The sequence below is a fragment of the Meleagris gallopavo genome, chromosome 13, assembly GCF_905368555.1.
Source record: "Meleagris gallopavo chromosome 13, MGAL_WU_HG_1.1, whole genome shotgun sequence".
Lineage (NCBI taxonomy): Eukaryota > Metazoa > Chordata > Aves > Galliformes > Phasianidae > Meleagris > Meleagris gallopavo.
In genome coordinates this window covers 8,469,304-8,613,482 of record NC_139416.1, presented here as the reverse complement: position 1 = coordinate 8,613,482, position 144,179 = coordinate 8,469,304, and positions in this window count along the sequence as shown.

The window sequence follows — 144,179 nt, the reverse complement described above, 5'->3', positions numbered from 1 at the left end:
CTTATCTAAGCCAAGGCAGGTAAGTGTTATCAGTGTGGGGATCTGTTGCACTTCGATAGAGCTGTGTTTCTTTGTATATGCAGCTAGGCGCAAATGTGATTGCATTTTATGACAGCAAAATTTTTGGCAATACTGTGAGATTTAAGAAAATATTGGCATGCGTAGAAGAGAACTTTTAATTTTGTAAGTTCTTATTTCAGCTGCAACAGAAAAAGAAGTAGCCACAGTGCAAGTGACGACAGAGATGACTGGTAATAAAGCTAACTTTAATACATTTTACATTTCAAAATATGCCTCCAGAGAGCCTTATGTATTTCTTAGAAAAATACCAAATGGTGGCAATCATTCTCGCATACTTTTTTAGGTTGAGAACGTGTTGGAGCTTTGCTGGGTTCTCAGTTACCCACAGTGCTCAGTGGATCAGAATACAGAACTGGTCACAAAGCATGAATTGGTCATGAAAAGTAAGCAAAAGAGAGAGTTCCTAAGTTGCAAAACTTTTTAAAAAGTCACTGAGTTTTCTCTGAGAAAAGAGTGAACCAATCATGTACGGTTGGACGGTTGCAGAGGGAGCGCTCCTGTGTAACTCCCTTGGGTAATGCTGGTGCATACATATAATTTCCAGCTTAAAGGACCCAGCAAATTCTCTTCTCCCGGGCCTTGGCACCGAGCTGTGCCTTCCAGCCCTGGCTTGACCTGCTGTAGGGAAATGAGAGAAGAAGAAATAATTGTCAACTGCTGTATGAAAGCGATTTTGTTGCTCAGGGTGTGGTAGCGGTGAATTTTGTTGAGCTTTCAGTAATTATGCTGTAATAATGAAAAGCTTGTATATGTTCATGACTGTGAAACTGCTGCCCTCCCTGAAGAGTATTTGCATAAGAAGTCAATTTTTTTTTTTTTTTTTTTTTTAAACCAGTATAGGAAGAAAGAATTGGGCTCATTTACAGAAGGGAGTAGAATTATGTATTAAAGCATCATTATACATGTCTGAAAGTGCTGGAGTAATTGGCAAGGTTACAGTCTGTTTTCAGGCCTTGGTTTGGGGCAGTAATTTTGACTAAATGTTCAGCATGAGAAAGATGACTAAGTTTTATTAATGCTTAGCTTTATGATATACTTAGCTTACGTGCTGTATTCATTATCTAGTACATACGCAAACATGGTGCAGGTGTTACATAAATTGACTTTTTTACCTGTAAAACCATAGGCATTTATACTTTATATCCTGCTACATGTTAGGGTAGTTAGTTGTTCGTTTGTTTGTTTGCTTTTCAGCAGTAAATTATGATGTTTAGGTGGGACACATTAACTTCCTCAGCAGCTGTTGCTTGATTCACTTCACCATATTTATAGCTTGAAATGCACTTCTGGTTAAATCATCTTTTAAGATAATTAAAATCAGATACACACTTTAGAATGGATGGATATGTCCACACCACTCACCAAGTTCATTTATAGAACCTTTATTGAAATGAAAATGTGCAACTGCAAATCATACTCTATACCAAGGTGCCTATCTTTCATTGTAGGAGTGTTTAGAAAGTAAAATTAAAAATTACAACTCAGGCCAGCAATGCCAGGAGATGAAATTTTAAAGTAATAATGTAACAGGACATTTCTCTGCATCTGTGGTTTAAGGTTGTTGGTCTGTCTGAGGAAATAAAGGCAGTCATAGAGCAGCCAAGGAGAAAGGAGCAGGGTATGGCTGTCCTGCCCATCTCCCAGCTGTAGAGATGTTCAGATTTCAGGGGGCCGAGAAGAGCGCTGGTCTTTTGTGAGCTAATTTCCTGATTTCTTACCTCTTGATGCCTGAATTAAGGACTTTGGTCACAAGGGAAATGAATTTCAAATGATTTGGCATTGTAGAAAAGCCTGCATTAGGCCTGTCTGCCCTATTCCCATTCCTGTGGAGAAGATAGTGTCCATCTTTTTTTTAATTTTATTTTTCATATCAAAAATATAAATGAAAAGAAGGTAACTTTTAAACTTTAATATAAATTAACAATGAAAAATACTTCTTTATTAAGCTTCAACATATCACATCCTTTCTTGCAGGGTAGGAAACGGGGGACATGTTTATAGCCATCATAATTGTGAGTTAGTGACCTTTCTAGCCAAGCGAAATGAAATTACTTGAAAATGGAATTATTTTTAATTGGTGCATTTGTAGGTGGCAGGGAAAGGATTGTTAAAGTGTGTGCGCAGCGTAAAGCCTGCAAAGAAGCATGAGGCACGCCTGAAGTGTGCTCAGCTGCAAACCTGTGCAGAGGGAGAATGAGGGAGGTGTGTCGGGAAGCACAGCCGTGTTCTCGGCTCTTTTTTTCTAAGCTGGAGGTACAGTCACTGCAGTTCCGCCTCAGTGACCATGAAACCGAGTCGGCAGAAGCTGAAGGACTCCGCTCCTGAAAGCCTCATCAGGACTTGTCATCGCTCTAATGAATATCATTTAAATTGCTTTGTATATTGGTGGAGTTTGGATGTCGATTTAATTTGTGCATGTGTTTGAGTTCTTCTGCTTGGCTAGGCTAACAGAGAGCAACAGCCTAATGAAAAGTGAGTTGGTGACAGCGTGATGAGCCCCAACCCAATCAAATGTGTTTGAAGGGCTGTTTTGACAGGGATCTTAAAAGTAGATCTAGGAGAGAGGAGCGCTGCTTTAGTTCTGTGCAATTGTTTCAGGCTGAGATTACTGCTTTTTGTACCTCCAAATGGTTGAAAATTTTCTGTGTTCTCTGGCTTGTGATGAAGCATGAATTCATCACGGAGTGGCGTGTAGGGCAGTCTAGAGGTATGGGATCCCATTTGAGTAGGTGCCAGGATGCAGCCCTTGCCCTCTGCCTGCCCACCTCCATGCCTGCAGCCTAGGCCCAGCCTGTCGGGAGGCTGCATGGTGTTGGTAAAATAGCCACATACACCCTATGAATTGCACTGAGGGTTCCAACTGCTGATCAGGTGGTCACTTTTTTCCTCTTACATGTGGATTTGGAAGATAAAAAAGTGGTCTTGATTTGTGTGTGCCACCAGGAAGACAAATCAGTTTCCGAACCAGAGCTGCTGTCAGAAGGGAAGCATGAAGCAGCACTTCCCTGTTGTATAGATAAACCCAGCAACAACCCAAAGAAATGATTGCACGAGGGAAATTGGATCACAAGAAAAATCTGCAGTCTGGGTACTCGTATCTAAGAGATGATTAATATGTCAGACAAATTGTTCAGCAATGGTTCATGCAAACAGACCTGCTATAATTCTGCCAAAGTCAGTGAGATCAATGTGCTCCACTGAGTGATTGTGGCACTGACCACTCAAAGGACAGCTCCTAAGGGCAGCAGTGACTTATGCTGATCTCGCACCCCCACGTGATATCAAAATGTATGAGTGTTTCCAACTTCCTCTAACCCAAACCCATGCAGAACTTACAGGAGATACTTGCTGCTGTCTGGGTGTTGGATGTGACACTCATCTTCTCCATTGGGCCAGATTTTGTGAAATATATATTTTTTTAATGTTATAAATATTTTAATGAAACCATTGTCCCTCTGACAATTTACCATCAATAATTTGAATGAAAGTAAGCCTCTTACATTCAATGCAAATTTGGGCAGAGGATGAGAAAACTCAAAAAACAAAAGATGAAGGGAAATCTGTGATACAGAGTGTATGTATGTCTGCAGCAGGAAAGGGGGAAAAGGGAAAAATGAAAGGGAAGGAGAGCACAGTCAAATTTGAGGCATGTATTTGAGTATGTAATGTTAAAAATATAAATTAGGTACTGAAGAAGCACAAAGCACCCACTTGTACTTCCTTAATAGGGCTTTTATTAAAGGCGCTAGAAGGGATTCCACAGAGGGAGAGATCAAAACAGCAGTTTCATCAGCTATGGTATATTAGCAGCTTCTCAGGAAGCGCTGAACAGCAGGCAAATCCACACCAACCCACAGGTGCAGGCACATTATATTGTAAACAGTTCTGATCCCATAGAAACCCTCTGACACATGTAATACTCCCTTTTCCCTTGTTCCTGAACTCAGAAAGCTGCTTTAACCCCTCTTCTACTGGACACAGCTCCTGCTCAGCGTGCTTCTCCCTTGGTAATTTGCTCTGCAAATGCACTTTCCTTCTCCAAAACCCTTGCAGCAGGCTGTTTGCTGGGCTTCCTTGCAAACCTCTCTTCAAAAGTAGTTGTTCTGAGGGGGATGGTAAAGGCTACTGACATGTTGGGGACATCCAGCGCCAGACAATGAAGATTCCCATCCTGCATCCCCTCTGCTTTCCTGGTCCCTGGAGGGAAGCTGGGCACTTGGGCTGCCTTGCAAATGGAGGGGTCAGCAAGCATCTGGTGATCACAGGGGGATTTGTGAAGCTGGTCAGGCACATGGCAGCATAACCAAGTACCTATGAATGAAACACTGTAGAGCAGCTGGAGCATCTGTGCTGCACTGCTCTGAGCCAGAGCTTTCCCTCCATCTGCACCTGGCCCTGAAGCCCTTCAGGTGTCCTGAGCTGCTCTCCAGCTCCCAGCATGTTTTTCTTCTGAAGCTGGGTAGCTGGAATTCCCTACACACAGCTGGGGCAAGGCCCAAAGAGCCCCTTCTGCCTTCAGCTTGCTCGGCTGCTGGCTGTCAGAGCCCATCACGGCCCAGCTGGTGTATATGACAGTGGTCAATGGGAGAAGACTGGGAGAGTTCCACCAGCTCCTGAGCTGGAGGTGGGCAGTGTCACGGCCCTGGGCTCCCCTATGGCTGCTCCTTGAGGAGATGTTGTATGCTGGGCTTCATGGTCATGGTGAAAAAGGTAAGTCCTGTGAGCTGCTACCTGTAAGAAGTTTAACTTGCAGATCTAATACATAAACATGAATAATTGTTAGCCTGAGATAAAGGCTATAGTTTCTTTAAAAAAAAATTAAAAAAAAATCACAGACTTTTTACTCGCTCCTCTGTAACTTTGGCTAACGTCAATTTAACAGTATGTGGTTTTTTCACAGTTTTCTGTTGGGTTGTTCTGTTTTCCTGAAATTGCTTTGCTTATTTTGGGGCTGTAGAGAGAAAAAAAAAAAAAAAAAGAGTTTTTAATAGAATTTTAAAACAGCTCAGCTCTGCTTTCTTGTATTTTTAAGCTATACAGCAAGACCATCTATACGACAGCTCAAAAAAAGGAGCTTTTCTTGTTGTTTATAGCTTTGTTGCTATTCAGACCAACCAGCCTGTTGATGTGGCAAGCAGGTGGCATGATGCTGAGTGTACATGACAATATATATGTAATACCATTTCCTTTAAGGAAGCTTGTGCGCTATTTCTCATTGCTGAGCTAAAGGTCAGGGTGTCAGGTGGCTCTGCAGCAAGCAACAATTCTCCGAGCTGCAAAACTTTGGCTGAAGTTGATGACATTAACAAAGATGGAGGCAAATTGGAGGGAATCCAGAGGAGAGCAACAAGAATGATTAGGGGTTTTTCAAACATGACTTATGAGGAGAAGTTAAAAGAATTGGATTTGTTTAGTCTGGAAACAAGAGGCTTAGAAGGGATGTGATAACAGTCTTCAGCTATGTTTCAAAACAACAACAACGAAGTTGTTATAAAATGGCTGCTTATCAAATGTTCTATGTTCTACCAATGGCCAGCAGTGTGCCCAGGTGACCATGAAGGCCAGCAGCATCCAGCCTTGTATCAGAAATAGTGTTCCCATCAGGAGCTGAAAAGTGATCTTCCCTGCTCCTGCTCTCTGTACTCAGCTCTGGTGAGGCTGCACCTCAAGTGCTTTGTTCAGTTTTGGGCCACTCACTGCAAGTGGTACAGGTACTGGAGCATGGTCAGAGAAGGGCAACGAAGCTGTGAAGTGTCTAGAATTCAAGTCTTATGGAGGAGGCTCAGAGGAGACTTTATTGCTCTCTGCAACTCCCTGGAAGGAGGTGGTAGTGACATGGGGGTTGGACTCTTCTGCCGGATTGCAGCAACAGGACAAGAGGCTTCAATTTGCAGCAGGGGAGGTTCAGGTTGGATATTAGGAAAATTGTCTTCTCCAAAAGAGTGACCAGTCACTGGGCAAGGCTGCCCAGCAAGGTGGTGGAGGCACCATCCCTGGAAGTGTTCAAGAAATGCATTGATGTGGTACTTAGGGACACGGTTTAGAGGACAATGTTGGTGGTAGGTGGATGGTTGAACCAGGTGATCTTAGAGGTCTTTTCCAACCATAATGATTCTAGGATCAGTTGAGGAAAAAATGTTTCTTCTTTGTGAAGCTGTGCTCGCCTTCCTGCCAGATATTGTTGCCAACCATTTCAATTTTTACCATTTGACACAACTTTCACATCTTTTCTGCCAACAGTTCCTCTCCCCAGGTGTTTCCCATGCTGCATGGAACTGGCTTTCTCTCTTGTGGCAGAGGGAGTGATGAACATGGTCAGCATCACTGCTCCCTCTTCTGCAGGCATTTGGTGGCATAGTGCCTTGCCCTTGCAAAACAGATATCATAGCCTGCTCTCATAGCCAGGTGCCAGCTGCAGCACAGCTCCTGCTGCCCAGCTTTCTTCTTCCCCACATCAGCCATGCAGCCAGGTTGCTCCCAACAGGAGTCGGGGACACTTTACTCCTTTTTGCTGACAGCAGGAGCCCTCCCAGCATTTCAGTGCAGCCTTCAAGTTTGTCAGACCAGCGCATGTTGCACTGATAACAGACAGCACCATTTAACCCTGTTGTACGTAGCACAGTGGATTCTGCAGTACAGCTGAGAGTCCTAGTTACTCCTCAGGGAAGACTATTATAACAGCACAATCCCATAATAAAGTTTTTCGGAGACTCATAGGAATAAATAAACCATGTTTACATTTGGGCCCCGTTAACAAATTTTATTTTAATATAGTCCTCACCACTCAGCAAAATAGGGCTGCGAAGAGATCCTGGGTTCTCTAGAACTTCCACAGGGAATGGGACCATGGGGCAGGCACACACAGGTGTCTCCAGGGCCGTGTGTTTTTGCCTTGATCCCCAGGGGACAATACATTCCAGGTGTTATACTTGTTTTATGGCTCATTCTATAACGAAACACCTCCCTGTGCTTTCTCATACAGATTTTTAGTGCACTTAGAATGTTCTGCATTTAGCAAACCTTGGCCAGAGAACTTAAGCATAGTTTGTGGTGTGTTTAAAATTTAGGAGGACTATTTTGGTCTTAAGTGGTTTTTTTCTCTCTGTGAAGGTTTTTAAGTCCTTAAATATTCTATTTCTTGTGTCCTTCCCCCTTCAGTAAAGGGTCTGCAGAGGATATCCACTTCCCAGCATACAGGGACTGGATGCAGATTTGGACTCAGCAGCTCCAAGAGGCGGTTACTTACAGTCACCTCTTAATCACAGGTCAAAATACCAAGTAGATGCCCTGTGAGAAAGGGAAAAGCTGAGGGATGGAAAGGAGGAAAGTTCACCTAGCAGAGTAACCCATGGAGCAGGCAGCAGGTCTGTGAGGTCTCTGCTAGAGAAGGAACAGGATTCACTGCTAAAAACCATTGCTTGTAACATGGCTGATAGCAGGCCAGCTAATGGTGGAAGATGAATCTGTTGAAAGACTTATTATTTTTAATAAGCTGTAGGAATTAAAATTGCAGTTAAAGGCCAAAATGTTATTTGAGCTACAAAGTGTCATTCAAACACTGGTTATTGCTCGAGGACTGGTGCCACCACATACATGTGTGAGACTGCGTTCTGTAACGTTGAGTGTTGTGCTGTGCTGATAAACCACTTATTTGAAAAATAATGGCTTTGCCAGAGATACAGTCCTTTGTAAGGAGAGGCTGGAAGGGCAAAGATGAGAGAAGTTTTTGATGTGTTTCAATGAAAAATGGAAATGAGTTGCTAACTTCTTCCAAATTACTCTTCCTGAGCCTTATGGAGGGCTCTGGTGTGGTGAGTGTGTCATGTGGTGTCCTTGGAAAGAATCAGAAGCTCAAGACTTCCTTCAGCTGCACCTCGGACCCTTCTTATACTTACTTATCCTTACCTTAACCCCAGCTTATCCTTAGCCTAACTGTAAACCTAACAAAAACCCTGCCTTAAGCCTGTCCTAACTGTAACTTTAAGACTAATCCTAAATCTACCCCTAACCCTAAATATAACATATCCTAGTGCCAAAACTAACCCCAGCAGAAACCCTGTCCGTACTTATGTATGTGTCAAGCTGTACCTTTTCATACTGATGCATTCCACTGGTGATGTGTCTCCATAAATTCTTACAGGTGTCTTATAAAAACCAGAACAGGCATTTTTTTTATTTTTTTATTTTTTTAAGGAAGACAATGATCTATTATTACAAATTGTAGCAGAAAATAATAGGTGTTACAGGAAATTAAATTTATTTAGATCCGTTCTCTTGGGTGCATTACATATCATGACCCTCCTACCATTAACAAACCTACTGTTAAATCCATCAGAATTGATCTATGTTTAGCTATTTATTTTATGTATATTAATTTGAACAGAACATTTATTTGGCTTACATTTTATTTTCAGTGGTGGAATGTATGTTCCAAACGCGAGCACAGATGATTTGCTAGGATTTAGTTAGGAGGAATGTGGAATGTTAGTTTACAAAGATAATAACCGAGCTATTAAAGCCAACAACCCCTTTTAAAGCAAACATACCATTAAAATATAGGAACAGTTTATAGTGTAAATAAAATTGAGGATATGGATTATTTAAAGATAAAAATTTTAGGGGTAGCTATGAGGAAAAAGTTGAATAAAAATGTATTTAATTGCACCACATTTTTTTTTCTAAAGTGAACTTCAAAATGCAAATAAAGGATGATAGTTTATGGAAGGGAAAAAGACAACTACACAGAGTGACATTAGAAATCCATTTTACTTATGGAGATGTATAATAGTGATTTGACTTTTATTTTCTAATCTGAATCAGATTTCAGGGAAAAAAAAATTGTGCCTAAACTCGTAAATGGCAGAATTTATCTTGCTTGTGAATCCATACAGTGGAAAGGGAAGCAAGACATTTGCTTCTAGATCATTCTCCTTGTCTGAATGACAAATACAATAATTCCCTCTATTAGCCAGATCCATTGTCTTTATTTTGCACAGAAGTACTGTATTGCTGAGGTAGACTTCCACTGCTATGCATATTTTAAGGGTTATTTGGCAACACAAGTAAAGCTAAAAGTAGCCTCTTAATCTAATTAATTGACATTTCTGAATCTTGCTTTCACAACAACACATGGTTTCATGTTCTGGGTTTTAGCACTTGTCAAGCTTTTTTGGAGAATGTTTTGGTCAGAATGACAAGATAATTTGTGACTGAGGCTCCAAGCTAGAGAAGTGTTTAAGGCTATAATGATTTATTATCATCACAGAATAACAAAATTTACAAAGCGTTTCATCAGAATTTTTGAAATAAGTTTACCACCGTGGTAGAAGCACACAGAGAGGGGGGTGCCTTCCTACACAAATGCCAGGGTGACTTATTGGTAATAATTACAATGTTAAATTTATTTCAGAGCTTTTCTTGACAGACTCGCAGCATAGTTAGAAAGACAAAAGGTGAGAGAATGGTAACAACCAAGGAGGTAGAGCTCTGCCTTTTTTTTTTTATTATTTCTTTAAACAAATGCTGTCACCAAAATAAAAATAATTAATATATGCTTCTTGCAATAAATAATATATGCATATGTTAAACTACCTGCTGAACGTCCCAGGACTGAACGTCCTGGCAGGAGGTGTGTGAATAGTGACACCATGAAAACTTTAACGCAGCGAATATGTGTGCCTTTGGTGTCCAAAAATAAATACAGAACAATGTGCTTAAAGGGCAAAATAGGTGATGTGGCTGAGTGGCAGGACATTCGTGAGGCAGCGTTTGTAGACTTGAAGGCAACTGCTATTAAAAGAAATAAGGCAACCTCACTAAATTTGACTTCATCTTGCTTCTCTGCTAAGAGGGCTACAGATGCCGACTTCGAGACAAGGCGTCTGACTCTGAACACGAGGCATTTCCACTTATTCTCCGAGTTTCTATGATTTACTTATTATGTAATTAAGTACCTTGAAACCTTTGGCACTGGTTAATTTAGACTACGTTTTGACAGTTATTTGACTTCAAGGCCAGGAATAGCAGCCACTTCTCCAATGCCCTTCAGCAATTTTGAGGTGGTTGTGTTGTTTGACTATCAAATGTGTACCTTTCCAGGGCAACCTTCTTAAGGAGACAGTCAGCAAAGATAATATCATACTTTCGCAGTGAGTCTTTTGCCTCAAAGCATCACAAAGCAGAAAAACATATGATAATTAAAGCTAATTTCTAGGGTGCTGGCAGTGTGGTACTGGTGCCCTTTGCAGTACGCGGTGAACTGATGGCAGGCAACTTGTGAGCTGGCACAGGGAGCGAGCCCGTGTGTTCCAGGCATTTTGTTCTTTTCACAGAACTGGTCAGGCACTTGCATTTAGTGAGCTGGAATGCAAAAAGATGTGTCTCGCGTCTCCTCCGAGAGCTTGCCAGACTCAGGCTCTGATGGATTTCTGGCAAGAGTCAGTTCCGGAGCTGAGGACCCACCACAGAGAATATCTATTTATTTAAGCTATTTATAGCATTTCTAAAGAACTCCTCACTGTATTATCTCAGCATGTCACCGAAATTAAAGGTACACCATGAATTAAAGGTATGCTGCCAGTACCCAGAGCTGTCTGCCAGAAGGCCCTGCAGGGCTCCCAGGGGCAGAGCATGGAGGTCGGGGCTCAGGACAGACGAAGCTGTGGCATCCATCCATTCCTACAGCAGCTGAACACAGCCACAGGACTGCAGCAGGTCCACGTGCAGAAGGCAGATGTGTCTGTTCTCTACCAGCCCAAGTGTCTGTGTGGTTCAACAGGCAGCTCAAAATGGAGCTTTTTATTGTAGCTGAGCCTATTAATTACACATATGTTAAGCACTGAACTCAGCTCCGGATAGATGATGAATAGACACACTCTTCCAGCAGATGAGCGGAGATGAGAGACCTAAGCTAGCAACCTTGAGGCAGACAGCAGGAAGAAAATCACTGCAGGAGGTGCCACACTGAGCTGCTCTGCACACTCAGCTGTGTGTGTCCTGTTGCTGCTGAGTGCTGGTTTCTCGCTTGGGGGTAGAGAACTTATCTCCACCTAATCTTGAATTTTACCATGAACAGAGAAAATAACAAGCCTTCATCCAGGCTCAACAAGAAGCCACAAGGTGACCAAAAGCCCTCTGTCTTAATGTCTGTAAGTGTTGAAGTCATGTTTACAGACCTCTAGGAGGATTCCTGTAGAAACACTAAGAAACACTGGTGAATATGGGGTTTGTGGCTCCTCTAAAGTGGGAATCCCAATAGAGCCACAGCAACTGCTCTCTGGGTTATTTAGCAGTAGTTACCACTTACAAAGCAGTCACCCTGCTACCATCAAAGTCATTGGTATGTTCTGATGAAGATGTGCAAGCAGTTGACTGATCAGCAAGTTTGCTTAGATTCTGTTCATTGTCATGAGCAGGCAGTTAGGCCTCACTCCATCCCCTCTGCCCCTCAAATCAGTTAATGCACTGATCAGAAGTGGAGCTGGGGCTCTCTGCGTTGGAGCTGCAATGTAATTGCTAGAATTGGTGCTGAACTACCTTCCCAATGATTTTTCCCAGAAAGGAAGTTCAGAGACTGGGTCATAATTGGTAGACTCATTAGTATTAAATTATGTGGGTTTTATTAGGGGCCAGACATTCACTTGTTTAAATGTAGCTGGCATTTTAATGCCTCTCTAAGGGAATGTAATACATACTGCATAGGCAATACATACTGACTTTTATTGGCACAGACCAAGCTCACAGGTGATAGGGGCACCTGCTTGTGTCGGTTCAAGGCTCATGCAATGGGTTAGTTTCTGCAGTTAAGATGCAGAATGGCAGAAAAGAGGCAACACCTTCTTTTTCTCCCCTGTCCTTGCTAGAAGAGTAAGAACCTTTTACAGGAACTGATGTCCTTTGAGTATGTCTTTATGGGTAACGAGAACAATGATAACTACTTATAGGGACTATTCTAATGCTATAGAAGTCACGCATCGTTTCGGATTGACTGTGTCCCTCAGGATACAGCTGCTTTGTATCCCCATGAAACTGAACTGTAGCACGGTAGTGTGCTGTGGCTGTCAATGCTGCATAAAGCATGCAAGCACAGGAATAAAGAAATAGACATCCAGGTGAACTTGGGGGTGCTATATCTCAAAAAATTATTATACATTTTAACATAAGCATATTCTTCCTGTACACACACACACACACACACACACACACACACACAAAGCCTTTTGCATCCCGTATCCTTTGCAAAATGTAAGTATTCTTGAATACATACTAAATATGAGTAAATTATTGGTTCATTTTCTGAGACTTCTGTATGTCCATTTGGCTTAACATTGCCTATTTTATGATGAATTGAATTTCCTCCTTCTTTAGGCAACTTATTTATCTGTTTAAAAATCTTGGAGCATTTGACAGTGCATATTTAAATTCAAGAAAAAACAAAGGTGGAAATAAACAGACTGCTCCATAGGGGGTTCCCAGGAATTGAAAGATATGTAGCGCACCTTAGGCTGATCCAATCACACTTGGATTAGCTGGAGAATTGCTGTGTGGTTAACTAACTTGCAGGGTGATATGGGAAAGCAGTCTCTCAGAGTGTAATTAAATGATAAGTTCACATTCAAGGGACTATTGTAAGTTACTGAGACTGTCATATACAATGCCAAAAATAGGCCGTCTCATGATGAATATCCTTATTAACAGCTATACTGCTCTGTGTTCATATGATGTGGCAGGGGAATTCGACAGGACCTAGTCCTGTTTGTTAAAGATTTCCCAAAAGATTGTATATAAGATTGATATAAAAGGTGTCTACATCTGAAAAGCAAATAGACTATGCACTTTTAGCCCATGATGATGTGGCTGTTAATCATGTGTTAATAGTCGGATCTAATGTGGATTCACCTCTCTGTTGAAAAATAGTTTTGATTACATCAAGTACACTGATCAGAATTTTGTTATTACCAGGAGAATCTGTCTGAGAATAGTTTATGTTCATTACAAACCATTTTTAAAGAGTGGCATTATGATCTTGCAAGATGACATCTCCACCCTTTTTAAATTTTGTTGTGGGAACCATTGCTGAGGATTCTTGTCTTCCCTTTTTATTACATAGGTTTATCAATTATAAATTTTCCCCTAATTTTATGCTTTGTCAATAAAAATACCCTAATTCAGCCAGGAAGCTATCAATCCTTCCAATACCGTCTTCCAGTAGGCTTAGAAGGTTCTCAGTGAATCTTGGATGGCGAAAATGAGTATCTTACCCTTTGGGTTCATAAAATCTATGGGAGCAACTGAAAAAGCTTTATTTGGTCACTTGTGTGACGTTTGGATCAAACACCATGATCTAATAATGAAAGACTAACATCTGTGCCCTTTGCATTCCGAGTACTTTGTCATCTACTGTGCACTGGGCATTATTTTTCTGAATAGACAGAGGTAAAAGGAAGAGGAACTGGAAACAGACTATTTTGGAAGAAAATTCATTTTACTCCCTGTGTAATCACAGAGAAGGAGATAGGAGAATTCCCCCCCACTGCCCCCTGATTTGAGTGTATTCAGTTTCACCCAAGACATAGTCTCAAGAAATCTGTTGTGTAGCTGTCATTGAAGACCATCTCCTGCAATTTTGTTGGCTGCAGTTGTCATTCCTATGTATGTCTGAATTTGGTTTTGCTCTCAGATCTTTCACGTCACTATGTGTCCAGTAGCCTTCACTAAGTGGAAAGATTAAAATCAAGAACACATCGGGGTTGAGGTGAAGTTCTCCTGTAGGCCTCGGTGTCTTCATTACTTGAAAATCAGCTGCTAAGAACATTGTATTAAGGAGTGGAAAGTTCCGTCTATAGAATTAGAATTATTTCCTAGACTTAGGCTGGTTGGAGAACAGGAGAATAGTTTTCTTGAGGATGTGGGCAAGCAAATTTGTGAACAAGGAAATTTCTGAATGCTATGATTTATCTGCAAGTACATAGGCTCGACTTTAATTTGAGCAAAGTTCATGGTGGCACCAAAGCTGCCAAAGCCTACTCTGTGCCAGGCGATGTAAAGTAACCAGTTGTGTGTGCCCAGGTGGCCACGTAGGCCAACAGCATCCTGTCTTATGTCAGAGATAGTGCAGCCAGCAGGAGCAGGAGGTGATAGTTCCTCAGCTCTGATTAGGCTGCACCATGTATATTGTGTTCAGTTTTGGGCCCCTCACTGCAAGCAAGACATTAAGACACTGGAGCATGTTCAGAGGAGGGCAACAAAGCTGTAAAGGGTCTGGAACGCAAGTCTTATAGGTGAGGCTCAGAGGGGAGACCTTATTGCTCTCTACAACTCACTGAAAGGAGGTGGTAGTGGCATGGAGGTTGGCCTCTTCTTCCACGTAACAGCAACAGGACAAGATAACTGTATTTACTTTCTTTTTGAGTGTGAGTCAAACTGATGATGTCCCAGGGCTACAAAAGCCATGGGCAGAAGGGTTTCTGACCGTAACACCTGCCTCTGTGCTTAACCTTTTAATAAAGGCATTTGGGCTCTAAAAGCAGTTTGGACTACGGCATCAGGAGTTAAATCATTTCATTTTTCACTATCAAAAAGCTGGGAAAATATTGTGGGGGAATATAAAGTTATTAGCTGAAAATCTCAAATCTGGGAATTTTAATCGCACTGGAAACTGACCGAAATATAGCTGTGTTGATGTGTGTGTAGAATGAACTTGATTTTGCGTTCTCTTAAGATATATGAAAGTGTGGCGAAAGAGGACATAAAAATATTTGCACACAAAATGTTTTCAATGTGATTTATATGACACAAATCCAAGGTGCTTGTGCATTTTTTTCTTTCTGCTTTCTAAGGTCATGTGTGTCTAAGGTGAAGAAATTCTTCTAACTCTACTTTTTGAAACAACATACTGCAGCACAATTAGCTGCATTGACGGGGATATGGAACTGCTGTATGTGGGAACATGGAAAGCTGTTTGTTTGAGAAATACACGCAAAGAAGTTTTTGCCTTTCTACATGCTTTCTATTTTGAGCATGCTCAGTGGGAATAAATTTGTATTGCCATCTTTTACATACATGTAGGTTTTGCAAGCCAGCAGGAAGTTATTAATCTATCGCTTACTGTTAAGATGACAGTGATGTTTAGATCCAGAACTCAAGTAGAATGTGCATCACAATTGGATGCGGCTGGATAACTGTCCCAGAAGCTTCTTTATGATATGTGATGGATCTATAAGACAATTGTTTCAGGGCACTTTTGTGTATATTGTTAATATGATGCATGATGACGTGACCAATTATAGTAAGCTAATGTTCAAACAGCATGTCACAACCTGTGTATCAATGTATTAGATCTCTTCTTTCAACAAACAAATGAAACCTAGAGCAAGATGAGTTGAAGAGTCATTGACCTCATAAAAGGTCAAAATCCCTTTATACTGACCTCCCTACTATGACATAATTATTAGAACATTATTCAAATCTGTGAGGGGGAGAATTAGCTTTAATCTTTAAAAGTGTGATTTGATTTGTCAGAAAAAAGCTTGTTGTAAATTTCCAGAGGTGGAAAATTTAATCCATGGCAGAGTTTATGGTGCTAGAAGTGCTTCTGAATTCCTCTGTGCAGTTAGTTCTGTTCCCAAAATGCATTGCTGGGTTCAGGTGAGGAGATGCCACTGCCTTGCTCTTCTCTTCACATCCTGGGCTAGGAAAATTGGCAGTATAAATGCTCCCTTGGACTGTGGCTGTGCAAATTTCTATCATTTCAGCAGTGAAAGGGAGAGTCCGACATGGACCACTGTTATTCCTGATGGCTGGAAAGTGTTTGAGGAGCACCAGCTCTAGAAGGGGTTTGTGGTACCTCCCAGCACTGAGTGATGTGTTTTGAGGTCCTGCTATTACCTGCAGAAATGTACCTGCTTGATCTTCCTTGGCTAAGTGTCACAAAGAGTGGCTTGTTTCTATGGAAGTCCTTCTATCCTTGGCACCCCAACATGGGAAAGCATCTATGGTATAGCTGATGGAAAATGTGGTCTTCTCCCAAGAAAAATATTCAGATGTGAAACCAAAGTGCCTTACAGTTGCTTACCACACACCTGTTTCTGCAGGTGGTCAAACACGGTGTATGGGGCCAGCATTTGGGCAGCATGTGACAGCAATGAGGTGATCTTCCCACTTTAGAATAGTTTGGGCTCAGCATGGTCATTCGGGTACTTTTATAGAGGATTTGTGAACTTACTGTTCTGTTGTGTGAGCAGAACCTGTTATGAGGTAACATAAGTTGAGAGGTAACCTTTCAGCAGAATAGTTTGAGTTAAAATAAAGGAATTGAAAAAGAGTACAATGACCAAAAAAATCTATAAAAATGCAATTGCACTAATATAATTTTATCACTTATTTAAAAATTTAGTCGACCCAAAAGACTACCAAGTGTGAAATTAAGGAACAGCTCCTCTACTTTTATGGAAATCACTCTTCTTCACTTGTCTAATAGCCTGATTTTGTCAGATCATTTATTTCCATGGTTTTAAAATGAGCTTGACAGACAGAATTTTATAACACCACTTTACTGCAAATAAGAACATCATTTTCGCTTATTAAAACTGAAGCTTAGAGAAAGCATTAAAATTAACAGTTCACTCTGCTTTAACCTTTTGAATACTACTGTGACTTTACACTCCAGACTATGTGTAAGGAAAGACTTGGTGGCTGCTGGGTTTGCACCCAAAGCTGAGCTCTGAAAGGACCACTGGGCGAGGAGCTGCTCCAGCTGTACCCAAATCTACTCATGCTCGCCTTGATAATTCTGTCAGTGCAAACATTTAAAGCACCACTGACAGAAATGAATACTTGCTCCAGTCAAGGTGACTTCAGGCATAGAACAGTGCAGTAAAGAGAGGCAGCCAGTCAGTGTGTTATAGCAAACATGGTCTGAGATTATAGGCATGTATCTGCATATAGCAAACACCATAAAATGCAGCTTATTCTCCTAACAGATGTTTCACTTTCAGTATGGTTTTCCTTTCTGAGCAATGAAAACTTTGACTGATCTTGGAGGTCACTGACAGATGATGAGTTCTCTACTTCATAGCTGGCAGTAACTCAAACATCATGGCAATGGTGGTGAGATGCAGCCTCTCCCGCCTGGCTCATCTCCAGGGAGGAATGTCATCTTCACAGCTACAGCTGGACCTTATCTGCTTTGGGAGGGTGTTTAATAATGACAGTTTAGATCAGGTTTTCCCATGCATGTTCATCGGCCTTGTTTTGTTCTCAGTTGCATGCCTGGAGTTATTCATTGCCATCAGTTCTTGCCCCAGTGCTATGTTGCTTTTGAAATCTAAATTGGTGGAGGAGTGGAAGTCCTAGGCAGGGCAGTGTTGCTGGGCTTAGGCTGCTCCCTCTTAGCAAAGCTGTCCTTCTGCTAGCCGCGGTTATTCCTTGAAGTTAATGATGATGATAAAAATAGATTTTCTTTCTTACATTGTCAACATTTTAGTAGATAACAAGGACAGATCCCTCCCAGGATCTTCACTGGAAAAACTGATTCAGACTGTGGCAAGGCATTCACACCCTTTCTCTGCCTGTCCGTACAACCTAAAAATGCAGGCAGTAGTGCAAGAAGTGCAGCTGCCAAACGAGCTGATTTTGTATCTCCGTTCAAAGGCTTCTGTAGCTTGGCTTTTAGAATCACCCATCTGCAGATCAGCAGAGAATAACAATCTTCTCTCCTGCCCCAGTGAGTTTTCCCAAGTTTCAAAACATGCAGGCTGGAGGGGAAAGGACTCAATGTCTGTCTTTTGTGTTTAAATTAAACGGGAGATTGAATAAGAGAATGCTTGCTTCTGATTTTGACTACAGAGGTCATCCATCTTTAATCCAACCCTTCTTTTCCTCTTTCTGTTGTCTTGGCACAAGATTTTGGTAGACTTCATTTCCTGCCATCAAGTATTCTGCAGTCTTGTTTCTGCGCAGAGCCTTTTTGCCTCTTTTCACCATAGCTAGAGTTTAATTTCATAGTTAAAGATTCCATGCAAGCTAATAACTGCTTTTGAACCCTTTGAAATGAAAGATCTGCATGTTGTCTCAGTATTATAAACATTGCATTCTCCTTCTTTTACAGCCTTTTGTTCTCGATATAGCTTATAACTGTGAGAGAACGTGCTAGATGGAGAACAAGTAGCCCACAGATTTCTCCACCAGCACTTGCTGCAAGTCCAGATTTAGTTTGAGTTCTAATTGCTGTATCCTTTTGGTGTGATTAAACCATCATTCCTTGCCTTTAAGGATCAATCCTCTGGACTGCAGGTTGAGAATCAAATTGCCTGCGTGCCCTGAAGTCTGAGAATCAAATGAAGAAGTTTACTGCATGGAGACTTCAAATTTTACTTGAACTAAGTCTAAAAAATGACCAGAGAACTTTTTACTGTGGTAGGTAATTAATCTTCCATTCCTCTAAGAAGCACTGTACGAGAAAGGCTATACAGAATGCAGTAATGTATGGTTGTGTTACTGGAAAAGGTGCAGCCTTGCATCATCATCATAAATGAAAAAAGCCCCTCAGCAACCCAGACTGAAATTGAAGGTGATGGTACAGGAATGTCTAGCAGTCCAAGTTTACAGTTTGCCTGCAAACTTGATATGAGGTAAGGAAGATAAATTTCTGTCAGGAATATTTGGGCAGCACGTATGGAAATCACAGAATCATTGAATGCCTTAGGTTGGAAGGGACCTCAAAGATCATTGAGCTCCAACCCTCCTGCTGTGGGCAGGGTTGCCAGCCACCAGATCAGGCTGCCCAGGGCTCTGTCCAACCTGGCCTTGAGCACCTCCAGGGATGGGGTATCCACAGCTTCCCTGGGCACCCTGTTCTGGTGCCTCACCTCCATGCTGGCTGTCTTGAATTGTCCCCTCATCTCACATGAGCCTTAATATCTCTACCAGGTTTAGGATGGTGCAGAGAGCCTCCACCAAGAAAGGTGTACTATCCTGCTGCTGGAGCCCTAATAGAGTGCACATTTCCCACGGAGACAGCAGCATGTGCTTCATCTAAGACCAAGATGTGTAAAGCATGTTCCAATGTCTTGTTTGAAGTGGAAGATGTGGATACCAAAGATGGTGCTGACCCATACTACTGCAGCAAATATGTGAAGGAACACCTGAGAGACCTTGAGGTAACACAAGCAGTCAGACTCCAATACCTGTCAGGCCAAGAAATCACTGGGACCATGCATGCTACATTAGTAGAATGGCTTGTGCAAATGCAGATGAAATTCAGACTGTTTCAGGAGACACTTGAGTGTTGCTGTTAATAATCACTTTTTTCAGGGCAATGCTGTGCCAAAGTTGGTTGGTATCACAGCTATGTTCATTATCAGGATTTATAAAGTTCAGGACATGATCAAATATGTGTGTGTACCCATCTAAACATGCACAAGGATTTGCATTTATCTAATAGTTATACAGTGAGTTTCTCTCCAGGCAGTGTATTTTGAATTGACTAAGCCATCTTCCTCATCTTAGAGCTTCTTCTGCAGTTTCAAATTGCCAAAGCAAAATATTGGTGGAAATTTTTGAATACCTGTGAAGTTAAGAATAATAAGATGAAGGAAGAATCCTGGAGGAGTTAATTACAACTTGCTTGTGTATTTCTTTTGCAAATTTCAGCATGCAACTGACTGCAAGTGAACACCTTCAGCTGAACCCCAGCATAAGGAAAACAAAACCACTGTCTGTTCAGGAACTAAACTTGGAAAGATGTACAGCAAGACTGGGGCAAAAGGTAAATAATAAACCAAAAAAGTCTTCTGCACCCTCCTGAACCTGGAAGAGATGCTAAGGAGCTTATTCCTCATTTAAATTTAAACTTTGTTATTGTAATCTCATTGTAATTTAAACTTTTAAATTATAGTTTCTGTGAAATTACATATTAGACATTTAAAAAGGACCACCAAGATAAGGTAAAGGTACCTTCTTGTGAGCCATAGCTGTAATAGCCAATTTGCTGTCCAGCCAGTCAGTGTGCCAGAAAGGTACCATCAATTCTGAATTAATATGTGCTGCAGCTTTCTCCAACTTAAAATGTGGCAAATGGAGTAAGAAGTGAAGATGAGGCAGAGTTGGAGTAGCTTGCAATGTAGGCAAGCTTTTCATAATATGACTCTGTCTTTCCAAAAGCTTGGGATCCAGACTCATGAATAAGAAATCTTAACATTTCTTCTTGCATTTGAAGTAAGGACTGGAAATCAGTGTGGTTTTTGTCTCAGAAGAAAGGCCTTCACATTTCTGGCTTCCCAGAAAACATGTTAAAGCTGAGATTTTAAATTTAGTCACAAGAATTTGAAGGGCTCTGAGGAACCATCAAGGCCGTCCTCCTGCCCTGGGGTGGTGTAACTGACTGCTTCTGTGTCACTCCCGGCAGATGCTTGTCTCATTTTTGTTTAAAAACATAATTTGGGGAAACTGTACAGTACGTCCAGGAAATCTTTTCCTCCCATGTTTCACCATTTTTGCCACACAACAGCTCTTTCTTAAGATCCAGTCTGATTCTTCTTTCCTGTAACTTAAACCTGTTATTTCTTACCCTTAGACCAGCTTTGGATGCATTCCTCTTTTCTGCAGCTTTTAATGTGACTACAAACTGTTATCATCTCAACTGTTTCCTTTGCTGGCTTAAAAAAGCTGATTAATTAACCTGCTAGATAATGGCTTTTTGATTTGTCATTACATCTAGATCTTTGCCACTTGGATCACAGAAGAGGTGCCCTGAACAGGGACCACCTGGAGCCTTCCCACTGTTGAGCAGAATTTCTTTGTTTCTTCACCCTATGTTGTAGGGTATCTGTGCTTTTACGCATCTGAGTGTGGCATTAAATATTATTTACAGCCACAAAACGCTTTCAGATCTTTTCTTAATTAAGCCAGCTCTTCCTGTAGCTTGACACGTACAGTACGTTCTGGGTTGGATCTGTGCAACAAGTTTTTAAAGACCTTACTTTTATTTTAGCATTCAGGTCACTAATGAGAGTGCTGCATGTTGTCTGATCCAGACCCCTTTGTGATGCCTCCTTTTCATTTTGATAGCTAAGCATTGATAACTACTATTAAGGTATGGTTTTCACCCAGCTTTGTGCCCCCCTATTACATTTCCATCAGCATTATGTGGGACATTGCATTAGAAATCAGGGACAAGCGATAGTTATTTAGGTGTGCTTGGGAGCTCAATGAGTATGGATGTATTAATATGCACTTGGATTTTCTGACTGTTCAGTGAATGGATGTACATTTTTATTGGTGCAGCTGGTGCTTTTTAAAAGTGATGCATAGAAATTCACTTGCTAATGAAAATTGCTAAGACATCATAAAGAAATGGGTTATAGGGTTCAGAAAACCAAAAACGAAACTGAATCTAATTACCAAAGAGAAAGGTGTGCTGCTGTGAATTTGATTGAGATTTTATGTAAATCCCGTCCAGCTAGTCCACTCCAGCATTTGATTTAGAAGTCTAATGGGCAGTAAGGATGTGCAGAATGCAGACTGTGGGCAAGCTGCAAAGCAGCTGTTTTGGTGAGCTACTAGGTTAAGTGACTGATAGACTTCTGCTGTGGTTTCTGTCTACAGTGTCTGGTGTTGAGGATAATCAGAACACAGTGACCCAAAGCTCTGGGTTCACAGCGATCTTTTTTGTATGGAAAGTAGAGTTCTAAATCCTACGGACACATTCTACTTCCTAGCACAAGCTGTCAAAAACAACAACAATCATCATAAATACAGAGGTAATAACTGTTACGCACCAGTCACTTTAAGCACTTAGTAGTTTCCCAGGCTTTAAAGTAGTGGTGGTCTGTTCCAAAATTTAAGTTTATGAAGGTAAGGTCTGTGCAGTCTGTAGTTCATTCCAGTGTTGAAGCTGTATCAGATGGAAGTGATACAGAGGTTTGTGTTTGAACCAGTCCAGCAGACAGCACAATGACCTGTTATGCTTTCCATGTTGTTGCCTTTTCTGTGGTTTCCAAACCAAAGAATTCTGGATGTTCTGTACTCTTCAGTGAAATGTCTGAAATTAGAGGAAGAATTTCACCTGTAACATTGGATTATGTTTATTTACTGTAATTTTTGACAGTCCCAGTTTGTAGTCCACTTTCACAACCCAACGACCTCATGCAAGTTCTTTAAACTACACCACTGAGCAACGAAGCTGGCTCCTACAGTAGAAAATATGTGCTTACTGAAAGGAAGGCTTAGTGTAAGGGATGTAACTATAATTTGTGCCATAAGCTGTCCACATGTTTTTATACACCGCTAGAAACTTCACTGGCTTTTGCGAGCCTTCTTCCATTTCAGTATGAGCAGAATAAATGTCACTTTGCTGCCCTACTCCTACCCAGAGTCGGTTTAAACCGGAGGAATTTGGCTTAGATTGCAGTAGTGGTGTTAAGGCATATTGAGGCAAACCCTTTATTCATCAGTTCTGTGATGAGCGCTTCATGCATAGCACCGTCTTTATCATTCCTCCCCATAATTCGATGTTAACATTTTCCCTTTCCTTGGTCTTTAAGATGTAAATAATCATCTGATTAAATATCTCTTGAGAAGATTATGCTATGGATAGAGGACTGTCAGTGCGCCCCTCACAATCAATGTTTCACTTGTTTATGTGATATATGTACACCTGTGAGTAGTTGCCATTACCCTTGATTGCAGCGTGGGAGACTCCTAGCTTCAAACACAACCATGCAAAAATCTGTCTTTTTTAAATAGTGTCTTTTTGCAAATGCAAAAGTGAGGAAGGGCACTGACTGTAGATAAACAAAGCCACATTAATGCTGAGTGGGAAAGGTGGTAACAAGAATGTAACAGAGACTGAAATGGCTTTGGTCCCTCCAGTGCTATCAGCCTGTTAGCCTTCTGGCTTAGAGAGCGTGACTTATTGGTAAGAAAAAAAAACAAAAAAAACCTTTGATTTTTTTTTTTTCCTTAAAAATAAAATTCCCGTTATTTGTAATGCTAGATGCAACAGCTTTCACTGAAGAATCAGATATTTTTACTTACAAAATCTTACCTGAGGAATTAATTTGCATCACCTTCCAAAAATGCTGCCTGTGGATTGAACATCCAGCTCGAAGCTGCACAGAGCAGAACAATAAAAGGCAATGTATCAAATGGAGAGAAGTTTCCTACTAATGTAATGCAGGGAATAGCGTTAGGGCCAGTGTTATTTAACATCCTCGTTAATGATCTGAAAGAGGAGAGTAAACAGCCGGTTAATGAAATTCACAGATGATACTAAATTGCAGACATTATAAATATCACTGAGGGCAGTGAAATAATAGAAAGGGAACTGAGATCAGAAACATGCCAAAGAAATAAGGAAAGGAATGTCAGCTGGGACAAATGTAAGGTAATGCCCTGGGGGAAAACGGAAGCAGCTCTGCTGTCTGGGAGGGGAAGCCTGACAAGCAGGATCAGAGACAGATTTCAAAGGCTCCCCAACTCTGCGGCGCAGCCTGGGACGGACCAGGATCCAGCACTCCACAGCAGCTCTGCACTACAGATACAGCACAGCATTAGCAGCCAGCTGCTCTGCACCGGAGTGGGGAGAGGCTGGTGTTGAGCTGGTATGATGCATCCACCACAGCCGAGGGCTGCCCTCCTCCTGGGCATCCTCTGCTGGTTGTCCATTGGCTGTGGGGCTGTTTTGTGTTGGCACTGAGAAGCAGAGCAGCTTTAGAGGCTGAGAATGGGACCTGAAGGATGAAGAAAGGCAGCACGTGCAAAGAACGGCAAGGAGGAGGAGAAGGCAGCAATATGAAAATAAAATGTTATTCAGGATGGAAATTCTATTGTGGATGTCAGGGGAAAAGCTCCTAGTGGTAAGATTAAATTAATCTGCAGAATGGCCCTCTGACGGAGGTAGTGGAAACCCCACCACTTGGCAGCTTTAAGTGCTGAATGGAAAGGGAAATACTGAGAAAAATGGGAGGAAACACTCTCAAGTAGCAGAGGTGGGCTTAGGTGTGTGCTCAGCTGGCCTGCTTGGTCTTATCCAACTAAGATAAAAATCAACAGTATCTTTCCTATCACAGGGTGTTCCTCGCAAAAGTGGGGATTCTGGAGCATTTTTGTACATCTCAGTTGCAGAAACATTTTCACCAATGTACCCTTGCTGCACCATACTGAGATCTATCCAGTAACTTCACATCTGTTGTTTCTCATCTGTGGCTGAATGGATGTCAGTCACAATGAAGACTGAAGAGGGAGGACAGCATTAAAGCTCTCCTTGGCTCTGTACAGCTCTCTTTCAGTACACGCCTGCTCTTACTTCTGTGCTCAGAACATTCAAAATGGTTATCAAGGATGTAGAAAATTTTACTACTGTAATTACAGCAAAAGGCTACCTGTCAGGAAAATAAATGCATGTAATCAAACACAGATATGAATCTGGCTTTGAACTGGGGGAGCCATTCAACCATGCTGTGGGGAGGCAGCGTTCCCAGTGACGTCAAATTCTTATGCCAGGATCGAATTGGGCTGTGAACCAAACCTGCCATGTTGGAACTAAGTACTCTGGAAGCAGACTATGGATGTTTGACTTACAGGAATATGAAAACATGACAGCATGTTGTCCTGTTGCTTTCTAAATTATGTCTCCAAGTGAATTTAAGGAGGTAGGTGAACATGTACACCTAAAAGAATGGCAAAGTATTTATAAAGCTCTTGTAAGGAAATATGTATTCTTTACTCTTAGAGAGAACACTTGGAAATTCCTCAGTGCAAAATATGCCCAAGCAAGTTATCGTCTCAGAACAAAATCTCAGATTGTGATGGCTTTCATAGTCCTTCCAGGATCTGACTGGAGAAACTGTAAGTACGACATATGAATGAAAAGATTTCCCATATTGCAAATAACAGATGAGTACTTTGGGAAAATGCTAAATCCTTCTTTTCAACTTGCACTTCTGGGGGCTGACTGTGACCTTGTGGGCTTGACTAATCATTGATCAAAAGTAGATCTATAGTAGAATTGTCAAGAACTAGTTTTGGAATGCTATTTTCTGGCAAGTTTGCCAGATCTGCAGATTCCAACTGCAGATATGATGGCATTTACTACTTGTGTGTAAGCACATGAAGCTGCACACAGACGTGGTAACACCATGTTTAAAATATATTTGAATGTTTATGTGTGAGTGTCTGATCAGATGTAGAATGCACATAAAGCTGTAGGCTTGCAGGATCAAGTAAAAGATCTGATCCCACATGTTGAGAGCCACTCCATTAAGACTTACACTTGAGGTAAGATATTAGATGTTGTGTAGTACTTGATCATAACAGCTAGGCCTGCCTTGATTATTTCATTTTGCTGGCAGATTGGTGAAACAATTTGGTTTCTCCTTCAAGATCTCTTTATTTCAATAATTGTGTGCATATGTCTTTGGTCAATTTCCCGAAGTACTGTGGGGGAGCATAAGAGCATATACCTCCCTGCAGGGTACCTGGGCATAAGGAAAAGCATTAGGAATGGGCTAAAGCATTGGGATAGGTTGCTGTAGTGTTTAGCAGAGTGTCTGTCTGTGCCTCCTTTATGGAGCTGCCCCACACGTCAGCAAAGTCATAGCACTGTTCTTTCATGTGACGTTGCTGTAGCCTTCTGCAAAAGGTAAGCTAAAAATTATTCCACATGTATCTGGTATGCTGTAGCATTTGTGTACCTCTGCTTTACTTTAATCTACTGCGAATGCAGGAATCAAGTTTCAGACTGCTGTGGTCTAAAACCATCAAATGTATTTATGCAGCTCTTGTAGAGTTGCAGTAACCAATAATTCAAACTCACAAATGAGTCTGAGGTGAATTTTCTTAGTCATCCCTACTAGAGCCATTCAGTTGGCTACAGGCAGGGCGAGTGTATATGCGTGTAGGCACGTCATTTTGCACCTGCATTTGTGCTTACTGAAATCTGTGCCAACAACACTAGGTATACCAGCAAGAAGAAGCCTGATACAGAGCTTGCTGAATTAAACTCAGACATTGTCGTTCTTTTCTTCGACTTGGTAAGTTCTTCATTTTAATTTTCAAATTCTAGGTTCTAAATCTGGTGTAACTATTTCTTCTGCTCCAAAAATCTGACAACAAAATGAGATGCAATAATTTTGTGAAACTGAGAATTTAATTATAATTTTGTAATAAAATACTTTTTATTCTTATATTTCATTTTCTTAGATTTTAAAAAGAATTTTGGGGAATTTTGCTTTAAAACCAAGCATACTGCAAGCAGTGTATCAATCATTAGGAGGACACAGTACATGCTCTTAGTTTCTCTCAAGCTATTCTAATAAAAGAAAGCATTCATGACTAACAGAGTGTCAGTTCATATGGATCATCTTTACATTTCCTGAATAAGTACACTGCATATCTTGGATATTTCCCTGAGTAGGTGGGAGGGAGAGCAGTGAGAATAGAGGATCAGTGTTTGTCCCATTGTGCCTCAAACTTCCCGTCTTTGTTAGCTGCAGGACACAGCCGTTGTTGGACTCATTGTACAGGGGTGGAAACTCCTGGCCAAGAGGGAAAGAGATAGTATAAAGACAGCTTTGTTGTCCAACCTTCAGAGTTAAGTAAATGCCTAACTTCCATCGAAGGTTAGGAAGCCAAATATCTGGAAGGATTTAAGTTTTGGTGATTGTGTTGGAAGATAATAAATCAATGATCATAATTCTAACCCTGTGCTCCAGCAGCCTCATATTATGGAACCACTCCAGTTGTAATAGAAGAGAACTTCTCCCAGAGTCAGTGTTGCTGCTAACCTCTAATAGAGCTACCTGGATGTACAAATCTCCTTCAGATCAATGGGGCTCTCCGCTCTGCTCATATTTCCTGAAGATTTATTAAGTGAGCTTTGAAAGGGAACTTCATCTTTGACAAATTCTGGCACTGTGTCCGCAGTATGACAGGATGTTTGAGTTTCTTCAGTGGCTTCCAGATAATTGCTCTGAATTTTGCATTTTGGATTAAACCTTCTACTAGTAATTTTTTAAAAATGTTAACAAAACATTTCCAGGAAATTCGGCTTTTACTAAAAATGAACACTTTAATTTCTGCTCCACTGCATTTAATGTTTATGTTATCTGACAGTTTTGTCTGTACCCAGTATCCCCTCTGATTCCTTGATGGGTATTAATGATGAACTGATTCTCAGGTATCTGAAATATTTAAATGCCCTGTTGGTCATGTAAGTGTTTTTGGAGCACATCAAAGAGCGAGGCATTCACAGAGCTTTCCCTCGCTCCTATGCTTTGCTATTTTCCTTCTTGGTTCTGAATACTTGAAAACACCTGGATTGGAATGGTGCAAATAAATGACATCTGAACAGAACCTGAAAGCTGGAAGCCATTAAGTTCACTCGAGGGGAACAAATTTCCGCCAGTGTTTGTTGGAGCTCCTCATGACGTTCAATAGAAGTCTCCATAACTCCTAGGCTTGCTGGAGGTACTCAAACTTTTTCCCTGTAGTTTGAGGCTGAGATTGGGGTTAGAGAAAGCTTTTTGAACTGAGAAATGATTTTGGGAGGGTAGGCAAAGTGTTTGACCTCAAAACCTCGTTAGCAAATAAGAAATAGTTTCTTTTCCCGGTTTTCCTTCTTTCTTTGCCCTGCTGCTAACACTGATCAGCTGGTCACCTACAATCTCTCAAAAGTGTCTTGGCTTTCTTGTGTGCAGAGAGCTGTTTGCAAAGCAGCCCCATACCAAACAACTTGACTTTTTTGTGGCCTATATTGCAGCACACCTAATCAGTATTTATAAATCAGAACTGTAAAGCAAAAGTAGGATTTTATAAAGCAAACCGTTATTGTATAGCTTCAGAATAATAAATCAGTCACTTGTATCCTAAGTGCAAAGTGAAGATTTATAAATCAAAACATTTTATTTAGGGATTTTTCAGTATGATTTGTAAATCTGCTGTAGAATTTGTAAATCCAGATTGGGGTATGTAAATCCATTTCATGACTTATAAAGCAGTTGAATGTTTTAGCTAAATCTAATGTTTAAAATAATGATTTCTGAATCAAAACTTTCTGCTAAAGATTTACAGGCGAGTTTTATAAATCAGAGGCAAGATATATAACTCAAACTGTGAGAAGTGCAGATTTATAAATCCAACTTGTAAATCAACAGAAAAAACATCATGTTTTACACCAAATAATATTTTACAAATGGCACCTCATACATCATGCAATCGCCACAAATCATCTACATAGGAGTCAGGGTACATAATGTGTGACTGAATCCAAAAGAAAAACTGAGAAAGACCGCACAGTGGGCTAAATGCTCAGCTTGAGCCTTCCAAGACTTGGCTTGTGTTACCAGTGAACCAAGTTCAGTGGTGCCGACCTAGTCGGTAGTGGACATTTGTCCAAATCAATACACAATGGCATAATTCATAACCTTGGCATATGCAGCAGAGAGGAGGCCCCACACAGGAGTAACAGGGGTGCTGTAGATCATGATTGAGAAGCACTGGCAGAGTAATGTAGGGAACCTTATGCAGCACCTGTCTGCATTGCACCTGTTACGGCAGGCTGTCCCTTTTGAAGGAGCCAAAATCCACTGGAAAAAAAAAAAAATCAAACAAATCTTTTCACTGCAACGCTTAGATGGAGGGAAAAAAATTGTGAGATTTTAATTGTATGCCTACATAATTAAAAGGGTTTAAGAGAAATCCTCACTTTTTAAATTCTAAAGCAATTCATGTTCCCACAATGGAATTTAGGTCCAGAAGCAAATACCAGAGTATAAGACCGGCCTGTAGGTTCAGTAGAGGCTTCACGTCATGGTGGCTGGAAGTTTTAGTACAGGTTTGGAGGTGATGGTTTTGAACTTCCACGGCTGTGGACAGCTGTTTTTCCCCTTGCCTTGTTACGTGTGCAGGACCAGCATCCTGTATTTGGTCAGCTCATATCACAGCTTGGTACTCTCTCTCTCCTCCTCCTTTCCTCCTTCTGTGCTGGCACAAAGCAGTGAAGCTCAGGTAAGAGGTATGATGATAGCATTGCTGCTTCTGGTGCCTTTTCAGGACGGCTTGCCTAGCAAACAGAGTACCTGAGATCTTCGGTTGCCATCTGGGTCAGAATGCTAGTTCAAGACAAAAATGTTGCAAGGAGAAGGTACCTGTCTCCCAGTTTTTGACAAAGTTTTTCACTGAGAACCACTTCCCTGCTCTTAACAGCATGTTACACAATTCAGTTGATCAACCTTTCCTAACTTCTGCTCAGAAAAATCTGGGCTGTATTCCAGGAGGAGTAATGAAGAAGCAGATGTTTAAGAGGTTTTGAATGCAGAAAGCCCTGCTCAAAGATATATCAAATATTACTATACTATTTTACATGACTTCTTGACTTAGAGAATTTTGGTTCCTAATAGGAGACAAGGTTGGATGACAATAAAGCCATATCCCTTAAGCTATATGGCAATACTTGAAAAGCCTGAGTTGGAAGTTGAGCTACGTTTCATGCCATGGTATGGAATTTCTGATAATACTGACCCCATTAGCCTGCACAGAAGGTCAAATCCTGAGCTATGGCATAATGTACATTTTGTAAGTCTCTCTAAGCTGCAAGGTCACTCATTCCTCATCAAATCTCAGATACTAACAGTTACTTCCTGGACCACGAATCCAACCTCCTCCTTGGATATGGAAGCTGTCTATTACCTGTGCCAGAGGGACTAAAAGGCCGTTGGCCACCCAGTGCCTTGTCTATGGCTCTGAGTAGAGGGATACCCTAGAGCATCAGAATGTTCCCATCACTGTTCTAATGAAACTATAGAGGACAAAACATCTCGGCAGTCCGCTTCAGAGGCTGTGATCACTAGGAGAAACTAAGATGATTTCTCTTGTACTTAATCTCACCTCTCAGAAACCTAACTGCTGTTGTATGGTTGCCTGATTTACGGTCACATCACCAACGCTAATTAAAGTTTTCATATCCTTGTGATCCACTCCCAAATTACAGAAAATGTTTAAAGGATTCTATCTCCCCTTCTTATTCTGGAACTGTATTCTGAAAATGCAAAAGGAGAATGCTGGAGTGAAACAGAAGTAAATGTGGATTAGATGACAAAGATGTGTAGGAATTACTAGATGCATGTAGTTATTACTTAAGGGCTATGATCATATTCAAAGATACCTTGTGAACAATTGGAAATAGAATAGTATGTTAATAGCACAATTGGGAGACTGGTAGTCATCAAGGAGCTAAAAGTAGGTTGTTCCGAAAGTAATGCCTCCCATTTATTTCCATGGAAAGTACAACAGATACAAAGAGCATAGTAACTTTTTTTGATAGAGCAAATTCTCACCTAAAAAAAGTTATTTTTCAACAAGGTATGTACTTTGTGTGTGAATAAGATTAGTAGTAGATGGATTTGGAAACTTTTAATATCAGTTGTTCTATCAAGAATCATTCATCATCTTTAATCTTTACATGTGAGGGCTTTCCATCAAGCCTTTGCTTCATTTGTGACTACTAACTCAAACATAGATTTTCTTTTGTTACTAACTCCCGTGTTCCCGGTTTCATAAAGAGGGGAAAAAACAGTGAGAAAACTGAAAGTTCTAAAGGCTGCCAATTATTTTGCAGACATTTCTATACCTGAATTTTAAGGAAGATTTCTGCCATGGATCTGTATTGCAAACTTCCTATTTACTCGAGTGGAAGGGACAGATCTTCAGAAAGAGCAATGACTGGCAACACTGTAAGTGCTATATGGGCTTCTAACAACATTACCCTCAAAGGTAAAGGGAGACTCTAGTTATTCTGGGCTGTGTTTTCCTAATGTGGGTCTTCTGTCATCTCTTGACAACTTAAATGTCCCTAGCTCCCATTGCAGGGTGATTTTTAACGTAAGTACCTGCTGTGATCCATGTAGTTGTGTGTTTCTTTCTAAGAGCCATGAGTCAACCTGGATATACAGGGACATTTGAGCACAGAAGCTTGAATGACAATCTAGCCATAGATTACAGCTGAGAAAAAAGATGGTACCAAAGGATGTGCTGTTCTACCAGGAAGCAAAAACTAAACACTGTTTTGTAGGCCCCCTGTAGGTAAGGGAAGGCTGCTATGAGGTCTCCTCAGAGCCTTCTCTTCTCTTGTATTTGTTAAGATTCTGGGGTGATTGACCTAGTGGTTTCTTGGCTATTGATGCAAGATAAATTGCTGAAACAAGTTGCCCAGAGATGTGGTGGATGCCCTGTCCCTGGAGAAATTCAAGGTCAGTTGGACTGGCTTTGAGCACTTGGCCAAGCTATAGGTGTTCATTGCACAGGAGTGTGACTAGATGACCTTCAAATGCCTGTTCCAACTCAGGTGATTCTATGAATCTATGATCTTTTTGTTACTACTGAACACATTTTCTCCTGCATATCACACTTAAAACTGGTAATTCTTTTGTTTCCTGAAGTGCTTCAGAAGAGAGTGCATCTATGGAAGGTGCCTGGATTCATCCCATGCAGGATAGAAGATAGCATTGCTCTGCTGTTCTGTTTTACAGTTGTGCTAAACTGTAACTATAGGTGTAGCTATAAAAGTAGTAAGGTTGTTACTAAGGTGACTAGCTCTAATTAAATACATACCATGTTTTTCTCTTTCATAAAGCTATCCGAAGGGGTTTGTATAATGAGAATGCTAAAATAATGCTGATTATACTTGTTTATATAGATTCTCATCAGAGGCAATAAATATTAATGCAAGAATGAGCAGAAGGTAGATTGAGGTGATCACAAAACACCACTTTAAACCTGAATTTCCATCCAGTGTATCCGTCTGTCTAGAAAGAATGGCAATTACATGTATCTGCTGGCCTTTTAATTGTTAGGTCCATATGTATGGGATCTGCTGAATCACGGCCTGAACCTTTGATTGACCACCTGAAGCAAGCAATGAGTCAGCCACAGGTGAAGGTAATTCACCTGTGCTACCGGAAGGGGGTGGAGCCTGGCTCCATCTTTCCTAGATCCCATTTAAGTGTTGATTGCCACTAAGGAAGGATCTCTTCCTGGAGATCACTCCTGTGGAGAATGTTGTGAGCTTACAACATCGGTAAGCATTTTTCACTTATTATCTTTCTATTGTGATAGTTTTACTTAGCCTAAAACTTTGTACACCAATTGATTTTACACCTCTGTACACTTACTGATTGTACACCATATGATACATCCATATTCCTTATGAAACTTTTAAACTGAGCTTAAGCAGGGAATCAAAGCTTTGACATCCTACAATAGGACTGATTCAACAAGTGGCATAAGAACCACTTGATTTTGATAATTATTAATGTTCTTTGTTAGCAGAGAAATGTGCTCTCACAGATAGACTCACACAATACGTATTGTTTGATTTTAATGAGACGGTCAGGAAAAACTGGCTTGGGGAAACTGATGTTAAAAGGGATTTAATGCTAAAAATCTACCACCAACAACAAAAAAAGCAGCAACACCAAAGGAGGTGGTCTAAAGTTACAGCAGTGGGAGTTGGCTAAGTGGTATTACCTGTTATCACTTTGGTAGAGGTTCTTAAGGGAAGAGCTTGAGAATTGAAGAATGGTTCAGAGTGAAGACAGTGTGGGTTTGCCACCTCTGTCAGCTGACCTTATGCCACAGCTGCTGGGACTAAAGTAAATACTACATGTGTGTTTCTCCTCTGGAGTAGATTCCTTCCTGTTTTGTATCATTTTTATTTCTTTTCTTGCATGTGCATTGTACAGAGTAAAGTCTTGTATTTTGGCTCTTGAAATGTGCTGTATGAATTGGTTCAGCCAGTAAGCTGCATGGATGAGTCTAACATAGCAATTACAATGGGTCCAAGAGGTCCTCCTCCTCCTCCAGGAGATTTTGACAAATTGTGTGTCAAATATGTTTAGGTGTAACCTTGGGTATCCATTTTAATGTCTGTTCTGCCAACAAAATGAGTGTACAAGGATGGACATGAAGTTATATATATGTGAAAGATATACTGTAGTGGTAAATGCTGCTGGGTGCACAGTTGGGAGAGATGCTGGAGTTTCATCACCTCTTCTTGCTTTTTACTTCTTTACAGAGGTAACTGAAATTTTCAGTTTTCCGTGTGTTTTTCCTCAGGTCTTCTTTCTGGTCACTGATATATTTTTCTGGGCTATGCCCAGTTGATTAACTGCAGTTTAGATCAAAGTTTCATAAAATGCTGTTTTCAAGTCAGCGGAGGTTGAGTTGCTTAAAAGTATGTATGCGGAGTTAGGGATAACAGTTCTTGCTGCCACCTAGGATGGTGTATTTAAAAAAAAAAAAAAATCAAACATCTTTAATTTAGGATGTGTAATTAGCTGTGCTTGCAGTCCTGACTGTGAAAAGTATGCTTCTTATTTTATCTTCCAGCAGCACCCAGGCCAGGTCCCCTTTAAGTCAGTAGGAAAACTCCTGGTAAGGTAGTACAGGTGGGGCTGTGTGAATGAAGGCAGCAAATGCTGCCGTGAGGAGCTCTGGGATGCTCAGAGCAGTAGGAACTTCCCTTGCCATCGCTGCCCTTCGGCCACTGAGCAGTGCTGGGAGCTCGGCTGCCGGTGGTCCCGTCGTGCTGATGGGGAGAGTTCTTAAAATGAGTGGCTTTAATATTGTGCAGCAAAGAAGTGTTGTGCTTCTTTGTGCTTCGTCCCAAACTGGTGATGGTGTTTATGTATAGTAACATCTAGCTAATTGGAAAAGTGAATAGCGGCTTGGGAGGTGAATGTGCTGAGAAACTCATTGGTGATCGCAAAAGGTGATCGTTGTGGTAGGTGACGAAAAAGATCTGTTTCTTTGTGAATGGAGGACAAGCATTCTGCACCTCGTAAGTTTAACGTTTAACAATTATTTACAAAACAAAAGCCTCCACCCAAAGGAATCCTCACTGGAAATATTTGGGCTCCTCAGGCTTTGTTCGAGGTTGTTGGCTCCGTTTTCCCGCGCCACGATAATTGTTACTGCGTTGATGTCCATGGAAAGAGCAGCCAGATGTTTTCTGTGTATATTTCTGTACCTATCGTAAGGAATACTACACTATATGAATACTATTCCATGAAGAACTGGGGGACTCTATGATCTTATACTGCTTGAACTTTGGTCAAAATGTTGTGGAAATCTGTTAAGTGAAAACTGAAAATTGTCTTGCTAAGTGAATAAGCTTGATGGCTTTTTTTATCTTAAAAATGTGAAAACATGACCAGTTACACTGTTAGCTGGACTTTTGAAAATAGAAATAATTGTGTAATTGAGAACGTGCTTCGATTCTATTATACTCTCCATAAAATTCCCCACTCTTAAAAACAACGTGTTTTAACATACTTTACTAAATATAATTAATGTAACTGAATTTTATATCCTACCAAGTTATGCAATTAAGTAGTACATGACTATTTCTTACAATTAAAGATTGCAAAAATCTTCCTCCATACAATATGATATATTTAACAACTTTTTATGCTAAATAGTTGACATAGTTAATGCGGTAGTCACTTAATTCAATTTTAATTAGCCAAACACTAGTTTGAAAATGTGAGCTTTTCATTAACTGACATTGCTCATATTTTTGCTGCTTGTTTTCCCCATAGTTCTTTCAAACTGTGTGTGTAATATGTTAATGTTCATGAAAATCACTTTTCATTGAAGGCAATGCCAAAACTATTGCAGAGAATGAAGAGAAATGTGTGTTTTTTGACAACTGAGTTGTCAAAAATATGTAGTTGTGTCTCTATACAAAGAGAGAACAACAAAACCACAACAAAGTAGTAACTAAGTATGGATCCTGAAGAAAGCTGTTGGCTTGGTTTTGTCTTGGCCCAAGTAGTGGTGTTCTTCCTGTTCTTTGTCTGTATGACAATAGGACCATAGCAGCCACCTCTGAAAAATGTGGAGGCTGTTTTATGTCAAATGCTAAGAGGAAAGGCTGGGGAGGTGATGCAAGGTCGGTGACAGCAAGTGGAAAGCAGAGGGAGACCGTCCGATGGTCACAGCTGTCTGGGCTGAGCTCTCGTTACCGAGCGGCTCTGGAATACATGGAAACCAGAATGGATCTGGGGCTGTATTTCATGAGGAATGGCTTCTGAAGGACTCCTCTAATTTATTGTTTGATTCTGAATTATAAAATAGGGAAAAGGTGATATTAATTTGACTTTGTTATAATACTTGCTTTGCACTGTTAATCCTACTATCTATATAGCTGGGGAAAAGATACCAGCTGGTTATAGGTTAGAAATTACCATATTAATGTTTTATTTGTGTGGGAATATAGTTGTGTTAATTAATGTTTTGATGTGGTTACCAGCACTTAGTGGTTTCTGAATGTCCTCTGCTGACTTAGGGAAATTAGAAACCTTAGGGTGTGCATTGGTGGGGCCATTGGTACCATCCTCACCCAGGTGCTGGGGGAGAGAGGGAGCAGTGGGTGTTGGGCAGAGGCAATGCAGCTGGCGTTCAGCCAAAAGAGGGGTTTTCCAGTGTGCAGCTTGAGTCCAGGCAGGGCTGGCTGTTTCTCAGTGTGGATAATTATTGCCTCTCTGTGTGAGAGGAGCTCTAGGTGCCTGTCTTGCTACAGAAGTGTGTTTGCAATTTGTGCTATTTCATAGCCTAAAAGACAGTTATTTTTCTTTAGTCACAATCAGTTTGCTTTTTTATTTCTTAAACCTTCTTTTTGCTTTATTTTCCCTGCCAATTGAAGCGTAGGGAGAGAAGCCCCCAAAATGTGAAGAAGGGATATGAATAAGCAAAACAGATGTTAAACTTGAAGCTCTCATTTATGCCCTTTGCTTTTCTTTCTCCCTCTTTCTCTATCTCACCCCCACCCTCTACCTCCTGTGCTATTTTCCTTCTATTTCCAATTGTCATTACTGCCAAAAAGTGATTTTAAAAATATATTAATCTAATGGGCAGGCGCCGTGTTTATGCTGATAAATATCCTGTGCTCAGCCAGTGGAGTCGGAAGAGTTAAGTGTACCAGCACTCTGTAACCTAGATAAAAGTATGCATTTTAATTTCTAATAAAAAAAAAATTGAGCAGGTATGAATAGCAATAAAATTGCTCAAAATGTTTAAATTGAAGGAAAACAATTGAAAATGGATTTAGAAATATAATGTTTAGTTAAGCAAGCTATAATGTTCTGTTATTTTAATCAGTATTGTAAAGCAATTTAAACTATGCTGGAAGAGACTTATGTTTTCACATATAATTCTCCCCCTCCCCCAAACAGTCACCAAAAATTCTTTAATGTTTCAGTGATTTTTTTTTTTTCTGTAGTCTGTGGTGATGGCATGGTCTTTGTGCAGGGTTTTCAGGCCCAAATGTCGATGTGGCTGCAATGCAGATGCCCGAGGAAAGAACATGCCTTGAGGCAGGGGAAAAAGGCTCCTCCAGCCTTGTGTTCTCTGGCCATCAACCAAGCAGCTGATGGCTCAGCAGTGGTGCTCTTATGGGTAACTGAAGCCTTGAGAAATTTGGGCATGTCTGACCAGCAAGGGAGCCATGCCTCACTGCATGGCTGTGTGCGGTGCTCTCCCTTTTCCCTCTGTACAGGAGTGTGGGCAAATAGATCTCCGGTGCTGACCCCTACTTTACCCCACGATTGTTTGTCTGTTCATTTAAATTTCAAAAGATATGTAGAGAAAAGAGAATCCTACCCTGTGCCTGCAGAGTACCCAGCCTAGCAGCGCCTGTGTTCCAGTTTGGATCTTGTGGGTACTGCTCCAAAAGGGCTCTTTGGGAGAGAAGTCCCATATTGGCAATAAATCACTGGGCCTGACCTGGAGCTGCCAAGGGAGTGAGGAGGGGAGAAAGGAAGCGCTTGCCCTTCCCTTTATTCTCAGGGTGAGAGAACCAAGGGCTGAGAAAGGAAGTTTCTTCCCTTAATCATCCAATTCTCCTGACAGAAGACTTCAAACTGGGCATCGCATTGGAGTGAATGACATGAGGGGGACAATTTGATGTTCTAAGTGCGGTTACTGCCACTTTTAAATAAGCCATGTGGTATTTAGTATGTGTATATTAAAGGAGGTTTAGTTTTTTGAGTAGGTACTAAATCTCGGTGACGTGCTGACTTCCCATTCTGTGAGGCTCCAGTGCCAGCACTGAGCTGAGGGGAGGCGGGTGAACTTAAATTAACCCAAGAGAGGAGGGTGAATGCTGCTTTCAAGCAGCAGATGCTGCAGCACCAAATAAGCATATTGCACAATAAATAGCAGTCATGGCTTTAATTAGGAATTCAATTGAAGTTGGAAACCACTTGCCTACAGTAAAATTGTCCTATTTAACATTTCTATCAACATATTTTTTATCATTGACATTGTGCTTTTAATTTAACTTTCAATTTTAACTTTCAGTGTTATAGATAAAATCTTTTCTTAATACCACATTAATAGTTTGTTCTTGTGAGTCTATCTTATACTTGAGTCACAGGCATAGAACTAATCTGGGAGGTTTAGGGCAGGAAAATATGCAGGCCTTCCAATTAGCTGTCTGAAATCTGGGATGCTGATACCCTTGGATCACTAGATCTATTTGGAGCTCCCACGTGTGTTTAGCATCCACATGAAATGCTTGCTTTAAAACCTCTCTCTATGTGGCTCAGAATTAGAGGAACAACGGCTTCACTTGCAACTAGCAAACATGGGCTGCCTCGAGATGTTGAGCTTATAAAACATGAACATTTAAGAAAGGGGGAAAATAAGTGCTTGCTACATCTGCCAGCATGCCCGTAGCCTTCCTATTGCAACTATGATGAAGTTTAACTTTGAGAATCAGCTGTTTGTTGTATTAGTATGCTGGGGAAGGCTTTCCACATATCTAGTTGAAGTTCAGTGTGTGGTAAGTGATTCTGGGTGGCTGCAGAGGCACTTGCATGATGCTGGCACTAACAGCCAAGAAAGGGGCTGTGTGAGAAAGCTTATGTGATCTGATTCCAAGGATCCAGCAGTTTCAGTATTAGGCATCACAGAGTGGGTCTCTGGCCAACTCATTATGTGTAAGACTGACATGAGGCAGATGATGTGGATCTGCATCCCTACAAGGCCATTGGACTGGGAGGGGTTGGGACCTGCCAGCAGAGATTGGATACAGACAACCACTGAACAAGGGGAGGGGAATTCGTGTTGGCTCAGCAACATCCCTCCCCTTTGCCGGTTCACCCCATAAACCACAAAGTGCTTCCTAATGAATAAAATGCCTGCCTATAATATAAACAAAACTCTAAATTAATTAGCCTCTAACACCAGAGCAGTGTCACAGCTCTGAAATGCTGAAGTGTTATAGGAAGGAACTCCATAAAGACTTAGCAGGTAAAAATTCAAACAAGCCTATGGGGAGGAAAAAAAAAGGGCTCTCGCAGCACAAGAAGATGTAACTGCTGCTACTCCACATTCCTTGTTATCTCACATGGGGAAACCCTTCCCTGTTGGAAGATCTTAGATTTGGAGTAATTCTGGGAATGTAAGAAGGAGGTACAAAATAAACTCTTCAGAATATCACAGAAATCACTGTGCTTTCTCTTTTTACCCTTTGTCTTCCCATTGTGGGAAGAATTGGACAATCTCCAATATAAATGGGAAATGGAAAATCAAGTTCTGCAAAGATTCGCCCTGCCCTAAATTTGTGCTTACGCAGAAACCTTGTGCAGGCCTGGATTTGTAGCTGGGCACTGTTACTTGGGCTGAGATTGCTGGCCAATGCAAGTGTGCTGCATTGTAGATATCCATTCACTCCCACTCTGGTTAGGAAATAACTTTCCAAAGCCTAGATCACACAAACAGTGTTTGTGCTGAGTGTTGTAAGCACTTACAAAGAGCTGAAACTCATCCAAAGTGAAGCTGAATGTAATCTTCAAAAGTATCCTGGGAAAAAAATGGTATTAGTAAATGTATCAAAGAAGGGGAAAGAAGACTAGGAGAGAAAAACCTGATAATGTGAACTCAAACACAAGAAAAGAAAATAGAATAAGATGAAAAAGAAGTAAACAGATACTCTTTACACTTTTATTCTTCTTAACTCTGATTTTTCTGGAGTCACTTATGGGCAGTTGAGCCTCTGTGTCACAAGTCTGACGTACTACATTCCTTCAGCTCTCTAAAACTTGAGTATATCCTGATTTTGCTCATCAAAAATGGAGAAAATAGTGGATTTCCAAATTGGTGTGTAATTTCAAGCAGTGAGTCATAATCAATAAACTATTCCCAGAACTCCAGTTAGGAAGGGAATAAAAACAGAGACAAATAGCGCAGGAAGTAAAGGAAGTAAGTTTCTAAAGAACTGTAGCTGAGGAGATATTGGTTGCTGACCCTGTATCCTGTTATTTAGATAAATAACGTGTGTGTGATGGAGTTGTTTTGGTGCTTTTTGTTGTTGTTTATTTTGTAAATGTGAGCAGTTCCGACTGAAGCACTTTTTCCATTTGAGATGTACTTTCTGGGGTGACTTATTTTGCCATGTCTCATTTTGAAAACACAAAGCTCTGATTTCAGATTTTACCCGCAGAATGTTCTCCCAGAGAAAATGTCCTCTCTGCATGGAAACTGTGAAAGAATGTCTTCTAAAGCATGCGGAGAAAGTGTTTCGTAGGCTGCCATATAAGGCTTATTTTGTGAATGCTTGTTTGCAAGATGCTTTGAGATTTCAAAATTGCAAACATGCTTGTTACAGACTGAAGTTTTTATGTATCTGGAGTTGATTTCTGCGCAGAGTGTATGCACAGAATGCCAGGTGACTATGGCAAATGAGAAAATGGGGGGAAAACCTGACCATTTCATAGGATAAATCCTGCTGCCTTTGAAGCATACTTATCTGCTAAAATGTAAGTGAAGCACATAGCCTTACGAATAAACCTGAATCAAGTTCAAAGCCTGAATGACATCTGTCAGAGGCTGCAATCGGGGCATATTGTCCTTTCCAGCTCTTTCTCTGTGAGTGATCTGGGATTTTCTTTGTCATTTCCAGAGCATTCTCCTGGAGAGTTTTAAAGTGATCTCTTTATACCCTCCATCTTCCATTTTAAGTATGACCAGGATTAATATAACATATGCAAACTAAATCCAGGCTATTGCATTTACCAACACTGAATTTTTATGAAGATAGGGTAGCTTTTTAATAATCCTCTCTGGCTTTTATTTGCCTTCCTTTTTAATATTTCAATAGGAAAAAAAATATTTGTTACTGTTTGCTATTTTGCAATTTATTTTTGTAAAAGTCTATTTGTGTTGTTTTTTTGTCAGAGAGGTACTGTGACTTGCTCCAAATTGGGCTCCTCCTGGAGCAATCCATGGAAATGTGTTGCTATTGTGTTAGTACCAAAGTATTTCATATCTAGAAGACTGAAATCACAGGGACAAATGCAGTATTTTTCTTTGCTCGACTTCTATGTAACGAGCTCTGCTGTTGGGCAATTGGAGATCTTCGTTCTAGCCCTCTTCTTGCTAGCTCCTGTGTGGCTGAGTGCATGAATTCTTAATAGTCCCATTTCCCCATCTGTAAAATGGGAATTTTTATACTTTCTAGTTCTATAAAATTTATAATGCAATTAATTGGATATTGACAGAGCAGTTTGAGACCTCAGGTGGTATGCAGTATATGTAAACATTTTGACAGTTTTATTATTACTTCTGGGTTAAGAGTAGAAATATTTAGGAATCGCATTTGAAAACAGGCTAAGAAAATTTGCGTGACTGTTGTTGTGAGCGGAAGTATTTTGGCCATCTCTAACTATTTCAAAAATAAAGGACTTGGTCTTGAAATGCATCTAATTAAGGCATAGTCCACATTTCACAGAATCTTTCCAGCAAGCTAGGTATGTTAATAGGAAGGCTGATGCTGCTTATGGAGAAGAAATAAAAGGAAAAGTTAAAGTGAGTTTGTGGAATTTAGAACTCATATTCCTGTAATATTGACCTATTAAAATTCACTAGAATACATTACATCAGCCTGGAAATAACACTGGCTAACCCAAAGAATCAGAGCTAAGAATAATGTTTCTCACAATTCTGTTTGGCTGACCTTTTGCTTAGCTGTGAGCTAAGGTCATTTTCACTCTTGGTTGGGCTTCCTTGACAGCTAAGATGGCTTCTTTATGAAGATACTGAGATAAACTAGAGTCGTGCATTCATTCACATTGCTAAAACCACTTCATCAAATACTGCTTCCATACAAAATACTTCTGATCTAATCAAGAAAACATCAGAATCCTGCAAAGTGCCCTTGTTAATCCTGTCACTTACTACCTAGACCATTTTTCAAGATGATTTAATTAGCAGAGTGAAAGAACTTACTATTCTTTCAGCATTATTCACACAAGTTAAAATGTATGCTTTGACTTAAGATATAAATAACTTACATACACTAGTAGAAAATGCATGCAAATGTAACACTGACATTTAAAAGCAAAACTATATCTTTCAGTCTGTTATACCATAAGACAGACATTACCTGGTTATTTTTTTCTTCCAGTTTCACTGGAACCTCAATGCCATAGCAAGTGGTCATAATTTGCCAGCTCTCAAACAGAGATGGGATGAAGTACTGCTGCTTTTTGCTATGCATAGCTCTTTATTTAGTTACAGCCTTGTTCCAAAACCAAAGTGGCATTCCCATGCCAAGAGCTCTCAGTGTTCCAGAGAAAAGGGAAAAGGTAAATATTCTCCAGAAGGGCGGGGGGGAAGGTGGAAAATGTATGGTCTATAAAGATAAGCTAACACAGAATAAGGGATTAGTGAGGGAAGAGCAAAAATTGCAAGAAAAACCTGTGATGCAACTCTAGCTTAACCCTAGAAACAATTCCCTCTACTCAAAGTGTAGACTTGCTATAGCTAATTGTCAGCGTGTTCTTTATTACTACTTCGTAGTTATAATATCAGTGTTCCTAAGGTATAATTAAAGACTTACCTAGATTTATGAGAGTTTACCATCGCCAACAGGGTTAAAGGATGCCAGGGAGACCCATTGAGTGAGGGCTTTGCTCAGCAGTTTCCACAACAATAAGGGCCTTCCAGAATTACTCCAGTGCTTTAAGAAAGCTTGGTAGTTTGGTACCAATGTATGGGGCATTATTAGAAAGGGGACAACATGCATGTGTGAGGCCAGCATGCCTGGGCCTTTGGTTTTCTAAAAATGGAAAAGGAATGGGAATACAAAAGGCTGGGATGGATGTATTCTGAAAAGTGAAATTAAATAGGAAATTACTATTATTGTAAATGATAATCATCATATGCTGGAAGTGAAAGATACTGTGTTAGTTCCGAGTCTGCTCAGCCCTCTGAATTTCTTTAATGCAGATATCCTTGGTAATGGATCAGTGCTCCTCCACCTGAATTTTACACAGCCCACGTTTTTAAATGTTAACTAAACAGTGCTGTGTGCTGTAGTCTTTCAGATGTTACCATATTTATTATAAAACTGTTCATGGCGTGCTTTTAAGAAGCATGGATAAGATGAGCCTACAAACCCTGGAAGGGGTAGAAACAATGTGTAATGAAACTTAAAAGAAAATATGGAACCTCAACTTTAAATTTACTGTGTATAGCATCAAGTTGGAAAAGCCAAACGTGGCATTGGTTGGTACCTTAATTTTTCGAAGTTTCCATGACTTAAACAGGACTGGCTGAGTGGCCAGAAGCCACTGTTAAGGATTTACCTTTCTCTTAGCTGTGTTTAGGCTTAGAAAGAAAGAAGATAAGGCTTTGGAATAGAAATGATTCCTATATTCACAATGGACTCTGGATAGTGAACTGAATATGAATTTACCTACACAGACCTTGTTAGAAATGACTTCTTTCCTATATTCACAAGGACTATATTGCTGTAGTAGTTTATAGAGGGCAAAGGATGAAATTTTTCCCTGAGTTAAATATAATAATCAATTCTACACATGGCCTGGAAACACTAATTGGTTATCTTGCCCTCTAATATTAGTCTTTTGCAATGTGAATCTTTGATCCTTTGGGCAAACATTTCAGTTTCTGTTTGCTAAGGAAAGGTTTCATTCTGTGTATACAGCACATGGGTGCCTGCTTCTTATCACACTCTCTGCTACAGCGTAGAAAAGCTAATATTCGTTGCACATAAATTGCTTCTTTTACTGCAACTTCTACATCCTTTGCTTTCCTTCTTTGCAAATTCAGAGTTGGAGCTGTAATAGAAATCTAAGTCATATGAAAAGCATGCAAGGTAGGAAAAAGAATATCATCTTCTGGGGGGTGAATTGCCGTTTTGGAAGAAGTCAGATAAGGGAAGTCAGAAGAATGTAGGAAACAGTAAGATGGTTATTTTGCACTGCTTTCCCATTTAAAAAAAAAAAAAAAGCATTAAAAAAACCCCTCACTTATCTATAAAGCTTTTTTAAAGAACCTTAGGAGTTTAAGCACATATCAGGCTCTTGTAAGAATATTGAAACTGCATGCAAACACTCAACTTCTAGAAAATGCTCATTCAAGCTGAACTTTGTCGGTATTGGCTGGTACACATGTGATTCCACATTTTCTTTAGCTACCTGATCGTATAATACTTTTTCCTTATGGGATTTCCCCCCCTTCTTCTATTTGCCCCCTCTAGAGCACAGGATGAAATTGTTTCTGGATGTAAACTAAGGCACAGTATCAGGTAACTATTGGCAAGTTTCTTGATCTAGTAGCTCTAGCAATTGAAGTTAACAGCAACATGTGTGAAAAAAGATGTCTAAAGTGTGAGAATAAATAATATGCAAGATAATTCAGTTAAAAATCTATCTGCTTAGTGTTGGACGGTTAGGGCCAGAAGAGTAGACCTTTCAAACTCTTACAGTAGTGGATAAAATCAACAAATGCAGGTATGGAAGCTGTAGTATGTGTCCAGGAGATATTAATGCATGTCCAGATTTACTCAGGAATGACTCTGGCAAGCTTATCTGTTGCCTGTAAAATGGGGAAAAAAAAAAAAAAATAAAATAGTATTGTCCATCTCTCCACAGGGAGATGGAAATAATTAGTATTTTTGAGACATGAATGTAATACAATAATTGATGTGTTTGCTGCAAGGAATGCTGAACTGCTTTGACATCAGAAGCCAGAAACCCAAATGGAGATCTGAACAAGTATTCCTGAAAGCAACTCAGGAAAAACAGCAGCTCTATATTTTGCATGATGTGAGGCTTGTGTGAAGAGAAGTCATAACTGAAGACTATATGCTGCACTTAAGCAGAAGCAGATTTGAAGTTATGTGGACTGATTAATTTTAGCATTCCTTATTTTGTAAATACTTGACTTATGCAACATAAATCATATAGCATCTCAATAGTCTTAATGTAATTTCCTGGGCATGTATCTTTTACGGATGAAGGAAATGAAACAAATTCTATTTTGTTCAGTCTTAGCAGCTCCCTTCAGGCATGTGATTTGACTCTGATTCCTCAGGACAGATTTAAACTCTTTGAATGACGTGACTTTTTAAGTTACTGGCAGCAGGAAAAGGTTCTTGTCGTGGAAAGGGTGGGCTGCTGCAACTCTGCACCGAGCCAAGAAACCCAGACCAGCTTGTGTATGCAAGCTCATGCTCTCCTGGCTGCATGCGCCTCCAAACTCTGGAGGAAACTTTCTGCAGCGTGGTGACACTGAGGTGGAGGGTGTGTGAGAAAGTCCTATGTAATAAAGGCTTTGGTCTGCTGAGGACCATGTGCAGTACCGCTGCGTTGGCCGCAGGGCAGCGTGGCCTTTTGAAACATTCATTTTCAATCAGTACTTGGGAATTCTGTGGAAACCCTGCAGATGATCTGAGAGCAAGAAGAAAACACTCTGTGGGAGGGAAGGAGTTAAGGTTTAACTGCAGCTATTTCTCTTTCACTTCATTAAAGAAATGGTGAGAGAACTTCCTTAGTTCCAGCAATTTATTCTTGTCATACTTCAAAAGCTGGATTGAAACAACAGATTTCTCCAAGGTGAGGGCAAGCAAAAGTTTTCATATGGAAAGTGGAAGTTGAACGGGAGTTTCAACTACTGCTGAGGAAAAATCCACACCTACCTCTTTGAAATAAGCCTGCAAAATTGTTCTCTTGTTTGTAGAAGCGTAATTTTGAACATTTGAAAGTGTGGTAAGATGGTAATTAGATGCTTATTCTTGTATGGTAGTTGCTTTGACCCTTCCTCCAGAAGGAGTTAGAATCTTAAAGGTACTCCAGTCCATAGTTTGCACTGACTTAGTAGATAGTAAGATTTCAATAAGAATTATAAATCTACATATGCCTGAGGATCTGAACTAGTGCAATTCCTCCACTGTAAAACCCTGCTTGCAATATGCTTTAGAGTATGAACAGTGATGAGTCCTTGAAGGGAAAAATCTGTAAGAATGAAGCCTGAAAAAGTTGTTTAATCTTTGTCTTTTTTTAGTACGTTTAGTATTGGGTTGGGCAACTTATAGTCTGTAACTTTTTTTTCTTGTCATATTTTCCTTTCCATGTTGGCATGGGTTAATGTTAGGACATACGTTAATATGTGTCTGACCACGTGCTTTGGGAAGGTCTATTTCTTCAGCAGGGAGAAGGTTCCTCAGTTCTATCTAATCACTCAAAATGCACATGAGAAGTACTTTTAGCACTTACCAGCATTCTCTCAGCAATAGCATGCCTTAAAGAAGAGATATACATCAAAAATTAAGCCATGTCACTTTATTGAACAAACAGAAATCCACAAGGACAGCTCTTCACAAGGATAAGATGACTTCTGTCAAGTAATACATTTGTACATTAAGACTCTTCTTTTTGCAGTACAATTTAACTATATTTGAAATCGTCTTTGTGGTTTTTTTTACTTAGTTACCTATGGGAAAGAAAAGCACATGCAGTGTCACAGCCTTTTTGATTCTGTAGATTCTTCTGTAGATCCTCCTTTACTTGAAATTGAGGTTCAAAAATTAAGAAGTGGATACTTATTGTAGGATTTTGATTTTTTTTTTCTTTTTCTTTGAGCAACAGACAGTCAAGCAGGTAGTGACAGAAAAACTTCAGACGGTATTTATCTTATGAGATAGAAGGCTTCTGTGTATGTTTTCCTCTAGTTGTTCCAGAAGTGGAAAAGCTTTAGAGGAACCTTGTATCTTTATGGATTTTCATAGTCAAGACTCCAAGACACAAATGTATTAGAGATGATGCTCTGCAACCATTCATTAGCTTTGAATTTTGAAACTGGTTTTCCATGAACTGCCAGTGAATGCTACTGAAATTATGGTTCACATTATATGCTTCTCTGTGTCTTGTAATGAGGTGATATTCTTCTCTTCAATGCCTAAGTTGGCCTTTTTCCAAGTGAGGGACCACAGCCAACAGACTAGTTTGGTTTTTAAGTTAATTTTTTTTCTAGAAGTTGCACATTACAACAGATGTCCCCAAGAGAGGAAAGATGTTTTTAAGCAGAGGCCTGCATTGGTAACAGAAAGAGTGGTGAGGTATTGGAGCAGGCTACCCAGGGAAGTGATGGAGTCATTTTTCCTAGAAGCTTTCTAGAATAGGGTGGATACCACACTATGTGCCAAGGTTTAAAGTGGTCACAGGCATGGGTTGATGGTTGGACCTAATGATCTTGGTGATCTTTCCAACCTTAATGATTCTATGACTCAAAGTGCAGTTTCAACTCCCTGCTAACCTCTACAAAGCTGGGAAGCAGCCCTGCACTTGAGTTGTGGCTCCCAAACTGGCTACCGTGATTCTTGGATTAGGAGAGGCAATGTGCTTTCTCATGGTCCTTGGCACCACTGATGGGAATTGAGCCTTTGAAAAAACATCCCTTCTCTGGTGGTCCTGAGTGAGACTAGAGATAGGAGAGGGCAGCTGAAGGTGGTTTAGATCCCACTGAAACAGCCTTTCGATGAGGGGATAGAGCTATCCCTCGGAAGCTGAAATATGAGAAAGAGGATAGGTCAGCAAGGTGATTTCAAAGAGATTGTGGCATGGGAAGAGGGAGGGCAGATAACTTATAGCTGCTGTATATGTAAATGATTGTAATAACTAATAGTCACAGTAGAAGCAGCGAAATATGAGGGCTTGTGTGAGCAGGACTAAGCTTACTGTTAAAGTACTCCATTCCTTAAATGCTGATAAGTGTTTTTAATTCTGTTCTAGCCAGGTTAGTTGTAATCTCTGCAATATCCAGCTGTAGAGGAACACGTGGCCAGTCCTGTCATCTCTCACCTTAATGAGCACTGAAAGCGAATAACTGGAAATTCTACTGAGTGCTCAGCATAGCAGTTCATTATATAAGTTCTACATATAGTTAAATTAGTAGCTTAGTTGACAAGAAGGTGACATAGCTCAACTTATTTTTTAAATTGCTTAGCTTTATCACTCTATTGAACAGATTGTTCAAGTATTTATAGAATACTGTGCTATAGCCAATGTGATCTGCAATTAAGGCAGAAATGGTCAAGTAAAATGACATGATCAAGCACTTTAAAATGTGTTGACCTCTGATTGCCATCAAACAACCAGAGGTTGAAGCTTGAACCACAAAATTGCCTTTTAAAATTCTTTAAGGAAATTGGGTGCTGGGACTAAAATGTATTTTGACTGAAACTTTAGAAGGAAAAAAAAAAAATCCATGTTCTAAGACCAAGGATGTTATTACTCTCCATGGTGGTTTATTAGCGTGTTGCTGATTTTTTTTATTTTTTTTTTCAATGAGATGACCTATGGTAGAAGCAGTAAACCTTAGAGAGATTACAGTCCTTATTATAAAGATGCATTGTTTGGACAAAGATTTCTTTGCTAACAGTTAGTTAAATGTCTAGCTGCCTATTTCATGGAGAAGAGCCTTGGCCATCAGCAACTTTTGTGCTTGGAAGGAGAACTAGGAAAGTGACACAGGGACAGAAAACAGGTTAAACTACACATTCATTTAAACAGCAAGAATAGGAAAATATTCCTTGAAAGGACCTCAGCCTAGCAGTGGGTTATTTTCCACTGATACCATTTTGGGCTAGAGAGCTCCTGGCTGGTAAGACTTCATATCACAGGAATCAGTGACAGCTGACTGTCTGGTCAGGATGTTCCCATCCTCTTTTCAATACTTATATATGTCTATATTCTGCTTTCACTTATGCTAATATGGTGAACATTCATTTAGAAAACAGTGTTGCATGATTTTTTTTTTCTAAGCTGATCAGATGTTCCCTCAGCTGAAGAAGCACCTGGGCATTATTAACAAGACTTGATATATAGTATTAGCAATAGACACATTTTGTAGATCAAAAGAAACTTTGGCTGTTTCAAACGAGCTTGTTCTACAAGCTTCAATTCATTCGGAGGCTCTTCATGATTTTTGGAGCTGTTGTTGGTGGTGTTCAGGTTAGAAGTTCTTGAAAGAGAAGTCTAGCGCTGTTAGCACTTCCCTTTAACACTGTAGAGTATTTCTTGTTTCCCAACAGCTACAAATCCTTTTGCTGCCAGGAAATATTTCCAGCTGATTTTGTAATAGGAGTCCACGGGAGATGGGAAACAGAGATTCAGGAGTATCTAACATCAGTCTTGGCCACAGCATCCAATTCTGTTTATAACTACTCTGGGCCACTACTGGTTTGAGCAGTGCAGAATGATACGTTACATAGCAAGATGCAGAGCCTTCATCTTAACAGTGCCAGTGTGTGGTTCTTGCTACCATAATCCAGATGCACTCTTAGTTATCAGCCCCACATTTCTCTTGATGCCTTGGCTTGATCTTCTTTCTAGTGGTGTTCTGAGGACTACCAATAGAAATAGATCTTCCCTTGCTTCTCCCTCAGGATCTGAGGAAGACAAGGAAGAAGAGCATCATAGATACTGTTACTTCTCACAGAATAACTGATTTTTATCATTGGGTGTCCTGGTTCACTGCTGAAACTAATAACACAGCATGAATCCCCTGCAGCTCTCCTCAATGATTACTCTTGCCTGGCATTCAAGGGTCTTTGAAAGTCTTTTTGGGCTGCTTCTTGACATGGGGAATTTGTGAGAGAGAGAACTTTCTGCTGCCAAGGAGTGGTATGGCAAATTTAGCTTAGCAGCTCACCTTAATTGAGTCGGCTGGTGCTTGCCGTGCACTAAACTTCAAATTTCATCTGGTCAGCTTGGCTATGTGCTGCATAGGTGGTTTGAAGTTGGATTTATCCTGCCATGGGAACTGTCTCCATCAATGAAAGGAACAGCCTGTGAGCCTAGTAGTCTGTGACAGCCTGGAACTCCAAATTGAAATGGGTGCGCTGGCAAGGGGTGAGCAGCTGAATCCTCAGAGCAGCTAATTCTTCTCCTGCTGCCTCCCTTTTTTTCCCAAATAGTCATTTTATTGGCTGTGAACAAGTCTACACAGAGTGCAAAACAATATAGGTCTTCTCCACACTCCCCCTATTTATTTTTGTATGACCTAATAAGCCACCCTCCCCCTCTTTTTTTTTTTTCTTTTGGCAGGTCAACTTCTGTATAGCCAGCTATCCTGACTTGCTGTACAAACAAGATAAAATTTTAGAAGTGGAAGTTCAATGCTGCAATGTGATTTAACTGTACCTGTCTAAACCTCCTAAGCTTGACATGTCAGAATCAGAATGTGACATGTCCTCATCACAATGATGTGTGAAGCCTGGGGCACTTCAGGAGTGCTGTTTAACCACACTACAATATTTAGACTTAAAATGCTGTTTTAATTTTTTTAGTTTTCAGTACCCCCAGTCTAGTTTGAGACCAGCACATTTGTCTTTACTAAACAGGTAACTGTGAAGAATCCAATCCAAGAAATGGTGGGATTAGTGTATGAATATTTTAAATCGGGCAGGAAGAAGCTCCAAGAAAGGTCGATTTGTACATATCCATCCATTCTCTGGGTGGTCAGGGTTGATGGGCAAGTGTTAGTGTGCATTCACACTCGGTTTGTTTGTCAGTCCCATCTGGGAAGGCCTGGAAGTCTGAACCTAGCAGCCAATGTTCTTTAATGGTTTTTATCCCTTCTTTTCTACATGCCTTTAGCAGAGGAAACAATAAATAGTTTTATCCTTTGTTTTTCTGTGTAGCTGCAATCCTAAGCAAGCAATTAATTCCACTGGTATATGGCATTGTGTGAATGTGCTAGTAAAGGTTCTCCCCTTGTGCGTGTGATGTTGCTGGGAACAGCATCTCACGAGAATTGAGCGAAGTCAGTTTATCATCAAGAGATTTCTGCAGCCAGATTCTATTGCCCAAAGACAAAATGTTTACTTTCTGAGCTGATCTGTCTTTCACTTAACCTCAAAAGTTTAAGACTTATCTGCAAAATCTGAAGGCCGTTCTCATGCCAAGGAGGAGGTATTTTCATTTGCTTCTGTTCCCTGCTAAGGTCTCCTCCATTACCTTTGGCTGCATCAGCAGGGGATGGGAGAATTGCTTTTGTGTTGGGGCTAGAAAATGATAATTTTTCAAGACTGTTTTAAAACATCAGATGGGAACAGAAGTTCACAAAAAGTATTTTTTTTAACAAACTGTTTCATAGCATATGCACCACTTAATATGGCATATGTTAACTTCAGTGTTTTAATTGATTAGCAAAGTAAATAGATGTATGTAATGTGAATGATCTGTCAGCAGCATTGTGAGGCTCCAGCAAGGTGCATTTTTTTCTTAAGGGTGTACTTTTTCTGGTAGCATTTTTTTGTTGTTGTTGTGATTAAAAATAAATTTAATAGATTATGTATTGTAGGCTTTGCTTTCACCCTTGTAAGCTGTACTGTCTAGCAGCATGCAAGTGAGAGATGGTATGGAGGGGAGGGGAAACAAAAGGGATTAAGTAAATTATGAAATACATAATGTGGAATACTGTCAGTGTTCCACAGTGGTCTCAGGAGTGGGGCTTGACTAAGAAGAAAGTAGACTATATAGTAGCTCAAAAAGTTTGAGTTGGCTGTGCTAGGTTGTAAAAGGGATAATCCATGGGATGGTGAGGAGTGGTCCCCATACCTGTTATCTGAGAATCAGATTTTGGATTTATCAACCTCTGCGTGTTATTATCCTGTTCTTCCTGATAAGAGAAGCAAACTCTTTACATGCTATTACAGAAGAATCTAGAGAAAATTATGCAAGGGGTGTGTTGTAAAAGCCAGCTTCCTTTCCAAGAGTTCTTCTGCAGGCTGTCAGTTGCCTTTGTCATACTGGACGTTTTGGTCAAGAACAGGCTTGGGGGGTTGAAGGTACTACCAAGATACTAAGCTTAAAGAAGGACTGATAACTGTCACTTATCCACTTGCATAAGTCCAATTTCAGTTTATTGAACATCTATGTTATGTCAAGTGGTAGATAGTTTTAAAAATAATAAGAATAGGCTGCAGCATGATATATCCCTCATGGAGCTTGAGTTGCTCCTGCTAATGTTCTTATTAACTCTAACTTAACACTGAATGTTTTAAGTTTGTTTTGAATATTTTTCTTTATTGTGGGATTTGCTTTCCTGTAGCTTTAATTTTTTGAGGAAAATTAAGCTCAGCCAACAATGTCAAATACTCTTCTCCAGCTCTAAGTGATCCCATTTCTATAGGCAGGCTTGTGGACTTTGAGGTGCTGAAAGCAGCCCTCATTCATGGGCATACCTTGTAAAACACAACTGTTATTCTTATTTACTGCTCTATGGACAGCTTTCCTGAGAGAGACAGTCTGAGCAGTTTCTCTGAAGTCAATCATTCTGTTAAAAAAGTATTGCAAAAGCATCTAGGACAGCCTTCAATTATTTCAGATGCAATAGATAAATGCATTTATTTTTTAACTTGTACGTGGGATGTATTTTCTCCCCGGTTTTGATAACCTTTGTACACACAGCAGTTAACTGTTGAAAAATATTTTTTCATTAAAGTGTATCAGCAAAATACAAAAGCACATCCAGCAGGACAGAGGCTTTGGGGACGAGGACTTCTTGTTGCTACTCTCTGCATGAAGTTGACCTTGTCTGTATTCTATAATGGAAGTTACTTCATCGTCCAGCCCTGAGCCTCTCCTGAGCAAATGCTGCCAATCACACGACTTTGTGCCAAAAGGCAGGCTGGTTGTGTCATGCAGATGACTGTCCACTGTGGGCTCAAATGAGACTACCAACCCTTAACCCTAACAGAATTGAGAATTTGTTTCAAAGTAGAGACAAGTACAGAGGTCTGCAGGGTGCTTTTGTTTATACGTTAGCTGTTTGCAGGGATTGCATATGCTACTGAAAACAAAGGGAGGGGGGAAAGGAGGTTTTATTGATTCTCTGGATACTGCACAAAAAAAAAAACAGTCACATTCAAAGCTTGTTATTTAGCTGACTTGTAACAGAACCATAGAATCAGTAAGTTTGGAAAAGACCACTAAGGTCCTCTAGCCCAACTGCCACCACACCACTAAACCATGTCCCTAAGTGCCACATCTACACACTTCTTGAAACTGCCTGTTAATTTAGTTTGATTATGTTGACTTTGTGATTTCATTTTGCCTTTGTAATTTGAAAATACAAGGGAGGCACAATAATCCCAGAGACTTTTTTTATGTGATGCAAAGCTCTTCGAAGTTCAAGTTTTGGACCCCAGTCTAATGAGAGAAGTTTGCAAAGGTCTTCTTGCATAAGGTTTTAGTATTTTGTTAATTTTTGCAGCAATTGCTCAGTCTCAAATTGCCATTTTAACATTCTCCCTTAACTACCTTCATCAGCCACAGATCATAGGGCTCTGAGGATCCTGGCTAACAAAGCTAGGAGAAAAGTATTTAGCAGACAATGACCGTAAGCAAATTTGAAAGACCCAGGCCAATTACAAATCATGTTCTCCCTCATTCAGAATCAAGGCAGCATTCTACCTCTTTCAGGGCCTTTCTGAGCCTCCATTAACATTCCAAATTTGATGCAGCAAAAACCTGATTTGTCCCCACAGGAAAAATACAGATTGGTTTCTCAAAGTATGGTCCATTATCTTCCTTGTGCCCTTAAAGCCACATTTGGACTACAATCAGTGACGTCTGCTGAGCTAGCTGAGCATTAGTCCTGACTGTCATTTGACCATTAATCCTTTGGATGTTGCATGGCATAAACGTTAGTTTCATTGGCCTGCTGAAGAGTTTTGTGACCTTCAACACTGAGTGTTAACTCTGATGCCAGATAGAAGGTCCAACTGGGACCTTCATATGCAAAAGCTGCTACATAAAATAGCAGGGAGAAGGACTAAGCACCGATGGTTTTTAGGCCAAATTATACTCTCTAAGCTACAGAGAAGCCTTAATCCTTCACTCGGTGAAGGATTAACACTCATAATGTTGTATGATGTTTTTCCTGGTCAAAATTGGGTTAAATATAATGAAATGTAAAATATAAATGACAGCTTTTAAGAAAGCGATAACAGATGAAGAAAAACGTTCCTGTGTGGTACTTCTCAAGTTGGGCTAGCTGTGTTTCTTATCACAGGCTCCATTCTAAAAGCAAACAAATTCCATAAAACACTTTTCCTTACATGTACTGATTTGGAGGATGGCAGTTCATTGTTAGGACTTAAAGGCCAAACAGTGTATAGCAGTATTGCATCCATAGAACCATGTCAGCATAAGTTGGTGAAGATATCAACTTACTGTGTCATTGTAAAAGCTATTTTACCCTATGTATTTTGTTAGCTTCTCATCTCATGAACCAGATTTTGTGTCCCACCCGAGTCTCTTTTCTAAAAGACTTTGTGCAGAACTACTATTTCTCTATTGAAAGATTTTGGTGTAATTAAACTGATTACTGAAAAAGACATAATTCTTCTTTTATTAAGGCAATTTACATATTCAGTAACTTTAGACTTGCTTGCTGAAAGACAGATTGAAAGTTATTTGTATGTTCTTCATTCAAATATTTTGAGATTCTCTTGTTTTCATTAGCACTCTGGTGAAGGAAATCAAAATAAGGCAGCATCTATAGTCTCACAATTAGTTGATAAGTTATAACAAAGGCCTTGATTTGAACTTTGTGAGCTTAGAAGTATTTTGTCACTGATTTCTGTGGTTTTTGGCCATAAGAACGTATCACATGATTATTTTTTTCCATCTCCTCCCTAAAATAGAGTCAATGTACGGCTAGAGTAATCAAGAAAACGTAATTTAGTGTTTGATAGGAGTAAACAATACTCAAAGCCACATTAAATTTTAACAATCACTAGAGATCCGTTTTGCACTTGTATGTGAAATTTGATTTTAAAACATAGACTAAATATCTTGATTTCTTGTAAATATTTTTATTAAATACTAACAAGTACATTTCCTGTCACCAATAAAACTTCTAGTTCTAGGCAAGGATGTGCACTAGTACAGTAATGGGATATCCTTTTATCTTTTTAACCCAGATATTCAGATCTTCTGATCATTTTTATGCTTATTATGCACAATCTAGTTCTTCCTAGGTTTGCAAATGAGCTGCAAAAAGAGATTGATTTTTACAGATGTTTGCTATTCAATATTGGTTGATAAATGTTTTAGATGTGGTGTAGAGCTCATAATTAAGGGTTTACATTCCATAGACTAAAACTTTTTAATATAAAACATTTATTAGCTAGTACATACCACTGCAGGTAGGTGTATTGCTATTGGTAATTTGTTCTGTATGTGTTGATCACTGAGTTCAGGGTTCTGTTTCTGCTTCCCTAGTTTCTTGAGTAAAAGGCTTACTTATGTGCACTAGGAAGGTTTGTATTTGCTTCTTGCAGCAGTTTGAACTTTACTATGAATGTGTTTTCTTATGCATATGGATGGCTTGCAGGAGAACTGACATGGCTTTTGATTTTCATTTTGAGCATTCCTACTATTTTTATGCTTTTGTACAGGAGTAAAAGAAAGCTCATGCTTTGGTTTATGAAATTAAATGAGGTTTGAGCTGAGCAAAGGCTTCATCGTAGCCCTTGGCTAAGTCACCATCTAGAAATCCCTCCTAAATGTAAGATGAAATCAGTCACATGAGATCTTCTTTCAGTAAAAAAAAAAAAAAAAAATCAGGTTAAAAGTCAGATACTAATACATTTTCACAGAAAATGGATAAAAGATCTTATGTCATGGGATGATTGCTATCAAGGAGTCTCTTGCCGTTTTTAAAGTTCTCTCAAGGAAATAAGAGGCCAAAACTAATACAGAATTACATTTTCCTCCCACTTTTCCTTGTCTGACCCCTACTTAACTGTGTCTTCATTAAAAGAACAAAACTCAGAATTTCACACCCATTTAACACCAAGTTAAGTATCACTTAACCCCTTGGTACTGACCAAATGTATCCCCATTAAGCAGAGTTTTTGTTAGTACCATCCCAATTAAACAGCAGTCACAGCTATTCACTAACATTATACCAAATTAGTTTCCTGGGAGGTATCTTAATAAAGCAACCATCCCAATTAAGCCTGTCCTCATTAGATGGAGGATACAGTATTACTATTTTATTGTAATTGAAAAAAGGCTCATGGTCCCATTTCATATAGTTTAGCTACAGAATTATTAATAAACAACAGTCCCAACTAATATATTAGTGCTGACTCAGAATGTAGCAACACTGACCTATTAAACATGGCATTCACATGTAATCGTTAGCTTCTTGTAGTTCTCTGAGCCACTGGAAAACAGAAGGATTTTGTCTTCTTGTGATGTCCTTGTTCTTCTTTGTTGACATCATCACATTTAGTCTGTACAAAAGAAGTGTTGAAAAAAATATAGAAATTGCTGACTTAGGCTCCTTGGAGCTTTTGGAGGTGATGACTGTGATAAGCTGGAAATCTTTTGAGCTTATGGTGTTTGCAGTTTCCCAAATGTAATTCAGATACTTTGCTAGCTCTAATTTTTAGCTTTAGCTCCAGTTGTTTTCTAATACAATCCTGAAAGGGTGAATTTGGACAATCTCATCTTGGCCATTTTGAGCACATATGCTAGAACTAAGTCTTTTTGGCTCAGCTGTAGCTTGAATCCAATGAAAATGACAGATAATGCAGAGCGCTGTGTGCCTGCCAAAAAAGAGGATATTTCCCATGAGATAGCACCTGGTGATGCAGAAATAGACACTATAGATTTGTGATTGGCTGGTACTTACCAGTATTCATATCTAGTCAGTATTATCAACCACACAAGATCACATCTTGGATAATAACAGCAACAATGGCATGCATAAAAAATTACTGCAGCAAAAAAGGGAAAAAATAGATCAATTATGTCAATTATATGGTAGCACTTTTTTCCCCCTCACAGTTTCAACACTGAGAAAAGGTGGCATCTATCTCTGATCTAATTATTCACATGCTTATTCGTTTTTTCCCACTTCTCTCCTTTCACACACATAAAGGATCTTCCTTTTGAAAAACAGTGTAGAATCAAACATGCATACATTCTGTATGTGCCTTACATTTTAGCAACTGAATTGTTGGCTACTTGAAAATTAAAAAAAAAAAAAAAAAGCAGGAAAAGATTCTTGTGTCGGCTTTCTCTAAAGGGGGATGTATGTAGAGATGACCTTACCTGAGAGCAAAAATGACATCAGCCAGAAAACTGCCATAAATGAATCTGCTATTTAAGCCCCAATTCTAGTAAAAGGGTGCAAATTTCCAAGGTGCTCCTAGTGGATCTCTGTTTGATAATGAAGCTTTTCTCTAAGGGAGTATATTCTCCAAAAAAAAAAAAACAAAACCCCACAAATACAGTGTCAAAGGAAAGATCAGCCTCCTTTTGTTAGGAAATGCTGTATGCAAACTCTGGCAGGTTTGGGAAACTACTGCTTTTCTGAATTTAGCTTACCTAAGGTGAGATAATGAACAAGGTGATTCTGGAAAAAGAAATACAAAATCATTAAGCAGGTCTGTAAATTTTATAATGAATCATTTCAATTAGATTCAGGCAGCAGCAGATGTTATCTCATTTTGGCACGCCCAAGCTTTGAGGTTCTTAGGCTGAATTACTTTTTTTTTTGGTGGAAACTTGATGAATCTCACATTTAGAACTGTGCATGAAAAAATGTGTTATGTAAAAACAGAGCAAATGGGCCCTTCATTTGCTGATTAATGGGTCAAGCCTCTCCTCTTATATACCACAAGGGGGTTTTAATGTGAGAAAGTGCTAACAGGTTCATAGAGACATGCTGGGACTTAGCGCTGCCACGAACCCAGCAGCATTTGTGGCTTTTCTCAAGATGTCTTTACAGCAGTCCGGCTGTGCCATGCAGGAACGGACATTCCCATGTGCGACACGGTCTTTGTGTATTTGCAGACATTGTAAAATATTTGCTGTTTTCAATAGACTTGCTGTACAGTCTCATTCATGTGGGACACTTTTTTTTTCCCGCTCTGAACATAAGAGGCACTGAATGAAATATCCACCTCTTGCCCAGAGAGGCAGTGGATGCTCCGTTCCTACAGACGTACAAGGTCAGGCTGGACCAGGCTCTGAGCATCTGATGGGGAGCTGTAGGTGTCCCTGTACACTGCGGGGGAGTTGGACTACATTGCCTTTTAGGGTCCCTTCCAACTCAAATGATTCCATGATTCTATTTGCACTTTTTTTAAAGGGCCTTTTGTTAACACAAATGGAGACTGCCATGACAGGATTCAATAGTCTGCTCCCTGCCTAGACTATCTGAGTTGTTACTGAGCTTTCTGAATTCTGTCTTGCTCACTCTTAACCTCATCTGCTGTCATGAGACGGATGGTGTTGGCTCCCACTGAGCAGCTCAGCCGATGTCTCCATGATGGCACCGTCTGCCTTTGTACTGGAAGGGAATTTCTGCTGGCTCATAGCGCTTCCTGAAAGAGCTGTCTCTTTAAGGAGTTATCTCATATTTTCAGAAATTGACTGTGAAAATTCTAAGTAATGGTGTGACATGATCACACTCACTTTCCGTAGTTAATCCTTCACTAGGGGTCAGGCGCTTTCCCTGCTCAATGAGTCATTTGATTGTCATCTACCTTGCACAAAAAAACTGCGAAGCCCCAAGCACTGTCTGGTAAGGATGACAGGCAGTCACAGTGCTGAGCTCTGTGCAGGAATAACTGAGTTAGAAAAAAGCTGCTGGCACTGTAATAAAGCGTTTAATGGACAGACAGCCTCTTTTACCTTCCTTGGGGTAACACTAAATCCCTTTTTATTGTAGTTTGCACAGATGTTAGTGAGTTATCCATTTCTCTAATCATACTAGAAGTTGGCACATCCATCTTAAGTAAGAAGACCAGCCCACTCTGTTTTTGAGAGTCCTTTTTCTAATAAACTTGTGTCAGTTTCAGGTCAGTTTCACCAATACAAATAAAATTCAAACAAATAAAAAGTATATTGTCTCATGATGAGATGTATGTAATTATGTCCCTTAGGTCAGTTTAAATTTACAGAGGGAGTTACACTGTGTATAACCCTTACTGCAATCTAGAGTTTCCTCTTGCTTTAAAAAATAAAACAAAGCCGTTCCAATATTTAGACAATATATTGTAGTTATATGGTATTCTCAGTTTTGGAGTTGAATGCTCTATATGATTCATTTTACTTTGCAATTATTTGTATATAAATGCATCATTGTGTTCTCTGAACAATATCTCCCCTCCTCCTCCCAATAAATCTTCGTGAATGGAATCCACTTGTTTTGTTTATTTCCTCTACAAAGTGATGCTAACTGGCTCAGTAAATGTGGAATATTTATATTTGTTTGTTTTCTTTTGCGTGGTGCTATGCAATTGGATCCTCTGGTTGAAGACTTTATTTCCCTTCAAGTGGTTATTCCAAAATGCAACACTCTTATTAATGAAATGAAATAAAAGCGTTGGTTTGGGAGAGTGAAAAATCCTGTGCCTGGCTTGCACACAACAAGGTGCTATGCGCTTCAACTTTGAGCCTGCTACAAAGGTCAGCTAAAGTTCAGGAAGGGATAAATGATTGCTACTTTGAGGGGGTCCGTAGTAAGCCTTGTTCTTTTTTGCGCCGAGTTGATGGGTTCACAGCGGTAGCTGAATTTTGATAGATTGGCAGACACTGAAAGGAAATGCTAAATCTGCCACAGGGACTCCGACTAACTTCATTTTCTCGGGGCAAAGGGTAAGAGACAAGGGGTGCTGTTCAAGGGCAGGACATCGTATGACCTGGTCAACAAAGCTACCAGTGTTGTTTGTTTGGATCCTTGCCTTGTTGTACCTGGCTTCTTAACAAAAGACCTTACCAGCAGGGTGGGCTATCAAAATAAACATTAAAGGTTCAGGGGTTGATGCTAGTCCTTTGTGTATGTAAATTTACTGCTCTCTGGGGTCTCACTGTAAATGAGAAGGCCTGTCTCTGTTGTGCTTCCTGGTAAAATACTTTTAATAAATAAATCAAAGGCTATGGAACATTAACTATTTCTCACCAAAATGGAAAAAGTATGTAGTTGATTTTTTTTCAAGCTGTTCCCATATGCAGCTATAACAAACAGTTCCCATCCTCAGCTATAAAATACACGTACAAAGAAAAACCTTTGGCTTCCAAATACCCGAGCCAAGCAACACCAGCAACCTTGCAAAACAGAAACCCACCCTCCTAGGTTGGCCATTGACTTTTACACCAAGCCTATGCACTGAGTATGTCTGATATTTTATACGTGTCTTGAAATAGATAAATCAGTGATTAGGCCACATTTCACAAAGGTCACTTTCATGACCGGATATGCACAGCATGTGCACACTTGACATCCGGTTTGTAGATGCAATTGTAAAGGTTTTATTCACAAATTGAGCAACTGCACATGCAAATGTGTAATTAAGTGCATTTGTCCAGGTCATTAGGCTGGTTGTATATGCAGTTCTGGAAACTTTGTTTTTGTTGCTAGAAGTGTATGTTTCTACTTTGTTCTAAAACTTTTCTTTGTGACGTCCTAACACTTTCTGGTATGAATGAAAGAATTTATGCTTTAAGAGAAAGTGGGATTTGAAATGTTTGCAAGGAAACCTGAAACCATGTAAAACCAGCTAATGTTTCAGACTTCATCAGAAACTCAAAATGCATCAGTGATTCTCCAGGTTTACAAACCATATGGTGAACCTGAATCTAACTTTCAGTGACCACAATCTGATTTATAGTTTTCCATGGCAGTTAGTCAAAAACTGATTTTCTTTTCTATCCCCCCTCCCCCCTGGGATACAAAGGAAACTAGACAACCCTAAGTGATTTGACTGAGAGTTGGGTTTAGTCTGAAGGCACACCTCAGAAGCTGACTGAAGGTTTTTATGTCTATAGCTTTCCATCCTGCTCAACCGTATTATCAGTAGAGTAAAACTAACACTGGCTCTTTACTGGCCAAATATTATTAAAGCCATTGGCTCCATCTTGTCATTTATTTTCTAAGACCACTTGGGGAAGAATAGAAAATCTAGCTTCAATTTTCGTGTTGGTAGTGGTTAACAACAAGCTCATAGTACCCCCATGAACCAATCTCTGGACCAGAGTGGGTTAATTTAGCTGTGTTATGTCTGGGAACAGGACAGCACAAATTGCAGGGATGTTTTACCCTAAGAGCAGGTCCCAAAGCACTTCACCACCTTCAAAACAGATCTGTAGGCGTTAAGTACCACACCCAATTTGAGCTAAGCAACTCCAGTCAGGACAGACAAGATGCAGTGTCTGTTTATTGGAATAATGGAGAACTGGAGTAGATTAGGAGGCAAATCAGATGGCAGCCTACAAGGAGGGAGTAAATGACTTTGCGAGGCTTGAGAGCAGGTTGGTTTGTTTCCCTGTCCAAAAGGAGTTATTTTTTTTCTAAACCTTTTATTAGATGTTTTGTATAATATTGGAGCCAAACACCCTACCTAAATGAAACAGGAAAAATGACTTTATTCAGCTGTACATACTTATATTTTGCAGGCTGAATTTCCACTCAAGGTAGCGATTTTAATAGAGTCAAATGGAAATTTTAAACTATATAGAAGGGATTTCAAAGGTTATTCTTATTTGACATATTTTGATTTATTTTAATTTAAAATTCAGAAATGAGGATAGTGTTGCGTTGAACACACCTTTTCTACAGCCTGGTCAGCTGCTGTATTTACAAAGCCTGCTGATGTGTTTGTTGGATTTCTGCACTGTTGAAACAGACTACAGTCTCCTATCTTAAAGTTTTATATTGTTCATCAAGAGGACATCTTAAGACTGGCATATTCAATTTAAATGTTTTGTGGGTTAGATATAAGCCCTGTCACGTGCAATGTAATCAGATGTTATAATTTTCCATCATTAGAAAATCAGCCATCTTTTGTGCAATGAAGAAGTGGTAGGTTACTGCTTGGGATTCATCAAAGGCAAGAGGTAATTTTACCCAGCTGAATTCTTCAGTGTTGCAGCTTAAGGTGTGGTCTTGAAACATTCTTACATCTGTTTCTCCCCCAAATAAGAGCATCTTTCTTTTGATAAATGCATCAGCGTTTAATTGCGTGCCTTTGGGGAAGTGTGTGTAGCCTTTCTGCAGGCAGATGTGAGGAAGGTCTGCCTGAATTGTGAGCTTGCCTAAGAATGAAGTGGATGTTAGCAGAGCTGAATTCCCTTTAAGGCATCTTGTTCATGATCAGTGCTGTGCCTACCCGCTTTCTTTCGGCCTGTAGGCAAAGAGGAGGGGATGGGAACTCCCTGGGGTTTGCAAAATGCTGTGCAGTTGTATCTTGAAGCTCTAAATCACCCACAATGCAGTTACTGCTGTAAGGGCAAGCAGTGCTGTCATAACAAGACAGAGATGGCTATGGCCTTCAGAACCTGCTGGAGATGCCGTGTCTGTAGATGGTCACCTCTTTAGACCTAAGAACAGATACTTCTGTGTGTTGAAATGAACTGCAGGGCTGTGCAAGAAGGGCAAGTAGTGTGCAGAGCCCACAGCCATGCATGAAGTCGTCTCAAGATTTATTTGATGGTACTGAACATCCCTAATGTTCTCCATTTTTACTTTTCCTGAGGTTTTTGTGAATGTTTCCCTTTTTTGAGAGAGTGAAAAGGAGGTGCTGCGTGATAACATAGCAGTCTTTCAGTTTATTTAACTCATCTTCTGAACTATTGTTCTGTTTTCAGTGTTTCAGTGTCGTTTGCAAAACAGTGAATTTTATCTCATCCTCAGAATTTTAAAGACATTCACAATGCACCGAGCTTGATATTGCTAAAATCAGCAGCATTTGTAGTAGAAAGAAACAGATGTTTGGCTGCAGAATGTGGGCATCACCTTCTAACAAAGGTACTTCCCTAAGTGTGGATCCAAAGGGCAGCATGTCTCCTTGCTTCAGTCGTACTGATGGACGAGTGTATCCTGGGGTAGTCACATTTTCTGGCTCTGTTATACCCAGAGTATTTGTTCATTCCAAAGAGATTCAATACTGAATTGTGTAACTCTGATAAGCCTGACAAAAAGAAGGGACTTGTGTTTGCTGGAAGAACAAATACACTGGCTTTCATAGTGATAGGAATCCAGCAGGAGAAAAAGGCACAATTAATTACATTTGAAGGGACAGGAAAGTGATGTCCCACAATTTCCATCGTTAGTCCGCAAAACCACTCAAAACTTGAGGGGCTTTCCAAAGGTACCCTTGGGGATGTGTGAGTCCAAAACACGAGTGCCTACTGTGTGTGCCAAAGTTAAGTACAAGGCAGGGGCCTGCCCTCACTGCCAGTTGGCTGTACGCAGAAACAAACCTCATGCAGATGAGAATAATCTTCATAATCTTAAGCTTCCTGGCACCTTAATGCATTGCTGATTTATGAGTACTGGAGCATACATCTATCTAGACTTTTTATTTTTTTTTTAAGGGAGGAACATTTCTTTAGAAAGAGAGACCCCAATAGATCATCATGCCTTGTGTACCCGATTGAAGGGCTCTTCCAGACCGTGAGCAGAACATTTCAGTGGCTATGAAATCTTTAGTTGTTTGTGAATCTATCTTTTAAAATGTGATCTTAACAGAGAGAGAGAACAGCCCGATTGGGCCAATGGATCAGGCTGCCATCATATTATCCCTGCAGGTTTTCAGGCACAGCATTGGAGAAAACTGTAAATCAAAGAGTCAGCTGAAAATAGATATGGCATAAACCATCACTGAGTTCTAATTCTCTGTGTGACAGACATTTTTGAGAGTTTTGAGTAATAACTGAGGAACGTCTCCACATTCCCAATCAGGAAATCTAGTCTAAAACTGCTGACTAGTTGTGTGCCAAGGCTCATCCATTGTAATGAGAGCAGAATGTACAAAACACAGTGTTGAAACAGAAGGATCTGTGCCTGACTCAAATCACTGTGTCTTTATTGCTTACTTCATAGGTGTTGGGTTTTTTTTTTTTTTAAATCATTTTAAGTGCATTAAAGTTATAATTTCCTTGGGTACTCACAGTCTTCATCAGACTGATATCCCTTTTGTTTTATTACAAACACTAGAAACAAATCTTCCTTACTCTTAAGCTCTTGAGTACATTTCAACTAGATTTGGTTTAAGATATTGATGGTCTCAGGACATACAAATGCTTTCAGAAGTTGGTGTTCAAGTAGGTTCTGAGCATCATTTTCCGGCTCATCATAGGCTATATTTTATTTTCTCCTCACAGTATTTCCTGTAATTCAACAAAGGCCTTTGTGAAGTTTTGGAAATAGCTTGGGCAATCGCGATGTCCATTGTTTGAGAACCCTGACCTCAGTTTTTAACCCATTGGGCCCACAACTATCTATTACTAGTAAGTTCTCTTTTCTTCCTAAACAGTAAAAATTAAGACTGGAGAATTCCTTCCCTTCATTGCTGCCAATGGAGAGACTTCTAGAGCAAATTGACTTGTAGCCTCAAAAACAGTGTGGCAAGATGCCGTGTGTAGTAATTGTATGCACTGCTCAAAATATTTTAAATGAACTTGTTCTCACAAAGAAATAAATTATGAAGTTAACTTTTACGTGTGTGTGAATAATTAAACTATTGTCACTACTCTAAATTATCATCTATTGTTAACTTACATCATTAAATCTTGCTTCTTTGCTAAAGAATAATGAAAAATACACTTAATTAACAGTTATTGCAAGCTTGAGGCCATCGATAACACAGTTCTCAGACTGAATTTCGCAAGTGTGTTTTGTACTTGACTTGAAATTGCTGCTTTATTCTAAAGCCCTGCACAGTGATGTGGGCATAACAAATTTTGCATCACAAGAACGAACTCCCTTAGTAAATTATGTCACTGTTGGTTAAGATTAGATTGCTACAAGCAAACAACTCAAGTGTTATTTTTTTCCCCAGTTGCAGAGGGCGGAGTTACAGTTTGAGCCTGCTGTTTCAGTTGCTTTTAGCAAATTTACGAAAAGCTTTTGCCGTGTGCCAAATCTGACAGAATCCCACCCCCTTTGCCTCTCAGCTTTGCTGTGCCAATCCATCAGAAGGTTTGGTGGTTGTTTTTTTTTTTTTTTTTTTTTTTTTGTAGCAGTTCCCTGAGGAAAGTGACTCTGGTTAATTTCCTTGTTGTTTCGATTAAAGAGGTGATAGGGTTTTTTTTTTTCCTTGGATATTGTTAAAGAGGCTTGCCAGCACCGTAAAGAATGTGCTGCATTCTTCAGATGAAATAAGGCCAATCAGTGGAATAATGAGGAAAGTAATATCTCCCTAGAGAGTCTGATTGGGTTTTCATCAAATCAGCCAACCTTTTCCAGTCATTTACACCAATGTTCACTCCATGCAGGGTGTTAGGCTGTCTCAGATTCTTCCCTCCTTTTAAATCCCTTGTGATTATTACTGATAACTAAATAATTAGGATGAGGCAAATTTATGTATATTGTATATGTTCTCCTCTTTAAAATTAATTATTTTGCTCTTATTTTTTCACATTTATTTTAAATGTGTCTCCTATCCCAGAAGCTATTCGAAAGAAGAGAGGCATATGCAAGGAGCTGGAAGATTTATTTCTTTGTGACACCAAATGTCCTTTTATTTTTAATATGTGGGGCAGTCTCCCCTGAATGGAAGGTTACCTACCGCTATGTCTAAAATTTCATGTCAAGGCGCCCAGTTCTTGTTGTTAATTAGAGCCTGACACATTTATTTTTATTTATTCATTAATTTGCCTTTCAGAGATAAACCTCTAAAATGAGCTGTTTAATTTATTGGGGAGCGAGGAGAACAATAGTTAACCACGATCTTCCCTTATTTCTCGCTCTTTACCAAGAGCACGGCATTAAATGCACAAGGAACAGCTCTCTACCTAAATAAACACACTCTTTCTCTTTCACGTTTGCACAGAATTTAAACTAAGAAAGCGGTCATTTCAGGTTTGCACATGGGTACAGTGGGAAACCTGCATAAGCTATGTGCATTCTGAAAGACAGGAGGATTGTGGGTCAGGGGCAGATTCTCCCATGGTGTAAAGCAGCTGCTTCTACTGCTACCAAGAGCTGCACTCATGCTTTTGGAGCGTTTCACCCAGCGCATTCCTGCTGGTGCACACAGTTGTGGGCTCACCAGGGCCACTGCTCACCCATCGTGGAATGGCATTTTCCTACATATCTGAGGCCTCCCACTCACTGAGGAGAAACGAACCCAAAGGGTGCGGGTGCCTTTGCAGACTGGTTGTTGCAGTCGACTATGGCTGGCAGCTGCTCACATGGTTGTGCTGTACCTGGGGGGGGGGGGCCTTTTCTTTCTGTGCTGTTCGTGCTGTGTTCTTAGCACGGACTGAAGGAAAGCTGGCATCCTGTCCAAGTCATCTTCCTTCTACGGCAGGGAGAGTCAGAGACAGCAAGGCAGTTATATGTGAACACGTTTATGGCATCTTTGTCAAGCTCCTGGACCACATCAGGCATGATCTGATTACATCACTAAAATTAATGTGGTCTTTGGATGTTTTACGCAGCAATCTGGGAGGCATTTGTTTCCTGCAGTTGGGGGGCGGGGGGACATGTTTAGCATGTGAAAGTTTTCAAAATTAACTGAGTTCCATTCACACCAGTCCTCCCACACTGCTCAGCAAATGATTCAAAGCCTTCAGCGTGATTTCATCTGTGCAGACTCTAATCCACTTACTTAATGAAATACATAATTAACATATTATAATTGCAGTAAAGATGGTTTTGACAGAAATCATTTCCCGTATCTAATACCGTGGTAATTTAATCTGTTCCCCACTCCCTAACACGACCCTCCGTGATTAAGTTTCATAAGAATTTTTTTGATTGATTGATTCATCTGACGTGCCTGGGCCCTGCTAAAGGAGTGTCTGTCAGTTTGCAGAGCCACGTGACGTGGTGGCAGATGGTTGTGGAGAGGCTCTCTGCGCTGTCTCCCTGTGTGGTCTTTTTTTTTTTCCCCGTTTTCCCCTAAATGCCCTGATAATCCAAATACAGCAACCCTGATCCACTAAATCGCTGCCTGTTTTTATATGCTGTCTTTTAGTTGTGTGTATAGTTATTAAACCAGGGAAGGCAGGATGTGTTAAACTAGGAGGTCTAAATCCTAATGCTGTCATTCACTTCCACAATAAAACAACCCACACAGATACTTTTTATTTGATTTTTCTTTCTGTTTGTTTTCAACACAATCTCTCTAGTCTGTCATTCACTCTCAGGCAGTTCCTTGAGTTAAAAGGGCCAGCAAGCCAAGTTATACAGACCTTCTCAGCTAAATATCACTTGTTACCTGCAGGAATATATGGAAGCATTATCAACCACTGGCTTTTCAAGTCAGACTCAAACGGCTGCTCTCTTGATATGGGTCATGACTCATGAGATAATATCCAGTAAAAGGTCTGTTGCAAATGATTACTTCCTTCTTATAGACTGAAACCCTATAATTTTTTTAATGCTGTCAGTCTGCAGGAAGCTGTGTCCTAGTGACACTAAAAAAAAATAATACATATATATACATCCCAAAGCAGAGTGATGCTGAGCATCTTCCACTGAGACAAACCGAACCGTGTGGCAACACAAAGTGCTCTCCTCTCACTTCCATCCCTGCCCTTTGCACCACTCTGTGCCCCAGTACACGTTCTCCATCTGTTTCTCTTCTATTTGGTAGCTGTTCAGTCGGCAGTGCTCACCCCACTCCTGTCTTTTCCCCTCTGTCAGCAGCTTACATGCAAGTAAGCCAGTTCTGCAGCAGTCCTGGTGAAAGCAAAAACCATCTGTGTTGGGGATAGTCGATGGGAAGACAAAGGCTTGCTGCTGTTGAGGCAGCTAGGTGCTGCCACAGCTGAGATGAGAACTGCTTGCTCCAATTAGCTGCCCAACGCACTAAAACAACACATCCTCTTACAGGTTTGGTCTTCTGCAAATTTTGTTATGCATCCCAGGAGGTTCCCTGGCACCCCAAGCAGAGCCAGGGCAATATTTGCTCTTCTGGCTATATGGGACCCAGTGTCAGTTGTAGGGTTTGTAAGAGCTGAGGAGAACTGCAGGCACAGGGACTGCTGTCAGCTGTTATGCCCAGTTGCTTGATGTGTTCTAAGCAGCAGTCCCTTGGCTCTGTTGGTCAAAAGGCAGATGAAGGTGATGGAATGGTGAAGAACAAGCAAATCTTACTTTGCTTCGCGTCAGCCTGAGTCTTAATTTCTTGGTTTTTCATAACTGCAAATAGTCTCATAAGGCCTAGTGGGCAATGTTATTTGTGTGACGTGGGGTACGGATCTTGGCTGTACAAGAATTGCTCATGCAGTTGCAAATCGCAGCATTTGTTCTGTTTTACACCTGGAAAGTCCAAGTGGTTGAATCTACCACCAAGGAAGGTAGAGGCAGTATGAAATAATGGAAGATAATCTATTGCATGTCTTTGTTTTGTTTCCTTTTTTGCTTTTAGTAATAAGTCAAAGGTGACTCAGGCTCCCTCTCCTGTGATGGCTGTAGTGCACCACAGAGATTGGATGGCAGTGCTGACCCACCAGTCCCCCTGCCCCATGTCCTCAACAGTACACCTTGGGCAAGTGCTTGTGACAGAGCCTCTCATCATAAAAGACTCAGTCTTCTTCCTGGTAGAAGGATACATGAATCATTTTGATGATCTCTAGCTGTACTTAATTGCATCGTCTTTCATAAATGGCGTGAGAAGCAGTGCTTGATAACATACTGTTGTTTTTCTGTTCGATGATACTAAATGCAGTGTATTCATTCATTTTGTCAGTGTCTTTAATACTGATAGGGATTTAGGTGCCTAATTTCTGCTGATGAGCTAATGCATTAGTTATGCTTTATCTACTTACCAGTCCTCGCTGACCTATGTACTACTGGAGTGTTTGCATAAAAACTTATGCTGAGATTATCCTGTGGGAAGTGGAGGCTTTCTGTGCTGCATCTAATTCTGCATCCTCTCTCAGTGACAGATTACAAGTGCGCTGATCGACAAAGCTCTGCCTTTCCCACTGAACTGAGAAACACTTACCTGGGAACAGCTTGAGCATGCAGTGCAAGGCAAATGAAGAGGAGAAATTTATGTAAAAGGGGAGGAGCAGAGATTTTGGAGGGGAAAAAAAAAATGCAGATAGCCAGTTTGTTAATCCCCTCACACAAATCCACAGTTGTGGACAATTGACCCAGCCCCACAGAGCAACCCATAGAGAGGTCGAGGAGACAATACACAATGATGCAGAACAGCTCTTTCACCCAAGTCAGTGAACTCATTGAACTGGACTGAAATTCCTGTTGGAGCATTTTCTTTTTCCTAAGAGTGTGGAAGGAGGGGGAGGCTCCTTTGTGAGTGGCAAGTGTACATGAACACCACCACATCAACTGCCAATATGTTATGAGGCCTTGGTAACAATCTGGAGTCTCTGGGGAGCTCTGCTGCAGTTCAAGTGAGTATCAGACAGAGAGAAAACAATTTCTGGTGCCAATAATGCAGCACAGATGAAAAATGTTTTAATATTTGAAGCTGCTTTATGGCAGAAGCAATGACAGTGATGGAGTCAATGTCAGCTTTTTTCCTTTAAATGTCATCTTTCGTCTATGAGTTTTTTCTGCTCTGGAGGCATGCAAGCCTGATGCTGACTGCTTGCAACCATTGATCATTGATTTTATTCTAAATGGAAAGCTTGCCAGAAGACTAGAAATTCTGGAATTTATTAGGATTTCTTTAAGAGGCACTTTAGCTCAACAGTTCTCATTACTGTCTTTACAATGTTACTTATTTTTCTTTTTATGTCATATGATTTGTAAAGGGTTAGTACTCAGAGAACAATATACGATTAAACCATTGTGCATGCTGGAGTTGCAGGCTTAGGCTTAGATGGGAAAAAAGAATTCTAAGGAGGGCTAAGCACATATGTGAGTGTTAAACAACAACTAACATCTCTTCAGAACCAAAGGCTCTATTTTGAAATCTGTGGACGTGGTTTTTATTAAATGGCACTTTTGATTAAATAAGGTCACTCTTAAATTAATAACTCTTAAATACATAAATAAAAGGGCTAAACCATCTTTATATTCTGACATTTAGTGCATAAACAACGTACTGTATGTACCAAATGTCAGAATATAATGAAAGTTTGTCCTGTTAAACTAATACTACTGATGGGCAAAAATGTCTTGGACTCTAATAGCTCTTCAATGTATTTATTTACAGTGACATTATTCTGAACATGCCAGCTAGGAGTGGTTTAAGGCTTTATTACATATTAACATTTCACATATTTGTGTGCTTATGTATAAGTGATTATTCTTCATTTGGTTAAAAAGAATCCATTTACAATTATACAGTAGGCTAAATGTTTTCAGTTTGTGATATGTTTCCATTGGCACAGGACTAGTTCAAACAGGTATGTTAGCTTTTGGCTGACATGCCTGACATTCAAGCTTTATTACAGAGCGCCGTACCCAGGGAATGTGAATTATAGTGAGTATCAACGTTGGCCTACTAAAAGCATCATTCAGCCTCGTTGATTATGGAATTTACTCTGGACTTTGGACTCGAGATCCATCTACTGAACTGATGCTCTTTATTTGTGTAGTCACAAATATGTTGCAGGCCAGACAAAGGGAAAATCGTAGTGGAAAACAGGCTGGCGAGGTATCAGTGAAGAGGGAAAATCAAAATCTTCTAGGATAAAGATAAAGAGCCAATAGTAAAGTTTATCGTTGCTGTTTAGATAAAAACTAATTCTGGCAAACTCTTCAATAAACCATTGCGCAGCACTTGGAACGTAAGAGAAAACTTTCCAGAAAATAAAATGACCATCTGCAGCATTACCTTTGATGCTGTAGGTGGAGTTTCTGGTGTAGAGGGGTCTATAGCACCCCACTGATCAAGTTGCTTTTAATGCTCGTATTAATAAACTCTCATGGTCTGCAGTGCCATGTGTAACACAATGGTTATGTTGTAACTGGGACCAAGGAACAGCAGAATACTCTCTGCTCGCCTCACCACCCTCTGTTCGGCACAGGCAGATATCCCCACGTACTCATACTTGTTAACAGGTGTGTTTCTGTGTCTGCAGCAGTGAAGCACAGGTAATAAAAATGGCATATTTTCTTCTTATTGTTGAATAACCTATGCTTACTTCTGCATATATTGCCACCAAAAGGGCTTGCTTAGAATTGTTCTGTACCCAGTGATCTGTTATTTCTGGCAAGGTTTTAGGCATTCACAGATGAGATTCGTACCCTTTGGCTAAGTGCAAAAATTGAGAAATACTCAATACCCTCCAGCAGCCATGTTCTTGAGAGTACCATTTGAGAGCTCTGGTACTAGAAATGTCTATATCCATAAACTGTAATATCATTTGCATGAAACATTTGTGCACTGTTAAAAGGTGACTCTTCAGAGATGGTCCATCAAGTGGCCTTGCAGCTTAAAATCTTAATGAACATTTGCAAAGCAGCCATGAATTTGCCCCAGTAGGAACAGCTGGGAGCTTATCTGATTGTTTTTGTATTTGTTTGCAAACCAGAGAATCCTAAAAAAAATAAATGTTAAATACAAAGACGTGGCAGAGCTTTATGCTACCATGGCATAAAGATAAATATTAATTTGTGTTGTAGCAGAATGTAGGGGCCGCAGTGGATTTTAAGGGTACCATTGTTAATGCTTCACATACAGGTGTTTCTTGTACTTAAGAACATAGTTTAACAAGAACGAGATGGAACAGGGAGAAATAGGAAATGAATAGGTGATGTCCTGTTTGGGGGTGGAACTGAGATTTAGTGGACTTTAGTTTAGTGTCTTGTTTTTAGCAGATTGCTTCACACACTTCAAGTACCCCGTATTTTTCTGCACAGAATTTATGGTTACAGATTTCTCCCTGGACAAATCTATGGCTGACTGCAGGTCTCTGCTTCCATCAGGAAGTGATTGGCAAAGGAGAGCCCCCCAAAAAGTGGTATTTTAAAAAAATCTAAGTCAAAGTAATCCACAAAGAAAATATATTTTTCCTCCTTGGTGGGGAAAAAGATTCTAAGGAAAAGCAAACTTAACTTTTCTACTCCTAAGTGGCTTGCTACTAATTGGCAGTAGGAGGCTGCAGAGACACTGGTGTGTCCAGAGCAGTAATATTAAAAAATAAAAGAATTTTGAGGAGGAACCCCCATGCCTTGGATATTTCTAGTAAGGATACAACTCCTTTAAACTGGCAGTTAGTGACTTTAGCACTCCTGTGCTCAGCAGTACATAGCTCTGTGGATCTACTTTTCTTTCTTTACCAATACCCGGCTAACAGCAGTGGAAGTAGTCAGTTCCTTCACCACTGGGAGCTTAGCCTTGCTAGAAACCTCCTTCTGCTAATCTTTCCTCAGAGAAACCCAGAGAGAGCTACCAAGGCTATTCTGAGAATAAATTATGCATCCAGGAGAGGATTATAGGATCCTGGCCCTGCTCAAGGTCCCCAGCTAGACCAAGTCCGTATTTGGTGTATGTTAATGCTGATGATGCTCAATGTGCTGATGGCCATGGGACTATTCCTTAGATACCTCTGAGAGGCTGAAGAGCAGAGCCTTGGTTTTCAGAACAGGTGAAATTCACAGCCACTGGTGATGCTGAGTGTGGAGTCACTTAGGTTTCACTGCTGGTGACACTAGGCTGGACACAGCTGTGATCACCCTGTCACAGTGCACCTTTGTGACTAAAGAGAAAAGTTCAGCTGCCAACATAGTCTATCTGGAGCTCCTCATTAAAAAAGGCGCTATTCCACATTTCATCTTCAACAAATGTCCTATATATATTATGACATAATTTAATTTAGTGCTCAGAATGTATTATGGCTGTCATAACGATTTTACATTCATAGATTTCATACTTTTGCTACTATAAAACAACTACAATCTGTACCCTTACCAGCAAATTACAATAAAATGCTTCCATTTACATTTGCAATGTAAAGAGAAGGTAGGTGCAGGTGAAGGTTTATACCTTCCCAGCCCATGAGACTTCCCAGGTGCGGCATCCCCTGACTGAGGAGCCTTTGGGGTCAGTGCCCAGGGATACCTGCCAGCTTAGGGACCATGCCCATTGATGGGAGATTGTAGGGGTCAGTGAAGGGATGAGAAGATTCTTTCCCTGAGAAGAGGGAAGAAGCTGGGAGAAAATGAGACTGTATGTCCATTTAGGAAAATAACAGTACCAGACCTGAGTATAATGGGACTCACTGGAAAGAGGAGGGGAAATCAGTAATGTGCGATCCAGATTGAGTGAGAAGGGTCCAGGTGAATGAAATTTCAGAACCTAAATGACAGATTCAAAAGCCATATGTATAACTGAGAAAATTCAAAACAAGATGGGAGAACAAGAGATATTATAATGGGATTCATTTTCCTACCATAGCATAATGTATTTATTCAAGAGCTGTTTGCTTACAGAAACTCTGCTAAAAGCAATCGTATTTTATTTTTTCAATTGAAACATAAAATCAAATGTCCCCAATGACTGCAGAGAGTTAACAAAATCCTTTCTTATTTCAAAATCCCCAATGCTAAAATAACCTTGTGTCAAGAAAAACGATAATTTCCCAGTTAAGAAAAATAGAACACGATATTTAATGGACTTTCTCTGTTTATTAATTAACACATAGATTTCCCATATCCACACAAATCAGTTAAAAATGAGCTACCACCTACTTTGATATTCTGTTTGTTTAAGCCTTCCCCAGGCTGTATGTAGGCTTTGCATGTAAAAGTATCTGATAAGGAGATGCAGGTAGAGAGACCTTGAGTTCTTGTGGAAAACTTTACTCAGGAACCCAAGTTCTTAATGACCACACTGGAGAGGAGTCATTCCAGCTATTAGGTCATGTGCAACTAATGGAAATATTTTTTGAGTTGTAGTCCTTCCTAGGCAGTAATAAAAATGCCCTGTCAAGTTGATCACATTTTTAATGATCCATCCTGTTTTCTGATTCTGTGAGGGCCTCTTTTTTTTCAGGAAAGAAAATTCTACCTTTACATGGATTAGAAATGGCTGATGTTTGTGGCAGCAAACACTACTGCCACTACAATTCTAATGAGGCAAATATACATGTGAGTTTGTGCTTGCACATACAATAAAAATATGTCTGATTCCACTTCCATGCGGCAACCCAAGTATATCTGATGACCCAATTTTTGACACTGCGTTATGGCCCCAGGTCTAATAACCTTTTTCTGCAGATGCAGTTTTGTGTGCTTTTAATCATGAATCATTCCTTATCTATTAACCAATCATATTTGCTAACTGGATTGCATGTGAAGACCTCTTATTGTAATTAGCATGCTTCAGCTGAAGAGTAAACAAATATTCTAACAAACTACTACGACATAAGTTAATTTTCTGTTACTCAATCACTACCATTGTGGATACAGCAAATTTTGAATTAAATATCTCTCCATGATATAATGATCTCAATCAAGAAGCTTTTAATTAACTTATGGTATTTAAACTTTTATTTTTGACAGGGAATTAATAAATCAGCAAAAGGTGATTCTGGTTCAGTGAAAAAAGTTGATTCAGAGAAACAATCTGGGAAATAATTAAAATTAGGTTGACCAACTGTGCTCAAAAGGAAAAGTAAATATTTTGTGCTAAAACATAAAATGTACCACAGTGAATTCAAAGTGTTATTGGAGCAAGATGAGCATGTGCCTACCATACAATAGCTCTCTAACAAGGAGGTCATGTCTTCCAGCAGTACCAGAGCTCTGTTCTGTCATCCTTGTGTTTGAGTTGACAGATGTGAATGTTGGGCTATTTCAGGAAATATATTAGCAACATTTTGGGAGGTCTAGATATATTGGAGAATGGAAAGACCTTCTATTTGAAAAAACTCAGCTTTAAATCTGTCTGGTATGACTGTTGAACTGAGTTTGTGGTCTGCAGTTTTCTGCCTCTCCTTTTGGATACTCATCCACTGTTACAGAAGCTGCAATATACAACATTTACTACGACCTTTTGTTTTACTGGCAAAATAAATAGAACTGGACATCAATTCAGAACAACAGATTTATGTATATAAAAACCACATGACTAATATGCTCAGATCAACCAAATAGCATCTGTCTGGCTCCTTTATTTTAAATTTATTCTATGTTTAGAAACACATGCACACACACACATATCTCTGGATATTTAATCAGACAAATTACCTGAGAACTAGGTCTTGTGTAGTGAATATATTATGAGCTACCAAGAAATAGAAGTTTAACAAAAATACCTGACATCTTTACAAAAAAATTCAAGGTTAAAGTGACTCAAGGATCCAATCTGTAGAAGCTTGCTCATACATCAGACAATATCTCTTCTCATATTCTTTAAACCACTGCACACAACTCTCCTAATCTTAATAGTACTCTGGAGAGTGCAGAATGGCCAAAACATGAAACAGAATAAACCAAATACACAACAGAAAACTGTTGCATTTGCATTGCAAAATATTGGCTTGAGTTTGAAAATAATGGAATGACAGTTTGTCCTCTAAACATTGTCCAACCTCCTTAACCTTTAAGTGTCATCTGCCTAGGCGCCCCTCAATGCTTGTTTTCACAGATGAAAATAGGACCCATAGGACTTAGAGGAGATCAAATAACTGGGCTCCATCAACAGCTGGGCTCATTCCTAAAATAGTAGGTAGAAAGAAATAAATGAAAATAAAAGAGGACTGATTTAGAAATGAATTTATTTGCAGGAAGGGGGAGGGAAAAATAATATGAAAGCAAACCGAGATGCCTGAAGTATGCTTCAGAGCCCTTTCCTCATGTCCTCATCCTGGTGGCAAGAAAGAAAATTCGAACTGGGAGGATGCTTTTCCAAACTCCATCCAGGTTCATCTCAGTCCAGTGTAGATCAGCAAGCAGAGCATATGAGAACTTGCACAACTGCCTCTCTTCCTGGCCTGTCTCCTCATCCTCTAAGAAGGCAGCCAGCTATGTGACAATTCCTTGTGGACATCCCCCTTCCAGACTTAGTGCAGCGTTTAATTTTCCTCATTTTAGTAAGAGGAATGCTTTGTTTTCAGTTGTTTGGTTTTTTTTTTTTTTTTATTGAGTACTACAAGATCCTCTGCAGCCTATTTAACCCCCTTCACCCTCAAAGAAATCAAATGACACCGAAAGGATTCACTGAAGAGAGGCTTTGAGATGCTGTATCAGAAAAAGTGGCAATTTTAGTTTGCAAAATGACATTATGGAGAAAGGAAGGATTGTTCTTAGGATATTTGTCCAGATTTGTTGAGATGTTTTGCATTGCCCAAAGAAGTATTTTTGTATCTTTATGGTAAGAAAGTGTCTGATAAGAACAATCAGGAAAAATTTGCCTTTCTCTCCCAGGACTGATTTCAGTGGTTTTGCCTTTCCTCCTCATGGGAAAGAGAGCAAAATATAGCAGGAAATAGAGACAATAATATTAAGTGTGCAAAGGAAAAAATGCTATAAATATTTTGTTGAAACAGCAGAGACATTAAAGATAAAAGTTAAATGGAAATAAAGGCAGTCAGCTGGTTATTATATGTTGCTATAAAATTCAAGAGCTGTTAGAAAGGTAGATCAGAATTTGCTTTTAAAAAAATGACAGGCCTGTAAGAAAGCAATATTTTTGATTGATAGAGATTTTAATTGCTCTGATATTTATTGGAATGACAGCTATTAGGAAGTGAAGCAGTGATAAGGGATTCTCTGAAGCTTGAGGGTATTTGGATAAACACCTCAAATTTGAATGCCTATCAGAAGCTTATTAAAATTATTAAGACCTTGAATTTTTCATTTGGGCTAAAAGTCTTCAAAAAGAGGTTTGCTTGGAGAATTTCTTACGAAATAATGTAGCCTATTAGTGAAGACTTTTTTCTTCTCCTTTTGCAAAGTATATGCAAGCTAGAATAGGCAGAAATTGCTGGTGTATATATCTGCAGAGATTGTAATGGTAGGGATAAAATTCATGTGGATAAAACATGTTCCAGAAAAATGTGTTGCCTTAGAATTAGCAAATAGTGTTACTTCCACTAGCAATTCAATTCCTGAGACTTAATCTGTGCTGTTTTCCATCTGTGGCAACTTTAGTTTTTAGAAATTGAGTTACTTGCTTTGTATATGTAATCTGAAAATTAAGTCCTGGGTTTTCAACAGTTCTGTTTTGGACTGTTGAGTATTCTCTTGTACAATTTTTTCTGAACTGTTGAGCATCTGCAAACTGAGCCAAAGAAAGGAGACGGGGAGATGGCTATCGTTGCAGAGGCAGGAGAATGTGAAAGCTCCAGGTGTGTCACATCACAGTTTTGCTGATCTATGTGTCTTTTATTATCCTACAGAGATAAAAACATGAATGGCAAAGTTAATAAAATGGCCATTCATTATCTTTCATGCATATTTCCTCTTTTTAATGTTTTATTTAGTCATTTCCACATTAAAAAGCAAGAGGGTAGAACTCTAGTACTATTTGACCTCATGACACTGGTCATGCAAAGGTAGGATTTTTCTTTCTTTCTCTTTGCACAAATGCCATCCCAGTTATGTGATAGTCATGATCATTCATTATCATTAGCTAAACAAGTTCCCTGGGAGAAGTTCTAATAAAATGTCCAAATTATACAGATTAAGTGCATATGTTATATAGCTAAAGTCTAAGTACAGGTGAGTTTGGCAAGGAGCATTTATATGGGCATATTAAAATAATGGGATGAAGTATGATTGTATAACAACTTAAATTGCTGTTTCCAAGAGCGTTGGAAAATGATGATGTGAGGAAGATATCACTGTTTTTGGAATGATGAAGCCTAGACAATAGGATCAGATAGCAAATAAAACATAACTTGTAATAGTAGTACCCTGCTGGCTTTATGGAACAGAGTTCACATGGCTGAGATTTCAGAGTGGATACAGTAAAAGACCAGGGATTGGATCCTTCCAATCTACAGATGTGTTGTGAATCAAGTGACATAAACTGTTAGAGAAAAAACCGTGTAAGAATGAAGGAAGCAGTACAGGCAGCTATTGCATGAGTTTTGGAAGAAAATGGAAAGCAAGGATAGGTCTGTGGAGAAAGGAAACAATATCCTATGTTCTGATGGTCAACCGCAGTGTTGCCTGGCAGAATTAGCTCAGAGGTACTGAAGAGAGTTAGACAGAAAAAGTAAATGTTGGAAAGAAGACTCATTCCAGAAAGTTTCAAATAAATATGTTTACTTTGGAGAAGTAAATTACAACATGATTTAGTTTTTTCACATGTGGTTTTCTCTTTGCCATTTTTTATCCCATCTCTTCTGTGCTGTACCTCGATGTTTTTTCCTCCTTCCCAACCTTTTTCTCCTCTTGGTCTCTTCCATGAGTTCTTGACTGTGGGACTCAGTTTATTAATGCTAGCAGTACAATGCTTCTAAAATGCTGTGGTAGAGGAAGGGGAGAGTATGTTGATTAAATGCATGTAACAGCATTCTCCTCTTTGTGTTACAGAGCAGATTTCACCCAATGTATTGCATATATATTAAACTATTTCAGTCACTTGTGTATTTGGAGCATTTTGCTATTTGAATTTCAATGCCCAACTCAGAACCGTAGCTTTGGCTTGCTTTTATGCTTCCATGCTCCACTAGGATGTATCAGCCAATAATTAAGAATGTGAAAAACACGGTGCGGTGGAGAGTCAATACTCCATACACTTCCATGTATCAAGTGTCCCTCCAGATTGTTAGCAAATTTCTCTTTGAAAACAACATGTTTTCTTTCACACTGCCACAGTGACATGACATAACCCTTGGCTGTTGAGAAAAAATAGTTTTTTTTTTTTTTTTTTTTCTGTTGGATTAGTTCAGGTAAGCAGATCTGATTCGAATATTTAACAGATTGTCCATAAATCTGACATTCATGGGAAGCTGTTAATTCTGAAGTGATCATAAACACTTCAGAAATGTAAAGACTTCATTTAGTGCATAATTCAAGGAAGAGCAGAAACTGAGGTGGTTGCTTCTGACAAATCTTTCATTGATGTGTGTGTCTAGCCATCAAAAGATGAACAGAGAGTCAGCAGGTTTCATGAAATACACTCCTTATTTATTTTAATTCTTCTGTAAAAGTATTTGACATCTTTTTAGATCATTTCTTGGATTTACTTTTTGTTGCACTCAATCTTGATTCAACTAAATGTTTTACCAAAACACTTTTAATAATGAAACAATTACAGTAGTAAATTTACATAACTAATTAGTTCTCTTATTGTTTCTGTTTACTACAGCATTCTTCTTTTCTTTATTTCAGAGTACTGTCTGCTAGTCAGTGTGGACCAAAGAAAATAGTTTTGTTGAAATGCAGCTTTATTCATTAAGCCTTAAAGTTAAGACAATTTATTGGGTATTTCTTCATAGTTTCAGTGACTTTGTAGTTCTAGAATAAAGCTAGAAGCAGAACACAGTAATAGTTGGTCTGTTCTAGCAGAGTTTCCACCCCAGCGCTAGAGCAGTGACAGCTGGGCTGTCTGCACAGTTCCTGCCCCCCACACCACATGCGGACCTGACCTCTCCTTAAGTTGTTCTCTATTTCCTTCTAAAATGGTGCTCCTTACGATGTTGATTGCATCTTACAGTTAAATCTTGCACCAAATTGCACACACAAGTGCTGAGTTTACTGGTGCTCAGCAGCTTTCTCAAGTTCTATAGCAGGTGCGCTAAATGGACACAGTACGTTTTCACCAAGTTTTCCCCTCTTTGTTCTAACCAAGAAACCTCAAGGAATGCTGATCCTGCAGTGACAACCCTCCATATTTTGCAGCAGGAATGGGAGAAAGTCTTGCATCTGCTCTTTTGAATCATTTGAACTCACATCCTTCTAGCTGCTTACTTCATGTTGTCCAAAATAGTGGCATTTTGAAATGATCCAGGTATGTGCGTGCAACTAATGAGGACAGTAAAACAGAAGAAGCAAACTTTAGAGCAGGATTAAAAATATGCTATGGAAATAACCTGTCTCGGTTTTGACAGATGAAATTTGAAGACAAATGATTTGTCTTTCAAGCAAAGGCGTTTTTAAAAGAAAATTTAAATGTAATGCATGAGGAAGAGTTGTGCTGATCTGAAAGGCGGATTAACTGACATGATCTTGATTGTAGGGTCGTTGTACTGCTACTTTGAAAAAATAAAACAAGTTAAGAAGAGGTCAGGCAGTGACTTTTAGCAGCCTAGCCCATGGGAGAAAAATGTAACATGCAGAACTGCAGAGTGTAGAATTGCCCGATTGTGGGAGATTTATGGGCTTTGTGGGGAGCAGAGGGCTGTGCTGCATTTCTCCTGGAGTCCACAGGCCTGGGGGAGGGACAGCAGCCAGAAACAGCTTCCCGAAGGTTTCCTGAAACAAGGGCTGCAGTGAAACCATCTGAGCCTTTGCTCTGACTTAGCCATCAGGTCGTGCTGGAACTTTGACATTCCAGTCACTTCTGCAGTAAAAACCTTTGTAAGGAGAAGCAAAAAAAAAAAAAAAGTGTTTGTGAGATTGATAAAATGTGCTCATCACATAATCTTGTAGCGCTGCTCTGCCAGAAAAATGTATAACAATATGTGCAATTTATTGATAAATGTCAGCCTAAATAGTCTGTGAGAGAAGGGGGGGAGAAGAAAGCTATACATTTCCCACAAGCACCCCCTCAGGCAACAGCTTGAGCAAATACAATACATGCACTGCAATAAACTAAGATTATGGGACTTCACTGCAGACAAGTGTGGCCTTCACCGTAGGCTAAGTAGGCAGTCACCTCAGCACTATATTTTAAAGGGACACTGGAATAACAGAGCAAGACTGGCCATTCTGCAGCATTCCAGATCAACTCCTCTGCAGCTGTTTCAATAGCACTTGGCTTTCTGTCTAAAGAGATTTTTCTTTCAATTTTGTGTAGAAACTCAGGACTTGCATGTCTTTGGTGTTGCTGATGTGCATGATTTTCAGCAGTGCACAGCCAGAGATTTGCATGAGCTTGGTTTCCAGTTCCGGGCTGCACCAGGCTGTGGGCCTGCTCTGGGCTCTCTGTGTAGGCCTTGTCTCCAAAATGCTGTTCTGTAGCAAAATGTAGCAGAAAGGGCAGAAGTAGTCTTCACACAAAATAAATAGCTACAGTCTGAGGGCACAAATACTGTTTTTTTTTGTTCGTTTGTTTGTTTGTTTGTTTTGTGGCAGGAATTACAGAACCTATGCTGCTTTCTAGATCCTGTTCAATTCCTTCTTGTTGCAAGCTGCATTTCAGCAAGTAGCACAAAGCGACTGCAATCAGACTGTGTCTTTGTGTAAAAAGGGAAATTTTAAGGTGACGAGGGTGAGGTCTGGCCTAAACAACTATTTGGAAGAGTTATTCTAAGTGTACATTGTCAGATCTATATTGAAACAATGACTTTTACACTGGTGGCACAGATAACCAACAGCATACTAACCAGCCCTAGATGGAGCACTGGAGCATGCTGCCCAGAGGTTGTGGAGTCTTCTTCTCTGGAGATATTCAAGAACCCATCTGGGTGCTTTCCTATAAGACTTACTGGAGGGATCCTGGACTTGATGATCTCTAGAGGTCCCTTCCAACCTCTAGGATTCTGTGGTTCTGTCGTATATGTTTTTCTGTGTACATTAGAACTCTCTTTTAAATGAAGGACCCTTCTAAGAACTGCGTGAAAGTGAGGCACCCTGAAGAGTTTAAAAAAAAAAAAAAAAAAAAAAAAAGCAGGCAGTTATTGGTATTTATAAGGCTCAGATTTGGAAAGGATCTTAATGAGGAAATTTAGTCTTTGTTACTCTTAACATTTTATTTTCACCCACATACTCGTACCTGTGTGTGTGAGATTTGGGGTGCTTTATAATGAGGCATGCAATAAATCTCTCAAGTAGAAATAAAGAATTAAAACATAATAATTTGTTCTCCAGTGCTGCCAGTACCTAAGGAGTCTGTGTCCATATAGGCCTGCTAAAATACATCTGAGCTGAGGTACTTGTTTTTGATACTAAGCTGAGTACACAGAGAGGCATAAATCACTGCTTCCCTCTTCATCTCTGCTTTCCTCAGTCAGATCTCCCATAATGCCTCTGCAGAAGCTGACAGTTGGATGCTGCACAAGACCCTGCTGGACAACTGTCAGCTTTGTTGAAGGATATTAAAGAGAACTTGATCATGTGTCAGCTCTCTTCAAAATACACTCACATTGGAAAAGTGATATATCTGTCAAAGCAAGGACTTCAGCATTTGGCAGAACAGGCCATTTTCACAAACAAAACTGTCCAATTACATTAGAGGGCATGAACTTCAGGTGTGTATGCCAGGGACAGAAAGATCTGCAGCCACACATCACAGAGACTGTCTCCTTAAGCCATATGGTTGGATGTGGGCTGCATCTCAAACATAGTTTCTTTATGCTTCATAGATTAGAATTAATTTAGAATTATCAGAAACATAAATTGCTGCTTTGAACTTCTACATGAACTTTTTTTTTTTAATTTCACTGAAGACTGCCAAGAATTCATTTTAAGAGAGAGAGAGAGTGGAAAATTTATCAAGTTTGATTAGATGATTAAGAACTAAACTATGGAACAGAAATGCTTCTTTATTTTGTTTTTTAAAGCTTTCAGGAAGACTAGTGTGAGTCTTGATTAAATAGCATCTTTGGTTAGGAAACAAACTGTGCCTGAGAGAAAAACAGCAAAGACTTTTTCTTGGAAATATGTTATGGTTGAGTTTAGGTCTTTCTTGGCTCACACAAAAATGCAGACATTTGGTGGGAGTGAGCTTTCAAGTTAAAACTGCTTGTATCACACACATATCCTGTGTGTGGGGAACTGTTATATCTGAGTTCAAGAAAACCATCAAGATTCTGCGATGGGGATGGAAACTGTCTTGATCACATTGTTTATGCCAAAATGCTCATTTTTGTGTACAAGAAATTTCAGACTTCATCTGTGTGTGGAGGTAAAATACTGCAATATAGAGCAGAGCCATACAGAGCCTGGCAGGCAGAATTTGCAAAGGATGAGCTCAGTTTTGGGAGCAATGTCAAGAGATCTTAAGGTGAATTTAGCTTGCTTGGATTGTTCACTGTTCTATAAAATAATCGTAAACATTTATACAACCTTTTTATATGAAGTATGCTTTGATTTCAGAATAGAAATCATGACATTGAGACAAAACTTCCCGTTCCAACTAAACATCTGGGCTAGATTTTATGCTGACTTTCACCTTGTGCAATCTCACCAAAGATTGTTCATTAAAATGACAGCTTTCAATACTGTATTTTTTCCTCTTATTTCCCAATCCCCAAAGCAAAATCCCACTTTGATTAACAAACTGATTTATTTTGAATTAAGAAAGCAATTCTTTCTCCTCTGGAGAAAGACTTCCACATAAGCATTCTCAGTTTCAGGAGAGCCTCCTCTTTGCCTCCTGGTTAGTATATGCTTCCTTAGCCAAGTCCTCAGGAGGAAGAAAACTACCAGATATTTGTAATTATTTCTGTTGTCAAATGCAAAAATACATAGATATGTATGCAGGTACACAAAGGCATAGACATATATGTATACATATACGTACATGTTCTCCCACCTTGCTTCTGTTTACCTGCAGGCTCAATTTCCTTAGTTGTAATGCTTACAGCATATTAGCCATAAAAGTTTTGGCATCTTAGTGCATGCATTGCTGATGTAGCTGACTGCCTCTATACCTTCTTTTTAAGGCTCTCTGCAAACACATTTCTGCAGTTGCGTTGCTAATTTTATGATTTAAGGATTGTTTTTATTCATGTCTAAATCTGTCCTTTTTTCTTGTGAGATCTCTGGAAAACAATGGAAGGAACCCTCCCTTGTCTCCACCTAGTCCTTTGTGTCATTCCCCTGATGGATGTAACCCACTTTTTGAGAAATAGGCACTATTCTGTGTTATTAAATTTGTTTCAAAATCCTCATCTAAAAGTAGCTTAATTTCTGTAGAGCTGACATTATGATTGATAGGAATTTCTACATCACAGTCAGTAATCCTTAAGAAACTAAATAGCTAAAGTGGAAACAGTTGTAGTGAGGGCTTTTAACTCTATGTCCGTGATAGCTGCATGGTAACATGGTGACATGTCACCATGACAATGATGTGACATGTCACCTCATACAATGACATGTGACAGCCACATAGTAACTCTGGCAGTACGGGATAAATCACAATTTGTGCATAACCGTGATCCACTCCCTGCTTGCTGATCCACTTCTTGTGCAGATTAACAGCAGTTCAGACTTCTAATTAGCTCAGAAACTTCCTGTTTCAAAACATCTGGCCAACTTATAATTGGATGGGTGGTGATGTTTAAAGCAGATTTGAGGGAGGTGAAGTTGTTTGCGTTGAAACCTTCAGCATGGGCATGGTACTGGGCTTCCCTGCAGTGGTCAGCCAGAATTACAGCAGGATTTATTACTGTGCATTTGGTGTTCAAACTAACACACTGTGAGTCTCAGCTGCAAGTGTGGGCACAGCAATAGCCTAATTCAGCTTTATAAATTTTAGAGAGGCAGTGGCTTTTGCCTGACTTGGCTTGTAAGTGGGTGCAGCCATCATGAGAATGTTAGCACTCATAGGGTTTTGGAAAACCGGGTTTAAGCTAGTCCCCTATGGAAAAGCAATTTTGCTCAACAAAGGATGGAAAGCCAGACTGAACACAGTGCTGTAGCATGTACATGGTATTGGTATGAATAGCCCTATAATGTTCTGATGTGTACATTTTTGGGGGGCACTTGTGATACGTATTCTATACTATTTGCTATTCACAGTTAACAGAACATACCTAAACTTGTGCTGATGAACTTTAATTCTTCTTTTCCTCTTTCTCTCCTCATCTTTCTATCTGAATAATGACAATAGAGGACTCTGCTGCCAGTACAATTTCAGCTTCACAATAACCTCAGTTGACATAATGATTTGAGATATTCACGGTTATGGCTATGTCAGGCTCTTCAAAAGCTTCAGTTAGTGGAATAGCTCCTCCACCTGACAAATCACTTGCCTGGAAATGCAAGGGGACCTTAAATTTTAGTTCTCTCCCTTCTTTGTTCCATAATTTGATCTCTTAATTGACATGCAGAGCCTATCGTTTTATTTAATGAGTTTTGTGGTGACCTACGCTTATTTTTAGTAAAGATCTGAATGCAAATGATGCTCAGCTTCCAGCCAACACTAAAGGTTCACCACATGAGAGCTCAACAAGTGCTGTGAGAAATAGAGAGAATGAAAAAAAAAAACCAAAAAGGGAATAATACTCTTTCCCAAACCTGAGGTGTAAAGCTTGCTCTTTCAGTAATGCTGAAAGCCTCTAAAAGTCTTTAGATTTACCTGGGCTTACCCTAGACGGGGTGATATGAAGGGACAATCTGAGAATTAGTTACCTCCTAAAATGTAGGTAATAATCATCACTGCAAAAGCTGAGAAAAATCTGCTTGGTAAGCAAGCACTCTAAAAAAGTCAAATCATTAAGATGGCTTAATTGGCTTAATTTACTTCCTGTTACTTTAGAATATGCCTGTTTGAGTCTTGACATAACGGCACTTCAAGATGCTCCCTCTGATGCTGCATCAAAGCCGCACTGAAGCAAGAGAGGCTGTAGTTTAAAGTGGCAGCTCTAAAAATTACAGTTCTCCTCTTGCCCTCCTTAACTCCCAGCAGCAAAACCCCAGCCCGATTAGCAGACTGATTTATTTTACATAAAAATAGTAATCTCCCTTTTCGCTCGTCTCCTCCCAGTTGGTGAATTCCGTTCCTGACATCTGCAATTTCATCTGGATACTGTTCTATTTTTTCACCACACCCCACCTTCTATGCATATCACATTGCCAGGTGCTGTTAAGTATCTGTTATATTTCACTACAGAAGTGGGTGCATTTGGATGATGTATTTAATATTTCCTATATATGTATAATCTTCAGTTCTCTGCTTATACCTTTTGGAGTAAAATGCGTTATGGGTCATATTTGAAGACTGTTTTGCTCAAATCAGGCATTGAAATAACTTTTAAAATCTTGTGATCTTGCTCAACTCCCATAAAGTCCAAGAAATTTCCCAACATTGTTTAGGTTGAAGCTTAGTTGGACTTTAAAATAAAGCAGAGGTGAAACCACTTTTCTTGCCCTGTTTTCTAATAAGCTCAGGTGAACTTGTAAAAAGCTCCCTTGAAGGATGCTATTGACTGGAAAAGCATCACATTTCATGTTTGCTGAAAAACTCTGTCATCCCCTGCTATCAAAGTGACACTGAAGATATGAACGGGGTCATCTGACTTGCCAAACATTTTGGAAGGGAGAGTGAAAAAGCCTTTCCTTTTCAGAGGATACTTAGAGGTGAAAAGGTAGAGATCAGTAACTCCTGGAATCGCTTCAGAGCAGAGGTGGTGTTCCAGGAGCACCAGGTGAGGGATCCGGCTTGTTGAAATGCTTTGTGCATCCCCAGAGAAAGAGGAAAGGAGGCCTTATATCAAAACCAGATGATCTTTGTCTAAAATTCAGTTGAAAGTTTTGCTCAACATTAATCGTACTAGAAACCAATTTTCATCCTCCTGCATTAGCGATTTCAGGAAAAAGGGCATTTGGAAAGAAGAAAGAATCCGAAGAAACTTGGCTGAGGTATTCAGTGCCTCAGTAGTGAAAACTGATCAGTTCTTCCTTTTCATGTTAAGTCCTAATATAGCAACAACTTGTCGTTCATTGAAATTAATGGCAGGTACATTCAGAACAAGTGAAAGAAAAACTTTCTTCACTCAGCATGTCCCCAGCCTCTGAAATTCACTATCACAGTAGGCCATAAGGACCACTACCATAGCTGGAAAAGGTACAAAAGTTTGTGTCTAAATACCATACTTATAGTAATAAGAGTGATCTTACCATAGCCTACATTCAAACCCTGTAATGTTATCTGGACTGACCAGAAAAAAAATTGGTCGTGAGGATTCTTCAAGATGGCAGACAGTTTTACTGTTACAGCTGTTCCATAGTTCTGTTATTTTTATCACTTCTTGAGTTCCTCTTTAAAATGCATCTCTTTATTTTATAAACCACTATTTTTTTAAAAAGGATTCACAATATTTGCTGTTAAACCTCCATTTGTCAGAAAGTTTCTTTGCTCCATGCTGTAAACAGCTGCATGAAAATTGAATACAAGGTGCTAAGGATCGATGTGCACAGCTGATTGCTGTTCCAAATGAGACTACCAAGCTCTCAGACACTGAGAAATCAAATTGATGACCTGTAAAAAATAAGTTCTGATTAAGAAATATCAAGTAGAGAGAAATTCCTGAAGGCGAGGAGAACAGGGAAGATGAAATACTTTTGAGAGTGAATGATGTTGTTGTTGGTTATGGTTAATTCTGAATTCCCTTTACAGTCTGTTACAGCTCATCAGATCCGTGGCTGATCAGACAACTCAGTGCCCGGGTGGTCAGTATAAATCTGTTTCTGCACAATGGCCTTCTGCAGGGGTAGATACTGGATTCTTATGTATTCTCCTTCCTCAGCTACACTGCCAGCAAAGGAGCATCTTTGAGCGTGCACAAAAATCATTCTGTGTGGTCTTTCAGAAAACACTACACTATTATCTTTTTTTTTTGTTTTCTTCCCATTATCTAATACATCCAATTGGGATACTGTGCAATTGGGAGTATTGTTACATACACATATTCTGTGAGGGAGCTTATGGACTTGTTTTGGTGCCTGGCTTTAAGAACATGACCCTGCAAACACTTCTTTGCATGAATCTTGAGTGTATGAGTAGAGCCATGAAGGGCAATGGGACTTTTTGTATGCAAAGACTCATGTAAGAAATAGTTTGCAGGGCTGAGCCCTCAGATAGCTCACTCTCTGATAGACAAGGCTTGGTCTCTTCTTTCCCCTGGGCATGCTGTGTGCTCTCAAAAGCCGCACTACGGTCCTCATTTTCAGAAAGAGAATTACCTCAGTGCACACTCAAGGCTTGTCTCTTCATGTGCTTATGATAATAGCAGGAGGGAAAAAAAGGGCAAATCTGGCTTTCGTTTCATGCCTCCCTGTAATTTTACTTGCCTTTGCTTCTGGTGCTCTGCTTGTCCCTCCAGCTGTATCTACAGCAGAAAGACAGTGGTAAATCAAAGCCTTGATGGCTTCTGGAGATGTCTGCCTCCGAATTTTGGTCTCAGAAATGGCTTAAGAGGAATACAAATTCAAGATAATTTCCTTACTCTGATATGGATTTTCATTTGATTTTTACTGTATGTTTTCAAAAAGAACTGTCAGGGTGTTTGTTCAACTGAGTATATATGATGTTATAATTGTTTTGTTTAGTACTGTAAATATTATGTGTGATTAATCTTGTTCATGCTGGAAAGGTATTTGAGTTCCTTACCAGACAGTATATATTTAAGGTTTGCTTTATTTATGTGGAGAAAATGACAAATACTGTAGCTGAGGGAACAGAAAAAATATGAGAGCTCTGCACTGAAAAAAAATCTGGGTTGGAAACTGGGGAGCAGTGAGGCTGTGCTGTGCTCTGGGGTGAGGTGATGCCATGTCGCAGAGGGTCAGAGCTGAAGATTGCTGGCAACTGTCACACTCAACCTGAGATAACAGAGAAACCAGAAGGAGCCAGCTGAGCAGGATGTGACCCCAAAGGGTAAGGAGAATAAACCAGAGAGCCTGGAGGAGGCGTCTTCCCCAGAGTTTAAATCTTTTGTAAATAGCTTGTTCCATCACAAGTACTGATATCATGACCCTGAGCTATTGAAGTTGCTGCTTTCAGTAGATCCTGGAGGCTCCATTAATACTGTTAGATCACTCACACAGGATGACATGATATTTCTTTTCTTTCTTTTTCTTTTCTTTTCTTTCCTTTTTTTTTTTTTTTTTTTGTACTTCCTGAGCACTGCACAGTTAGAAAAAAAGGGGAAAAAAAAACCACCCACCACCCTTCTTCAAGAGTGCATCTACTTAAAATGTAATAATAAATTGTACCCCATTAGGGTTAAAATAAACACGGCTACAGCCCAGCCATACTTTTGGGAAACACCGCTGTTCTATTTTATTTTAATACTGCAGGACTGTTTTGCTCTCACTCCACACCAGTCTCACAAATCACTGGTGCAGTGCTCTCACTAACTTGTCTGTATTATGTTCATTTTCTGGGTGGCAATAAATATTAGAATAAAATAAACTAAAGACTGCTGGCTGGGGCTCTGTTAGCTATCTTTATGGTTTCCACGGCAGCTGAATGACAGCTCAGGCTGGAAGCAAGCGGCCCCTTTTCACCAAGTAAATTTAGCCTTGGGAAGGATGAACATCTTCTAACTCTTGAGCTGTGATGGTTGATGCCAGTCAGTAAATCAGTCAGATTTTAATTATCGGACACATGACAGGGAGCAGTGACAGGCGGCAGTCCACTGGAGAGCATTCCTTCAAAGCAGCTTTAAAAACAGAACAGCACTTGAAGAGGAAAACCAAGTGAACAGAACACAGTCACAGCTGAATTGCAGGACATTAATAGCATGATGGAATTCCCTTCCTAATAATTTTAACTGCTTCTCGGCCACAGCCTTCCTGACGAAGTAGGTCTAACGCAGCTTTATTGGGAATTTATTTTTTTCTAAGCCCCCTTTATACAGACCTGTGGGTTTTAATAGAGCGTCACACAGTTCTCTACATAAGCAGCTGTTTGGTGCAAAGAAAGCAGTGACAGATTTATAATGCAGCAAAACCTGCTAATTGGGTAGATGAAATTGCCTTTCTGACAGTGGCCCCTCTATGAAAATTGGTAACATACCTCACAAAGATTTGCGTATGTACCAACTTGATTAATTTTTGTATTTTTCCTTTTATGTTAATCCTATGATTAATTCTTGGGTAATTACCTGCAAACACCTCCCTGGAAGCCTCTTTAGATAGTTTGGGCTGGGTGGTTAGTGGAAAGTGACGGAAATTTTATAAAATGTATTTAGAGAACTGTCAGGATATTTAGAAATGTTCTGTAGTCCCAGTGCGTATTTGGGGAAAACTGAGGAATTGTTAAATATTAGCTACATTTGTTTTTGAGAAGAAGCTATTAAAGGAATCAAAGTCATCTTTGGAAATGATCACGGAGTTAACAAAAAGCTTACGAGAAAATTTAATGATAATTACATCAAAAACAACAAAACTCATAGCTATTCAAAATACATGAACATGCCACCTTCCCAAATGGGCAGTTTGCTATTATTTCTTAATTGTGATATGTGAAAGGGAAACTGGGGTGTAGTCTTAAAGCTGTTCCACTTTTTCCTACACTGGTTCAAATTCATTATTTAGGCTCCCAGGCTGAAAGCAAGAGGAAGATTTGGTCAAGTTCAGTCTTATGGGCTGCTGTATTATCCGTGTGCATGGGGTGGCTGGCCCCACTCACAAGCTCGCTGAGCAGACACAAGGCAGCATGAACCAGAGCAGAGCTGAGGATATGTGAAGCTGTGAAAACAAAAATAAAATTGGACTTGATTCCAGTGAGGATCAGTTCTTTTTCAATGAGTAACCCCTAGCCAGGTACAAATAGGCCATACTTTGGAATTAGAAGTCTCCTGTGAACATGGATGTCTTTTCTACTGTCACAAAAATCACCCAGCATATGTAAATGAATTCCTTTTCCCCATGGGAATCATACTTGAACTCCGATTTCCTTTTGATGTTTTAGGTTAGGCTTCAAAAAATAATTTTAATTTAAATACTTATGTGGGAAGAGTTTTATAATAGGAATGCAGGTCTCCAACAAATACAGAACTGCTCACCATTGTTGGAGTTTCTCAGTAATCATCTTCACAAAGCTAAAAAGCTTCATTTTTATTATTTGTTTTATAAAAAGAAATCTGTAGATTGTCAAATGTTCAGGTTTCCTTGTTTTGTTTTGTTTCTAAAAGAAACAGAGGAAAGGAAAAGTAACTTTTTTTTTAGTGCTTTTATTTTCCAATCAGGTAATTCAAACATCCTCCCCAGCTGACAGGAACAGAGACTTAACCACTACGTACCCAAAGCAGACTTGCCCTGTACTTGTCAGCTCCTGCTTGTCCATGGTTATTAAAGCCTGGAACATGCTGTTAGTCCTGTTTAAATCATGGTCCAAGGACAGGGATCAAAGCCTGCTGTGCTGGACACTGTCCTGTGCCTTCTGGTTATAAGATCATAGCTTGGTATCCTTAGGAGTGCCATTTTCCACTCTAAGTAAGTGGAAAAAGACATGAAGTGCAGTAACATGGGATAAGCCCTTTGCTCTGGCTCTGTACCTGACTTCCAGCTGCTAAACTGCACTAGAAGACAGTTAAAAATACATTAAATACTTCCCAAATGCTCTCCTCTCCTCTCCTCTCCTCTCCTCTCCTCTCCTCTCCTCTCCTCTCCTCTCCTCTCCTCTCCTCTCCTCTCCTCTCCTCTCCTCTCCTCTCCTCTCCTCTCCTCTCCTCTCCTCTCCTCTCCTCTCCTCTCCTCTCCTCTCCTCTCCTCTCCTCTCTTCCCTTCTCTTCTCTTTCCAGGAAGACAATTTCTGTGACTCCAGCAGTGATGTTTTCTGGCTGTAGGTTTGCAGAGGATGCAGATGTGTGTGCTTGGGAAAGGCAAACCATCCTGCTGGCAATGAACGGAGGGAGACCACCCCTAAGACAAAACCTAGGAAGTATGGCTCACGGTGAGGGTGTTTGTGAACATCTAGGTTCAGTCAGTGATGATTCCTACCTCAATTGAAGTCATTTGTAAATGAGGATGTGTCATTCAAGGCTGACTGTAAAACTTGGAGCAGAATCTGGACCTTGTGTTAAGTTCACTAGACAATATTCATCTCATCAGGGTGAGTTGTTTTGTTATGTTGTTTAGATGCATAAAGCAGATTATTCAGGTGACTTATACAGTAGGCTGTAATTTCTACAGAAAACAGAGGTTTGTAAGAAGATAGCAATATATGTCAGTGTTTTATTGTGATTATGAAAGGTTACAGGAAATGCAGCACATAATCCATACCCTTTGTGTTTTTTTTTATCATTTCTGTGTGAATAAGAGGATGTTATGGCTGCAGACAAAGAAAGAAACCATATAGCACTGAATTTGATGTAAAAATACCATCATCTTTATAGGGCAGCACCTTCTGGCTAGGGGGCTTTTAACCCGAAGGCAAGTTCTTTCAGGAGGATGGGAAGGTCATGAAACAATAGAAAACAGATGAACTGGGTCATCTTTGGGGAAGGAAAATCCTTTGGAACTCAGAAGAGATTCTGATTATTGGAAGCTTATGACATCCAGAAAAGATAGCTTTATTTACTGAGGATTTAATATTAAGGATAGTTTGTGTGGATTTCTAACAGAACACTACTTTGAATGGCAAAGTGAAATTACTCACTAATACTAGATAAAAGGTAAATTATATCTCACCAAATATGACAACTAAGTCCATACCATTACAGGCAGTATTTTCACTGTAATATTTTTTTTTTCTCGTGGTTTTGGTTGACAGTGAAATATATAATCATATACTTTGCATTCAAAGAACCTGCTTATGATTTGCTGTTCCTGATCTGTGGAAAGTGAAAGACTTCTTCTCACAGTGTTTTGCACTGGATAAGGAGAGAAATGATAGAAATCTGAGGTTAGGCCTCAAATTTAATCTTCAGTGGGCTCAATTGCCAAATTTGAAAGAGAATCTGAAATTTTCTAAAGCTGCTGGTGAGGTTTAGTTTAGAAATAGAGTCCAGGAGTAAGATCTACATACAGATATAGATTTGGCCCTCTTTCAGATACCAGTGTGCTTTAAAACTGGGTTTGATACAAAGTTCTCTCTTATTTAGTATATGGTGCACCAAAACTTGGATTGCCAATCAATGCTAAAGGGTTTGACTCCATCTATTTGAATATGAGAGGAATGTATTAATAAAAATCTGCAAAGACAAGTAATAACCAGATCTATTGTCATGTCTTCTATTCCTATGAACCCTTTCTTGTGAAGAGCTGCAAGACCTGATCATGACTGTTCTGCTGCTGAGGGCAGAGAAGGATGCCATGTGAAGAGCACTGATCATTTATCATCCTTCATGACAGAGCGGATCAGGAGAGGAAGAGGGACCATCGTGTTTGTACAAGTTTGGGGAGGGTAGAAGAGAAGGTCTGTCGTGCTGGACTGGATCACTGACTGCTGGAAAAGACAGACTGACAACCACTGTCCTGACAAAGGTTTCATCTTATTTATCTGACCCTAAGCCACTGACCAATGCAAAGTAGGCACAAATAATACCATTTTTTGGTAACAATTTGCAATCACTTTGTTCCATGTAAGCAAATGCTTAAGGCATAAAGGAGCAAAACCTGTGTCTAGTTAACAAAATGTTTCTAGTGGCTGTCACTCAGTCTGTTCACTTCACCCTCTTCCCTGCATCTTTGATTCTCAAGAGATGTTCTTGTGCTTAAAGTGTGTTTACAGATTTTAATTAACCAAGTATAATAACAATCTTTGAGAGGCAGAAGCTCTCTTCACCACCACTAACATGCAGCTGCTCTTTTAATAGTGAGCAAGAACGCTACTGAACAGTTTGGGGCAGGAAATAAAGTTTACTCTAAGCAGCTCCAAGTGTAAGTAGGCAGAGAGGAGCTGGAAAGCAGCCAAAAGGATGAAGCACAGAGATGTCCAAGACCTCTGGTTTACATCTTATCTGAAAGCTTGCTCCATTAGCATTAAAGTTCATCCATGCTTGGTCATACTGGCCCATAGAAGAAACACAAGACTTCTCAAATCACTCCCCACTTCCTGTACGAGCTAAGTATTTTTGGAGATATTCAGATATAGAATGGACATGGCCCCACTTCGGTCTGCATTCTTATAAAGCCTTAAAAATTTAACAATCATCTTAACAGACAACAAAAACAAAACAAACAAAAGCAAAACAAACAAACAAACAAAAAAGTGAACAGAAACTTAAAATTTAATCTCTTATTGCCATCCTCAACTACACGAGTGAGGAAACTCTCCTAAATCCACTCTTGTCCACAAAGCAAAGCCCTGCTGTCACCAGGATAATCAACTTTGTTACTTGGTCTTTAATTGGAAGTTCTTAACAAATCTGAACTTTAAATTAGTCCTTCTGGAAAGTGAGTTTTTCTGGTTCTTAGCACAACAAATACCACTCACAACCTAGCCACCCAAACATTAGAAAATTTTTGGGAAACTTAGGTTTAGATTGCGACTGTGTAGTTTTGTTGCAGTAACTCCACCTATCTTTGGTTGATCTCAAGCCAACTTAAAATGGCAGAATGCAATGGAAAATGTCTGAAGTCAGCTGCCCTCTGCAACCTGTGCAGAGTCACACTGCGGTGGAAGAGGCACCATACCTATAGTAGGAAAATATCCACTTTATTCCATCCAGACTGGAAGCATTTAAACATGTCTGTTGCTATTATTACAGCAAAAACTTTGTGGAAGATAGAGCAATAGAAAAGTGTAGAACTTTATGTATACCTGAGCATTTGGAGCACCTCTGAGACAGAATAGGTGCCAGAAATTATCTGATAAATTTTTGGGTGGCTTTAAATTCGCTTCACGTGGAAAAAAGAAATGATTTGATAGAGTAAACTATATCCATCAATGGAAGAAGTGGTGGACAGGTTGGAAAGTATAATATGACTGGCTTAGGCAAAAAGCCTTTTTTTCCCAATTACAATTAATTTCAGTGGACTTGGGCCTACAAGCCCCTGGCCTTGGGCACTTTTCACATCATAACAGTTGTGGGGAGGGAAAATGCAGAGATGAAATGCAGCCATTCAAAACTAGCCCAAAGCTGTTCTAGCAAATAGACAGACTTTTCTCATTTTCATGAAACCATTGAATATATGAATTTCACTGGATTCACTTTCTTGTGCCAAAGAAGTCAACATAGTTCATCCTGGCATGTTCAAAATTGGAAGGATCTGATTGACAGAAGAGGGAGATGGCAGATTCAGAATATTCAAATCTTGCTGTTGCGCACTTCACTGCAGTACAAAAGATACACACACAAAGAAATATTGCTGACAGTCCATCCATTGCACTGTGCCATTATGCTTACTCTACATTCCATTTAAAATAATTTTTGTGGTTTTCTGTTTCATCACATCATAATCAAGTTTTAAACTTTGCATTGTATTTTTCATATTTTAAGCTGTATTCCTCATGGGTCATCTTTTAAAATTACAGCTGCACAGTGCCGTTCTTCCTTTCTTTTTTTCAGGGGACACACCAAACTATATTTTCTCTCCCCAGAAATGTCTCCGTTACTAGGTTTTAATTTCTTTTTTTTTTTTTTTTTTAAGTTAGTATGTCTAGAAATAATTCAAATCAAAAGTATTTCTTAAAAAAATGTGGGATTTCAGCTCAAAGACAACACAGAGCAAGTAGATGAAGCCCCAGTGAAGAGTTTGTGACCAAAAAGCACACGTACATTGTGCACAGAAACATGGTAACCAAATTATCCTTAAGCAAACTAGGGTGATGTGGAAGCAACCTCTCCTTAGTGGTACAATGCTTTATGCAGGTTCTTTTCCCTAATTTCTCCACAGCATTAATGCCCCAGGACTTTCTACAGTCCAGAGAATGAACTGAACTTTGAAAATCCAGAAAGGTTTTTTTTTTTTCTTTTCTTTTTTGTGTGTGTGTGTGAAATCACGCAGAGCAATGCCAGTCAAGGCAAAAGATGCTCTGTGTTCACACACTGCTGTGACAGCATTGGGCAGTGGTACCCCATGGCACGTCATGTAGCTCCAGTACATGCAGGGACTCATTCTGCACAGCTTTGCTCCTTTCAGCAGTTCATGAAGGAATGAGGCAAACATCTGGCTCCTGCTTGTTCTCTAGTCCTCTTCCCCAGTGCATCTGCTGAGGGAGTGTTTTGCTTTGAAACCTTTTAATAATATATAGGTACATTGCTGTGTGTTTAAGTCAGGGAGGGCCAAGCCAAAGGCAGTGCCTTGCAGTTGCTGCAGAGATTGGTGTTGATCCTCAGTTTCAGTGGGATTTCATTGTCAGGGACCAAATCTCATGGAAAGGTGTCAGGCTGCTTTTTCTCTCCTTTGTGTGGGTGAAATGCAGACCTTCCTGGACTACCCAGAAAGGTAGTCCAAAGGGGAGGGCAGCTGGGAGATGGGAAAACTCCTCCACCCTGGGAAAATGGCTTTGGGGTAGGTGTCTGACTGACCTGTGCTGCCAGGGAGCACAGGAAAGAAGTTCCTGGATTTCTGCACATTGTATTAAATTCTGTGATCTCTTTGGTGTGGGGAAAAAGTATTATTTTTTTCTCAAGGGGAATGGGACATCAGTCACAACAGAGGCAGTCTAGGCAAACAGCTTTAGGAGAGCATTTGCTATGCTTCAAGATTCCCCTCAGATGACCATATGCATTTCCCTAGAAGAGAAGACCACAATCAGTAAAGCTTGCAGGTATGCTGTGAAATTAGGGTCTCTGTTCTTGCACTTCCTAGCTCTGCGGCACTCTGCGAGTAGGTTGAGTTATAACAGTGCGAGGCCTCAAAACTCAGTCCAGCAGTCAAACACTGTCAGATGATGGATGAATCCTGGCTGAACGCTGGCTTCGTAAGGAGAGCAGGTGAGTCCTGTCTGGTCCTGAGTTCAGTTACAAACAGCTCGAGCTAATATGTCTTCTCATCTCCTGCTTTATTTGTCATTAAGTGATCCTTCCTCGGGCTTTCTTGTGTTCTGCATAGTCATTCATTTGAGCTGCCATTCTCTCTGGCAAGTTGCAGGATTTTAACACAGGTTACAACAGATATTTCCCAAAGCAGCTAGTACGCATACTTCTGGGATCTCTTTTAGCATGTATTCTACTAAGGTCCAGCAGCTCCCATTTGCCATTTGCCTCATCTCTGGTCTTGCAATTAAAGATTATGCCTTAACCCGTCAAAGAAGCCCTCCGTACAACACTAAATAGAACACTTCACATGAAAGCTTTCCTATGAAAAGAAGGTTTCTGGATATGAGACATACAGTAATTAATGCTGCATGATAGAATCTATAAATGTACGCTGTAGCAATGCTATTTGCTTTAAGTACTACTTTAAGCAGGAAAAGGCAATGAATCCCCCTTCCAGTGTCTGATTTTATGTTTAAGAGCTAATGAACTGAATTCTTCGTAAACATTGGCAAAAGATGCAAATGAACAGACAGATTCTCCAAATGCGAAGGGACACATGAGAAAGAGCTAATTTTACACAATTGACTCTCTAACCTTTTTGGATCAGTGGAATTAGAGGCTGATTAATCTGCCATGATTAGCATTTATTGAAGCTTTTGACATTGCTGCATTGTTTTTCTTTTCCTTTTCTTTTGTGTCTCTGAGAGTTAACAGTTTATAATACATTTAACTGCCAGTCCATCACCCTGACAGGGTCATAGCTTTCCTTTATGGACTTTTAAAATTAATAACAGACAGTTCTATTTTGACATGCCCTTGCTTCTGCAGCAGAGCTCGGCTGTTTAATTGTAGAGCTGGCCTCTTGTGGCCAAATGCTCCCAATGTTTAGCAAGGGTTGAAAATATGGATGTTAGGAGAAAAACTGGCAGATGGCTGACAAGGCATTTTTACTCATAACACACCAGTAAAACTTTAACTCAGAAGATTTAGTGCTAGAGCTTTGCAGTCAGCAAGCTGCAGCCATATGCAGATTTTTTTTTCAAACTTCTAAACTGATGGCTTTGCAAAGTGTGCATAAGCAGCCTTTATTGATTATGATGTTAAAAATTGAAAGCGTCGGAATCACTTAGCTTGAGACACTTTTAAAGGAAAAATGAACATTTGTTTTCATTATGAATTCCTGATAGACTAGATACCAGTAAAGTCTGTTGGTCTTTATTTTTAAAACTAAAGCAAGGAATACTCTACTGTGCTTTTTCTCTAAAAGAAATGTTGTATATATGAATTAAGCAGCACCCACCATATATACAGTAACTGTTGGTTCTTACACATTCATAGACTCCAGATGATGTCCCGACCCATGAAAGTGACTTGTTAGCTGGATATAAAATCACAGACGCCATAAGCCTGGGTGATAGCTTCACAGCCTAACTTTCAGACACAAGTTAGTATTTATAACACTCTCAGTACCTATCTATCACTGCAAAAAGCGTGTTAAATAACTTTAAAGGCCTGACAAACCCACAAAACTAGGAAATGAAGATTTATGGGTGCGCAGTCCATGAATTCCTCCTATTGTGCCCAGGTGTTACGGCACACACAGCAATGACATACGTTTGCTTTAGTTTAACTGTGAAGTGATACAAGTACATTATTATCACAGGTATCCTGCAGTGGCTGGGCAGCCTCCTGCCATTTTTTCCCTTAAACACAGCCTAACTTTGCGCTTGGTCACAAAACACAATATAAAGGAGGCAGTTACTTAAATCCTTTCTCTGTTTCTATGCCACAAAAGATTTATTCATATTTAATCATAAACATTCTTTATAGTAAAAAAAAAAAAAAAAGAAAAAAGAAAGAAAGAAAATTTGTTTAAGTCTTAGAGAAGGTGAGGAAGGTAATGAACTTCTTTAATCTCAGCTCAGAAAGGACAGATAATTTTTTGGTTAGGCAAATAAAAAGAAAGAACAGAAAAGCATATGTTTTCCACATCCCTATGAGACAGTTCTCTGTCCTAACTACAACATCTGCACCAAATACCTAACCCCACAAACCAATCCACAAAACAGATGCATTTCTTAGTGTAGCTGGGCTTCAAGTTTGTCTACCTAGAACAACACTGGTAGATAATAGAGAGATAAATGGGTATTTAAATAGCTTTGCTCAAAAATTAAGAGTCTACAGCTAGAGGGGCCGTGCCGGTTGGCATATCTGCTGCAGACACAGCTCTTCCACCCACTGGAGCAGCACCACTTTGCCTGGCAAACTTTTACCTGGAATCCCTTTTATGAAGGAATGTTGGAAATGGAATTCTCTGAAATCCTCAAGCAATTATATCATAAATCAAATTAATTAAACAGTGTTTACATCTATCAGGGCTTCCAAAGAGCCCCGACAAATTTTGTCCTGCCAGCAAGTCAAGAGGGAAGCTGAATAGTAAGGGAAGAGGCCACTTGGAACCATCCAATCCGACATCGACTCAGCTGTGGCCAGCAGGAGAGGCCCTGAGCACCCAAGCCCTCCTCTCACTGTATTTAATGTGTGTGATTTCCTTGTTGCCCTTGTAATTTAAGTTCTAATGAGCCTGTATGCTGTGGGTGTCAGATACAGCCATTCCACATAGCTCCTGCGTTGGGTTGGTCAGGACTAAGTTCTGCCAACATCTTTATTGGGCAGGAGCTCAGTCAAGGGGCGTGCTGCAGACCCACCTCAACTTGTAAGAGAGTGGATGGGAGCTGATCTTTCCCTCGGGCCACGGAGAGCCTTTCTTACTCAAACAGGGCACTTCTGGGAGGGGTCTGTAGCTTCCATGTCATGTGTCTGGGAGCCAGCAGGTCTCTGCTGGAGCCTTCACCACCTTCTCACACCTCTGGCCTCTTCTCCCAGGTAACAGAAGTAGGATGAGAGTTAATTGCTTTAAGTTGCACCAGGGGAGGTTCTTCTCACAAAGAGTGGTGAGGCTGCCTAGGGAGTGAAGTCACCGTCCCTGGAAGTGTTCAAGAAATGTACAGATGTGGCACTAAGGGACATGGTTTAGTGGTATGGTGGTGGACTAGATGATCTTAATGGTCTTTCCAACCTTATTAATTCTATGATTCTGTGATTAAGGAGGGAAAGAGGCCCCATGCACTGAATGGGGCCAACCCCAGCTTCTTAGAGGCAGTCACAGGAAGGAGGGCAGGTGGGAGAAAGTGAGTTCATGAGTGAGTAAGAAATCCTTTGTATAAAGCAGTCAGGAAAATCAAAGGAAAATCTCCTTTGTCAGACACTGGAATGAAATGGGGACAAGATTTTGAGAATGCCTTGGGTTGCAGCGGCAGCACTGATAGCATCAGCAGATCACCTGACTCCTTAATTTCATGTTACCAATTACTACAATCAAATTGATTACATGAACTAAATCTATGTGTATTACCTGAGCGCACGGCCCCTGGTGTTTTGAACACTTATGCATAAAAATTGCTATAATTCTTGTTAATAGTGATTATAGTTCATCTATCGCTCATCTATAATCTCTTGAAGATATAATGGGAATAATTACTGTGAGGCACAATGGGGAAATGGAGTCTAACACCCTGACTGATGCTGAATCACACCAGAGCCTGTGTTAGTCAAGCTTTGACTGAGGAATGCCTGAAAAATTTCAAGTGAGTCAAAACTGCTGAAAACCTGGCTGAGTTCCCTCCTTTATGAACAATTTCCAAAGGTTTACCCTGCTTTTTGCCATGCAGTTATTTCCTTTGAGAAAGGTAATGCAAGGGCAGGAGTTCATTTTGCCAAATATATACTACCCAATGTTTGTGAAGTCCTGGCATTTCCTAACCTAAAGCAACAAAATCCATTTAGCACCAGGAGTCACAATTCCTTGCTCCCTCAGTACTGTGCCAGCTCTGGGCTGTGCCAAAACCACTATTGCCAAGGGGATAATGAGGTAATGTGCCTGGGTGATAAAATTCTCTCTTTTTGGCTTGTCGCCTGAGATATAAGATGGCACACACCTATGTTCATGTGAAAAGACACTGTGGGTTCTTCTAGGAGGCTTTTCAGCTTAAAATAATGTATTAGTGAGAAGAAAGAGCCAGAAATTAGAGAAAACTGTCCTTTAACTGCTTATAAACTGAAAGCAAACTCAAGTTACAGAACACTAGTCCATGCCTAAACCAAAGTCCACGTTAACTAATGCTTGTTGGATGTTGAATTACAACAGAAAGCCTATGTTAATGCATGTGAGAGCCACATGAATATCAAACAAATTCATTACGATCAGTGCTATTACAGTGAATACCAAATGAGTTCATAATGATGGAACAATGAAACTGTTACTGATAGATTTTATTTCTGCAACAAATCCTCTGTATAAGGGTCCACTCCTGTAGTATTAATTCTAATATAAGGCTGCATCTGAATATTAGCATCATCAGATAAATTATACCTTTCAATAGACTGAACTATACAGTTGAACCTTTTTTTTTTCCCTCTTGTACATCGTCTTTTTTATCTCAATTTGTCCTTAAAGTTTGATGACTATTGTAAAGGGGTAACGCTTTATTTTAAGTATCCAATCATTAGAAATTCATTTGGTATTCATTGCAATAACACTAATACAATAGAATCGAATGAATAAGAAATTCATTTAGTATTCATATGGATGTGATATGTACTTCTAAAAGAGTTCCACTCTAATTCATCATTAGTTTAGCATTATTTAATGGACACTTTATTTTAAGTGTACTGGTAAAGATGACTTAATTTCTACACTTAGGTATTTAGTTTTTTTTTTTTTTTTTTTTCCCAAAAAGGATTATTAGGAAATACGGCAAATTCATCAGAATATGATGTGAGTGTTTCAAACCTGTATAAAGGTGTCAGCTTTATGAAAATGCTGAAAAGAAATTCTGAACTGCTTTTTTTCTCCCGTTTGACATTTACATATTTACAGAACATGCTGCGTTAATTCTTTAATAACACAATGTATACCTGCTGATAGAATAACTATTCAGGATCAGAATTTAAAGTGCAAAAATATTTTCTTTATTATCTTGAAGGGCTTGTAATATAAAAATTGCCATTGTAAGAACAAAGACACGTCTGGCTTTCCTGCAGATTATGACCGTTGGAGTCAGAGAAGAGCTACATCCGTGTTCAAATGTTAAACACAGTATAAGTAAATGGACGAAAAGCTCCGACCCAGCAAGGGCAGAGCCTTACAGATAACCTCTCCTTCCTCTTTAAGCTTACCTGCTACTGTCCATTAGTGATGGTTACCAGCAAGCTGCAGCCACATCACTGAATCTGACAAAGTTACCCTGAACCCAGAGGGATTATGATGATTTGCCTCTAATTTCTGGACTTCAGCAAACACACAAATGCATTTATGAAGTACCAACTATCCTTTCAGCTAACTCTTCATTAAAATGTATTTAGATGTCCTTCAAAAAAAAAAAAAAAAAAGATCATCTTACAGTGAAACTCAAACTGGCTGATTCCCAGGCTTACAGTTACTTTCCTATCAAGAATTAATGCAATATCATGCACACACCATTACTGAAAAATTCTACGCTGTTTTTTGCCAAGTGTTCCTATATAACAGTTTTATCACAAGTCTGACAGCCGCCATAAAAATTCCAGGCATTCTATATCAACAGCCCTCTTTGTACTAAGTTATTAAACATTAAATTTTTATTCGTCATTTGTATTCTGTTATGCAAAATAAGCTCCTTGATAAGATGTGTCTTCTTAATTGGGCCCTTGATGCTTCTTGGATCGGAGTTGTCAGATTAGCTGGAAGAAGAGGCTCTGCATTGAGCCAGCTCGCTACCAGGAGACCAATAGCTTTGTAACAACGATATTAAGTTAGAGGGGCCAAATGGAGGGCAGCACTAGGCTCAGGTGAGACTCTACATCTGTGCATGTCTTATGCTCAGGCACTTTTCTCATAGCATCAGCAGGGCTGATGGAAATAGATTTGTTTGTTGTTTACAGCATGCAGCTGTGGATGCTGCTGCATGGGAGTTGTATAAGATTGAAGCAAATTTGTACTGAGACTAAAATATTGAGCTTTTCTCCAGTCAGCAGTCTCTGGAATCTTATTGTCGAAAACTTTATCTAGTTGTAACCCTCCCCAGGGTGATTTTCATTTGCAGCTGCCCTGCTCTGTCTCTGCCCGCCTGTCCCACACTGCCACCACGTCAGCCAGCACAGACTCCTGGTGTGTGAGCCCGTGGCTGGGCCCTGTGGGAGGAGGAACAACTGGGTCAGGCAGATTGCACACTGGGTTTCCCAGGAAGCTCTCTGATTCCCACAGATCCCTCAGACAGCTGTCATTATGAGACATCATTATTTTCTTTCCTTTTAGCTACAAAGTGAAGAAAGGGCTTAACATTTAGCGTGGCGCTTGGGAACAAAGCATAATAAGAAATTTCTCAAGCACAAGGAGGAAAAAAACTCTTGAAAATGTAGAATTTATTATTTTCGTAAGGTAGACCAATTCTAACAGAAGTATCGTACCTTTCTAGACTGGTGCTGGAAATTTAATTGATTAATGCTTCTGGTATTTGTTTGACTGATTTCTCCTGCAAATTCTGAAAGAAAAGGACTCCATTTATGCATGATTTTATGCAGCTTTCTACATTGCAGCCAGACATGGAGACCTTACCAGCATCAGCATCTTCCGTGTGGAAGGAGCTCAACCACTGCCTTGGGGACCAACCAGGCCTGGGGAGAGAATCACGTTTCCATTTTGCAGGTGGGAAATGGAGGATAAATGGTATGACCAAAGCTGCATTCTGGGGCTATGGTGGAAAAACACCTTGAACTGTAGCTTCTCATATTTCACAAGGTGTCCTAACCACAGGACTTTCATTGTGTTACAGTTAAAAGCAGCTTTTTCAGTATTTAGCAAAATACTACGTCTCAGCCTGCTGTATGATATGCTGGAACACACTGCTGTTACTCCCTTCACCTTAGAAATCTTTTTGTAGTTTTCATGTAGGACACTGATTTTTCAGACTTTTGCAAACACACACACACACACACACACAAAAGAATTATAAATATCATTACGCAATATTATATGGATTTCATAACCCATTGCACTGAGATTATCTGGATTGTTGTTTAGAAAATGTTTAGAATTTATTTATATCTTTTTAGAACTTTTTTTTTTTTTTTTTTTTTTTTTTTGTAAAGAGTACAAAGCCTAATCCAAAGCACTGGTGTACATTTTCATTTCAGTATACCTGCTGTATAGCTTATGGGTACAGCAAGGACTAGGGATCAATCTCAGCTCTTTACTATCTCTTCTTTAGCCCATGGTAATTTTTTTTTAAGCACCTCATCTTTACAGGGTATTTTGCCTGAAGTTTTGATATTGAACTGGAGAAATGATTTCTCTAGAAGGGAGAAGTAGCAATTAATTCATTATGTGATCCCATGCATTCTTTTTTCTAGTTTTGTATGAAGGTCCTCTGCAAATCTTTCTGTGTTTGTACGTGGGTGTTTGTCATGCAGGCTGTATAACTACAAGGCCATGATGGATCAGTGGATATTTCAGCAGCAGAATTGATAATACTAGTTGATGACTAGCATTTCTTGTGCTTTTAGCTGGGACACGGATCAAACAGTAGAAGTGGGGTATGGGGAAAAAGCAGCTGTACTGTCCAAAGACATTACAAATACACTCAGAGATTTCCTTTCTGCTATACATGCTAAGGCCTGCTTGCTTGCTTTCATGCTAAAGACATCTGTTCCTCTTAAGGACATTCAGTGTTTGCTTTTTGTTCCAAGTCCAGATGTGTTCAAAGACAAGTAGCTGGTAAAGACACATGTCCCAACATCAGCCTCTCACACAGTCCAAGGAGATGGTGTTGGCAGTGCTCCCTCCATATCTACAGTCAGTTGTGAAAGGAGGAAGACGTGAATTTCCCACATCTCTCCATTGGTTATTTGGTGTAAACCTCTCATGTAGTCAGAGCCTATTCCCTGGGGTGAGGAAAAGCAACTTGTTTCACTGGGAGCCCCCGTGTCTGTGCCACTGGGTGTTCCCAGCAGGCAGCATATTGCCCTTCCTTTGCTCAGAAAGTCCTTTCTGACAGCCTTTGAGGCATTTTTTGAGTCTTGTTTACGGAAAACCATGAAGATTTCTGAAAGAGAAAATGGGGAGAGTGTTCAAATTCTGTGGGGAGCCTGCTTTTATCTGCAGAATTAAAACCTACAATCCTGACTGGCTAAATAGATACCTTACATCCATAATAATTCTGTCAAGAGACACCAGCTAACCCATGTGATTTCAGCAGCCATGGCTCCAGCATCTGGCTGCATTTTGACGCTTCTAAGATGTAGAGGTGTTGTGTGGAATTGCAATGCTTTTGCTCAAACGTCAGTGATAATATTCCTGGCATGCTCAAGCAGTGGATATTCTTGTGTCAAGATACCTCATTATCTGCAGATGCCATAATGAGAATATGAATGCTCTCAATCACTTTAAGATGCTTGTAAAAGCAATAACATGGGAAAGCTTTCCTTGATTTTCTGTTACTGGAGTGCGTTGGTTGGCTGGGAAAACTGCTTGGATGTGAGGAACTGGGACTTTGTTTGTCTTCTACTTTACTATTTTGAACTTGTCTAGTCTTGAGCTACTCTCCTTAAATACCTCCAATTTATTTTGCGTTCAGAGAGGCCTAATGATACACAGAAAGCTCTCCTGGAATTTCTCAGATAACCATTACCTGTAAGAGAGATTGTAGAGAACATGCAATGGCTCATCCCTTGGTATGACACCACTCGTGCCAGATCACTCTCAAAAAATTATACCATTAAGGTTTATGGACTTTCCCTCACTCTCTTCAAGTCTACACAGACAGGAAAAATCATATCTTGAAGCCTAAAACTTTTAGAAAAGCTGGAAGGTTATGGACTGTTCCTGGAAAACATCTTTTTCGTCTAGAAGGGCTTTCCCAAGCTAGAAGTCTGAAGATTTTTAATAAGTGTTACGAAATCCCTACAGATGTAGATACAAAGCATCTACAATTGTTGACAGCCTCACAGATTTAAGTTATTTTTGAATGGCATATTCTGAAAGTAAATATCTAATGGTTACTAATTGTCAAAAGGGGAAGCTTATTTTTTGCTCGTTTCATTCTGACATCCATAGAATTCAGGATATATATTATTCTTCTTCCTTGACTGCATTCCTAGGTGCGTCTCATCTGCTGAGCAGCATCTGGGGTCGCTGTGCATTGCTCATAGACCATCTACATGTGAACAAATCACTGGGCTCCTTTCTGTAAACTGGTTGAACTTTCATTCTGGACCCACTTCACCCCTTTTATATTTTACAGTGGTCTTCTGTATGTTTTGAACACAACTCCTTCCTTCTTATCATTGCGTTTATCATATACATAAGGTAGCATAAAGGTGAACTTGATTTTATCATTTCATCAGGACTCTGCACTGAAATTCCAACACCGCATTTTTTCACAGAATTCATTTTACCTGTATAATCTCACATTATAATGGTATTGCCTTCCAGAGGGTCACTGCAGACTTGCACTGAGATCATTTTGTCATTGCGAGCTTGTGTGATAATAGGATTACCATAGGCATGTTTTGAAATTGTTGTAAGATTGCTGTGAGAACATTAAGTTTCTATTCAAGAGTTTGTGTCACTAAGAGTAGCACAAACTGAGCTGGAAAACCTGAGGAATGTAAATGTATTACAGAAAGGAAGATACTTGATGTATCTTGCTCAGGAAATGAAAGCATTTGTGCTTGTAGAAGTTATCCAACAAGCATGAGAGTAAACCAGGGGAGAAATTAAACATTTATTGCAGGTCAGGTTTACATATGTGTGTGAAAATACACACACAAAAATGCGAATGGTGTTACTATCAGTGCCTACAGAGGCAAATGTTCAAGTCAGTACCTAATTAAACCATTGCACAAGCCTCTGCTTTGTCAGAGCAATAATGGTGTCTGTGTACTAGGGTTACCCAATTGTGTCAGCTTTTTTATTCTCAAATAAAAATATCTGATTACTAATTTTACCGCTACAACAGGGAGTATCCAGTTATAGGAACATATATATACAACTATATGTGCCATAGTTTTGATCAAAGAGAAAGTGAATCGCACCATAAAATCAACTTCATGGAAATAAAGAGTTATTATATTGCACTCAAATTTTAAACAAGAATAGGAAGTATTTCATTTGTGCTCATCATTTTGATGCTGTTTATGTTCTTAGAGCTTAATTAAAGAAGAGCTTGTGAATCTTGGGAAAATAACTTCACCCAGAGAGGTGCATTGTATTCTAATATAATTCTGTCAGCTCATTTTTTTATCTCTCTTTTGATTTTGGGGTGTATTTGCAGTATGATATGACTTCACATTTTTACTTAAATTTGGCTATTAAGCTTACCTGCCATTCTGAAAGCAAGGCAAACCTCAGGCCATTCTAAATACTCGTCCATCCAGACCCAAGTCAGTGACAGATCAGCTTAGCAAAGGGCCTTGCCTGGATGTCCCAGATGGCTTCTATATTCATTTCAAAAATATGTTTTCATCAATAGCTCTTCCACTGACAGCTGAGTTGGGGGCAAATAAAAACAGAAAAACTTCTGGCGGTTTAATTTTTCAGTGAAAGCTTTGAAAAAGGATACCATTTTTTTCATTGTTAAATTCTTCTCATCTTCAGTATTGTTTTCTCAGTCAGTTCTTAAAGCAGCCTCTAGCTTTTGCCATTGGTTGCAGCTTGGAAGACACCAAACTTTCAGAGAACTTAAGGAAAATAGAGTTTTGTGCTCATTTTGCAGACCAGTAAATTGGTACCTCAAGTAAGCTAAATCTACTGGCTTAGAACTGTAGATTTCCCATCCTGGCTCCCAAATTTGTGATCTCCCTCCTATGCATTCTGCTTATCTACAGTATAATTGCTCATTATTTATATAGAGGATCCTTGTGATGAAGTGCCCATTGAAGAATTAAAGTGGTCATCGCTGCAGGCTCAATTTTTTCTCTTGATACCATTTAGAGTCGTATACATATGTTTCCCTAGGGCAGATTTTGACCCTTACTGCACAAATTAGAAAAAGAAGTTGGTTATTAAAGAAATGTGGCTTGAAATTGCTTGGCTAGTTGCTAACCACATCTGTGATTACATCACTTCAGGTTTACCTAAGAATATAAAGCTTCAAGTGAAATGTTAGAACAGCAAGGAAAAAATAATGCTTTCACGTGCAAATGACATATGTTGGACAACCCAAATGAAAATCTGCACGTGGCTATATTCAAGGCTCCCTTTTATTTTGCAGCTCTGCGTATGCTGGATCAAGGTCTACAGTTGCTGACCACTGCTTTGATTATCTCACTGTAGCACATAATGTTTCGTACCTGGAGAATGTATTCTAGCAAGCCCCTAAATTGTATTTGGACAAAGAATAATTGAACATCGGACAGAATAACAAATGCTATGGTCAAGTTTGCTTCATGGGTTTATCGTGTTGTATTAACATGATAGAAATATGAATACTTAAATCTTATCTCAGGTATAGTTTATAACTGCATTAATCATTTACTGTATTATATATTTTTCATGTCACTAAGATTGTGAGGAAAAGATTCAATTTTCCCGGTGCAGTCAGTTGAATGTGGTTTAGATAAGTTAAAGGCATTGCATTAAACTGCTTCAATGTGGCTTTCTCTTATAGATCCTATAAAAGGATGGGGAACATATATCAAGCAGTAATAACCGGTGTATTTTACTTTTTTTAAAAGTCATATAGCAGCGCATTTTCCATTTTCATTAAAATCAGATAAATGAAGTTATTGAGGTTGCCACTTACAGGTAAATGTATTCAAATTGACACGGATATTTTAACCTACTATATTTGCCTAAAATTGTTAGGGAGAAATGCTCTCCTATCAATTAAAGTAGCAGTTTGATAGACACTGAAATTATCCAGAGATGCCACAAAGAGTGACAACAAATACCCCCAGTGCTCCCAACAGTATTTCACTTCCTTATGTTTACTGATGATGTGGAATATGAACCATCCAAAAAAGAGAGTGACTCACCGGCATGCATCTCTGAGATTTCAGTACACCACAAAGCACTCCCATTTTACTCCACATAAAAAAGGAATAGGTACCAGCATATGCATTATGCACTGCTAACTGCCTTTTTAGATCATTATATGAACATTGCACATTCATTGCCCATGAATTATACGTATATTCTAATTTGCTGGAGAGAACTGATTCATTTCCTCGAAATCAAGAGGGAGCTGAAGGAAAACAGTGGATGAAAAGGCGAGGTCTGCTGGAAGGGCTGCCCTGCTCTGCAGGCTGAGCGGCCGCCACAACAGGGATGAAGCCACAGCACAAGGAAGTGGCACCAGCTATGCATCTGTGACTGTGCCTTGTCCAGCTGCAGCAGTTTGGGCTGTACATGTGTGTATCAGGTGATTAGGCCACTCTGGAAGCCTTTTATTTATGCTTTGGTATGTGGCTACACTGCAGCAATGCCTAAACACTGTGGCTGGAGAAGATTGAATTGCCTTTCTTCAGACTTCTGTGATTGCTCCTAGCTACATCTTGGAAAGTTCCATTTCACACACACAAAAAAAAACAAAAAACAGACAAAACTGCTGCATTGCTTCTGCTGTCATGCTTTTCCATCATTCATTATTATTGCTTTTAAAAATTTTTGCATCCGGAAAGCCAGCTGAAATTCCAGGATCTTTGTTGTGACCGTTCTTTTGCCACAGAATTCTCTGCAATTGTTTGTACCTATCTGTGGCACTTTGGCATCATGCTCTGCTTGTTTAACGATTGTGAAAATAAATAGGATATTTTAAATACGTTGTACAATAACAACTTATTTTCCGGTTAGATTTCTTCTAATAGAAATCAACTGGAAAAAATCTTAATGAAGGTGTACAATATGGAGGGTTCCCTGCCATGGAGGATTTATGTTCCTACGCTTAAGCAGTGAGTGAAGTGTTTGCCAGCACTCAATTAGTAGTTCCTATGTCATTACTGAATTTTTAGATGGTTTTTCTTAAGCAGCTTTGAATTACAGTGTCACAAAATGCTAAATCAATTACGTGTGTGTCCTTGCATCTACCCCGTAACGATACCTGCCATGTTTTTTATGGCCCTTTTAGACCTCGTGTTTACTTCATGAAGTGAAGTAAAGGTCATAATGCAGTGCAACTTATTTCTTAAAGTTCAGAAAAAAACCCAAACAGCAGGCCGTAGAATAGAAAGGTGAGATTCAAAGACACAAATCACTTCACAGTCACAAAAATTGCCAAAAAATAGCAGCTTGCAGCTGTGCACAGCAGGGACAGAAAACATTAAACACATGTTAAATAACAAATAGGAGACTTAAATATAGCTAAAAGTGGACCTTATTCTGAATAAATCATGTAAACTGCATCTTAATGGTTCTAAGGAATGCAATGGATCATGTGAAATATGCTAAATTTATATTGTTAAAAAATCAATAGTTAACCCCCTCCCTCTTAAAACTGGGGCTGTTGAGTCCATGAGTAAATATTTTGTCTTTCATTTCCATTCTATACGTACAGCTGAATTTGTGAAATTTCATTTCGGTTAAGGGCGAAGCAGGACTTGCATTCAAAGCAGCGTGGGCTTGGGGTATGAAACTATTTAACATTCTCTTTACAGAGGCTAGACTTTTAATGAAATTGTCCTTTTTCCCTTTCTTCCATTACAAATGCAAAGGATGTGGATTATCCCATTTTTGATACACTCCTTGCAAGGTGTCTGAATTGGCCTATCCAGCTTCCCGCATTCATTTGTAGCGCCTGTGAAAGGGCAGCCATTGCTCAATGGGCGATTCTCATCCCATCCTTTCTACTGTCTGGGAAAGAGCGAGCGGGTGCGAGAGCGAGGGAGAGAGGAGGGGAAGAAAGAATCTCTTCTTTTTATGAGAAGCATGAAAAATAAATCACCGGTTCGAGTATTCAAATCAATCCTGCTGGCAACTATCTTTCCCTTGAAATGTTTGTTGCCTGTATATTTCTGTCCTCTGAATATTTTCAAGCCTTCCGCACTGAGGGGCACGTTTTAGTTTTCCTGTATGTATCATCTTTTTTTGAGATTAATGCACCTTAATGACATCATTGTGCACAGTGATGGGAAGGTCCCCAAGTTTGCTTTTCTTCTCATCTCAGTTGCACTTCTGAACAAATCAGCTCTCGGGCTTTGATGTTTTTTCCTTTAGGGCTATCTTTCTTATAGGCAATATAGCTTACCTATACATTTAGCGAGCCTGCATTCTCTCATTAGATGCATTTTTGTCATCAATAATAAGTTCCCAAGGAGCCTAATGTGAGGGGTAGCAGATACAGTGTGGAATGGAGCCATTGTTTTATAATGCAATATCTCATAACAATGTAAATAAGAGGCTGAATACATTTCAGGCTCCTTTGTGTTCCTCGTTATTAGGTGGTGCTCTATTTCCAATCTGAATATTCATAATCTGCTCCTAGAGTGCAGCATCGAAATAAGTGGCTTTGAGGAATTTTTTTTTTTAAGTGGAAGGAAAAAAAAAAAGAGACGAGGAGTGTTCTAATGAGGAACAGTTGAGTTCTATGATTTAACATACTTCTGAGGTTTCTATCAGCCTGGAGCCGTTCTTTCTTGGCTTGTACACAGTGCATTTACATGGAGCTCTGCTTGGATGAGTGCCTTCCGAAGTACTAAATGCTCTAATGTACTGAAAAGTGATAAATATGGAAAATGCACACATGCATACACACACACATCTACAGATATGTACGCAAACATGTATACACACACCTGTACACATGCACACCCTCTGAACAGCTGTTTTCATGTTCTCTGTGGGAGGAATATCAGAAGCAAAAATAAAATTGTACCTAGCTTATTTATTTATTACGTTTATTACATTGCTTACTACTGAAGTGCTGTTTAAAGGCACATGATCCGACTTCTTCAGTGCAGGGCTGAAGAATAGAGGGAGGGAAAGAAAAACATGAAAAAAAACCAATAAAATGCACACGGGTGTTGTCACTTCCTCCCTGACCTTCCTGACCCCACTAACCTGCAAATGAGGCAAAGAAGGTTTTGGTTGTAACCCGCACAACAAGCTGTGCTGCTGGAAATAGGATATTGTAAGCGCCTACGCTGAGCGCTGGGAAGTATCTTGCTGTTTACCAAAGGGCTCTTTGCAGTGACCTTCTGAGCTAACAACAGTGATGGGTGCAGAAATGATAATTGTGATTTTTATAGCGCAGGCTTGGCTAATTTCTTTCAGTTCATTCCTAAAAAAGTCTGAGACCACAGGTAAAAAAAGAAAAAAAACAACAACAAAAAAAGAAATAAAACCATGAAAACAAAGCTGAATAGGTTAATGAAATGACAATAGAAAAGTGTCCTTAATGGCAATACAATTGCTGCCTGAAATATTTATTACTTACATTTATTTGGATCCTTCATGAAAAAAATGTCTGTTTTCCTATACTTTGATTTTTGCTCTGAAGTTTCGAGGAGTTTTTGTGCTTTTTCATCTAATATTCCTCCTCTAACTCTCCCAACGTGATTCATTTCTTTAAGATCTTGTTTTATTTTTAAGTCATCAATTACTCAAACTTTGTTGGCCTATCTATTCTCTGCCATCTGGACCCCATACCTTATTTTAAAGCATGTTCAAATAATGACAACCTTCTTTTCTCAATTAATTTATGGGCTGTGGGGACCATTTTTCATTTGTTATCATGCACTTCCATTTGATCTCTCATATCTTTCTTCTGCATCTGCAACCATAGTGTATAAATCTTCCTCTCAAGCATTGTCATGGTGCCCAAGATATATAGGTGTAACTCCCTATTAGTTCCACAAAACTGACCTTAATTTCTAAAAATGGTATCAGATGTGAATAAAGTTTGGTAAGATGATTTGTTTTGATTTACTTTGTACCACTTATCTTGGAGTTTTCTTCCTACTTTTATCTAATTTAGACAGTATAGTCTTGCGAGCCCGGTTGCATGTTTATCCATTACCTTCCTGCCAATGCTGCTCCTTAGAGAGATGGTGCTGTAAGATTTTGGATGCTAAGAATAATAAAATGGCATTTTTTTCTGTAACCTGCAGTAAGCGTGCAATTTCTTTTTGCATTTAAAAATGGTAATTTTGTTTCCAATAAAATACAGAGATTTTGCAGGTCTGAGTGAGGTGACATTAGTCTGGTAAAATGAACAGAAACAGGCAAATCCAAATAGCTTTCATTTCATTCTGCTGTGTTGACAAATGATAAGACTTAAAAATGCAATTCTCCCACCAAGCACTTACGGGGAGGAGGTTTGGACTGCTGAAGGGCTGTGGCTCACAACACAGACCCCCTTCTCATTGGTAGTGCTACAAAGAGGGAGAGTGTGCATGTGCATGTACGTGTGTTTTGTTTTACATAAGCAGCCTTCAGTCCAAACTACGGATTGCTAATTAAGCAAAAACCATGACCAGATGTTTATTAACACCTCTCAGATTCATGGGATTTGGATAGTGTGCAGTTTTCATGGACTAATTTGAGAAGGGAAACACCTTGATTGGAATAATGGCCAATTATAATTGCCTGCTTTGCCTATTTTTCTTTTATCTGGTGTACAGGGGGAAAAAAAAATAAGCCCAACCCATCATCCTAGTGCTGTTGATATTAATTCTGCACATTATTGGGTACATATTATTAATAATAAATACAGAATAATGTACAAATGAGAAATTCCTAAGCCATTTACTTTACTCCAACTTTCCATGCGTGCCGTTATTAGTTTATCATGTGCCACCATTGTTAACCTATTTATATGTAGCCTGCCACCAGGCCTGCCTCTGCCAAAGCAGCGATGCGTCACTTGGATGCCAAAAAGCACTGAAACAGGAAGAGTTGCTGTTGGGTCCCAGCATGGTGACTTCATCACAGGCCTCAGCTTCAAACTGTGGAGTAATAAAACTGAATAGCACAATATAAAACTCCATGTTTCATAAGACAAATATTGCTTTACGCATTCATGTCCCTTGTACTATGTTAACTGTAGGAAGAAATGGAATACAGTTTTAGTGACCCCCTGGGACCTATAAAGGCTATTTCTGAGTCTGAATCTTGCTGTTTAATTTAATCATTTATTATATTAATATTCAAATGGGCTGCATCTTATTAGCTACTGCAAAGATGTTAGTATGTCTGAAATAAATACCTAATTATGCTTTTGAAGAGAGAGGTTCTAAAGACTTTTGTACATTTGTGCTAATAGAACAGTTCATTTGCAGATTTTTTCTGCAGAAATCAGCAGTCTGAGCGTTTTGTTTTTTTTTTCCCCCTTCCTTACTTTGAATAAAATACGAACACAGATCAAATATTCCATTGTGATGCCTTAAATAGCACACGCGAGTTCTCCCCTTTGTACTGTTAGACTTTATTCTCCGAGCAGTGAGTTATACAGTAGCAAACTGACCAGTGCCCTCAGCTTCCAGCTCAATAACACATTAATAAAAATAACTGCTTTAACCAAATGACCATGAAATTAAGTATGTTCTTATTCAAATTAAACAAATGGATTTGCTTTTGAAAAACATTTTTGAGCCTGACGTGGTCATGTTTAAAATACATTGTAATTTTATTGTTTTAAAAGCCCATTATTATTATTTTTTTCCCCTGAGTGCAAACCAGAGAAGACGAGGACGCTGAATTTCACGTCTCCAAACAATAGGCAGCAGTGTTTTGCAAAACATCTTGAGTGATAATGCAGCAAATGGGCAGCAGGGTGTGGGGACATGGAGGACAACCAGAGATGGGTGCCCGCTGCCAGCACCTCCATGTGATCTGTAGGACAAATGTGTGATCAGGTCTGCAAGAGGATAAACGGAGCTGCAGATACTATGTACATCAATGGTACTAACAAATATTAATGTAAACATGCACTATGCATTTAGAGCAGCACAGAAAATTAGCAGTAAATGCAAAAGTTGCAGTCCAAAAAACTAGGAATTACAAGCTACTGTCTTTCAAAAGATCACCACCACCAAAGCTGAGATGCTCTGCTTTTTAAGCCTCTAAATCTGCAGTTCCTCCTCGTACAAAATTATTTCCTTCATAACTGTTTGCTGAATAAGTGATGGCATTAATAACAGGTTAAGGGACAGACTGCTGGAAGCTGAAATCCCACTTACATCGGTGAGCAGCCACGTTATGAGCTGCAGGACGAGGTCTTCCGTGCTGACCTGCAGATGGTTCACCCTCTCTGGGCACAGTGCAGTGGGAAATCCTCACTGGAGCATCTGCTGCTGCAGAGGAAGACAATTATCACAGCTATCCCTGCTGGGAGTTTACCAGCCTTCATGAGTCTGAAGGAACGAGGTGGCTCAGATCCCATGTTTTCCTGGGTGAGTCCTGTTCAAGGCTGCTGCCAGTGGGAGCACCACCCACGGGAAGTGCAACAGGGCTTAGCTCCATGGGGCCATCGTGGGGCTGTTCCTCATCCCACCCAGCCCTATGGCTTTTCCCTGTCTCTGCCACCCTGAAACTGTGAGTCCTTTTCGGAAGAACCCCACTCAGTCACATCCCTCTGTGAGCAGGAGCCTTGGTGACAATTATTTCGTTACCCAAATGAGTTGACAGGATAGCAAGGAGGAACACAGTGCATTATTCAGTGCATATAATGTTTTAGAACCACTGTTATTCTTAGTGAACACCTGACATTATTAACAATGGTCATCTGAGCTATAGGTGTAGAAAATAATAGCCTGGGCAGTTTTCTAATTAATGGAAATAATGTTTGAGTAGCTGATGCATTTCCTCCCTTAAAAATATACATCGTTACCCTGTTTTGCTGTCTTTTTTCTTACAGAGTATGTAAAGATCAGATTTTCACCATCGTTTTAATGAGTGGAAGTGAAGCGAGGGCATCAATTGTTAACCTTATATTACCCTCTGCTGCACTGACACAGTATCAATGTAGGGGTTTAACTACCACAACACTAAAAACACATATTCCTGCAGTTTGAGACCAGCCGCAGGAATGCTGTGTATATGTTTTCCTCATTATTTGGATGTGCTGTTTGAATGTTGTGATCAGTGATTCAGAGCACATGATTCATCAGGAAGACATTTGCTAGGCAGACATGTGAGGAGCTGTCTGCCTCTTCAATCTCACTGACAGGGCAAAAATGCTGATTTATAGTAAATCATTAAAATCTGCTTATTATTGCACTGCTTGTTCCTCTTCTCCACTTCAAGCCAGCATCTTGATCTGCATCATGTCTCTTACAATTTTATACTACAGCAAGCAGTTATTTAAACAAGACAGAAATGATCCTTAGTCTTTATTAGTGCATATGAAAGGATATTTTGTTTAAAGAAGACTAATTAAGAAAGCAGACTCTATTTTCCTGCTCAGTTTAGGAAAAAATAAAGATTTAAAACATCTAAGAGCAAAGAATTATTGCAAGAACCACAGTTCTTTAAAATGATTATTGAATAGCTCGTTGTTGCTTTTTACAAAAATCATAAAGAAGCAGCTCAAACACTACCAAAACATTTGGAAGGGACGAGAGGTTGGGTGGTTATTCAGCTTGTGATAAACCTCAGGGAAGGTACAGCTGAATAGGATGTGTTATTTGGTGAAGACCACCCTCAGCCCCATGAAACCAGCACAAGGTGCCACCTGGGCACAGTGACGATGGGAATGGGCTTTTAAAATCATTTTGAACAAGGGAAAGTTTTGTTTACTTTGAAAGAGATGGTCTTGTGAAATAATGCAGTATGTAAATACACTGTCTGATAGAAAAACAAAGAAACAATACAAAGAGGTCCATATTGTGTATGTGTTACTTACAGTAAAAATTTTAATTTGACGCCTGGGGACAGAAATCCTTGCCACTGAATTACAAAGAAGTGAATAAACTGACTCAAAATTAATCCATACAGATCTGTCCCCTTAATAATACTAATTCCAGAGAACAAAGCAGTGCATAATGCATTTTAAATTAACTTGGAAAATGCATAATTTATATTTGTTTTATTTCTTAATATTTGAACACAGGTACATTTTAGAATGCTAAGGACAAGAAAGGAGAGGATGCATTTTGTCCATATATGCTGAATTTATGAAAATAAACCCAGACCATATTTTTCAAGCGCTCTTAGAAAAGGACTTCAGCTGTGAAATATTACAGAGAAAGGATAAACACAGTTAGGGGAGAGAAAATGATTTTTAACATGCTGTGAAATGAATATGTTTGGTTAAAATATAAAAAGGGTCCTAATTCCTAATAAAACATTCTGAAATAGATAATTACATATTAGTTTGGATCAAAAATAATGTCCTTACTCATGAGAAGCAATTGAGGGATACACCGCAGGGTGCCCTGTCGGGCATGGCAGGCAGAGAATACGGAATGTGACGGGCAGGGCCAGGCAGCACGAGGCAGCGCTCCGCTCCATGGCAATGCAGCATGTGCACGGCAGACACCAGGGCTCAAGTCTGCTTCAGTATGGATGCTCTTCGCCTACATGTGCAACGTTGTCACCTGTCTTATAGATCACGTTATTTAAAGTATGGATGTGCAAGCAGACATCCCATGCATAGCCTAGAAAAGCCATGCCTGCCACTCTGAGATGTACTTATCTATTAGGTAGCTCAATGGGTTGGTTTTCCCCTTTTAGTCCAGAGCAAATCTCCAGTTTCCATGCTCCACTTCACCACGGAGAAAAGGGAAGTGATGTCACATACTGCTGAAGCAGTATCCTTCCAAGCTCTGCTTGGTCAGTGCTCCCCCACTGCCCGCAGCACTGCAACTGTGCTGCTGGGGTTGGAAGGCCATTGTGTGGTTGGAAGAAATAAAGAAGGAAGGTGGAAAAAAAAAAAAAAGATTACTATTGCAGTACAAGCATATGCGCAGAAGGTAATGCACAAAAGGGGAGAGCATTTGGAATTAAATATTTGCAGTCTAGAAAGTGAGTCCTCCCTGCTTTCCTCTCTTCCAGAATGTCTTTGGATCTAGTACATTGGAAGGGCATTTGGAGAGCACCAGGTGGGTGTCTTCAGCATGATAGGGTATGCTGGCATGAGGAATGCCTCTGCTGGGAGGGGGCTGTCTGTGCTCCCCTCTGGAGCACCATTCTGAGAGCTAAGAAGAAAGCTTACCTTTCTTAAAGCCAGGAAACTGCAAGCATTTCCCTCCAGGTGTCAAAGCTATAATGCTGCATGAGGACAGAAACTTGAGTGAGAACTGAAAAATGGGTCCTGGCTGACTACACCAACTCGAGGGAATACTAGCTCACCCTGTGCTTAAAGCAGCAGTGATACCTGTGCAAACGCTAATCAGCAACAGCAACAGTTTAGAATAATTTGTTTCGAGTAGGTTTCAGTTAGTAAAAGCAAATGTTAACTTTCTTGGAGTGGTTATCATAGGAGCACACAAAGGGTAAAGAGTGCATTTCATGGAGATTTTCTAAATAATCCTTACGATGTCCAAAAGAAGTGAAATCTGCCTGAGACCAGACTTGCTTACAACACAAAAATTTAGGCCCCAGTTGCTAAGTTATAAATCTTTCTGCCAGATTGGGTAGAACATCACATTACCTTGAACTAAATTTGTAAAGAATGACCATTGTCCTCACAGCTGTAAGAAAAATGTAGAGCTTGTCCCAAACCATGGGCTTTAATAGGCCTTTCACATGAAAGTAAAAGGTGAGGAGATAAAAACCCAGCCAGCTCAAATTTATCCAGACTGATTACCTCCATTGTGACAATTTGTTAAATAATGAATTTACTAGAAAACTAAATTGATTACATGGTGCACACTTTTTTAGTATTTTAACTACCTGGAAAAAAATATCAGCTCATGTTTATAGGAAAACATGCCTAGTTAATTCCTTCCTTGGTGCTATGGTTGCGAGTTATTTTCAATAACTCAATTTACAGGCTAGCCTTATCGTGGGCTAATGCAAATTAATGCTTTGAGTCATAAGTGTTTCCCTTGGAAACAGTAATTTCAAGTTAATGTCTCTTGATGTGAAATGGAGTGCAGTGTCACAAGCTTTCTCTCACCAACCTACAAATTAACTTTGGTTCCCTATGTACAAGAAACACGAATAGCATCCTACTTTGCTTTCCTTAAAAAGCTGTATGCACAAACGTGTGTGTGTGTGTCAGTTCACTCTTCAGTGACCTGGCTATCTCGCATTTTTACTAGTGCAGACACACTGGGTGAAATGGCTTTATGCCACAATCGGAAATAAAAGAGAAACCAAACACTGAGATTTGCAGAACACTAATTCAACGACGATTCTTGAAGGCACACAGTTGACTCCAAAGCTGGACTTGTTTTGGCAGGTTGCTGTGGTTTGTTTCTAGGGCTTGGTAATCAAGAATTTGTGAGAAGCAAATACAACTGAAGTAAGAAAAGCAAAGAAAGTGGTTAGTTGAAGAAAAACTGTATTTATTCATTATATTTAAGACTTTATGACATATTCTAAATGATTCAACAACTAAAAAAGTCTCCAGTCCAGGGTGGCTACATGTCCTTCATATATACTTGATTTTGTATATTTAGTCCAGTATTGCAATGCATTGTGTTGAACTCCAACTACAAAACACTGCACAGACATCACAGCACTTCCTTCCATCCTCACAGCACTCTACAGCGTGTAGGATCAGGATTCTCATAGCTGGGTGAGATTAAGACTACAGTTAAGTCTGAACTATAAATGGAAAATTCAGTTACCATCGAGTCAAAGCACACTTGTCCTTCTGTGCTCCCAGTGGTGCCTTTCCCAAGAGCTCTTGTGTTATTGAATGCACCTTTGGTTTGTACTGTTGGTTGTTCCTTTTTCTTGCAAAAAATCCCTTTCTCTTTTCCTTCTTATAAGTCCTGAAGTCAGAACTCTGGTTTTATTTGTACTTAACTTCTAGAATTTATTTAAACCGTAAAAAAATGAAAATCCTTTCTCTGCTTTTTCCTTACATGAGATAGAGCAAAGCTACAATTCATAAGCTTTGTAAACTGAGAAATAGCATAATCCCATCTTACAATATAGAGCATTGCCTACCTTTCCATTTTCCTAAACTCCTCTTGAAAATGCCCAGCTCCTGTCCCACCGTGCACACTACTCGTGGTTAGTTCTTGGGAGTTAGGTGGTGCTGCCTGACAACATCTTGCTCCTTGAGAGAAGCATCTCATCTCTGTCCTTGGGAAATACCCTTGCCCTTCTTGCATACTGGCAGGAGGATGAATGTAGCAGGACACATCAGCAGCAGATATGGAATTTTGGAGTAAGGGGAAACAGAGAACAAGAATGTCTGAAAATGGAATGGAAGAAAGAAGCAGTAAGACTGCAATAAATGTATTGAAGAGTGGAGGGGAACACAGTCAAAAACCAAGACAAAACAATAAAAACTAGAGGGGGAAAGGAGCAGCGTGACTGATTTTTTAAAATAGAAGTGCTGATGTCTGTATGAGGAGAGAACAAATATAAAAGGTGGAGGAAAAAGGAAAGAAAGACAACTGTGGTTAATGGAAATAGCAGAGGAAGGAAAAACAAAGCATGTCTGAAGAAAAAGCAGTAGGAATGAAGAGCAGATTCCTTTGGGAGGAGGCAAAGCAGTGAATGTCTGCATGCTCTCGATGGAAAGGGATCACTGTTTTGGGAAACCGCTGGCAAGAGTCAACTCAGTTTCTATTTGTTAACATGGATTGTTTAATGGTTACATTTATCTAAGGTCTGAGTTGCTTATGGGACTCGGGACATTAAGCAAGGATGCAGGAGAGAGAAATGTTTAGTTTAGGCTGGGCAGGTGAGCACAGTGTTTGGTTTTCTGGCTGTCTTGAAAAAGCACATACCGAATAAAATTGCAGAAGGTATAATAGCCTGTTTACAAGATCAAGGCACAGAAGCAAATCGAATGAAAGGTTAATAAGATCTGAGTTCATAAATTAGGGTTTAAATTCTCTTTTTCTTAAAGAGAAAGATTTAGATGAAAGATCATGCAATCTATTTTAATTGTAAGAATAATTAGACATGTGGAAGAACATAAGGGCTAATATGCAATCAGAGAAAGGACCTGGTCTTCTTGACCAGGGAAACGCCCTTCCAGGGAAAGTCAAAGGCACTGCATATTCAGGAATCAATATATCTTTCTTCAGCTAAAAAGTCACTTATTGTCCAGGTTGATTCATTCCATCCAAGTTTAAACGGTTTTACTTCATCAAAAGAAGTAAGATTGTCTTTTCTTTTTTCTTTTCTTTCTCTTTTTTTTTTTTTAATTTATTTTATTTTTTTAGTGTTAGCATAGATAATTCATTGTGATCGAAAAGCTAAGAGTCAGATCCGTGCAAGCAGAGCAGACAGGCTACTGGGGAAGGCTCCATTTAGTACTTTGATTTAGAGACTTGAAAACAACTGAAAATATTTATTTTTATATTTCTAACATAAATAGTGTCATGCTTAGAATTATATTTGCAATCAAATTTATGAAGTCCAAAGATATCACTTTAATGTAGAAGCATCACTTCTCTCTTTTGGAGATTTGTCTAGCGGCACATTTCTTAAAAGTGTGCAGAAAAAGATACTGCGGATTCAGCACTTAAGAGAAATGATAATCATGTTTAAATCATAATGTTACATTACACTGCAACACCTTGGTTTTCTCACAACTCACGGAATTCCCCGAGGACCATCACTCTAGAGAAAATAAGAGGTTTCATCAGTAACAATCCCATGAGAATTCTTGCTCTTTGTATGTGTGTGTGTGTGTGTGTTTTTAAGACAGTTTACACAAAAGAATATGGCTGCTGATGTGATAATTGAGGCTTGCTTGGCAACAATGGTTTTTCTTTTCATAATTAGTTCTTTGGACCTCGTTCTGCGGAAGGATGAACCAAAAGTCTTGGCAACTGTTTTTATGGCCGTAAAGGTAGAAGGATGCAGGCTGCTGTTCACAGGGCCATGCTGGGCAAAGGCTGAGTCCTGCTTGCAAGTCACCTCTTCTGGGCTAGGAGAAGCTGCCGTGGCACTAAGGAGCACATCACCTCTGAAAGGTGCTCAGCTGTGGGCTGTGGATTTTGTTTTGAGCAGTGCACACAGCAACTAATAGGCGAATGCTACTTTGCATGTGTGTGTATCACTGGGTCGCTCCTTCTCCTGCAATGTGATCTCACACATCAGAGTCAAGAGGGATTAACAGCTCTGTCAAATGTCATCAGCGAACACGGCGCGGGTACAAGCAGCTCCTGAGCAGCCCGAGCTTAATTCAAATAGTTTTCAAAAACGTCTCCAATTGTCATAAATAGGAGAGTCCCTGGAGAAGCAGATGTTAGTTCTACCAAACGCAGTAAAACATCTTAAGAAAAAAAATTGTAAATATGGGCAAAGTTTCCTGATAGAGTATATGCTAGAAAAAGACTGAAAAATTCACTGTGGATGCCATTTGGAGCTTTAAAATACTATCATGTGTGTCATTAAAAAGAAATATTCTCTTAAATGTCTGTTATTTAGTTTTGAAATGAAAAATATCAAATAGTTAAACTTTATTATGTGTAAAATTGTTTTTAAATCATGATGTAAATGTTACATACAGGAAAGCAAACTTGAAAAGCAAGGAAAAGCAGCATGCTTCTCCAAAGCCAAACAGATGTTTTAGAGCCGATCCGAGCACAGCATGGACTACGTGCCAGTGCCTGCTTTCTCCCTATGGGAGGAGGCCAGAAGCACTGTGGGGTTGCAAGCCCTGCTTTGCTGTTGGGAACTGTGTGGATCCTTGAAATTCTGTGCATCAAATGCAAGAGGGCCTTCTGGCAGGTGCAATCCAGCAAGGATTCCTGGTTTAATAACGTGGTTTGACCAACTAGAAGGCAGAGGTATTAATGGTGTGTAAATGGCATCAAAACAGTTGAGATTCCATGGCATTGACATGAGGCAAAATGAGTAAATCTTTAGTGCTCTTTCATTTTGCTATTATTTTTTCTTGAGTATTCATGTATCAAAGTGAACAAGTGAACGTACAATTCTCACATCAAAATGGTGAGCATCGACCATTATGCTATGCTGTTGCATGAACAAAGGCCAACTACTACAGATGCATGATGGCATGAAGGTCCTCACCAGAATTTAATGATCTTTCAGAATAGCCTTTCTCAGAAACACTCAGTTCTTCTGCCAGCACCATGCACAGGTCACACTGCAAAAGAATGCTCAAGAGCCCATCAAAGGAGTAGATGCTTCAACAGTGCCTTGTAAAGATGACGTCGCGATGGAAACCATAAAAGATATGACTGATTTGATGAGCTGCTGAGCATGGCACAGAATCCTGCTATGGCTTACGGCCTGTTCAGCATCCATGGGTTTGTGTGTACACCTGTAGCAGAAATGCTAAGTCATGGCCTAGAAACAGTGATTGACCACCTGGCAGGAAGGCAGGGCCAATCCAAGGGGACTCAGGTGCATGCAATGTACCTGAGTGACTGGAAGGGATGGAGCCAGGATCCACCCCTTCCCAGACCTCATTTAAGGGTTGGCAGTGGAGGTGGGAATATCTTGCTGCAGGTCTCTGCTTACCTGAGGTCTTCTAAAGGTAAGTAGTTTTTCTTTGTTTCTGTATCTATACCTGCTGTATTGGGGCTTGTTTTTGTTTGCTGTAGCATAGGATTGTGCTGGGTTACTAATACTAAACAATATAGTATTGTTTATTATACTCCTGGTGAGAGACAAGAGGAGGAAATCTCTGGAGCAGTACTGGAGCTAGAAAAAGTAGGGATGATAAGACCTGGAAGTAGCCCATATAATTCCATCATATGGCCAGTACGAAAGTCAGATGGCATGTGGAGAGTGACAGTGGGTTACAGAGAACTAAATAAGGTCACGCTGCCCATTCATGCAGCCATAATCAATGTTGCCTCCCTGATGCGTGCATTCAGCAGGGAGTTAAAAAACTACTATTGCATCTTAGACTTTGCATCTGCATTCCTTATTATTCCTGTATGTGAAGAATCCCAAGACTAGTTTGCATTTATTTGGGAGGCAGGCAGTGGACCTTTCAGGCTGTGCTGTGAAGGTGCAGTGCATGCACTCACCAAGATGTTATCATAACTTAGTGGAGCGTTACCTAGCGGAGTAGAATAATCCTAATTACATCAAACTGTACCACTATATTGATGATATAGTGTTGATGTCACTGGTCAGAAAAGACCAAAGTACTACCTAATGCAATAATAGATAATAGGAGGAAGTTTTTTACTCAAAGAGTGGTGATGTACTGGAACAAGCTGCTCAAAGAGGTTGTGGATGCCCCATACCTGAAGGCATTCAAGGCAAGGCTAGATATGGTTCTGGACACCTGGACTAGTGGTTGGTTGCTGCCCATGGCAGGGGAGTTGAAGCTAGATGATTTTTGAGGTCCTCTTCAACCCAGACCATTATATGATTCATGCTGTGAAGGGGTGATGTATAGCAGAAATGCAAGTCATGCTGCCCATTATTTTTCTTGAGTATTTGCGTGTCAAAGTGAACAAGTGAATGTGCAATTCTCACATCTAAATGGTGAGCATTGGCCTAAAGCAGTGATAGAGCACCTGGTGAGAAGGCAAGGCTGAAGCAGGGGAACTCAGGAGCATGCAATGTACCTGAGTGACTAGAAGGGATGGAGTCAGGATGCACCCCTTCTCAGACCTCATTTAAGGGTTGACAGTGGAGGTGAGGACATATTGCTGGAGATCCATGCCTACTGTGGAGGCTTCTCAAAAGTAAGCAGTTTTTCTTCATTTCTGTGTCAACAGCTGTTCTATTTGGGCTTGTTCTCACTTGCTGTAGCCTAGGATTATGCCTCTCGGCTATTATTGTTGTACTTCCCATTACATACATAACAGCATTATACCACCCATCCCTCCTCTTCCTCAACCTTTTGACATCTGTGCCCAGAGACTTTTGGAAGGATGGCAGCTTTCAGCTCCCAAAGCCAGGTATGTTTCTCCATATAACTGGAAAACTGTGTGTTCTCTCTGCTTTACAGTCTAAATCAAACTTCAGGATACTCAGAGTCAGGATGACAAATCAGGACTAACAGATTAGGTTTCTTCTGTATTAATTTTAAACTTGGTGAGATTTATAAGAGCCTCAGATTCTTAGCTATAAAAAGTATTCAGTTACAAAGAGATCAGCTTTCAATAACAGATCTCTTACAATTCAACAGTGTTGGAAAAGCCCCAGTCTGCAAGCAGCTTGGATCACCTGGCCCTAAGGTCTGCTTACATGGTGCCAAAATGTTGCTGTCATGTTTGACATTTCTCTTTACCTGGCAGTTCACAATTAATTCAGCTGCAAGGCTTTTTCTAATATCATGTATTCCAAAGGAGTTTAAAAAGTCAATGTCTGTGTTCTTATTAGGTTCAAAGAGTTGAATTACTATTTATGGAATTAAAACAGTATTGAAACTTTAGCTTTGTGAAGATTAATTAATACAATACATAATTCAATCCTAGGAGTACTTTTAAGTGACATTCCTCAGGTGACGCGATTCAGCCTTCAGTCCTAACCTTGTGGCCATACAGACCCAAGGACAGGGACATACGGTCCCTTAGGCAGGAACGACTGGCTCTGTAACTCATCTGTTTTGCAGCATCATGTATTGTTTCTACAATTCGCGAGAATACATGCACTAATACTTAAAATTCATTTACCATAAAGACTGCATACAAAACAATGTCAGGAGGAGAAAAATCAAACTATTCATAAAAGTCAGCTTTCTTGGAGAAATATTCATTGGATCCATGAAAGAAAGAAAGGTGAACTTGATATTTTATGTCTCGTGGATTTTAATGAATAAATGTTATTTATTATTTACTACTTTCAAAATTTAATGAATAGTCCTAGTGATAATTTCTTTATCTATAGAAATACAGAAATTCATATATACAGAACTGTTATTATCTACACATGTTCTGCCTTTCTGTAAATACAGAAATTTGGTGTTTGCCGGCAGAACTATTCATTACAATTTGAAAGTGGATAAATAATGAATAGTAATGCCATTTCTTCATTAAAATTCTACAAAAGGAAAATATATACTCGTTATTCCTTTCATGAATTCGGCCCATTGAAGGTTCATAAATAATTGTGCTTTACAATTGTGTCTAATTAGCAATGAACTTAATCCAGTGCATCCAAGAGCCCGAAGCAAAGGGAGGAATTTTTTTGTTGTTGTTTTATTTCTCACTCTCAGTGACAACTGTCAGATTCACTGAATGCACCTTTACTGATAACACAAAAAGATGCATCTTCAAAGATCAATGTTATGTGCATACTTTTTTTGCTCCAAATCTGCTCTTTTAAGTACAGAGTTCATAACCACTGTCCTCATTGCACTTAAAGCAAGCTCAACAGGAGGTCAGCAATACAGCAGCTAATAAATGAATCTGAAAAATGTCTTAAACACACACGGGCATCTGTGGCCTTCGTTCTCTAACATGAGCTTTCCTGAATGCTGTTACTACAGGAATGTCTCTCCAGCCATTCACACTTACATCCTAGAGTAAGCTCTGGCAGCAGCTGCCATGCCTGAGGAACTTGAATTAACCTGTAGGAAGGGCAGTGTGATGGGTGTGCAGTGATATTGGTAGCAGATGAACAGTTGGACTAGATGATCATAGAAGTCTTTTCCAATCTTAATGAATCTATGGTTCTATGACTCAGTGTTATAAGTCTCATCTTTTCCTGCTTTCAGTATCTGTAGTTCGTATCACATGCCTATGTAGCTGCTACTGTTGAGATTCCTAGGCAGGCTTGATAAAAGTCCTAAATAGAGGAGTTGTTTTCATCTCTCCCCAGCTAGTCAGTGGCCAGCGATGCTGTTTGCTTTGTTCTTTGTACTTTTTCAAAGGCGCTTAAGCTCATATTTGAACTGATTTGATGTTATCTGATTTGTAAACCGTTGGCAGCTACAAGACATCTAAGTCTGCTATGAATAGTCACTCAAACAACTAGTGTTTCTTTATGAGACACCAGCAAGTTATTTGTTTATATTTCAATCACATGGTTTTCACTTGAACTTCACCATTACCAGTGAAAAGCAAAGAGAAGGAAAAGGAAATGGATCTTTGCTTTTCCTGGTGTTCTTTGTAACTCATACAACTCATACAGGGAGCACACTAGACAATATCCTTATTGAATTTATGCCATCTAACTACTTAATGCAAAACATGATATATTTTTAAATGGCCTTGTCTCAGAAAACAAAGCCAGACTCCAACAGATTTCTTAAGTGAAAGTCTCTCATATCGCAGCTTCAATAAAATAAACATCCCTCTTGTTTTTCCTCTTCATCCTTTATAAAGACCAAAGGAAATTCTAAGGACAGACTCCTAGGTAGAACAAATTTAACTAAAATAGTACCATAGCCTGGCTTTAGAAATATCTCCATTTCTTCCAAATGTAAAAAGTAGCAAAGTAAATGCTGTTTTGTCATCATAATTCACCCCTGAGCAATCCATCTCCTCCTACAAACAAAATATGAATTAAAATGATCAGGTCTTCCAGTACAAGTACAGGAGGAAGTTAAATTGAGAAGGGTTGTGTATGAAATACGTGTTCTGGCTTCCACTTCCATTGGTGCTGCAGACATCCAGAATGACAGCCCCAGGTCAGGGATTTGTCAGGTACCTGCTCCCCCTTGACAAAGTCCATAGCCATGAGTTAAATCCGGATGTATTATAAAATGCATCCAGAGAATGGAGGCACAGAATAATAAGTGAAAAGCTGCCTAATATAACATAAATCTGAAAAACGTAGTCACCCTTGGGCATCATAAAATGAACATAATAGTATTCTCCAACCTCACAGAGTGCTATCAGCATATATTTACAAATGCATAGGTTCATAAAGACTACAGAGACAGTTTTGGAGACCCTCGCATCATGTCGTCTGAACAGATCCTGACATTCTTTGACCATGACACAAAGTGTGTGTGTGTATCGGGATATGCCAGAGAAAGCATTTCTAACTTCCTCCTCCTGCAGTTTACTGTTTAAACAGTTTTTTACTTGGTACCATTCATCCAACAGTAAGAATGCAGGTACTGTATGTTATGAACTGGTTGGCATTGAAAACATAGTGTTTTCCCACTGTAGCTTGTTTGGAGTCCTTCAGAAACCTGAATTCAGCAACACTAATTTGTGTTGTTTGTCTCTCTTTCAGACTTCTGAGCAAAATCACCCTACGAATGTGTCACTGGTCATTTGCTGTGGAGACTAGCTTCAGAGCAGGTAAGACTGCACTGGGCAAGGGATCTGGAGTGAAAGAGGCCAACAACACTTTTTAAAGTTTTTTTTTTTTTTTTTGAAGCCAGCAACAGTGCTGCACTTGTGCTGGGGGGTTGGCAGCTTGTGGGCGGGCTGCTGAGCGAGCATGGGTAGAGCTGGCACACTAGCAGCAGAGTTTAAACACTCCATGAACGTGTCATCACCTGCCCTTGGCACCTGGTGATAATCTTTAAATAGCCTCAGGGAACACAGAGCATGCCAAGTGAGCATCTGTAGTCGCTGCCCCCTGAGAACAGGGAGGTTCAGCAAGTGAGTGCACCCCACTCTGTGCATGCGGTGCTGCAGGTGTGGGAGGTGGGTCAAGTGGTGAGTAGTGTGTTGTCCCTCCTTTTTCAGGAGATTGGCTTTCCTCTTGGTCTCAGAGACTGCCACAGGGTAAACATCTTCACCAGACAGCGGGCTTATTCCAAGAAGACTGTGGCAACCCAGACAGAGGGCCTGCTTGGAAATGTGGCTGCAAGGACTGCCTGAGCCTGCTGCTGCTGCCTGGAGAGGGTGACAGGGATTCCATCTATGTGAGGTGTAAGTAGGTGGATGAGCTGCTCAGCCTGGTGGTGGAGCTCAAAGAGGAGGTGGAGAGATAAAGGACCATCAGGGAGTGTGAGCAGGAGACTGACTGGTGGAGTGAGTTGCTGGTGTGCCAGAAGGAAGGGTGCCAGGGAGATACCCCCAAAAAAGTGTCACAGTCAGACCTGACTGAGGAAGAGGGTTGGAAGAGAGTTCTGACTCAATATTATGGGAACCCCCTGCCTGCCTACCCCACTTCCCCAGCTCCCACTAAGCAACAGGTTTGAGACACTGGAAGTTGAAGAGGTGGTGAGGTGATGGAGGATCTGGCTAGAAGGGAGCCTAAGCAGTCATCTTGAGACTGCCTCTGTCATGAAAGAATGAAGGCTGGTTGTGGTGGGTGACTCTCATCTCAGAGGAACTTAAGGCCCTGCATGCAGACCAAACCCAAGCCGCTGGGAAGTGTGCTGCCTTCCTGGGGTCCGGGTCAGGGACATAACTAGAAAATTCCCAAAACTGGTTAGGGCAGTTTACTTGGCCCCTGGCCTGTTGTCTGTGCATGGAACTCACCTACCTCAAAGGGGAAAATGAATCCTAGGAGCTAGAAGGGCTTATTGAAAGAGCTTTAAACTAGCTACGGCGGGTGAAGGGGACAAAACAGGGCTCACCAAAGATGAGCCTAGGGGAGTGATGCTTGAGTTGGGGGTGAGGCAGATGACTCAGCTGAACTGCATCTACACCAGTGCATGCAGCATGGGCAACAATCAGGAGCAGCTGGAAGCAATTATGTGTCAGGCTAACTATGACCTAGTTGCTATTACTGAAACATGGTGGGAACACTCCCATGACTGGAGTGCTGTGATGGATGCTTACAAGCTCTTCAGAAGGGATAGACAAGGAAGGAAGGAAGGGTCGTGGTGGGGCCCTTTATTTTAAAGAATTTTGATGTCAAAGAGCTTAGGGTTGGGAATGATGAAGTTGAGAGTCTATGGATAAAAACCAGGGGGAAGGCCTGTAGGGATGACATCTTGGTAGGGTGTCATAATAGACCGCATAGTCAGGATGAAGAGATAGACGAGGCATTCTATGAGCAGCTTGAAGAAGTCATGTGATTGCCAGCACTTGTTCTCATGCGAGACTTCAATTTCCTTGATATATGTTGGAAATACAATACAGCACAGAGCAAGCAGTCCAAGAGGTTACTAGAGTGCATGGAAGATAGCTTCCTTACACAGCTGGTACGAGAGCCTACCAGGGGTGATGCCTTGCTCTTCACTAACAGAGAAGGACTGGTGGGAGATGTGAAAGCTGGGAACCGTCTTGGGCAGAGCAACCACAAAACTGTAGAATTCTCTATTCTTGGCGATGTCAGAAGAGTGACTAGCAAAACTGCTATCTTGAACTTCCAGAGGGTGGACTTTGACCTGCTCAGGATGCTTGTTACAGGGGTCCCTTGGGAGTTGCTCCTTAACAGTAAAGGGGTCCAGGAAGCCTGGAAGCTCCTCACGATGGGAATCTTAAAGGCACAAGAACAGGCTGTTCCTGAATGCCATAAGGGAATAAGACTGGTGTGGATGAGCTGAGAACTACTGTTGAGACTCTGAAAGAAAAAGAGAGCCTATGTCCTCTGCAAGAAGGGACAGGCTACTCAGGGAGATTACAAGGAAGTTGCTAAGGTATGTAGAGTAGAAGTTAGGAAGGCAAAAGCCCAACTTTAACTCAGATTGGCCACTGCAGTAAAAGAGAATAAGAAATCCTTATTTATAAATATATCAGTGGTAAGAGAAGACACAAGGAGAATTTCCATCCTTTACTTGATGCAGCGGGAAATGTCTCTGAGGATAATGAGAAGGCTGAGGTCCTCAATGCCTTCTTTACATCTGCCTTTAATAGGCAGATCTGTTATCCTCAGGGCATTTTTATGCCCTGATCTGGAAGTCTGGGATGATTTGCAGAGTACACCCCCGGTGACTCAGGTGGAGACAGTTAGAGAGCTCCTCCTCCATCTGGACTGTCACAAGTCCTTGGGACTGGACAGGCTCCATCCTAGGGTGATGTGAGCTCCATCCTAGCTGAGTGAGCTGGCGGGGGTGATTGCCAAGCCCCTCTCAGTCTACCAGTGCTCCTGGTTCTCTGGAGAGGTCCCAGAGGATCGGAGGGTTGCTGATGTGACTCCCATATACAAGAAGGGCTGTAAGGAAGTTCTGAGGAACTACAAGCCTGTCAGTCTGACCTCGATACCAGGGGAGCAAATCATCTTGGGTGAGATCATGGTATAGGCATGGTATCCAGGCGATCAGGCCTAGCCAGTATGGGTTCATGAAAGGCAGGTTGTGTTTCAACCAAATTTATGACTGGGTGACCAGACTGGTAGATGAGGGAAAGGCTGTTGATGTAGTCTACCTAGACTTTAGCAAAGCCTTTGACACAGTCTCTCACAGTATCCTCATGGGGAAACTGGCTGCCCGTGGCCTGGACAGGTATTACCCTTATTTGGGTAAGGAACTAATTGGCTAGAAGGCCATACCTATCAAGTAGTGGTTAATGGAGTCCAGCTGGAGACCTGTTACAAGTGGTGTCCCCCAGAGCTCAGTACTGAGGCCTATCTTGTTTAATACCTTTTATTGATGACCTGGAGGAGGGGAATTGTGTGTACTCTCAGTAAGTTTTCAGATGACACCAAGTTGGGAGGTAGTGTTGATCTGCCTGAGGGTAGAGAGGCCTTTCAGATGGATCTAGATAAGCTGGATTGCTGGGCTGAAGTAAATGGGATGAGGTTCAACAAGGCCAAGTACCGGGTCCTGCACTTTGGACACAATAACCCCATGCAGTGCTATGGGCTTGGGGCTGAGTGGCTGGATGACTGTGAAGAGGAAAGGGACCTGGGGGTGTTGGTTGATGCTCGGCTGAACATGAGCCGAAGTGTGCCTGGGTGGCCAAGAGGGCCAATGGCATCCTAGCCTGCATTAGAAATAGTGTGGCGAGCAGGGAGGTGATCATCCCCCTACTCCTCACTGGTAAGGCTGCACCTAGAGTATTGTGTTCAGTTTTGGGCCCCTCACTACAAGAAAGACATTGAGGCCCTGGAACATGTCCAGAGAAGGGCAACAAAACTGATTAGGGGTCTGGAGCACAAGTCGTATGAGGAGCGGCTGAGTGAGCTGGGATCGTTCAGTCTGGAGAAGAGGAGGCTCGAGAGACCTCATTGCACTCTACAACTTCCTAATGGGAGGTTGTGATGAGGAGGGGTTTGTTGTCTTCTCCCAAGCAACAAACAGGACCTGAGGAAATGGCCATGAGTTGTACCAGAGAAGGTTTAAGTTAGAGATAAAGAAAAGCTTTTTCTGTCAGGGAGTGGTCAGGCACTGGAATGGCCTCCCCAGGGAGGCGGTGGAGTTGCCACCTCTGGCAGCGTTTAAGAGCTTCTCATCCAGATGCCTACAAGATATGCTTTAGTGGCTTGTGGTAGCAATGTTAAAGGCAGGACGGTTGGACTAGATGATCTTGTAGGTTCTTTCCAACCTTGTGATTCTATGATCCTTTGCCGAGATGCTTGGCATTGTCTAAACTCTCAAAGCAGGAATTCATGTACCTTCACTTATAAGTCCTTTGTATACACAAATATTTGCGAAGTGGTAAAATATCTGCAAAAGTGATTTCCCATCTGAACATGCTGTGACCTGGATGCACGTGCGGGTATATTGTTACAATTTCTGCAAACCTAGGTGCCAAGGGTTGGAAATATGCCCCTGGTGACTAGTCATTAGTGAAACTGAAATCAGGACAGCTTCATGTAAGAGGCTTTCTGAATGCCTTGAAATATACTCAGCATATTTTAAATGGCTTTAATTCAACAGTACTTTTAATATAACCCTTTAAACATGAGGGAACACAAAGGGAAGGTTAATTGGAATGGCTAATTAAACATAGAGAAGTTAAAGAACTGTAACACTGGGATTTTGTTTTGATATTTAGCAACATCTCATAACCCTAAGGACATTGACTTAGCCTAAGGTCTGGTATCTTTATAAATTGCAACATAGCCCGAGCCCCAAAGGAAAGACAAAAGGGTTGAGTGCTTGTAAAAACAGATTCCCAAAGGAGCTCTAATAACAATTATAACCAACATGATTATTTGCATTACTTAAAAATAAATCCATCTCTCAGGTTTCAGTAATTTTTTTTTTTTTTTTACTGATCAAAAGTGAGACAAAATTTGCAGCAAAAGGGCATCATATCTTAGGAGCCAGAGGACACAGATCCGTATGCCAAGCCTATCCCTCATGAACTTGCAGATGCAAGCTATGTTTTTGTCCTGGATAATTCCAGAACAGTTTAAAATGTTCCCCAGATATGTCAACTAATAATAAATGGTGGTGCTTCTCTGGTCTTCCTCAAGAAGAACTTTTAGAGTCCAGAAAGTTAAATGAATTGTAGAGCAGGAAAAATGAACAATGGCTTATCCATGTAAGAGAAAGAAGCACAGAAGAGGTGACCTGACCTGTCCAGTTCTGGTCAAAAAGTCTGTGCTTTGGGTTCTGCTGTCGTTTTTAAGCCAGTCAGAGCCAGTAGAGCAGACCAAGCACCACTACACAATTAGAAATTACAGGAGTTATTTCTAGATGTTTTCTTTTCTGTTGCTCTCTGAGAGATTCCTAGAGGAGAGCACAGTTCGTTCAGGCAGTTTGCCTTTCAATTTCTGATACCACTATTCAGCTGACGTAGTCTCATAATAGCACATGAATGACAATGTTTGCTAAGTTGATCTTCAGGAGAACAGAAGGGAAATCAACTTTTTACTAGGGCAGATAGCAATAGGACAAGGAAAATGGTTTTAAACAAAAGGACAGAGGATGATTTAGATTAAATGTCAAGGGAAAGTTTATTTACAGAGCAAGTGATGAGGCATTGGAGCAAGCTGTCCAGAGGGTTAGTGGGTGCCCATCTGTGGAGGTATTCAAGGCGAGGATGCATGGGGCCCTGACCATCCTGATCTAGTGCTTGATCTAGCAGTTGGCAACTGATAGATCTAAACCCCTGACAGCAGCAGGGGTTTAGAACAAGATATCTATGAGGTTCTTTCCAACCCAAACCTCTGATTCCACGAACTCTTAAAAATGAATGTGAGATCCTGACTGTACTTACATTCCCCTGCATGCCCGGCCTGAAAAAGCGTTTGTATCTGTTACCATTATTCATGCGGTTGATGTGAATGTGTATAATCTTTTTAGAAATGCTGACTTCTATTAATTTACAGATACAGTGATCAGATTACTGGAATATTAATGGCATGAACATAGAGTAATGAACTATGTATGTATGTAGCTTTAGTTTAGTAACTGGACTGATAGAAAACAAACAGGAAAAAAAAAAAAGGATTTGTACGAAGCCGTCAGTGACATCAGTGCAGAACCTAGTTTGGAGAAGAGGAGGCTCAGGGGAGATGTCCCTCTCTGCAACAGCCTGAAAGGAGGTTGCAGTGAGGTGGAGGTTGCTCCTAGGCAACACTGACAGGGCAAGAGGAAATAGGCTCAAATTTTGCCAGGAGTGGTTCAGTTTAGATATTAAAGAAAAGCTTACTTTCCAAAATAGCAGTTGGGCACCAGAATGGGCTTCCCAGGGAGGTTGTGGAGTCGCTGTCCCTGGAGGTGGTCAAGAAATGTGTAGATGTGGTTCTTAGGAACAGGGTTAGTGAGCATGCTGGGGATAGATGGGGGTTGATGGGATGATCTTAGAGGTCTTTTCCAACCTTTATGGTTATATGATTCTCTGAAGACAAGGAGATCCTGCAGCTAAAGCAGAAAAGAAGGGCCATGTGCTTTTTTGGACTTGGAGAACACTGGGATTTGTGTTAGCTCTATGAGGCCTGCCACCATTTCTCCAAGAAAGATTTGTTCATAATTCAGATTCAATGAATAGAGAAGCAACATTAAATAATTTCTGCAATCCAGCCCTAAAACAGTTTGCAGCAAAAGGTATTCAGACACCAGACTATGAATTCACTGCTTTCATTAACACTAGCAGAATGCTTGAGAGTAAAAGAGGCCTTTATGCACTATATGAAATATTTAACTGGAAACATATTGCCAATAATCAAATATTATGCTCAGAGAAACCTAAATGCAGTCTAAAAATTGAGAACTTACTGCTGAGATAGCAAATAACTTGCTCTTTATTTCTAAAGGTCTTGTAATATTTCGTCGTTGCTTTGCACAAATATCTGAGAAATGTGAAGCCTCCCTGCAAAATTCAGCACAAAAGGTCCACTTCCCAGCTGCCTTTGTTGCCCATTTAGAAAAAAAAGTGGAGTGGTTTTGCAATTATTATTTATTCCCACTTTATTTTTTCCCCCTAATTTCATGCAGATTCTGCCCCCAGAAGGGTGGCGTAAGTCCAGAACTGCTCCACTGACTTCACAGAGGCATAAATGAGAACAGAACAATTACTTTTAAATGGATTAATCAGAGCAAGTTAAATAGTAAGGAGAAAATTCTGCTTCCATTTTTATATTCGGGTCAGAATTCCAGGATTTGTTCTCCTCATTTACCAGTGCTTCAGACCTAGGAAATAATATCTGAGAATTCTTTTTTATTTCTTGACAAAGAGCACTAGTCAAAAATTGGGAACCAGATGGCTGCTTATATATTTCTTTTTTTTATTTACTGCAATACTAAAGCCACCATAAAAAAGCAAAGTTGAACAGACAGAGCTAATAATATAATCATTCAAAACACCTGCAAACAGTGCAGATGGGCAATTTCTGTCTGCAAAATCATCAGTGAAAGCCCGCCTTCCCATATGGGCAAATCTAGCTGCCTTAGAGCTTCCTAAGCTCTGTCCCTTACCTTAAGAAAACCTGCAGTGAGCATATGCAGGCTTTTTATAGCAGAGCAGAAGTGCCGGTATCTGCTTGTTTATTTTAGTTAAATATAACTTACTGCACTTATGGCCCTCTATCAGTGTATTTGATTTGCCCATCATATGTCCCCAAAGTGCAGAAACCCTGAAGCAGGAAGGGAAACAGCTTTTATTGAGGCAGAACACTTGCAATTGTTAATGTGTATTAATGCAACTCCAGCACACGAGTTCTGTTCCTTTCTGTCTGCACACCGTTACAGGAGCACAATTGCTGTTGCTGGGGACTGTGAGAACATGTGTCTATCAAATGTGTGTCTATGTTGAGACATGAGAGTGCATGCTCTTAGTAGTGGGTTATGAATTAATTTCCCCCTTAATTAAAAAAAAAAAATCCTCCTTTCTCATCTGTTTAACGTGCAATTCCCTGCTGTAAAGCACTTTGAGGGCTGGGAAGCAATGAGACCCAGGGTTTTATGGAGATGGTGTCTGTGCCACTGTATTTACCCTGTGCAGATGAGCTGTTGAGCACTGTGAGATCCCTTTCACTCTTAACTGGGTGTTCTGATTTCAGGCAGCTGGAACCCCAGCTGGATTTGGACGGAGTACATTGTACCAGCAGTCCCCAGCACACTCTCTCCCCCCCAGTCATGTGTGTGAAACATCCAGCTCCAGAAAAGTATTACTTTAGAGTCAGCAGTATTAAGCCTCCCTTCTTAAACTTCAGTGCTTCAAGTGAAAGTCTTAACCATATATTTGTTTCCCCTCTAGGATACATGATGCTGGGGAGGAAAAAAAAAAAAAAAAAAAAAAGTGTAATTAAATAAAGTAGCAAGGATGTTCCCAGCCAAGACGATCATCTTCAGTAGTACTTCATTCAATGAATTTACTCTGTTGTGTCTTCGCTCTCTGCACAATAGAAAGAAACCACAGATCTGACACTTCTTTTTTTCCTTTAATACCAGCTGTGTACAGAAATACAAGGCTTAACTACATTTTTACACTGCTGTTCTTGTTAGGTGTAGGTATACATCAACAACTATATGAAAAATAATCCTTATTCCAGATTATCTACAAGATCACTTTGAAATGCCCTATTTATGGTTACAAGCATTATTTCTAACAGATCTTCCCCCCCCCCCAACTGAAGTACAACTAGGGAAAGAATCGTAAATGAACGTTATCTAATTTTCCTCTTAAAACTCCACTCTGAAGTGACCAAACCAGCATGTGCCTGCATTCATCATGTCGTGGATTGGATGGTCAGGGGCTTTCTGTCCTTTTGCAGGCGCTCTCCAGTCTCTGGGTAGAGCCCATTGCTGTGGAAGAGCATTAGATTTTGTGTTCTACAGGTACATGTGCAAATTTAACATTTGCAGTAGGTAAATACTCTCTGGCAGTGCAATGTGGCTTCTCAAAAGCAACTGAAGGGTGCAGAGGCCAGGCCAGAAGAACACGATTCACAGAAGACACTGCATGTGATGGACCTGGTTCTGGGGAACATCATCATTAAGCCACCGGGATATACAGCATTAGGAGTCATCAGTTTAGCACAACTATTAGAAAGATAATAATGTCATAGGGAAGGGAGGAGGGGAGAACGCAGGTACAGAAAGACCAAATGCATATCTGTGCAACCCTGCAGAAAAACCAAGTCTTCTCCCCTTAGCAAGAGCTTGGGAGACAGCAGCTTTTACAACGCCAGCTCACATAAGAGGAAAAAAAAAAGGTACAAAGCCTTTGCCAGGGCTTCCTAGAGTGCAGTAATTCCATTATTAAGTTTCTTCTTTTCAAAGTTTCCCAGATTTCTTAAATGTAACAATAATTCTAATAATTACACAACAGAGCATACTGCTTCCATGACTGACTGTGTTCCCTGTTTTCCTCCAAGCTAAAGCTCTGCTTTCATGTAATACATAAAAGAGCAATATTGCTCTGATGAACTAAGACACATGAAATATCTAATTAACATTAAAATATTGTCTCTTGTCATTAGCTTCATTTGCACTTTAAGTGTCAGTTCTTGAGAGAGAGGTTCAGAAGCAATGACCTGGCCCTTGCATAAAAAAAAAAGGCAGAAAAAAAAAAAAGAAAATCCACCACAATGTACCGTATTCCAGATAAACAGAGCTGCATTTGTTTGTACTGAGACACTAAGCAAGGATCTTCTTTCTGTGTGATCCCCAGCTTTTTGCTCTCCGCTCAGCCAGTGGTGGAGGGCATTTTGGCCATGAAACGGGCAGGTAGGGAAAAACCATTGAGGTTGAGACCAGGCCCAGCTCAGGGGTTACCATGGAGGCATACCAAGTCAAGGCCCAGCTCCAGGGTTACTCAGACTCCGCAAATGTCAAAATTGGCAGCAAGGGTAGGAGTGGTGTGGTTGGTTTCTATGCAGCTGGCAAATAAGCCAGCTTGTTGAATCTAATTGATTTATGAAAATTGATAACCTGTTGTGATCATCCTGATGGGAGCAGGAAGGCAAAAGGAATATCATTATTTTCATTTTAAGCTGACCGACTTGTTAATCCAGCTTTGGTTATGTATGTTGCTAAGATGTTTGTGCCAAATGAGAATGATATTTATTTACTTATTTGCCTGTTTGTTTTTTTTGTACCTGGCACTGAAGTAGGCCAGATCCTTTCACAGCAAAGCAGGGCACAACCTCACAGAACAGCACAGTGGGAGGAAGAGGTTGGGTATATGCTCAGAGCTGCATTTTTGGGCTCTTAGTGCATTGAAGAGAGGTTGTTCTGAAGAGGACAGCTCCACTCAGATGCTCAGAGCAGGCACTCACCTCCAGCTACCCACATCCCATGTGTACTCACACAAACATATGCATTTCTGGGCCAAATCTCTTAACAGCCCTTAGAATCATACAATCAGGATCATTAAGGTGGGAACAGAGCTCCAAGATCATCTAGTCCAACCGCTCACCTACCACCAATATTGCCCACAAACCATGTCCCTAAGAACCACATATCCGTGTTTCTTGAACACCTGTGGGGACAGTAACTCCACCACCTCCCTGGGCATCCTGTGCCAGCACCTCACCTCTCTGTCAGACAAAAATACTCCTGGCCGGGGAGCACCCCTCTGCTGCTGGATGTACTCTGGGGCAGGCAGCATCCACATATCATCTACATCCACCACCTTCTCTTCTCAGGGCTGGAGGAGGGATACTGCTGCTGCAAGGCAGGGGAGAGCAGAGAGGGGAACCCCTTCCCAGCTGCTAGCTGTCCATGTGCCGAGACCTCTTTTGCCTAGACATCAGGATTAAATGCCAAAACATGTAAAGCTAATTGCATCAATGCAATTCCCTTAGTCAGCACCCCTCTTGGTTGCATTGCTGTTATTCCTTGCCATTTGTAGGTCAGGATCTAATGGATGAGCTTTACAGGCCCACATATTTCTTTTTGGAGTTCATTAAAGCCAGAAGCAATTGCACCTTAACATTTCCATGCAATTGCAAATTTGACCTCTGGCAACGGGCCCTGCAAATCGATTCATTTCCAAACTGGTTATGATTTGTCATCACTGAAAACTTTGGCGGGGGGAGCACCAATCCAGCACCCCATACAAATCAGCCAGGGGCAGGACAACAGCCTAGAGCAAGGGCCTGCGAAACTCTGTAGACGGTTTGACACTGATTAAAAACAGTTAATTATTTAAGAGTCATCAAGTTTTTAAATGTGCTAAAAATTGATGGCAAAACAACCAAATGCATCCTATGTTTGGTTTACACCTAAAACTTGACTTTGACCTTCTGGTACCAAAGCAAGGAAATTCACAGTTAAAAACTACTTGTCTAGGCAATGCTCTGTGCTTAACTCACACTATTTTTACAAAGGGTCTGTGCACAGTTTTAAGTGCCATATGTCCAGGGTAAGGAAGAAAAGCAACAACAGAAACATAGATATCTACTTTTTTTTTTTTTTTTTTTAATACAGGAATTTAAATCTTGTAGAATATAATGCAGAGGCACTATCTGGTTGTTGATTTTAATTTTTCCAAGGTTTTTCTTCAGATAATGCTATTGTGAGTTAAAAGTCATCAAGATAGTTGTTTTGTTTTTTTTTTTTTTTAAATCTGCTGAATTTTTTTTTTTTTAAAGCATTTGTGGAAACAGATGCCTAAATCAATGCTGATTACACAACATGCAACTAGCACCTTTGAAGAATTTCATTGGTTACAATTTATAAAATTAAAAATACCCAATTTTAATTAAGTGAAAAGTCCACTTCCATTAAACTTCCATTTGCATAAGTTTATAAGTGCAAACAAGTAAACAGGACAGAAAATTGCATTTATCTTTGGGTGTTGCATATATGAAATTCTGTCAACTACAGAGAAGGAGACTGGGAACAAGACCTACAAGAATAGGTCACGAGTTTGAGAGAACACTTGGTCTTAATAGTCTTAATATTTATCTGAATCAGTGAAGTTTCATCTTTCAGCTCCAGGGATCTGCAACATTTTTGTTGGATGGACCAAAGGGACATTTAATAAAATTTTACTCTCCCTACACTGGGCCCATACAGAGGCGGCCACTAAAAGTAACTTCAGCAAGGACAATATCTGAGAGACTTCCTAAACCATTCCTTGAGCCATAATTTGCTCAAGGTTTTATTACTTAGAATGAATGCTATAGTAGAATCCAGCAAGCAGCCAGCTGCACAAGCATTATCCACACTGCTGCCAACCCCTTAGAGAAGCGTTCTGCCCCTCACTGCTCACTGTAATCAATGCCCGTACATCATCACTTCCTCAGCATACATCGTGCAGCTCCCAAGTATCATCCCACAGGAGAGTTTCAAAGACTTAGAGATGCAGTGAGCAACAACAGATAAAAACTTAATAAATTCATATACGTATTTTTAAAACATTCGCTAAGTCTGCATTTTGCCTACACAAGAAGCTCTTCAAATGAAGTTTTTGCCCTTTTTTATGTTTGGTCTGGGAGAATAAATCAAGTTTCACATGACTGAGTAAAATAGTTTATCAAGAGAAACTTCCTTTAATGTGCAGCCATGACAACATTACAATTTAGTTTTAAATGATAAAGGCAAGCCTTGGCCCATGTCAGTGAAACCACAGAGAGATCTGTCCTCCCTGATCCACAGGAAAATTATCAGCACTGTGGCTTTTGTTAAGTCTTTTCATGCAAGATGTCATTTTTCAGGAATGTACAGTAGTTATCTCATGGTGAATGCAAACAAAGTTATGAAGTCTACAAATTAAAGTAGAGATGAATATCCTGTTCTCTGACTAATAAATGTATAATATTCTATACTTCCATATAAAAATCTTATCTATTTTAATGTACAATAATTGTATCAGATAGAATTTCCACCTCAGCCTGTGCCAAATGCTGTGGCATTGCTACACAACAGGGCACCCCTGGTGGTCACAAGTAGAAAGAGGAACCTGAACCTCTGCCCAGTTGGGCCCTGTTGGCTCAAAGGATGCCCCCTAACCCTTTTAACCAAACACAAGGCAACTCAGAAGCGCAAAAATGCTGCAAAGTCATGTTTTCCAACTTGTCTTCACAGCATTGCCAACTCTTAACTGTTCCAGCCTAGTTTGCTTTCTATCCTCCTGTTGTCCCCATGTTTTTCTGATTGTCCTGAATGAGGAGCTAGTGGAGAGAGATGCAGAAACAAGGGATTAGGTCATTCGGAGAAGCAAAGAAAATCTGCAGCCTGCACTGTCAGCTGGCTGTCTCTTGTCTAAAGGCTTCTGGCTTAGCAATGAATCGCTGGCATGAAACAAGGGCAAGACTTCTCAGTGTAATTATAACAGTAGGCCTACAAGCACTGCCCTTCCCACACACATGTGGTGCTGCTGCTGCTGGGAGCTCCTGGCTGCAGACCAGCAGAGATCTAGGTGCATCCGCAGAGCACAACGCGCTGCCACAAGGTCCTGGCACCGCTCCCCCGAAGCCCTGGTAGCAACTCAGCGTGGTGATCCACCTTGGCCAGCTTCCTGGATGCTGAACTGATGCTGTTCTGACTTAGGGAAAAACCTGCCTGTTCAGAGCCACCCTGGGATCCTTGCACAACAGGTGTGTCTTGCACAAAGTCACCTTATTTTGCAAGCTCATCAGTGGACGTTTGGCCAGAGAAAGCACAAATGTTTGTTAATGCTGGTGATATGAGAAAGGACTGCAGGATGCCAGCCTCTTTCTCAATCCTTCTTGATTTAAAGTGCGCCCATTGGTCAGCAGCTTAACTTCAGTGCCTCGCTCATTTATCATTCATAAAAATTGACGTATCTGTTCCCAGCTACACTGAAGGCAACATGAGGGGCAGAAGAGGGATTTAGAGTCACTTAATAACTGCAAAATGATGGCCGTACAGGCATGGTGTTAGGAAAGTGCAAAATATTTCTTTGGCAGGTGAATAATTTGTGCCCTGAAGCCACCGAGAGCTGGAACTGACCTCTTGCGTCAGCTTAGTTATCTGTGTCCATTTGGCCCTAAATAACGTGAATAAATAAAGAAGTGACAGCTAGAGTCTTCTTAAATTTCAGGAAATTCTGTCTCTTTCCCATGGAAGTAAGTTCCACAGTTCAGTCATAGCCCAAGGGAAAAGAAACACCTACTTTTACAAGTTTGTTGCCCAAGCAGCAGGTGTAGAGAAAAGCAGTGGCAGATATAGCTGCTTTAAACCAGTTTAGGATCACCCACAAAAGATAAAGGTCACAATCTGATAGTAAAGAAGGAATTACTTACCCTTTTCCAAGAAACTGAGCTCACTAAACACCCCAAAGGAGGCAGTCTTCAAGTAGATACTCTTCCCTGGTGGCTGCCAGCCCTTAAATGAGATTGGGGAGAGGTGGAGCCAGGCTCCTCCCATTCTGGTCACACAGGTGAATTGCTTCCACCTGTGCTCCCAGGGCTGGCTAGACCCCTTCACCAGGTGCTCAATCACTGGTTCAGCTGCATCTTAGCAGTTCCTATACAGCAGGGATTGCAGCATTTAGGGATGACACGCAGATCAGCAACTCACTCGCATCATTTTGAGTACTTCCAGTACATTTTCTCTCATTCTCTGCCCCTGAAGTCCAAAACCTCCAGTGCTCCACATCAGAAGAACTCTGTCCCAAAGCAGCCGAAAGTGATGCATTCTGCAGGATGTGGCTGTGGCACTGGTCCCCCAGGAGAAAGCAACAGGTCCTGATGCAAAGCCACGTCATGGCTCCTGTCTGTAGGAAACAACTAATTCACTGTCACATCACGGTCTGGGACTGCAGAGGCTGTGATGTAAGGGGGGAAATTTCTGAGTACCCTCCCTCACCATTACACAACATTTCTTTCTTAATCATTAACAGCAACTAGATGAACATAAAAAATTATCTGGACTGAATGACAACAAAACAAACTAAAATTAGTAACAGTATACTCATTGCCTGGAGCAGTGCTGGATGGCTAATGTGATGGTGACAGACAAATTCTTATTCCCATTCTAAATTCTGTCTACTAAATAAATAAGCAATGCCATCAATAGCATTTCCAGCATTGCAATCATCTCCTGCAACTTTCACTCCATTATCGTATTGCTTTTGACTAACTCTGCAGCAAGGTACCAGGACTAACTCAGAAGGTGTACAGCAGCCAGTGAACTCATGATAAGAGATTGGATGGGGTGATATGAAGTACCTGATGCCCAAAGCCTTCTACCAGTCCTTAGTACTGACAAAGTACTTTCCAGCACGCTATACAGACAAACTGAGTTGTCCTGTTTGGATATCCTTGTTCAGATTCCTAGTGATTGGAGACTTATTTTCTCCTCCTGTTCACTGGAAATCCCAAAGCACTTTCTGTAAGAACAGGGGTTGAATCTGAAGTGCTTGTACACAATATGTTTCCTCCATTAACATGAAAAATGCTGCTCGCCACCTGACAAGCGCTTGTACTACTGACTGGTTTCAGAACTACTTCTGAATCATCCCTTGTTGTCCCGAGATGAAAAGTGCCATAGATTATGTGGCTTGCTCTTAGAACTTCATATTTTAAGCAACTTTTTCAGTATTTATCAGTTTAACTTCTCCTCTGGCACCTCTGGCCTCATACTCATCAGTGCCAGCACTGCTCATCCAGGGGTTGCTCAGCAAGAAACGAGGGAGAGCTAAGAACAAGTCACAGCATCGGCTTGCTTTCCCTGCTCAACACCAGTGTCAGAATTCCATATAGCATATACACTTCTAGGAGAACTTTGACACAATTAAGTTACAGTACAATCCCACTGAATCACTTCCTTAGTATCGACTCCTCCTCTGAGTCCCTTTCTGCAGCTGGTACTTCCCATTGAGATTTCCTGAAACTCCAGAACTGGCTTTTGAGGTAGTCTAAGGCAATGCAGAACTTCCTCCCGATGTTGAGTTTAGCACACCATCTGAGTGTTAGAAAGGGGTACTTCAAGTAAAGAATCAAATCTTCCAGACAGTCATTTAAATCCAGAACATGCTTTGTAGGACATTTGAAAAGACCTATTGTCATGCAGATACGCAAAAGTCACCTTTCTTTGGTGACTTTCTTTTGTCTTGAAGGAGACAGTTTCCTGGAAACAGTCTTGATACTTTCCCAGGAACATCTCAGGCTGAAGAAAGTGATAAGAGAGACATACCAAAAGCTGAAGTGATGTTGGGATGACAAATAGACTCTTGCTTCTGAATGCATGGCTCTTGCTTGTGGATTCTGGAGATCACGGAAGTATCTATCTTCAATCACATCCGGATTGCCATCTCTGTTCAAATGGAAATCTGTGGATAAAACTCACAGGATTTTTCTTTCCTAACAGAAGAAATTGGTTGAGTCTACTCCTCTCTTCGTTCTTGAAGAAGAAATGAAACACCCAACTTTCTTAGCTCTTATGCCATTACTGACAAATTGTGATGCAAACGGAAAGTTTAATGTACATTAAATAGAGGTGTGATGAGGCCATATTAGGTTCTCATGCATTTCTGTTATTTTGAGTTAGACTAACTGATGTTTATTTGCCTTGGTACTCCCTAGAAGAGAGCACAGGTTGAGTGGGTAATGACGGACTTAGAGACAGAAGTTCGAAGAATTGTCACTTTCTATTGTCCAACAACAAAAAGAGACTGCAGTTGTTTTGATATTTAGGATGGGTGTGCTGGTACCAAGGATACTTAAGGTGAGCTTCAAAAGATGTCTTTGTCTGTTGCTGAAATGAAAGGGTATTTTCTGTCTTGGTGTTATATTTTATTACAATGTATGGTTACCTTTCCATAACGGATCTCTTAGAAGGAAGCAAGAGCTATTGTCAGATTAACTAAAGCCATATGTCTGTAGCATAAATCCGTATAATGAAAGGAATCACACACATGGGAGGGTGAGTAGATGCCCTAAAAAGAAACAGTGAGAGAAGAGCTGCAGAGCTGAAATCCGGGAGTCTCTCTACCAGCTGAAGTATGATGCTGTTTCGTAACAGAAAACTCAGCTTT